Here is a 144,179-nt window from a genome sequence, read left to right as displayed (position 1 = left end):
AGAGGGGGAAAAAGAATTGGGGGGGATGCATTGAAGTAGATTTTGTAATAAAAGGAATTCAGTTACTGGGTGGAAATGTCCTTGATAAAAGTTTAAGTTTTGGAGTTCTCGCTGGGATCCAGTGCACAATTTCCAACTTGCTTCTCTGGTACCAGAAGGCTGAACAGTTGGTCTGTCTTGAGGTTTAAGTTGCTACTGTGGGTCCCTGGGACTTTTCTGGAGAGAGTGCTTCCTTCTCTTTGATCTTCAAATTGCAGTCTCTTGCCTTTCTGTGTGGCACAATTCAAACAGTCCCCAGTTTGGCCAGCAGGTAGGTCATGTGACAATCTCTTTGTTTGAAATAGCAACTTCTTAGAGGGTTGCTGGACTTCAAAGTCTCCCAGACACTTGGTGGGGCAGTGTGAGTTTTGTCTTTTCCAAAGTCAATGGCTCTTAATGTCTTTTGATCATCACTATTGAGAAAACCCATCTCGCTAATTGAAGCAGCGAACATTCCCATTGTCTCTGTATTCAATTGTCTCTCTGATTGCAAATTGCAACCATGTTTTTAGCTGTTCAACTCTGTGGTCCTTTTAAACAAGTTATGTGCAATGTCCAGTAAAAAAAGGTTCAAGTAGTGCTCCATATGACGAAATTAATATGTTTCCATTTGGCAGGTGTGATTTCCGTCACAAAGGGGTGGGTGACAGTACTTGAGGAGAGGAAACCATCAACAGCATCAGCTAATGTGAGTCAGGGAAGGGAAGTTCAATAGTCAGCAGTTTGGTAGGAATAGGCTTGGGAGAGTAGGAGGTGGGTCCTATGCACAAGATGAGCTTGGAGAGGGCATGAGGAGAGAAATTAGAGAATGTGTGAGTTCAGGGCTAGGGTGGGGGGAGCTTAGATGAAGTTTGGCTTGATGGCTGGGGAAGGGAGGGAGGCGGCAGAGGCAGCTGAACAGATGGTCTCAATGTTAATGACAAAGAAGTCAATGTGCTCCTCACACTTGTTGGCCAGGATTTTATGAAGCCCCCTGAGGAGAGATTGGATGTTGGGGGGGAGTGGGGGCACAGAGTATTGCAACGGGGGCACAGAGTATTGCAAAGGGTGGCAGAGTGGGACGGGAGGAAGGCCTATCACCTCTCCGTTGCCAAGCAATCTTCCCGGGGGCAGGTTAGGCCAACGATGGGCTTCCCACCCAAAGACCAATTGAGGCCCTTAAATGGCCTATTAATGGCCAGTTAAGGGCCTCTTCCTGCCGCTGCTGGGATCTTACCAGCGGCGGGGGTGGGGTGGGGGGTGCCTCTGACCTGTGGGGTGGATGCCTTGCAACATGAGGCACCCTCCCTGCAGGCTTGGGGGAGGGGTTCTTACTTCATGGGCAATTTGTGGACCACGGAGGAGCCCCACCAGGAACAACTTTACCCCCCGGGACTCCCCTTACCTGGACTACATGACCACCCTCCATCTCCCCTTCACTGGGGCCTTCCGGACTGGCCCCAGAGACCCTGCCTCACCTACCTCTGGTCTGGGGTTCCAGCGCTGGGCCTGGGTCAAGGCCTCTGCAGATCCGGCAGTGGCCACCGCTCCTGGTGGCGCTGCCGATACTGCTGAGCTGCCAGCCTTGTGATTAGCTGGCAGCTCTTGGAGGCGGGATCCCTGTCTTTAAAGAGACGGGGATCCCGACTCTTGAAACTTTGATTTTAAAACACCAGATGATCGCTCCAGGGTGGGAGGGTGGGGAGGTGTGGGGGGCACAAAAAGGCAGAGGCAGGTTCCCACCTCCAGCACAATATCTAGTCCGTTGAGTAGGAGTGCAGGGAGCTGGTGAGAGAAGACGTACACTCATAACAAAAAGTTAAAATTACCTCAATATGGTTGGCATATTAAGATATACTGAGCAAACCCACATTATGGGCTGAAATTTTACAGCGGCAGCGAGGTTCAAAAATGGCACGACGCACGCGCGAGATGTGCGCTGTGGAGCCACCGCGATATTTAGCATGGCGGTTCACTTACATGGCTGGGGCAGTCCAACTGTCCCCGATGACGTAGAGGATGCAAGCACTCGATCTCCGGCAACAGTGTCCAGCGCCACTGCGCAGGCACCGCCGCCATTTTTAAAGGGCTTCAGGCCCTTCCAAATCATTTAAATTTTTAAAATTATAGAGGAGAGAATATTAAAGTTAAAAATATATTCAAAGTTTCAATCCTCTTTGCCACCCCCCAATGACTAATCAATTTATTAATTGCCCTCTCCCCCCAAAAAAACGAATCCCGTGATCCCAACCTTTCCCCCGCCCGAAAGTTTAAAACCTTTAACCTTCAGCCCCTTCCCACCATCCCCTCCATCAATCGCTTTAGTTTTCCTCATTCCTCCCCCACCCTGAAAAATTAGCTGCTTCCCCCTCCCAACCAATGTTCCACCTCGGATGTCCAAACGGAGATCGAAGGCACAGGAGTTCCGGCAACCAGCTGGAACATCGCAGCGGGACGGCTGTCATGACGAGGTAAGTATTTATTCCTTTATTTAAATAAATTAAAATATTTAAATTAGGCTCCTGTCGCCAAGTGGCAGGGGGCCATCAGCCCGAAATTTTGGGGGGCACATGCACACATACTGATTTGCAATGTGTAGTCAAGGGAATACCTGAGTGTACTGAGTATGCCTACTTTTAATTTTTGGAGGCAAAGGTAATATATGAAATTCAAACATAAGCCCATGTTTTACAAAGAAAAACAGAGCTTGGCTGGCCTACGGTTGTGCAGAATTTTATGATGGATTCCCCTCTCTTAATTTGAACAGGCGACTGGCACATGTAAAGAGAGCTTGTCTGCTAGTAGACTTGGCTTGAAAGTGTAAAATCTACCTAGGTAGCAGCCATTAAAGGGTTCCAACTTACTGTTAAAGGATTACTTGTAGTAATAGCAGAAAATGGGCTAATTGCTCATAACTGCGCTGTGGAGACATCTGGACAAGAGCGTTCTCTTTTATGTCGCAGGGTTGGAGTTTCTTCTGCTGAAAGTGCATCAAAGGCTTCTTATTTAGAGCTAAAAGCCCTGCTGCAGTAAAAGCAAAAGTGAAAGCTACATGGTGAGAAATTACTAACTAAGTGACGGCAGTAATCCTCGTACCTGGATGAAAATTAAGAATAGGCTTCCTGGTATTGGGGAGTCTGAAGATAACTGTGCTGCTGCACACATTTTTTGTGACATCCATCAAGCAAGGCATAAACCCCACCCTCTCTGGGAGATACAATTTCCTGCATTGCACTGTTACACACCAAACTGCACACTTTTCTTGTAGGCCAAATTGGCAGCTGAGGAAGAGCTACAGATGCTTAGATTTCCAGCCCAAAGTGATGTTCTCCTCTTAGGGGGATATTCATTGGAACAGTAACCATGGATATAGAGGTTAGCCCTGGTCTCCTAACAGCCATCCCCCAAGTGCTTTTTCTCCTTCCAAAAATGCTGGATCTGTGGCCTGGTGCATATTGAAAGTGTCACGATTGCTTCCTGGATAATTGTCACTGATGTGGATAATGCGGTTCCTGTGGTCAGATTCCATCAGTACAGTAGCTGAATGTAAAATTGTTATGTTCATGTTGAAAATGGGGTTGCCATGAGGAGCTGTGATGGTTATATCGGTTCATCTTTGATGCTTTGAACTCTTGGGAAGCCTGTCAAGGATGAGACAGAAACTGAGATCCTATCTACCCTTACAAGTGGGATAAAAAAGATCCCCCATGGCATAGAAACATAGAAACATAGAAAATAGGAGCAGGAGTAGGCCATTTAGCCCTTCGAGCCTGCTCCGCCGTTCATTATGATCATGGCTGATCATCCAACTCAGTAACCTGTTACGGCTTTCGCCCCATACCCTTTGATCCCTTTAGACCCAAGAGCTATATCTAACTCCTCTTTGAAAACATTCAATGTTTTGGCCTCAACTGCTTTCTGTGGAGCAAATTCCATAGGCTCACCACTCTCTGGGTGAAGAAATTTCTCCTCATCTCAGTCCTGAAAGGTTTACCCTGTATTCTTAGACTGTGACCCCTGGTTCTGGACTCCCCCACCATCGGGAACATCCTTCCTGCATCTACCCTGTCAAGTCCTGTTAGAATTTTATAGATTACTATAAGATCCCCCCTCACTCTTCTTAACTCGTGAGGATATAATCCTAACCGACTCAATCTCTCCTCCCATGTCAGTCCCGCCATCCTAGGAATCAGTCTGATAAACCTTCGCTGCACTCCCTCTATATCCTTCCTTAGATAAGGAGACCAAAACTGCACACAATATTCCAGGTGTGGCCTCACCAAGGCCCTGTATAATTGCAGCAAGACAGCCCTGCTCTTGTACTCGAATCCTCTTGCTATGAAGGCCAACATACCATTTGCCTTTTTTACCGCCTGTTGCACCTGCATGCTTACCTTCAGCAACTGGTGTATGAGAACACCCAGGTCTCGCTGCATATTCCCCTCTCTCAGTTCATAGCCATTCAGATAATAATCTGCCTTCCTGCTTTTGCTACCAAAATGGATAACCTCACATTTAACCACATTATACTGTGGCACAGTGGTGCAGTGGTTAGCACCGTAGCTTCACAGCTCCAGGGACCCGGGTTCGATTCTGGGTACTGCCTGTGTGGAGTTTGCAAGTTCTCCCTGTGTTTGCGTGGGTTTTCGCCAGATGCTCCGGTTTCCTCCCACATCCAAAGACTTGCAGGTGATAGGTAAATTGCCCCTAGTGTAGGGAGGTGATAGGGAATATGGGATTACTGTAGGGTTAGTATAAATGGGTGGTTGTTGGTCAGCACAGACCTGGTGGGCTGAAGGGCCTGTTTCAGTGCTGTATCTCTAAATAAAAAATAAATAAATCTGCCATGCATTAGCCCACTCACTCAACTTGTGCAAATCACCCCAAAGCCTCTCTGCATCCTCTTCACGACTCACCCTCCCACCCAGTTTTGTGTCATCTGCAAATTTGGAGATATTGCATTTAGTTCCCTCATCTAAATCATTCACATATATTGTGAATAGCTGGGGTCCTAGCACCGATCCCTGCGGTACCCCACTAGTCACTGCCTGCCATTCGGAAAACGACCCATTTATCCCTACTGTTTGTTTCCTGTCCGCCAACCAATTTTCTATCCATCGCAATTCACTATTTTGCAAAAGCGCAGGAGACTTCTCTCCAATGTCCTGGCCAATGTTTATCCCTCAGCCACACCCAAAATAGAACCAGATTATCACATGGCTGTTTGTGGGACCTGCTGTGTATAAATTAGATGCCATGTTTTATACATTATAGCAGTGACTACACTTGGCTGTAAAGTGCTTTGGCATGACCTGCAGTTATGAAAGGTGCCATATAAATTCAAGTTCTTTGTCTCCTCCACTTGCTGTCTCTTACTGGAAAAATAATCAATCATTTTAATTTTCCCAACATTGACTGGGATTCACTTAGTGTTAGAGGTCTAGATGGAGCAGAATTTGTAAGGAGCATCCAGGAGGGTTTTCTAGAGCAGTATGTAAATAGTCCAACTCGGGAAGGGGCCATACTGGACCTGGTGTTGGGGAATGAGCCCGGCCAGGTGGTTGAAGTTTCAGTAGGGGACTACTTTGGGAATAGTGATCACAATTCCGCAAGTTTTAGAATACTCATGGACAAAGACGAGAGTGGTCCTAAAGGAAGAGTGCTAAATTGGGGGAAGGTCAACTATACCAAAATTCGGCAGGAGCTGGGGAATGTAGATTGGGAGCAGCTGTTTGAAGATAAATCCACATTTGATATGTGGGAGGCTTTTAAAGAGAGGTTGATTAACGTGCAGGAGAGACTTGTTACTGTGAAAATGAGGGATAGAAATGGCAAGATTAGGGAACCACGGATGACAGGTGAAATTGTGAAACTAGCTAAGAGGAAAAAGGAAGCATACATAAGGTCTAGGCGGCTGAAGAAAGACGAAGCTTTGGAAGAATATCGGGAATGTAGGACCAATCTGAAACGAGGAATTAAGAGGGCGAAAAGGGGTCATGAAATATCTTTAGCAAACAGGGTTAAGGAAAATCCCAAAGCCTTTTATTCATATATAAGGAGCAAGAGGGTAACTAGAGAAAGGATTGGCCCACTCAAGGACAAAGGAGGAAAATTATGCATGGAGTCAGAGAAAATGGGTGAGATTCTAAACGAGTACTTTGCATCGGTATTCACCGAGGAGAGGAACATGACGGATGTTGAGGTTAGGGATAGATGTTTGATTACTCTAGGTCAAGTCGGCATAAAGAGGGAGGAAGTGTTGGGTATTCTAAAAGGCATTAAGGTGGACAAGTCCCCAGGTCCGGATGGAATCTATCCCAGGTTACTGAGGGAAGCGAGAGAGGAAATAGCTGGGGCCTTAACAGATATCTTTGCAGCATCCTTAAACACGGGTGAGGTCCCGGAGGACTGGAGAATTGTTAATGTTGTCCCCTTGTTTAAGAAGGGTAGCAGGGATAATCAAGGTAATTATAGACCGGTGAGCCTGACGTCAGTGGTAGGGAAGCTGCTGGAGAAGATACTGAGGGATAGGATCTATTCACATTTGGAAGAAAATGGGCTTATCAGTGATAGGCAACATGGTTTTGTGCAGGGAAGGTCATGTCTTACCAACTTAATAGAATTCTTTGAGGAAGTGACAAAGTTGATTGATGAGGGAAGGGCTGTAGATGTCATATACATGGACTTCAGTAAGGCGTTTGATAAGGTTCCCCATGGTAGGTTGATGGAGAAAGTGAAGTCGCATGGGGTCCAGGGTGTACTAGCTAGATGGATAAAGAACTGGCTGGGCAACAGGAGACAGAGAGTAGCAGTGGAAGGGAGTTTCTCAAAATGGAGACGTGTGACCAGTGGTGTTCCACAGGGATCCGTGCTGGGACCACTGTTGTTTGTGATATACATAAATGATTTGGAGGAAAGTATAGGTGGTCTGATTAGCAAGTTTGCAGATGACACTAAGATTGGTGGAGTAGCAGATAGTGAAGGGGACTGTCAGAGAATACAGCAGAATATAGATAGATTGGAGAGTTGGGCAGAGAAATGGCAGATGGAGTTCAATCCGGGCAAATGCGAGGTGATGCATTTTGGAAGATCCAATTCAAGAGTGAACTATACAATAAATGGAAAAGTCCTGGGGAAAATTGATGTACAGAGAGATTTGGGTGTTCCGGTCCATTGTTCCCTGAAGGTGGCAACGCAGGTCAATAAAGTGGTCAAGAAGGCATACGGCATGCTTTCCTTCATCGGATGGGGTATTGAGTACAAGAGTTGGCAGGTCATGTTACAGTTGTATAAGACTTTGGTTCGGCCACATTTGGAATACTGCGTGCAGTTCTGGTCGCCACATTACCAAAAGGATGTAGATGCTTTGGAGAGGGTGCAGAGGAGGTTCACCAGGATGTTGCCTGGTATGGAGGGCGCTAGCTATGAAGAGAGGTTGAGTAGATTAGGATTATTTTCATTAGAAAGACGGAGGTTGAGGGGGGACCTGATTGAGGTGTACAAAATCATGAGAGGTATAGACAGGGTGGATAGCAAGAAGCTTTTTCCCAGAGTGGGGGATTCAATTACTAGGGGTCACGAGTTCAAAGTGAGAGGGGAAAAGTTTAGGGGGGATATGCATGGAAAGTTCTTTATGCAGAGGGTGGTGGGTGCCTGGAACGCGTTGCCAGTGGAGGTGGTAGACACGGGCACGATAGCATCTTTTAAGATTTATCTAGACAGATACATGAATGGGCAGGAAGCAAAGAGATACAGACCCTTAGAAAATAGGCGACAGGTTTAGATAGAGGATCTGGATCGGCGCAGGCTTGGAGGGCCGAAAGGTCTGTTCCTGTGCTGTAATTTTTTTTGTTCTTTGTTCTTTATTTGTTTTTCGTTATAAGCTAATTCACAGGTTGTAGGCATCATTGATTACTCATCCCTAATTGCTCAGCCATTTCAGAGGGCAGTTAAGAGTCAACCACATTTATTTGGGTCTGGAGTCACATATAGGCCACACTAGTTAGGGAACAGCAGATTTCCTTCCCTAAAGGAAATTAGTAAACAGGTGGGTTTTTATGACAACTCAGTGATTTTGTAATCACCATCACTGACACTAGTTTTTTTTTATTCCAGATTTACCAAATTTACTGAATTGAAATTCTCAAGCTGCAGCAGTGGGATTTGAATACATAACACTGGACCATTGGTACAGGCTGTACAATTACTAACCTAGTCCTACAACCACTATGCTATTGCACCCACTTACAGAGAAATGTACTGCACATTGGCTTATATAGCAGATGTCTCCTGTGGTGGCCTGTAAACTTCATTCTGTGGTGATCTTCACAGCAACTGGAAGAGCAGTTCTAGCCCTTGGAATCACCTAAACAGTAGTCTGCAGCAGATGGCATTGTTCAGCCACACAGTCTGGAATGAAATAGCATCAATGAAGACAAGTCTTTTCAGACATGTCCAAGTACAAATGATGTGGTCAATAAACATGGGTCCTAGAGTAATGGCAGGAATATAAATGAAAGTATTCTCCTTAAGTTCTCCTTAATTCAATCATGCAACAATATGGGAGTTGATATAGTCAGACCCATCTTCTCGAACTACTTAAACACTACTTACATTACTGTAGGAATTTGGCATAGTAACTACAAGCTTAGTTCAGAAAATTGAAAGACTGTTCAAAAAAGTAGCAGCAGGGGCACCAAAATAACTTTGCAAACTAGTTAATGCAGAGAAGGAAAAACACTCCAGTCAAAAAGTATTGATACTTGAAAAGTTATCTAAATAATAAAAAAACTATCATTAAGAAGTACTAAACATGCCTGGCTTGTTCAGCACTCCTGTTGTTCAGTTTGAGGGATAATTCTGTGGTTGGAGCCTCACCTAACCTCATATAATTTGATAGGACACCTTTATTAAATATTTTATCCATTTAAACAAGGACTAGGCATTTCAGCAGTGTGCCTCCTTCTAGCTCCCCTTAATCACTCATCAGAAAATAGGGCACACTGAGAATCTCACACAAAACTGCATGCCTAATTTTCCTACTCTCACTTGCTACCAGTGGTGTTGAGACTTACAAAATTGGGGTTGTAGTATGTTATATTTATTTCTCGTCAATATACCTTCCACATTCATATATGCACTAGAATGGATTTTTAGATCTGTGTGTGGACCCAGCAGGAGTCATACGGTGTGAGATCTACAACTGCCTGAATGTTGAGGATTGACCCCACTAAAATTCAGAGGCCAGCCTAATTTTAAGAGCTTAAGGGAACTGCTGCTGGGAGCTTGCTGGAAGGTGGTTATATGTCTCAGCAGCTATTGGAGGGCTGCTGACAAAGGGTGATGGGTAACTTAAAGGGATGAAACCACATAAAGGTAGGAAACCCCGTATAGGACCAAAACTTCTGTAAGCTTATAAAAAGGTGTTAAGAATTCTCAATAAACATTTGTAAATTTCCAAATATTATTTGAGGAATAATGATATCAGGCAATATCCCAATAACTGACACAATAAATGTAAGGGCATTGGGTTAGCAATAAAGCAGCACAGCGCTTGAGTCCTTTGCTTGACAACTGCTGCTGCAAAAGGCGGGTACGAGAAGGGTTGCTTGTGTTTGTCATTCCAGGACAATTTCTCCGGATGACAATACTGCAACATTGTCTGGCTGGCAGTGGTGACCAGGCTCAAAGCTCCATAAAATTCCCACAAGATGTATGAACAAATATGAGAAGAAATTGCACAACTTAAGGAAGCTGCCAAAGTACACCAACTCAAATTTAGCAACTACATGGTGCATATATTTCCAGAAGGGATTTAAGGAGAAACCTCTTTACCCAAAGAGTAGTAAGAATGAGGAACATGCCAGTAGAAGGAATAGTTGAGGCAAATAACATAGATGCATTTAAGGGGAAACTAGATAAGCATATGAAAGAGTACAGAATGGAAGTGTATACTGATAGGGCTAGATAAAGAGGGGTAGGAGGAAGCTAGTGTGAAGCACAAGCACCGGCATAGACCAGTTGGGATGAATGGCCTGTTTCTGTGGTGTAAACTCAATGTAACTCAATCAATGCCACAAAATATTGTCAGGCCACCTGTTTCACACTTTACTGCTTGCTCATGCCTCACACAACCTTACTGACCATAATTACCCATAGATTGCGCATTACTGGGCTTCGCAGATAAGAGCACAACAACGCAAGCTAGAGAACCGTTTAAAAATTCAAAGACTGCTGGACCTCACAACAAAAGGTATCAAATTTAAAAGCAAGTAAATAGTAGAGTGCTAGTTGGATCTGATTTGAAATATTGTGTTTAGTTTTGTACACTTTCTTTGCATTGGGAACACCTTATACATGCATTGCTGTTCTTCTTGTAGTAACTACTATTGTAGTTATTGTTGTTGTAACTGCTGCTGCTATCATCTTGAGCTTTTTGAGCCAGGATCTGATATACTTCCATGGATCTCACAAGGAAAAAGGTGGTCCATTCAGCTTCAAAATGTGAGACTTGCCTTGGTTGAGGTGAGAAATGCTCTGATTGTCATTTCCCTTTTTGTTTTGTCATATCATGAATGTTTTGTGCCTTCATTAATATGCAACTCTTCAAAATTGGTTCAATCAACTTAAAAGTGAACAATGCTATATTGCTTCATTTCAAAAAATCTTAAGCAAGAGTGTTGCTTCCGAAGAATGGCTGATATAGTCAAGGGTAAGGATGAGATATTCCCAACTAAATCTGTGCATAGTGCACTGTCATTTAGTACTATACTTAATCCTCATTCACACCTGATCTCCATTATCATTGGATGTATAAGTCACATTCATAAGCAATTCCCATTAGCATTACATAATGTGCTTATTCTTCATTTATATTGACTACAGATTTTCATGACATTATCTTTTTCCCTTCATAAATGTAACTAATTAATCTGGACTGATAAGAATAATATAACCTGCTATTAAGCAGATAATTATAAAAACTATTTGTGGGCCATAAATTGATTTATTCCCATCTATGGTTCAAAGTTAGCATTTTACTTGGGAATATCTCATCCTTACCCTTGACTATTTTTTGAAATGAAGCAATATAGCATTGCTCACTTTTAAGTTGATTGAACCAATTTTGAAGAGTTGCATATTAATGAAGGCACAAAACATTCATGATATGACAAAACAAAAAGGGAAATGACAATCAGAGCATTTCTCACCTCAACCAAGGCAAGTCTCACATTTTGAAGCTGAATGGACCACCTTTTTCCTTGTGAGATCCATGGAAGTATATCAGATCCTGGCTCAAAAAGCTCAAGATGATAGCAGCAGCAGTTACAACAACAATAACTACAATAGTAGTTACTACAAGAAGAACAGCAATGCATGTATAAGGTGTTCCCAATGCATAGAAAGTGTACAAAACTAAACACAATATTTCAAATCAGATCCAACTAGCACTCTACTATTTACTTGCTTTTAAATTTGATACCTTTTGTTGTGAGGTCCAGCATTCTTTGAATTTTTAAACGGTTCTTTTTGCACCTGTGAGCTAATTTTTAATGATTTCTGTACCTGTACCCTAAAGGGCTGATTCTGCTGTCCCAGCAGGAAGCAGCAGTTACAGGAAACACAATGCAGGAAATTGTAGGTGCACAGCCTATGATTTTCCATCCATTAAAATGAATGAATGAAAAACCACAGGCTGTGTGCATACAATTTCCCGCATTGCACTCCCTCTGGATGTTGTTCCCTGCTAGGAGTATGCGAGCATGGATTCAGCTCTTAAATCCCTTTGTTCATTTACCAAGTGTCAGATTGGCTTTTTTTTGCATTTTCACCTTTGAGTCAGAAGTTTGTGGGTTCAACATCCGTTAATAATCTAGGCTGGCACTTCAGTATGGGGCAGAGTAAGTTCTGCATTGCCACATGTATCATCTTTTGAATGAGATAATAAACCAAGGCCTGCCAAGCTGGACATCAAAGATCCCTTGACACTATTTTAAGAAGAGCAGGGATTTTGACTGGAGTCTTAGCCAACATACCCCACCTCAACCAAAACCACTAAAAACTGTACCCCTAGAGTCTCCCTGGATATTCATGCTCCTATTCTTGCATTTCATCTATTTCCCCTATTTGCTTTGCTGTCCCTCTCTATCTTCTGAAATGTGTTTCCAGGAACTTTCCCTTTCCATTTATGCGTGGCATGTAGCCAGATGGTCCTCAAGTTCAGCAGTTTACTTCTGACCCTTAGATAGTTTGTTTCTGCTTACTTGTGAAAGATTGTATGGGTCTTTGATTTCCAATGCTTTTCCAGTGTCCTGTGCATGAAATTGGCTGGATATTGGCTCTGGTGGAGCCTGATACTCTCCCATGATACAATGCATTTGACTTGCTAGATATTAGCTATTTGATCCTTTGATATTCTATTTATGGACAATGTACAAGATTAACTGGGTCTTAGATATCCGATTCTTTGATATTGTCCTTGGCTGGAATTTTACCAGGCACTTGGTAATGGACTGGGAGGTGGGAAAGCTGGCAAAATGGGGTGGGAAAGTGTCAGGAGGTTGGGGGAAGGGGGGCGTGCCTGATGTTTTCCCACTGCTGGCAAAATGACAGATGTGTCGCCCACTGGGAGCCCAGTTGAGTCACTTAAGTGACCAATTAAGGGCCTCTCCCTGCCTCTGCAGGCATTTTGGCAGCGGTGGGGGGAGGCATCATCATGTAGGGAGACTGTCCAGTAAATCCTGGCCGCCTCCAAGCAGGCTCCAGGATAGGGGGAGCCCCTCCTTTTGAGCTCGCGGAGCGGTCGCCCAGCAGTTATGGCTGCCCCCTGTGGCAATGGCACTGCCTGCCCTCCGCAACACCACCCCCTCCCCCCAACCAATCACCAGGGCATACCAGGCTGGCCCCGGTATCCACAGACCCCAGTTACCTGTCTTTGGGGAAGCACGGCCATCAATGCACCTCATTCTGCAGGTGCAGCCGCAGCAATTGCCATCACTAGCAGTGGCACTGCGAGGCCACTAAGCTTGTGGTCCTCCTATTCACAGGGATGGCAGCCCCGGTGGTGGCCATTTAATTGGCCACTGCTGGGAAGATGCCTCTCTGGGTCCCACCGCCGGCCTAAGCTGGGTCGCCTTGTGCTTTCGGCTCCGGCAGCAGGACCTCAACCATCCCAGTAAAATTCAGCCCCTTGTGTCTGGGAAATGAGTATCAGTTCTATTATCCCTTAATACTATATCATTGTGTACTTTGTGACATTAGATACCAATTAGCCCTGTAGATCTGTACAATCTGCCATAGCCTAAATTCTGAAATTAGCTGAGTATTAGTTATCTAATTTCATTTCAGGATCTTGTATATGCGATTAGCCAGAGATTAGTATGGGAGCCTTTATATTCTTCCTTTTATTTTATTGATTCCTGGGACATGAGCATCGCTGGCAAGGTCAGAATTTGTTGCCCGTCCATAATTGCCCTTGTATCTGATGTATGGCATATGATACTGATGGGTCATTAGCTAGCCCCTGATCACAGTTTAGTGCGTGAGGTTGCTTGGGTATCAAGGTATAGGGCTCCCTAATATTTTCCAGTACCTTGTGTATGAGATTGGTTGGGTACATCTCTATCTGGTCCAATGGCACTGTTCCAGGGTCTTGTGTATGGGGTTGGTTGAACATTAGTTAAGTGGTTTTCATATGCTGTAGGATGAACTTATCCTGTCATTTTGTGTGGATGTGAAGCAACTTCAGGATGCATGGTGAGGCAGAAATAACAGTTGAGTTCAGTTGCCAGTTCCTGATCTTACAACCGAGTGCACTAAACTCCTTCCAGGAGATTGTCTTATACTCCAAGAATGAGAGGTGATCTTATTGAAACATATAAGATTCTGAGGGGGCTTAACAGGGTAAATGCTGCTTTGCTATTCAATAAGAACATGATTGATCTGATCATGGCCTCAACTCCACTTTCCTGCGCCACCCCACCCACACCTCCCCCCCGCCACCCCCCCCCCCCCCCCCCCGCCCATAACCCTTGAATCCCTTGTAGATCAAAAATCTGTCTAATTCAGCCTTAAAAATATTCAATGACCCAGCCTCCACTGCTCCCTGAAATAGAGAATTCCAAAGATTTATGACTCTCTGAGAGAAGAAATTCCTCCTCATCTCCATCTTAAATGGACCATCCCTTACTCTGAAACTGTACCTCAGTTCTAGATTTCCCCATGAGAGAAAACATCATCTCAGCAACTACTCTGTCAAGCCCCCTCAGAATTTTATATGTTTCAATAAAATCACCTCTCATTCTTCTAAATCCAATGAGTAGAGGCCCAACATGCTCAACTTTTCCTCATAAGACAACCCCTTTGTTTCAGGAATCAACCTAGTGAATGTTCTCTGAACTGCCTCCATTGCAAGTACATCCCTCCTTAAATAAGGAGACCAAAACTTATGCAGTATTCTAAGTGTAGTCTCACCAATGCCCTGTACAGTTGTAGCAGGGCTTCACTACTTTTATACTCCTTCTCCGCTGCAATGAAGGCCAACATTCCATTTGCCTTTCTAATTACTTGCTCTACCTGCTTGCTAACTTTTTGTGATTCATGTTCAAGGACACCCAGGTCTTTCTGTACTGCAGCATTCTGTAGTCTCGCTCTATTTAAATATTTTGTTTTTCTATTCTTCCGACCAAAGTGGACACCCTCACATTTTCCCGCATTATATTCCATCTGCAAAATTTTTGCGCACTCACTTAACTTATCTATATCCTTTTGCAGACTCTTTATGTCCTCCTCACAACTTGTCTTCCTACCTATCTTTGTATTGTCAGCAAATTGGGCTACAATACACCCTATCCCTCCATCCAAGTCATTAATATAGATTGTAAATAGTTGAGGACCCAGCACTGATCTCTGTGGCACCCCACTAGTTAGAGTTTGCCGATCTGAAAATGACCCATTTATTCCAATACTCTGTTTCCTGTTAGTTAGCCAATTCTGTAACCATGCTAATACATTACACCAACACCCCGAACTCTTATCTTGTGCAGTAACCTTTTCTGTCGCACCTTATTGAATGCCTTTTGAAAATCCAAAGACACTACATCTACTGGTTCCGTTTTATCCACCCTGCTTGTTACCTCCTCAAAGAACTCTAATAAATTTGTCAAACACCATTTCCCTTTCATAAAACCACATTCTACCTCTCCCCCTCTTTTAAGGCGCTACTTTAAACCTATCTCTTTCACCAAGTTTTTGATCACTTGTCCTTCTTTGGCTCTGTGTCAATATTTCTCCTGTGAAGCAACTTGGGACGTTTCCCTATGTTAAAAGTGCTATATTAATGCAACACCCGTGTGTGAGATTGGCTGAGTACCCCCTATCTGGTCCTCTTGCAATATCTGTGTATGAGAGTGGCTGAGTACCAGTTATCCTGTCCCCTGATACTCTTTCAGTATCTGGCGTATAAGATTGGCTGGGTATTAGCCGTCTTCCCTCTGGGTCGATACTAATTGTACACGCTTAATTAGTTCCCTGTTGTAACAGCTGCTGACAGATAAACAGTGAAATGGGCACGATTCAAGAGCGTTTGGTGCCTTGAGATTCCATCCTAATCTTTGTAATTGAAAGAAGTGTATATCTGTTACCAAAGATCATTTCTCCAACAGTTGAAAAGAGAAATGGCAACATATATACATAATTGCCATTTATATAATATATAGACTTACTTTGCACGCTGTGCATTATAACAAAGCACATAACGCGTCAACACAGGAATGACAACAATAAATTTGACCCCAACAAATGCTTTTCTTATAATATCCTCCGTTTTGAATTACAGTGGGCCGTGAAACAATGAATTCCCCTTGAAATAATCTTGAAACAAGGAGACTTAAAAGGTAATATTTATACACTTGTTTAAAGAATTTCAAGACTAAATAAGACCTGTGAGCATGCTACCGCAGAATTAAGAACAAGGCGGGCACACATGAGCCTTTGCTTGTCTGTATCGTTTTCGAAAGACAACCAAAGCTCTATCCATTTCTGTGCTTCCTGCGCGACAGAGCCTCCATCTGAACCCAGGTATCACTCGCTGTCTTTGTGCTCCCCCTACTGTTGAACCACGTTAATGGAAATGAACCCCAGTTCGCAGAACCGACGAGTACCGTAATACACATCTTCCTCATGCCAATTAAACTGCTCTGATCAGAGACGTTTACTTTTTTTCATAACGAATAATTTTTTGGGGAGTTGTTGCACGTCGTTATAATTGAAACGAACAATTCAAACTTGCCGACTCTTGGGTTAATTAATGTTATATTAGTGTTGATAAACCGTGCGACTCCTGTTGGGCTACAAGAGCATGATAGTGACACAATCCTATTTTTTTCAAAAGTGAAACACCATTGAAATAATTCAGGTAATATATCAGACAAATGAAGACTACAGCATACAAAGCGGAATTCGGGTTGTTTCTTTAGGAACCAACTGAAATAAAGTAGAGGTCATTTACATTAACTTATAAGAAAAAGAATTTTAAGAGACTGCGAACAATCGAAAAGGTGGGCTGTGATTTGATTGTCGACCATTTTGAGCGGCGGTCTAATTTAAGAGGTGTTGAGGGAAAAATACGAGTTCCTCTTTTTAAAAAATATATATAATTTCAGAGCACAATGCACAAGTAAATTATTCAAGTGTAAAAAGTTCTCTAAAGTTGTGAAACTGACCAGTTTTTTACTGGTTTTCATCTCCGCCTAAACTAATTAAGGCACGCCTATTTATCCAAGTTCGCCTGCCTTGCAAAATCTACAAGTTAGTTAGTTACATTGTAAAAATGTAAGAACAAACCATAACTTACCTATCAGAGAACTCGGTGCTTGTTACTGGGGGATCTTGTGCTTCACACGGTAGCATTTTCACAAAGGCATTAAGTGGTTATTGCATAGCAGAAAGGAGCTGCATTCTCCCGAGTTACGTCTAATGATGTTTAATTGTCATCTCGAAGCAGTGGAAATATATTTTTCTGTGTGCTACAAGTATAACACAGAATTTCCACAGGACATACAAATCAATAGCATACGGCGATTTATCGCTGTGTAATATGTAGAATGTAACTTTAACATATCCACAATGATCAAATACAAAGCTGAAATAGTCCAATTTCATTTACGCTATATGCTGACATTAATCTCAACAATGATTCATAGCTTTTAGAGCTTTTTATAGTCTTTAATGGTAGCACACTCACTCAAGAGATTTTTGACTTCCTGGGGTGCATAGCAGTGTGGAAGTTACCACACGTTTGAACTCCAAATTCCATTCGTTTAAAGATTTTACGAGCGTAACATGAAATGATGGGATTAGTAAGTTCTCGGAAATGTGAATGCAACATATAGGCCATGAAAATAATTATTTTAAAACAATCATTCAGTAAGCAGCTCACATATTGTTGCAATGAATATGTGAGCACAGAAAAACACTGTTGGATTGGATTGATAGAGCGGAACCCGCCAAATATTGATAGATTGTGCGAGTTATCTGCTCGGCTGTTGCCGGTAAGAAATATCATCGATGATGGAAGGATCAATAATCTCAACATCGTGCCCTTTGCTCTTGATTGCTCATAACAGTGGCAATAAAACACCTTCCTGAGATAGTTGAATGCCTTTCAGCCAATCAGCTGCAAGTTTGTTTGCCCTTGCACCCACGTTTCAACTGATATGTTTCGAGTTTCTGCGAAGCAGCACGTTCCCCGTAGTCGAACAAAAACGGGAGGAGAGGAGCATTTTGCAATACGTGGTCAGATGCAGTCAGAAACAAACAGCAGCAAAATCTAATCGCCCAGTTGATGCGCTGATGCTGATTCTGTGTTACGCTTTAGTGTGGGTACATGATTATATATAGGCCAAAAGTTTAATTTGTTACGAGTTCGTATAATGGAGTCATTGGATCAGAAAAAAATGAAGACGCTACATAATTCAGTGAATTAGTTTCAAGACACTATATAAATTTCGAGAAAATAAGTTTTCAATTTGTTTTGGAATTTCCAAAACTGAGATGCAGATGGACGAAATTTGAATTACTTCTATAAAAACGTTTTTAAGCTCTTTATTGGTAAAGGGAATTTTTGATTTACCTAGTGTTGCTCTTTTAGGTATTCGGCAATAATTTACTTTACTAAAATTAATTAAAACTAGGCCTAAAGCCTAAATGAAATCATGCTGTAGCCACATACAGTGTGGGCGATGGCTGCGCTTTCCGGCTGCAGTTACAAAAGGAATAAATCTGAAAGCCAAGTTACCAATTTCGGTCGAAAATAGTGTGAGATCCTCGTCACCGTATGAACGTGTTACATAAATATTTGGATTTATTTGAATAGATGGACACTGGGCAAGAGAGCAGGCAATGTGAACTAAAAACTACAGGAAGGGCGGGGAACAACTGCTTTAGCGAGTTTAAACCAGCCCAGGGCACCAAGGACACTGCATTTCTTCGATACTAAACATTTTATGACTTAGAGACTAAATATTTGTTCAAAAGTCTAATGTAGGTGTCTTTGAAGAAAGCCAAGGTGCATTGCCCATTGTAATGACCAATAAATCTCAAGCCTCCCACGTCTCTGTACTAAATTAGCTGGACCAGATACAGTTGTCCACTATATTTCATATACTCAGCTCGACCCACGTTATGTAAACTGCACAAATATGTTCGAAGGTAAAAATGTGCTTCTGGACTTCGATGCAAGTAGCAATTTTGATCTCGAATCACACTTGGCATCTGGCAATGTAAGTGCGGTTGCCGCCTCAGTGTCCTTGACTCGAACAGATTAAAGTTTAACCAGAGGCGTGTTTACGGTTTTACCTTGCTATTTAAACACATACACTGTAATAAAATGAACCATTTGCGTAGGTGCAATATATATATCCTGTGACAAGAATGATTGCTTTTTGTAGCATAGTAAAAGATTGCGTTCGACACATAGCTGCTGTTTACCTAGATACAGCCAGATTCAGTACCAAGATCACTCAATGACCGCAATCTTTGGAGACAAGACTCAAAATTCAAGGAATAATAATATTCTTGAATATCTTCAATTAACTCTGCAGACATCTAGTGGGAAAGCTGTGTCACTACAAGGGCAAATACAGAAATGATCTCGCCTGGTAATCTGGAATATATGTACATTATTTTTTCTCCTTCATCACTGAATGTCAGACATAGTCCTTTCCCGCGCGCGTTTCAAGTTTAGCACTGATTCCCCCCGGTTGTGATCCCGTTTTCTGCAGTTTCGTCATTGTGTAGTTATGAGTTGTCATTTTATCCGAAAACTCCTTTTCCGACCTGTGTATGGGCTAAACATGTAGGGGTCAGCCGTGCTTATCAGGAAGCTATAGCATTCCCACGACCCTTTAATCTCACTGGTCAAAGTAAGACGGATTCGAATGAACCAGACGTGAGGGTAGCCAAGGAGTAATTAATAACCCTCGTTCCTTAAGTCTGTTGGAGCTTGCTAACAGAACTAGTTGAAGTGACGGGATCAATTTCTGATCAATTTTATAACATTTGCAATCAAAACGTTATTATGCTAAGCATAATTTAGAATGATTCGATAAACAGATAGTTGACTAAACCGACAAAATGAAATCCCTGGGGTGATAATTTGCAGAAATATATACAGATCAATTTCATACTAACATAATATATACTAACATAATTCCACATCCATAAAATAGCCAGGAAAAAACTGTACAATAATTTTGCGCCTTCTCATAGCCTTATCTCTCCTTTGCATAATATCAAATATAATGTAAGTTGAGTTTTTAATGTCTGTACTGCCTGATGCGAGTCATCTCGTGTATACGTTGTTAATTTTGGGTGTGGAACACTTCATTTTAAATATCTGCTGAATGTTGCAGTCTCTACCTCCGTGAAGCAACGGAGAACCCAGTTCACGATTAAGATCGTGTGTGGTATAATGTTGACAGTGTGTTGCATTTGGGCATCATAAATTGACAAAAAGAAACGCTTCAGTCTAAAAGCGACAGTAAAACTTTATGTTGATACTATGCTCCACTCAAGTGCCCTAAACAATATTAACAGATTATCATTTTACGACATAATGTATGACATAATTTTTAAACAGTTCACTGGGAGGGTGACGAGATGTTTGTTACTGCTCGGGAAACATTTTTCTTACAGACTGGAGAAAGAGAAAATTAACCGATCATCCTTTTATGCTACCTTTATCGCTGAAACTTATAAAAGTCTTTGAAGACTTTCCGAGGCAGTTGTGAACGAAAATGTGCAGATGTGTGTTTCGATATGTTTATACAGATAGCCGAAGCCAGTCACAGAGGAGATCGTTTGTTTAAATATTCAGTGTCATAGTGTAAATTGTTCCTAAGCATCCGGTGAATTGATTTTAAAGGAATAATATTCGCGTATAAATAGAATTTCCTGTTGCTTGTTGAAATGCACCTTAAATAAGAAAATAGCCCATTAATTGAAAATATACAATATGTCGGTCCCCCCAGGATTAATGGTTTGTTAACGTGGTGAGTACATTTTAATTAAAATACATTCCTAGAAACAAAATAGAAAAATGTTGAGGAAATAATACCTTTCAGCAAATTGTTTTCACATATCTGCTCTACATAGAGCGGGCATAAACTCAATGTGCCGAACGGCCTCCTTCTGTGCCTTCATGACACTGTATGTTTGATAAGAATAAGGAATAAAATATTAGGGATGAAAATTCAAAGCAATAAACAGCAAACACTACCAAGACACCTTGATTTGGAACACTTATATCTAGCTTATCTTCATAGATGTAAACAACACCGACAGAAAACAGTTTTTGTAAAATAGTCATTTAGTATTAAATATATCACTTATTATTTGGCACGTAACAGGTATATGCAATAGAGTTACAGAGTACAATAGAAAATACTTCCCATGCAAACGATGCGGCGTTAGAGGAGAACAAATAAATGATATGTCTTGTTAAGGAGTGAAAATAAATTCACGTCTCGCAATTGCAAGCATTTAGAATGTATTATAGTAAAACAACTTTAATATTTAGCTTTGACATTGTACTTGTTAAATGTAAGAAACGTTGGGTTCATATAGTGTGGACAGCAGTTATATTGCAGTGCAACAATATATTTTTTCTTGTTTTCCAGTTAGTGTTGATTCATATGTCTTTAAATCTATTGATATTATATGCCTACAAACCATGAACTTTGGCATTTGTCGTTTAAAGAGGAATACATATTTAACTTCGTATAATGATTGCATCTTCGTGCATGCGTGCATTGGTGTCGACTTGAAGAGATACTTGTCTTAAATGAATTTAAACCCATTTGTAGAGTTTTGGGTAGCAGTAGTTTACAGAAGGTTCATGGTTTGTGATCATAAATTGAAGTTATCACAAGGCTGATATCTGCACATACATTTGTGTACTGGAAAATGTTACTTGCATTCATTGTACATACTTAATGCCTTTGGGGTTTTATAATGTAGAAAGTATCACTATGGAATGTTATATGCATTTAGTCAAAACGAGGGACGTTTTCTTCATATATTACTAAAGTTGTACATAATTAATAATATGATGAAAATAGTTGAATCGAATAATGGGATATTATTCGTTTACAGCCCCGAGTGTTCATTCACCCTGGTCTGCCCACCCACGAGCTCAGTACACACAGAGGAAGAAAATAATTTATCATAGAAAACCCCAGACTGCACAACATCGCTTTCGAGGAAACTTGCTTTCTGGCGATTGAAATATGACAACTGCAAAAATAATTGTTGCAAAACTAGGGCTACCAGAACAACAGGCTAGGAGATTCGCAATGAAAAATGTTCCAGGCGGACGCAAATAAATAATGAGCTTTTTTTCATGGGAGTCCACTACTGTAACATTTTCTCTTTATAGGTAAAAATTTGGTTTCAAGCTCAGTATTAGCAACAGAAAAGGCTCATTTGCCGCCAGCAAACTGGAATGAATATTTTAGTTGTGGGCTGCAGTGCTGAAACCGGACCTTTACATTTCAATATCTTTTTATGTAAATATTTTTGACAATTGTTGACAACTGGTGCCAGAAACGAGGAAGAGTCAACGTAGTTCGGTTTAAAGCAGGAAATATGCAAATAGTCTTTTGACGTTAAACAACGTTATCTACAATGACATCGACTGGTTCCAAACAATTTAAATTAGAGACAAATTTTGAGTAGAATTATAAATAAGAACGATTCTAAGTTTATCATTGCACATTTCCTGTTTTCTTCTAGTTTGAACAAAAATTTACGTTGTTTTTTGTTAGCAAGTTAGAAAATACTTCGTAAAAAGTGATTTTTTTTTTAACCTTTTACAAAAGCATATCTTCTCGCTAATGATCTCATTACCTTTTTATAATGTTGGTGGTAAGTATATTGCAACAGTTTCATGAACAATTGTTGCGATGCATTTGACTTACTTTTTATGCAACTGTTCATGCAATTTTATTTTGTAATATTAGCATAATAAATATACACACCTACTTTGCATAATAAAAGTGGTATAATCAAAAGCGTAAGCTGCTCCCACCAATGTGAGGAACCTAATCAAATACGCACTAACAATTCAATGATGTCACTGACTCCAATTCAAATACAGTATTTTGTATTTTTAATTGCATTTGATAAAAATAAACAGCATCTTATATCAAATGATGGACTGACATCAGCAAATGTGAAAAACGAAGTTTGTTAACCTCTTAACATATTGTCTATGGGTTTGTGCCATTGATCAATGCAGCCAACGCAAAAATATGTGCAAAATATTAGTTATATTGTATTCTGAAACAGCTTGATTAATTGAAGTGATATAAACACATATGAAATCTTGATATGGCCAGGTATGCCAACACATATTCTCATAAGTAACAAGTTGTTCTCCAAGGATATGATACATCTACAGAGTTAGTCTGAGGCAGTTGGTCAATGGTGCGTGTCATGAGTCAGCAGTCACAATGATGGTTGAATGTATTCGAGATGTGCTAGAATAAAGAGATACAAGGAACTATATCCTATCTGTAGTTTGAATATATTTAATGACATGTATGTTATGATATTGTTAATTAAGCAGTTTATGGACAACGAAATTGATTAATCATTTTGATAACTCTCAGTCGGGCTCCAGAATAGAATTACGAAATGTTTCAGGAAAAATAATATGAAATGTTTGGCAGGCTTTTTTTATTCGTTTTTGTGGGATGTGGGCATCGCTGGTTAGGCCCACCCCTAATTGCCCTTGAACTGAATTGCTAGGCCACTGCCGAGAGCAGTTAAGTGTCAATCATATTACTGTGGGAGTCACATGTAGGCCAGACCAGGTAAGGGCAGCAGATTTCCTTCCTTAAAGGACATGAGTGAACTAAATGGGTTTTCACAACAATCGACAATGGTTTCTTGGTCATTAGACTAGCTTTTGAATTCCCATATTAATTGAATTCAAATTTCACCATCTGCCATGGTGGGATTCGAACCCATGACCCCAGATCAGTAGCTTGGGTCTCTGAATTACTAGCCCAGTCACATTCCCACTGCGCCATCGCCTCCCTACGTACTGGTTTGTTGCGGTGCCGGTGTTAATCTAATAACTGCATAATTATTCCATATACGATTCTTAAGACTCATGGTTAACATGCTATAATGTAATTGTTTTATGAAATGATCATTGCAATAATATAATCATTTATTGTGATTAAATTGTCCAAAGCCTAGAAATAATTCTAAAGTAATACATCTATAATAGTGAAATGCAAGAGTAAAGAGTTTCTTTGTTTTGTCTAAGACATTGCTTTGAGATACTGGTAGCAACAGCAAGTGAAAGAGCACTGATACTGGAGTATAAGTGTTGTGAATGATAAACGTGGTTAAAAAAAAATCAGAAATCAAAACGGCACCTCTTAAGTTGTCTATTTAAATTAGCCATTAAATTGTTACATATTATTCGTATTTTTTATTGACAATGAAGGGAACAAATAATGAAAATGTTAAATGCATGTTAACATGCCATTTCCTGGAGTATGTGGATGCCATTTCCTTTTAAAGCGTATTAGGCTGGCAATCATGCAAAATTAAATAGCAACTTTGAGAACATGTGCAATATAAGTCCTTAAAATTGCCACAAATGGGGTCTTCTGATGTTAAAACAAATGCATTTTAGTCAGCTTAGTTCTTTGATATGAAAAATTGAATCCACACTGTAGTTTAAACCTATTGTATAACATCCACAGATAAAATTAGCAGAAAATATTTTAATTCTGTTACTCTTGGACGATAGCTTAACAAGTAGGAAAAGTTCCAGTTTTAACAGCTGTACGGTTAATATATCATTTCTATGTTATTTGCTGCCAAATTTATGTTGAACAAATATTTTTTAAAGCCTTATTGCTCCAAGGAATCACGACTGACAAAATATACAGAGACATTTGACTGGACTGACATCCATAATGAAGAATTTGGGGATTAAAATACACAAGCTTCCTCGGTCACGTAATTATTTTCATGAGGTAAAAATGGCATTTCAAGATCTCGGTGATCCCAAAAGCTTGAATATTTTAACGCTATGTTGATGCAATAAATATGAATCAAAATACGAATTCCCTTTTATTGGGAGAACAACAGTTGGGCATGTTTAGGCCACACCAAATTATGAACCAATGTGTACAGCCATGTATATGTTCTCACTCAACGTAGTTTTACCCCAGCGACCGGTTTGATTTCAGACACACAAAAAGCGCCCCAATATATTTTTCGCAATTTAAGCCTAACAGAACAAGCACAACTAAGCTGATAACACAGAGCAGATTAGGACGTTGACTGCTTTAGCATGAGTGTTCTATAATACATTTGAAAGCACCTATACTGAGCTTATTAAACGAAATAACAGACAATAATTACAAAAAAGATTTATTTGTATTATCGTTCTAAAGATGGCTTCATTACAGTTCATGAGCAGATCCGGAATAGCAGGTTACAGTACCTCTCTGGACAGTTACTTCTTATTGGTGATGTCCCGATCTGTAAATAGTTTGAAACCATGCCTTGGAGATAACACCTTACACCACAGTACGACCCTCAATACTTTGGCGTGTTATTCATTAAGGCAGTTGTTTTATCTTCTACAGAATGCCTCTATCTTTTCCAATAATATTGACGGGCCTCTGGTGCAAACAGTCAGCTCAAAACAAGAGGTTTTGTAAACAGTGCATTTAAACCGGATGCTATGCTATATAATTTGCAATGTATCTTAAAACGACTGCATCCATTTCACATCCTTTTGCCAGCCATGCAGAAACAGCCTGGAAATGAAGACGGTATAGTCAGTGGAATCTTTTTTTCATTTGGAGGGCTGTGAGTGGAAAACAAAAGAAAACAAACAAAACGGCAATGAAAAGTCAATTCTCACGGCTTGCCTTTATAAGAATTCAGACAGGTCGTCAACGCGTGAATGACAGCACTCACATCGGCTAGACTGCAACTTTCAACTTGACCTTGGCCTTTAGCCGTGTCTAACCCGTATGTAAAAGAGCTGCCCATTTGGTTGCTGCCATTTTGTAGTAGAATCGACAATGTGGCCGTTTGAATATGTTACAGTTTGTATTTGAAAACATACATCCCATAGCACAAGTACTCTTATCAGTGGAAGGCACTAGCGGTTCTACCTATCACTTAAGTCTGCAGCCGAATTTTAGCTTCAATTTAACATGTAATTTGTTGGGGGAGGGGCAGCCTTCTCTTAACTCAAGAATGGAGAATTAAATACGATTCCGTGTAAAGCTGTTGTTCAAAAGCATTTCAAGTTAAAATGTAATCCAAAACGACGCAGCCGGTGCTCATTTTTTCATGTTTAATTTGGTAATCAAAAAGACTTACACAATTAAGTGTGGCGCATCCTCGGTGTATATTCTGAGATTAGCATTGCAGAAAAGGCTCTATTAACGATTAACATGGGAGAGTTAGGTGAAAAAAATGCACTTCTACAAAATATTGAATCACCAAAAACAAATACTAATAAGACCATTTGTTTTTATAATACACTGGAAAAATCAAGCTGCACCATCTATATTAAATTCAAACTAAAGAGTCCCACCAACCAATAATCATGTGAAGAAGACGAAGCATTGTCAGTCAGTGAATACCAGTTGCCTTATCACATAATCATCACTGAAGTATAAATTGCATGAGTTCCCATCGTATGGGTTGGTCATGGAATTGAAAGGTTAATCATTTAAGGTATATTGAGAAAAAATATCAAAATTCCCTATTTGGCTTGTCATAATTGTGCTCCAACGTTTTATGTTTTGAAATCATCTCGATATATTTCCACAATTATAATCCAGAAAACGATGAACACCTTCAGTTGATATCCGAAAGGGCGGATCATGTCGAAAATCTCGAGATACGGTGGAGACACGTTTTAATCTCGCTATTTCATTGCACGCTAGTCGACAGAGAATGTTTATATTCAACATAATTGGAATTCAGCGTCTCTGCTTGAATAACGATAGTCAGTAGCTCCTAAATCATCGAGGATCGTATCACTTCCAATATCTATAAGAAGTTTGAAGGAACGGCGTGTAGCTGTTTCTCAAGCGATTGCATGATTCCAGTAGTACAATAGTGTAAAAACATACAGAAAACTCGTAAGAAAAGAAGAGAACGGAAGAGATAAGCAGGAAAAAGAGAGAAAGAGGAATTATAAAGAATAAATAGGAAGATTTTATTTGTAAAATAATTGCTCTAAACAGCTGCATCATTGCAGGCATTAGGTCCTGTTCGAGAAAAAAAACAGGACTAACAACTTGGTGAAACGAGCTTGACGAGTTCGTCTGATAGGAGATGGTTTTCATTTCATTTATCACAACACCTGATATACAATTAAGTGACTGAAATTGAATTAAAAATCACCCTTTCCGACCACCCATGCCAGCTGAATAATATTGGCTATATTTTTGCTTACTTTATGCATTTTCAGCAGCCACCCTTCCTCATCATGTGACATATGACTGTAGTAAGACGGGTTATCCCCATGCTTTTCGCCAAATTGCAGCAAATTCATTCCAAATGCATTTACAATATAGTTCAAATTTATCAAATAACACTTTTAACAATGTGCTGGATAGATATAAAACAAATCATATTTATGGATTTTAGCACATTTAACAATGTGGTAGATATTGTTAAATAATTCACATTTTATTCCTTTTCCATGTATTAAATGGTGCCGGGTAGTCATAAAACATGTGCACTGATATTTCAGTGTGAAATCTAGTTATGTGAATACTGTTCCTGCTCAATGAAAACGTATTTTGCAGCAAGCAAGTTAACACGAATCGGCTGCATTAGCGGGGGAAGTAAGAAAGCTGACATTTATTTAAATACTGTTGTATCGCGGCTGGCAAACGGCAAAGGAAGAATTAGTGAATATCCTTATCTGGCTTATAAATGTCCTTTGATGTAAATATATCTATATTTGTGGCTGGCTAGTAATTTTGCTATTATAACAAGAAAGCATTTTAATTGGATATTGTGTATGGAAATTCAAATCGACTTCATTGCTCTTGAGTTCAAAAATGTAAAATGATTTATTTTAATGAACTTGCTCTGGTGTTCAGTTTAATTACAAATATTATATCCAGAGTGAAAAGATGCATTTATTTATCACGGATTAAGAAATCTAGGCTCTGGAATAATTTCGGACTGTTCTGCGGCATTATTACTATTTGGTTTAACGAGTTATGTCATGAAGCAATACAAAGGTCATACAGATGTTTCCTTTTTACTATAAAATGGTGCTGCTACCTATTTTTTAAATGTTATTTTCTTATTGGTTGAAAATACCTTGAGATTTTATTTATGTAGTGAAATGCAAAAAAGCAGGAAAGGTTCAGTTTTAGCCCATCCACATGTCAGGTTTTGCTTAAACGGCAACTGTTATTAGAAGGAAGTGCATTTTCACCGATAAGAGGGTATAGATTATAAAAAGATGAATTGTAGAATCAGCTATGCAAAAGTAACCTCAACTGCAGGCATAATAAGCAAATACACAAATATACAGCCATGAAATTTAAAGTATTTATGTCGTATAGCCTATAATTATGTAAATTATTTCTTTTGTTACATGCAAAAGCCAGCAGTTTTAGCTCTGGCTTGTTTTGTGTATAGGCAAAATATTACCTTTCCAGTCTTGTCATGCGTTTTCATTTACACCTACCTATGTGATGCTTATACATAACTGGCTTATTTTGTGCACCGCTGGTATTTTGTTGTTTTAGTAAATGCATTTATTCCAATCATTCGTTCACGTAAATAATCAAACGTGGTTTTATTAAACTAATGGAGTACCTACCTTTTTATTCTTCATATATTTATCATCTACTTTGCATATCATGTGATCATCTCGCAGCCAATGAGGAGGCAAGTTTCAGCGACACTGGCGCGTCAATGCTGCTAAGTCTGAGAGACTCAGTATCTCTTTTCAGTCTTAGGGGCTTTTAAAACGGCCACTAGTCTCAATGTTGGACGTGATATGACAGCGTCCGTGATACTTCATCCCCGCTGGATCGACACTGTGATGTTCGTCTACGACAATAGTTTGGATGAAATTAATAAAAACATGGATGGATTTTCAGGAGGGAACTTCACAGCAAATCAATGCAGGAATTTGATGGCCCATCCAGCATCCCTAGCTCCCAGCTCTGCCTACACGTCGAGTGAAGTGCCAGCGTCTGGTATTGCTGAACCTGTCAAACAGTGTAGTCCTTGTCCTGCTGCTCAAACTTCGTCCAGTGCTGCCCTGCCTTATGGATACTTTGGGAGCAGTTACTATCCCTGCCGAATGAGCCACCATAGCAGCATTAAGTCCTGCGCTCAGCCCTCCACCTTGTCTGGCTATCCTGCCGACAAATATATGGACACGTCCGCCGGCGAGGAATTCACCTCCAGAGCCAAGGAGTTCGCATTCTACCAAGGTTACGCGGGGCCGTACCAACCGATGCCCAGCTATTTGGACGTACCTGTGGTTCCCACCATCAGCGCTCCGGGGGAACCAAGACACGACACATTATTACCCATGGAGAGCTACCAGCCCTGGGCAATTACCAATGGGTGGAATGGTCAAGTCTGCTGTTCGAAAGAGCAACCGCAAGCTACCCACCTCTGGAAATCGAGCCTGCCAGGTAAGTATAGATAAAACACAATTAACACGAGAAACTAGTGCAATAAAGGGGACAAGACATTCTGATGTGTAAATACATATGGGTAGCTGGATAGTATATAAAATAGATTATATTAGGAAATTATATGCATAATTCTCTAAGACAAGTACTTCTATATTATCATAAACTTCAATGTTTAGTGCACTAGCTAAATACTAACTTGCATAATTTTTCATAATCACCACAATTCTCACGCATTTTTCAACATTATATTTTCTGATATATAATTTATTACAAAATGTACAGTCGATATAACATCTCCATGGTGCAATCTTGAACTTGACTCCGGCGACACTGCCGGTTTTAAACTTTTATTTGCTGCTAAATGCCATGGATGGTAAGGTGTGTTTTTCTCTTCACAGACGTCGTTTCGCATCCTTCCGATGCGAGCTCTTTTCGGCGTGGGAGAAAGAAAAGAGTGCCTTACACTAAAGTGCAGTTGAAAGAACTTGAGCGGGAATATGCAACCAATAAATTCATTACCAAGGACAAACGAAGGAGGATATCGGCATCAACAAACCTCTCTGAGAGACAAGTCACTATTTGGTTTCAAAACAGACGAGTCAAAGAAAAGAAAGTTCTTACTAAACTGAAAAGTAACAGCTAGTGCGACAATTCCAGAAACGTTCGGACTTCTTTTGAAAATTTTAAAAATAACTGATCTCAGCCTGGAGAAAAAAAACCCACCACAGCTCCTTTTCTTGATGCTAGATTTTTTTTCTTTCTGCCTGCTCATTGCTTTTTCTTATTTAAAAAAAAAGCATAAACACACTAGTAAATATCTAGGAAAGACATTGTATAAAGGTTTTGTTAAAGCAAACTAATATTCGCCAAAAATAAGTCAAGTCCATTAATTAAGAATCTAAAGGGTTGCAATTTTTAAATGTAGCAAACATACAGAATTAATTGTTTACTGCATATAAAATATATCACTTCAAAGGAATAAGAGTACCAATTTGATTTATACATTGCCTTCACATAAACATCATCAACGCACCTAAAAATGTGTATTGCTGGAGAATGTTCTGGTTAACAAAAAACTAGAGTGCATGCTAATTTTTCCTCAGGTAAACCATGGGATATATCGTGAAATGTATAATAAAATGTTTACGCACTACATTTTCTTTGGATGGGATGCGCTATCTCTAAAGATATTAATGTACAGGTAGAATGAAGAATATATTCTAAATAGCAATGTATATTGACAATTAAATACCTACTATTCTAGCACTCTACATTTCGTCTTATGTATATATTTAGGAGCATCCGCGCCTTTCGTAATTAAATAGCAAAGTAGATTGCCATTTTCTACAGAGTAGAATTAAGATCTGTCTGCAATCATGAAACCATCTCCTCCCGTGTAAATGAACTAAATATTAAGTCTTTTCTGTCTGCTTGTTATATTACCCACTTCACATAGCATTAGCCTCCACGCAGACTTAAGGCGCACAGCTTCCTTCCTAAAGATGACAACATCTGCGTGCAATTGTATTTTTTTTTAAATAACGCATTGTTTTATCTGCATGCACCCTCCTACTTAGTTAATATATACCAATAATAGTTACAAAATTAAACCACGAATGATAATCATGAAATTAAAATGTCTGGCATTACTATTATGCAGCTGTTTAATCTGTATACCCTATTGTCTTTTTTCAGCTAGTGAATTACATGCATTACAACAAATTATTTCACGAATAAAATATCTTCATAAACAACAGCGTCGAATTTTTTGTTAAGAAACATGACGCCAGCTAACAGCTTTTAAAACAAAAATGCAAAGAAATATGGGCCAGCTAGATTTATTCCTGATGTTAACCAGGCCATTTGTTTAGGGGTTTAAATACCTTAAAACCATACTTTCGTACTAAAGATTTTCTAGAAATAATCTAGCAATTTGCTGACATCAAAAGGTATCCATGAATATTCCCTACTGCTTCAAATCGAAAACATGACTACCAGGAAAAGCATCACGATTATCATGATAGAAACGCTTTTTGGAAGTGGATCCCTACGCGTGTATTAAAATATGCTGAAAGTTTAAAAGCAATATATTTTGTCCATATTCTGATTGGGAATATACGGTCTGCCTTTGGTTTTAATATGGAGGCAGGGCGTTAGGAGTGGGGTGGTGGTGGGGTGGGGGGGGGTGGGGGGGGGGGGGGGGGGCTTAAACCTTGACCTTGACGAAAACTGATAGTCTTTGACCTTGACTATTAACTGCTCATGAATAGTCATGAAGTGTAAAGGTAGAGCAATTGCGCCATCTACTGTTAATCTGCGGATATTCATTTAAACGGGCTTCGAGCAAACGAGCAACCAAACGTAATTGTTTCAACAGTAAACGAGCAGAGGATGAACTAGGACCGTCAGATGTAGGTCAGTAATACTAACAACTAATTATGCATCGTTTAAATTGTGGAAACGCTCAGAGAAATTATTTAAAGGGTTCGAATTTCAAAGACTCGCCAGGAATGATTCACTATTATAAACAATAAAACCTCCAAAAACAATTACCAAGCTTTTGGTATTGTACTAGAATCACAAGCGCGAAGGTATAGAATCAAGGAAAAGGCTATGGTAACGCGTTTTGTAAATTATTTCTCACGGGTAGTTTAAATTTCAGCCGCTGTAAAATAACTAACGAAAGAGTAACCAAACGGATCAGCTAAACTTGATCGCTAGCACATTTGTGAAATGCATAGTTTTATTTTAATGATGGTGATCAGTCTACAACGTGTCTGTCCACATTCACCCTTGGATCACTCTATCTGTCTTTATCTGGATCTCTTTCCATCTGCTTCTGCTAATCTGTTGGCCACGTTTATCAATTCACTTTCATACTCCTGTACACCGTGTCTGATTAAGTAGTTGTATATTTTAACATGTAATTTCACAAAACTAAAGCAATCGCTTAGCTGTTTTTTTTCAGTGGTGTTATATAATTTAGTTACAAATAATACGAGATTTTAAGAATTGTGCTGATAAAATTATTAAGTATGCACTCCACATTCATTTCAAATCGAACTTGTGGATAATATGTGAAATTCCATAAGCTTTTTTTTCTATAGAAAGTAGAAACACACTTTTATCTGCATTTTTACCTTTGCATCAACTAAAAATTGTAGCTTTTCACCTCAAATTTTCATTTAAAAATACCGAATTACAGAGGAATTCCATAGACATGCAAACTGTTTTTTATTTTTAAAGTGGACATTATAGAAATGCACCCTTTACCATTATTAGTTGCGACTAAGCTGAGCAGGCTTGCTTACATGAACAATGGATTTTTGTTACATTTAATTCCGATCAATGTTAAATGTGTAATGCCCAAGCTAAAATAATTCATTTATCTCCGCTTGTGTCATTTCTTAATACAAGCTAAGCCGCATCCAACAGTTGCCTATAGGAAAATGAAAGCTGATTTGCCAAAATGTTGTGGGATTATAAAATTCTGCATTCATCACATGACTCATTCGAACCAATCACAGCATCCTCTTGTAAAATCCAACTCAATATTTGTTGGAAAATACTTGAAGAGAACCAACCACCCGCATTCTCTCTGATCAAGGCTTGTCTAATAATCCGCTTATAGTTGTTTTCTAGATGCACTGAGTTTAGATATATCACAAGATTTCTATTTACGCTGATGAGGAAGAAATAGCTACTTAATGTTTTATTAGTTATGGGTAACCATTGTTGATTGGTGCGAACAAAACAGATCATTTTACAGATGGAACTGACAATTATCAATGTTTCCCAAAGAATTAATCAAGTGCAAAACCTTTTTTCGGCCTTTTTTTGTCGTTCTTGGGCTTTAAGTAAAATGTGCTAAAGGTAAAAGGCTCAACGTAGCTATCGAACAGTCAATGGCACATTTCTGATTATTGAGGTGGTTCTTGTTATTCTTTCATTGCAAGATAAAGGTTGAAGTAAAATTAATCATATTGTCAATGTGATCTTTGTTATAAAAGCACCGCAAAGCAGAAAATGCAATCAGTTGCAACTGACATTCCAGAACATAATTATTTAGCTTTCAATTCTTCCAATCGTTCTGCGCCAATGGATTAATCCTGAACTGTGAATCTCTATTTACAGTAAATAAATGTAACTTTTATGAGTTACAGTGGCGATCACGAGCGATTAACCTGGTTTATTGTAAAAACGATAATGCATTTTGGATCATTGAATTTGTGTTGCCAAATAGCCTCAGGAACGGTCTCCTGTGCAGTCCTCACGGAGAAGCTCGCCCATTTTACTTTAGAATGCCACAAAAGACTTAACATTTCGTGAGAAATACACGAAACAAAGCATTACTAATCGAACTTTAAGGATTTTATGCTCTGTATCATCTATATAACATCGTCTATCGTTCTATGAGCATTAGAAAAAAACCCGAAGAAGCCATTGTCGAGAACCGAAGGCGTATTAAGATCTGGATATGTCTTCAATGTAGTTTTGAATTTCATTTTGCTAGTCTTATCTCTACTTTTTTTTAAAATATACAAATATTTGCATCATTGTGTCTATATCCAAATTAGATTAACTTGGAGCGACTGTTCTATTTGCAGTCGATGTGTTTATTTATCTTGTTAAAAGCAGTTTATTTGATTTATTTTGTTTCTTTTCACGCGGCTGCTGCCACACTATCAATTCCAAGGCCGTACATCATTCATTGTATGAGATACTGAATATGTGCACTACAAAATGCGCTTTATTTTTTTGTGTTTTTTACTAATGTCGTACCATACAGTAAATTTATCCATTACCTAATATTCTCAATAATAAGAACCATAAAATGTGAATCTAATGTTTAGTGTGCATCATTACAAAAGAATATTTCGTCAAAAGTGCCTAAAATGAATTCAAGGAAGAACCACGGACTGCTTGCAGTGGATGTTTAATACTATCCCACCACCAACCGCACCCCCCCCCCACACCCCCCTCACCCCCCCCCCCCCCCCCCCGCTGTCCTCCGTCCCCATCCCACCACCCAACTCCCGCCCCCAATGAACAGTATATACATATTTTTGAAAAGGCTACCGATAAGTATTTAAAATAAAATTTCGCCAGACTGACTATACAATTGTTGAACTTACTTTATAATTTGTAACCAAATACTATTGAGCCGCGTCGAACTTGTTTTTATAAATGAAAAATAAACTGGAGCCATATTGTTGTAATATAACTGGTTCTAGTTAAATCAGATCTGCCTGGATGTACACTCATAATTGACTCGTTGCTTTACTTTCATTTAGAATACAGTACAATAATAGCGTATACTAGGTTACATTGCCGACAACATGGATCGAAAAATGGAATCCTTTAAAAATTAAATATATATGAGCACTTGTGGCATTGGAGACCTAGTTTAGTCGTTTATGTGTCCAATATATTGCATAAAACCGGAATTGAACTTTTAAAAAATGAAAATATATAGTGCACAAACAAGGCCATTTATCCAACCTCAAATATTGAATTTACAGACGACGTGCCAAAGCATAATATTTGCGGTTATTAGTACTGTGTGTGCCTATCAATGGATGCATATCAATATGCAATATACCTGTTTATTTGCTATAGACATATAATAAACTGGCATCTTCCATGTTTATGTATTATATATAATAAACGGGGTTATTTCATGTTGCTATATATATATACATATATCTGTGTGTATCTAGACACATACATACATACACACACACACACACACACATGTATATATATATATAAGATTTTAAGCTAATAACGTCTGGGGCAGTTTATGTCGCAGGACATTTTGGGTGTGTAGTATTTCACTTATATTTGACCAACTAGTGTCCCGCTTACAAACTGACATGCGGGGTGACTAAAGTACTATCTAATAGATTTTAGTGCATTTCGCAGGGAAGTATATTTCATTTTGCGGATTTAAAAAAAATGTTGATATAGATGAAACAAATAAAATTGAGTATTTACAAACGCTCTTAAGTATATTCTAGTTAACTATGCAATTATGTCGGTATAGTTCCACTTAATACTCTAAATTCACAAATCCAAAAATATCCTTTAATGTACCGTAATACATTTTACATGATATATAATGCAAGACTTCCTTAAAATTCCAAGTCCAACTGTTTCATTTAAGGAATATTCTATGTTGGACATAAAATAAATCATTACAGCCCATTATATTATTGGTTTTGCATCTCCAAATGCAAGTCTGAGATTAAAGTAATGATTCTGTATCACGAAACGCAAAAATATAAGATTTTTAAATCTTTATTAGAGTAGATGTAATTTCTGCGACCGGTTATTAATTTTTGAAGCGCTGTGAATTATGTTGTTGCATGGTCATATAGCTCAATCCTCCATTCGTGCAGTGTTGTTGTTTAATGGTTTACCGAAATAATACAGGCCGAAATGTTCTTCAGTATAATCAACTTCGAAGATTTGTACAACTACATTTATTATTCTGAGGTGTTATTGATGTATCTGTATTCGTAATGTAATATGGTCCTCACTCCTTTGTTAATACGGGTGGTTTCAAATAGTTAATGAATTAGCAGTACAATTTAAGCCTTGTATCTCGACATGGACGGATGTAAACAGATAAAAGTTCTAATGGTAAATTCGTTCACAATGGTGTGAAAACTTACTCTTAAAACAATGAAGCGGCATATTGCGATATGAACTTTTTCCATTGAACTCGAAGAATTTAAGACCTACAATCAGAAATATACATAACCGCATTCAGAGCCACTGTCATCCAAAGTAATTTACATAACTCATTAATAAAGCATCAAAGTGAATGCGCATGCAATTCATTAATTGGAGCTTTCATTAAAACATAGTTTACTCCGTCTCTTTGGTACACACAATCGCGGTCAGTCTTGTTGTTGACATTTCACACGACTTCGATATTTCAATGTTCTTCCATATGTTCTTTCAGTTGAAAGTCATTTTGTCACATTGTAAGTTTAGTGAGCGCACATGCGACGTGTGTGGGTCCTGAAGGTTCGTCTGGGAGACAACTGCATCACCCCTGGCTTGGAATATGCTAACCTGCCAAAGATTCGGTGCAGTTAGAAGTCAACAGCTTCTGTGTTCATATGGGCACACCAACTGGGCACTGGATAGATAAAAGGATTCAGGAAATGCTCCGAACTCACCGCATCTGTGCATTTTGCAGTACCCGCTATTTATTGAAAGATTGAGGATTAGAAAGCTGGAAGAATCCATCCGACAAGTGCAAGAAAATAGTTCATATGCTCATGTTCCAGTTTTTGCTACAAGTGGAGGTGAGTGGAGCGCCTTTTAATGAAGAAAATTCAGAAATTCCGAGCTGTGTTCCTCTAGCCAAGTTCAAAGTAAGGATCTTTCAAGTTCAAATCCGGCCAGTTCAAGTGAAACTGCGTCCCTTCTAGCTATTTCAATCTGCATGACTACTTGGCCCGACTTTAATATTGCATTAGACGAGGCGCCAGCTAACATACAATATTTCTTTATTGTATGTTTTCGTGAAAGGAAACACTGTCGAAAATTACCATTGAACTATTAATGGGTTTGCTTAACCTTTTTATTTTTATGTTTTTTAAATCCCATCATTGAAGTACTAAACCCAGACCTGAAAAGTTGCTGCGACAGCAAATGGCATTGCTCCATTTTTTTTATTATCATGCACGCCAAGTTCAAAAGCATGACATGAACTCCCCATTCCTCTTCAAATTGGCATTTCATATAAAAGTGATAATGAATGTTTGGTTCAAAATAAACTCGCACGCAATTAAATCAATGCTGGGAAGTGAAACATTGTTCATGTGTATTTGTAAATATAACACCGATATTATGACGATTATGCCTAAATTATTCAAAAGGGAAGTTTCAATATTAATTAACGTCTCATTTATTTTGCGATGCAGTGTTGGAAAACCACCGGCGAAGCGTTTTTTTGTGTGACTTATTGGGCAGCTTAACATATTTGGGCTCGAGATTGTAGAATATATCGAAGTAATTGTATAAAGCATTATAATAAAATGCGCGCGAAAGAGTTTCAATGATTTTATTGAGAAAATATGCAGAGGTGAGAAAGAAAGCGGAATTTAAAGTGCTACATGTCTATCATAAAAAATGATACATTCCGAACTGCACATACTACAGATACACGCATACGCTCATAGAACAGTGCATGATTTCGGAGAAGAAAAAAACGCCTTCGTAAGAGACTCCAAAGTGTGAAATCCTCAGTTATAATTTACAAACTGCGTTACTTTCAGGTTTCATTGCCAATCCCTGCGTGGATATTACTGTGCTACCCTGGTTTTCATAGGGCGCAAGAATAATATTAGTAAACAAGATTAAAATATTCATTTTTCTTATTTGTAGGCCACAATGGTCTATTTATAATCTCTTATTTCACTATTATTTTAATAAATCTACTGTGGCTCAGCAAAAAAAAAAGTAACAATGGAATAATAGGATACAACTCTGGCTTAGTTTTCATCTTCAAGACTAATCCACTTGGAGGCGGGGGCCTATTATTACTTGGGTTTTTTTTAAAATCTTAGAAGATGTTCTTTATCAATTCATGGCATCCTTCATTTAATAAAGTTCTCGTTTCTTGAAGTACTTTTTGTTGAATTAACTTTCTGCAATATTTCCGAGACACTCGGCATAAAAATGGCCGACAGGAACCGTTGTCTTGTCATTGCCAGTGTTACTGAACAAGGCGGCAAAGGAACGACACACATAAAAACAACGTGGACTTTCGTTAAAAGAGACGCACTCTTATGAGGCCAATAATTTGCAGTTTAGATTTTGAGAGTCATGATTTTTTTGGTAATCAGAGTAAAACAAAGTCATTGTAGACCCTCGCCACCGCCCCCCACCCCACCACCAAGAAATAATTTTATTTTTCAATTTATTTCATTTCACACCATTGACTTAAAATGTGGGATAGTATTGCTGCGAAATAATATGAATGTGCCAATTTCAAAGTCAGCTAATTTTGGAATGAATAAGTGTCTTACAATAATGTGAAAGGATTCTGTTCAAAGGAAGCAGCTACTGTCTAACAATAGCTCCAGTTGAATATTTCATATTATGTGTAGGAGGCTGGATCAGGAAATCTTTACTTTCACTTCTCATTTACAATATTTTCTCGTCTAGAAAGAAATTGATAATGAGTAATGAGTTAAACCATTCCACGTTAGAAAATTAGTTTGGGGCGTAGTGTAGTAAAGTGCTTTTTGCGGTTGAAGGCAATTAAGACATATGTGACTTCATTTGCACAGTGACAACTAACGTGCAATGTAATTCGTGGGAAGAACTGAAAGAACTAATGCGAATACAATTGCCTGCAAAATCTGTAAAGGAAACATGGCTCGCCGTTTTCAAGCCGTATTGATTAGCTTTAGGGTAACAATAAAAGTGTACTGGCCGAAAATATAGTTATCAATTTTTATCCCGTAGATAGTAATATTTTAGAATGAAATTATATTACAACTAATGACACGAACGACTTTCCAAATATCGACAGGACTCGACCAAATGTTTATCTTTTTTCTAGATGAACATTTGATTTAAACCATTGTCATTATGACTTAAATTTAATTTCACATAATATAACTCTCATCTTTAAAAAGTATATTTCTTATACTTGTGCAGCATTTTCCAAAGTTGAAGTTCAATGTTAAGCAGGCTGTGCGCACTTAAACTGCAAAGCCGTCAAATAACTCAAGCGAAGACTTTGCCTTACCACAATCTTATTTTGGTGCTTGTTTTTATTTTCGAACTTTGACAATAGAGTTTTAAATCCGATTTCGTTTCTTATTATATCTGCGATGAAGCTTCGAAGTGCACATCAGTGTGAAGAAATTCAGCTTCATCCGGGTCTCAGCCCTCCCGTTGAGTTGGTCTCCTGCAGGAAAATGGCTTGCGCCGCAATAATTCACTGATCTCCTTAAACTTCTGTATTTACATTACATTTTATTCACATCGAATATCAACATAATGCGTGCAGTGTATGTCTGATATGACATCAACGAGGTAGGTATATTTAATTTTTAGAAGCATCTCTTTAGCTTTGCATGACTACATTCTTGGAAATGACTATACGACTAAAGACTAAAAATGACGACATGAGTCAATTTGATCTAGAATCTGTAATTGAAAGTCATTGTAAAAGAGCGATACTTCAATAGAAGTGTGATAATTGGGAAATACAGATGGATTGAAAATGGCGAAGCGAATAAGGTAGTGAATAGATCTTGGCGCATTTTTCGGCTTTTATTTAATCGGAAACACAATCGCCAGCTTCCCTTTTCGTTCGGAAGATTATTAAATAGCTGCAACGTTCCCTCTGTTATTTTCTTGGAAGCAACATAGGCAAACTGCGCTAAAACACACAGCCACGTATTTACGGAGAATCCACCCCTTTTGTAGAGAAAGAAAAGGGACAATACACTAGATTTTGATCACATAGTAAAGACGCGCAATGTACAGTTAAAAACTTACTCTTCTAATACTCAGCCCGACTTTTATCAGACAAAGCCGCGTCCTTGTCTCTTTTTGGGGACGCCTGATTGCTCACGTTAGCTGGGAATGTCAGGGATTCCATGTAGGTGGCGTCTTTAGCTATAATGTCTATTCCGGGGATCTAGTGAAGCTGGTTGTCAAAGCTGCTGTTAAAACCGCAGGTCAAACTAAACCGCTTTCGGTTCTCATAGACGTTCTGTATTTAATTATATTATAAAGAACGCTGTACATGTGCCGGAATTTGCCCATTCATGCAACGACAGATGGTGCCACTGTCTTATCGGATTTCCTTTCTGTTCATAAAGCGTAAAACCTTTAAATTCTATGTCGCACTTAAGTAATTTTGAATACGTGGATTACTAAATATACCCGATTACGAGTCAATCCTATTCAGTTTTTAAATCATTGTACATTATATGATTTATATCTTATTTTTAAACATTCAAATTTGCAGCCATTAGCATATCATGGCTTCCCTGTATAATTCTGTTTAATACAAATAACTTTATTTTCCATCAAGACTTGACATTTTTTTAGTGTTGTGAAGTAAATCGTAAAGGTAAGTGTAATAAACAGTGGTTGAACTTCATCAATAGTCTTTATATTGAATATTACAACGCCTTATTCTAAAATATTTATATTAATAATCTCGACGTTTTCAGTATCTAAAATTATTATGTTATATGTCTTACTTTTAAAGCGATGGAATTATCCAGTTACAGCAGGCTAGAAATTAACAAGACACAGGTATTTTGCAGACTTTTCATATCATTGGTGTGCATTTATCATAACGAAGCGATTAGAAAAACAAGATGAAATTGTCAACTTGCTACTAACACGGTTTCTAGTACAGAGTTTTTTTTAGTGCATGGAATTTAATTTAAATAGAAGGTCTTTCTGGCAAATGTTGATGGCAAAGGTCCTTTTCCTCAGAAAAACCTGTTTGTTTTGGCACTGCGCAGTTGTTTTTGGAACAGCAAAAAGCTAATATGTGACAAAATCTAAGGCAAAGTTTAACTTCAACTCTTTTCTACAGTCCCATTCTTTTCAACAACACCAGAATTCATCCCATGATTTTCAAACTCTCATGTAGTTAAATCATTGAAATTCTTACACGGAGGTAGTGTACCGAAATAAAATGCATTTTATTAGACATTCTTTAATGAATATAACTCTCGCTAAACTAAAACTATTAAAAACATCTCAATTTGCACTAAAACTCAGCCTGTTGTTTATTCGGTTGTCCTAGGTAACATTTTATGGAAATATGGAAAAAATGTAGCCACGGCCAATGTCAAATAAAACAGCATTCTTTTTATCCGCTTTTGTTCGCGTTTGTGTGTTTCATCCTAAACGTTTCCCATGACGGCAAGTGTTCTCTCTTGATTAATATATTCACAAAAATTCTGTCTGAAATGTGAAATTGGGCTGCGCATTGCATTTTTTACGCTAATATTTCTCGAAATCCAGCGAAGCGGATAACTGATTGATATAATTTTGCTGATAGGGCGAGGATTGTGGAGTTGAACGTGACCATGCCCGCTTGTCCATAAAACAGAGGCAAAATAACAATCTTAGGAAAAAAACTCTTCTTCACCTCTCACATTCGGCAAATTTCTACGGATTCAATTTTTATAGGATAAATAATCTAATATCAATTTGGATACACTCACAAAAATATAAACAAACCTACGTCCATGTCGAACTTGTGGACGGTCTAACTTTGCCTCCCCAAGTCTCTGTGGGGTCTATAGATCATTGTGTGCTCTCATGTTCTTTTTAGCGAAGATAGGGAGATCATTTTACATAAAATATGTTTTAGCCATTTAAAGATTGCACTCTCACCGTTATATAGTTCGGTAAGGATTTTTTTAGTAGAGTCTTGCTTAATATTCATCAGCAATTTTACAAATTCTGTGCAGGCGAAATAGGTATGATACACAGTTTTCTTTTATTAAAATGGCAAAAAAGAGAAAGCAAAGATAATTATTATTTGCCAATAAAAATGCCGAATATTCCCGCAATATTCCAGCAGAACAAATATGTATGAGACAGGTCGAAACCAGCTCTTTCTAGAAAATAAACTGTTTTTGATATATTTCCACTGCGGAAATCATTAACTGTTATTTCCATCCTCCCTTCAAGTCAGCTTGTTAGAGCGACGTGAAGTAAATGTGCCAAATGCGTCTCTGGTGTGAAGGTTGAATACTTTCACAGTATTATTCGAGCTTTCCTTTCCCTCTTTAGAAATGTGCAGAGCTCAGATATGAAGAGCTTTGCGCTCCTGGTGCGAGGGGGGAATCCAAAGTGATGCATGTCAATTTCTCCAGGCATCTGGTCACATGACTGGCTTGTCCCTGCGATGTATGGAGATACATTTCCACGTCAGCTTACGTTTCCAAATTTTTACTCCGCGGATCAGCTTCAAAGAGGCAGCAGCATCTAAGGACCATGTTTAGCTGTGCGAATGCAAGCTATTCTTGCGCTAGGGGACCCCAAGCAAGCGATGATGGATTTTGATGAGCGGGTTTCTTGTGGCTCTAATCTTTATTTGCCTAGCTGTACCTATTATGTCTCGGGTCCGGATTTCTCCAGCCTGCCTTCTTTTTTACCCCAAACACCGGCTTCTCGCCCCATGACATACTCTTACTCGTCCAATATCCCCCAGGTTCAACCTGTGCGAGAAGTTACCTTCAGAGACTATGCCATCGATCCTTCCAATAAGTGGCATCACAGGGGCAATCTACCCCATTGCTATTCCGCAGAGGAGCTGATGCACAGAGAATGTCTGCCTGCCAGCACCATGGGCGAGATGTTAATGAAAAATAGCGCGAGCGTTTACCACCCCAGCTCCAATGCGTCTTCCAGCTTCTACAACCCGGTGGGTAGGAACGGTGTCCTGCCGCAAGGATTTGATCAGTTTTTCGAGACTGCCTACGGTTCCAGTGAGAATCAACAGTCGGAGTACTGCGGGGAGAAGAGCCCAGATAAAGTGCCGTCCGCGGCAACTTCAAGTTCGGAGACTTCGAGGGTGTCCGTGGAGAAAGAGACGAGTCCCGGGAGCAGCAGCCCGGAGTCTTCTTCCGGCAACAATGAGGAAAAAGGCAGCAACTCCAGTAGGTAGAGTCAGTGCCCACTTGTGAGAGAAAGTTTTGCGATCTCGCGCGCTGCTGTTAAAAATTTTATGTGCTGTTTTATAAGCATATAAGGGGGTTTATGGATGGCCTGTAGATTTCCCAACAAAACTTTTTTTATATAAATGACATGATCACGTGTTCAGCTCTGAAATTGGCCGTGAAATAACTCCAGCCAATCGCTGCATTAAAATACTTTCACTGGCACCTCAAAAAGTGAGTTTGGGGTTAAAAATTTGATCATTTAAATTAGTAGGTGTAAGTTTATGAAAAATTGCTTTTGCCTGCTTGTGATCTTTGCGTGTATTAATACAGCTCAGCAATTCTATAAAACACACGTGTTGACACAAAAACTCTATTTATAGGTTGTATTCAGTTCCATAAGTAACCGCTTTGAAACATAATGTGGCAAAATGACATTTTTAACAACTATATAAATACTGCAATACCTCTAGCATGGAGGTTTCCATCATAAAAACTTATTTCAGGACGGGGTGACCGTATTTTATTTAATAATCGCGTTTTATAGCTGAACGTTCGATCGGCGCAGTCTTAACGCTGCAATCTTCTGAAACTGCTCCATGTGGAGTTTTACAATGCGGAATGACTATAGAATTAAGCCCCCTCCCCTAACGAAACTAATTCGAGCTTCTCAGCATCTTTTAAAAAGATAGCTCAAGTGTCCCATTCTCCAGCCCCTTTCTATTTTAACACCTCAGATAAAAGAAAACTTTGTGCAGCTTTCATTTCATCCATTCTCTGTCGTTAATGCACTCATAAAGGAAGGGTTCATCTTTCAAAAACATTTCTCTTCTAAAAGTTGTAGCTAGTCCCTGGTTACGGGAAGCTCATTTGTAACTTTCAAGTATATCGTTGGAATGGGAGTACTACAGCTTCAACTTGAGAATTCCACAACCATTAGAATCAATGCAGAGCGGGGCAGCCATCTTTTGTTCCAAGGACCATTCAAAATATGAAAGAAAAACGCGTTATGCTTTAACGAGCAATTTTGTACTTTGGGTACTGCTGAAAAAAGATCGTTGTATGAAAATCAGGAGCCATGGAGAGATTTTTTCTGGTGAATGTGTTCACAGCAAAGCAGATATTAACACATGGAAAGATGTGGTTCCTTTCACTTACAACTATCAAAGTTTTAACGCACTGTTTACCTGTTACAGGTGGCCAACGTACACGCAAAAAGCGGTGTCCCTACACCAAGTACCAGATAAGGGAACTGGAGAGAGAATTTTTTTTCAGTGTCTATATCAACAAAGAGAAGCGGCTGCAACTTTCCCGGATGCTCAACTTAACCGATCGGCAAGTTAAAATCTGGTTTCAGAACAGGAGGATGAAGGAAAAGAAGTTAAACAGGGACCGCCTTCAATATTACACTACGAATCCATTGCTCTGAGATTAGACTGAGATTACAAAGAGGCATGTCTCTCTCCTTCCTAACTTCTCCTTTTACGACGAATGCGGCCAGGGCAGAATGCAGAGGTAAAACTCAAGTTCGAGTTTGGGAGCAGACACTTTAGTACAGTTCTGACAGGCCGGACAACTTTGCAAACTTAATTGAGACGTCGAGTTTCAACTTTAAAAAGTAACTGGAATTAATGCTCATCGTTGATTTCACACACACTATTATATTCTCACTTGTGTTATCTATATGCTTTGTACAAAAGGTGTCTGAAGAGATTACCGTTGAGATGCTAAGGTGAATGCTTGGATTTAGTTCAGCGAAACAGATTTGTTTTAATCCGAAGAAGAATGCAGCTTCTATACGAATACGGACCTGTGTATTGGAGCCCTAAGAGAAAGAGTTTACTGTTGTGGACCAGCTGCAATATAAAAACAAAGTAATAAAATATGCGCATGCTTTAGATTAGGAAGCTTTCAGTGGCTCTCACTGTCAATCACAGCTATTGGATATATATTTTATATCTTCAGTTACAATAAGTAGCAACGAGCCTCGTTCTTTTGTAACTGAACCTTCCGTAAGGCGGAATATTAGCGCGATAATTCTCTAAACAATGCCTGTTCATCACTGCTTAGGATACTGAAACTTGTCAATATGAAAGGTAGATTAAAACCTACATCTCTACAATAAATCCGTGTTTTTTAAAAAATAAATAACGGTGAATAATTCCCGCTCCCCACCCCCCCCCCCCCCCCCCGCCCCGCAACTACCCCAAATGGAGAGCATGCATGTAAATATCCAATCTGGAATTCATAATCAAAAGATGGCTGCTGATGGGAATTGAAGGCGTTTTTGTGTCAAATTCATATTCGCCACCAAAATAGGCAAGTGTAATTAAATTCTGTTTAGAATGTAAAGTTCTGTAACTTTTTAGTTGTGGGGCTCTATATATAAACACTTTGCCGTTTAAAGCATTGCTTGGAATAATAAGATTTTTCAAAACAGGCTCTTTTATGCTTGCTGAAGCAATCCGTGGGTGTTTATTTGTACTTGACATATTGTGCGTCGTAATTTGCAAATGTAGTTTTTACTTTTAACTTTTCAAACAGAAGAGATACTACCCATGATGGCATACTTGAGCACAAAGTATTGTAAATATATCGCTCTTTTGGTACAATATGAATGTGTATTGACAGTTTTAAATAGGAATAGGGTTTAAAAGCTGCTGCTCATGCATCTATGAATTTCACGGATTCCTCCAAAAGATGACAAGTCTGCAGTAATTACAATGTTGAAGCCATCTTTATCCGTGTGAACCAAAGACAGAAAATTATTTTCATTAAACACATACGTGTTTTATTGCACAATGGTAACATTTCGTGTATTTCACCGTATAAGCTTTTTATAGGCCGATATATCTATAGGCCGTATTGTACAAATATCGCCTACCCGTTACCTAATAACATATACCAGCCTTTACAATGTTTTGTTTATTATACCAATTTAATTTAAATGTTTCGTTGTGGTCTGTGTCATTATCCCCATTAAAGTTGGTGATTTTCTTGTATTTTCACATAAAACGACAGATAACAGCCGTCCGAGTACTTGCCTTTATCTTTTTGTTTGGTAATTTTAGTTTAATTTGCAAAACACTGAAATGTATTAAAAGGCTGGAATATGCACCGCACATAGTGGTGCTTTTTTTTACATTAAACATTTAGATTTTAAAAAGAAATACAAATTCTTTTAAGGGAAAGTCTTAAACAAATGCTGTTTAAATGTGATACCAACATTTGCTTAACATTTGTATATAATTTATATTTATCGATTTGACTAAAAAAAGGTGTAAGATTTGCATGTACACGTTCAGAGAGCGCACAGTAGGATTCAAGGTGGAGAAAGTAGTTGCTTTTTCTTGAGGAGGTTCAATGTAGGCTTCTTGAACTTTGCCGGGTGTTCAAGCCGAAAACGAAACCACCTGCAAAGTGTTGTATTATTGTGCGTTTCATGTACGTAATAAACAATCATTAAAGTTGGAGAACATTCCACATCATCCTACATACATTGGTATGGTTTTCTTTAGTTTATTTTCTGGAAGCCTAGAAATTCAAATCAAATTTTGGACAATGCAACTTCAGTTAATTTTCTCTTGGTAGAATTGAACGGTAGGGCACACAACTTCACAAAATCGGTTGAGCTGCCAGAATTCGTGTGAATTTAACCTTAGTTTTTGTAAGAAGAAAAATTGACTGTAATTTGGAAAATATTGCGAATTTAAGCTCTCCGATTGGCAAGCATTCCACTGCGTTTGATTGGATTTGTCGGGACCTGCTTTAGAAATGATTACAATACCTTTCATTTGTATCATAATATTTTTAATGCCGGTTTGCATTCTGTTTTCCTGCTTGTTTCCTGGCTTTGAACTTCTGTTGCGCCATGGACGTCACCTCTAACCTTGGGGAGGGGGGTGGGGGAAGTGGGGGTGAAGGGATAACCAGCCCTGAAGCTTCCATACACTGGTTAGACTCCCGCCGGAGGTGTCGGGAACCCGATACAAATTGTAAGAGATTGATCAAGATGACTGGCAGAGCTCCGAGCGAGTTATGATCTGGCATCATGGAAGTTTAATGTTGCGTGCGAGGTTGTTTTAATAATGAATGATACTTGCTGTGATTAAAGATATGAGTGTAGCTTTTAGCTGTACGGAAGAGGGAGTTGAGACCAGCGTTGTACCGGATTAGGGGGCTGTTGCATTCAAGGCAAATGACAAGAAATGGTCTCGGTTGCTGTGGTTACTAACAGCAGGACAATCATAAAGCCTGTTTTAATGTGGCTCTCCGCATATTTCCAAGAATCCTCAATATATTTAGAATTCCAAATGCGAGCGAACGCAATCAAATAATTCGAGTTTAGCTGTTCTGACATTCTAGGTATCTTTTTGCGTTCGTTTGAGGTTTTGTGCTGCCACGCCAGGGAGCAGTGACAATGAATTATTTCAACAGGGTATTCAGTCCACATGGTGGCGCCATTTAGATCAATGTCAAAGCCGCTGTAGGGCAGCAAAAATCTATAAGGAGAAATACTTTGACCATCGCTATTTCAAAGCACGAGTTCCAAAAAATATATGTTCGTTTCTTGAATCCGAATTGAATGCTGGAGAATTTCGAGAGATAAATTAAATCCAATAGGCTCGGAACGTCCCATAAAAGCTCCAAAATAACCGTTTTTGCTAACAAAGGTAGGTGATTAGACTCCATGTAGATACAACATGGACGTTTTATTCGACCAAAATCCATATAATAGTTTACAGATTGTTCAACCAGATTGATAAATGGTATTACACCACTATCAACGAAATATCACAGATTTTATGTTACAGTTAATGTAAGAATTAAAGATGGGAGGGCTGAAAGTTCCTTCTGCAATTGATTTTATTTCGTCCGAGAAACCTCTGGGAAAGGAGAAGTGCACGCTTTTCATTTCATAGCAGACTTGAATTGAATTTTGAAAGTAGGATAGACAATACTGTAAGCTTGCTGTTTAAGTAAAATACTTACGGTAAAATATTTCACAACAGTAACAACATACAATGCATATTGTCAGGTTTGCTGGTTAGGGAAGAAAGCTTTAATTCTGGAATTATACTTTTACGTCATCTTTTTTTAATGTTACTTTTTCTGTTGTTGCATGATGTTGTACAATTTCTCTTTCATAAAGTAAAAATATAACACTTTCATAAAATACCAACAGATTTGTTCTCATAATTTGATCTGCGAAATTAAATTAGATTTATTTATCAACCACCGGGACATTTTATATTTTTAGAATTCTAATCGCTAAATGACTGTATGTGTTATTCAAAACCTCAAAGTTCAAATGTGCTCTGCCGTTGATCTTGGATTTTAAGTTCAAGATGGAGCACATTTCTGCACCTTGTATGCTGCCTCGTCTTGTGGTTTTCCCATTTATACAAAGGAAGGATTTTTCTCCTTTAAAAATATTCAACTGTTTACTTGGTGAAATAATCCATCTTCGCAGTTTTATCTGTTTCGTAAATATTGATTGAAAGCGAATACTTGAACCGATTCGTGTAACTTGCCTGATTTACTAATTGGAGCTTTGTCATTTATACGCCTTAGCCGGGCACTGTTGTTTCTTTTCAGTTAAAAGTTAACTTTTAAATTTCAAAGAAACATTGTACACTGTTGTAATTTTATGTTTTCTTTTAATTCAAAGGACATCAGATTATTTCTAATTCCCGCACTACACAATGTTAAACGGTTAAAGCAGAAATGAATGCGATCTAGATTTACAGAGTATTTGTCTACATATTTTTGCCAGTCAAATATTTTATGTTTTTTTAATATAGACAGCTAATTAACAAAGGCATTAAACATAAAAATTAACTTCCAGGAACTCAATTGGATGGATAACATTTAACAAAACTTAAATATCACATTTAAAAAAGCTTAATTTCAGTTCCGAAATTCTTACCTAAACTAGGCACGATTTACGTGACATTTTGAAGCAAATTTCATGTGAACATTATACTTGTTGATCTTAAGTTTTACCTGCGGGAAAACAGATCAAATTTGTCTTGTTCATTATTGCTGTCAGTAACGATTCCCTCTAATAAACGGCTTAGCTAAAAAATGCACATACTATTTGCGACAACTATTACTGTGTCAAATTCTTGTGGTATATGGATTCGGTAGGAAATTCGTGTATAATATAATTTTGTCCACTGTGTGCGTGCGTGTATATATGTGCAAGTTTAACGTGACTATGCCTACCTAGGAAAGAGTATAGTCTTAATCCAATCGTTTGGTTTGGTTAAATTGCAAATTATTTAGTTTACAAGCCCGAGTGTATATTTGCAATATCATTTTCTCCCTCTCAATTTATCCATTTGTTTTGGACCATAGGACAAAATACAACTTCCAATTATCGCGTACTTACTATTTTAATAAAATGTTTTCTGGTGTTCGATCATGTCATGAAGTACATTCCCATTAAAAATCAGTACAACTTCAATATTTAATGCATCAGAGTCAGAAGCTGAGGCAACTTTTGGCCACAGCGCCCTCTGGGTCCAGCATTAGCACTTGCACAACAGCACGCCAGTGATTCATTCTGGGGGGGTTTTGCTGCAAAAATTATATTCTGGTATTACAGAACTAAGTGATTTTTGTGATCAGAACCTAGTCAAAACAACTAAAAATAGGGTTTTATTTCTAAGGGCAGTTATTATCTTTGTGTTTACTGTCGCAATAGATACAAAAGGTCTGCGGTATCCTATTTGGTAAAGGCTATATATTTAAAAAAGAAACATTTTCAGCAATCCTTCTTTGGTCTTGTTGGGGACTTGAGATTTGGTGCTCCAAAAGGCGTTTCATGTTTTGCAATTACTGAGGCAACCTTTCAAGTGTATGGAAGTATTAAACCGTCGATTAAATAGTTGAGGGGTTAATTAATATATAACTGAATAAATCCCCAATTAAGCCGTAGAAACAGTGAAGATTTTCCACGTGAGACTGCCAACATTTTGGAACAGTGAGAGATGAGTAAGAAACAGTAAGAGGAACTAAAGAACAAACATTAGCCCCGACCTGCTGCTGTGAGCTTTAATTTAACTGTTCGGAAAATAGAACCGTCTAGACATTCCGGAGTTTAATTGCACGTTCGTCGATTTTTTTTAAGATTAGCTAATTTCTTCTGTCCGAGAAAGAAAACACTGTAACAGTTGTTCATTTTGTGCATCTAGCTGCGTTTTTAACCATTCAAATTCAACTGAATTTTACAGTTAACTCCCAACGCACTTTACCTTGCTTACTAGCTTCTGCTGTGTAGTTACTGAACTCCGATCTCACAAGCAGGGTAATAATGTACTTAAAACGCTTTGCTACAAGACAGCTTTGTTTCTACAGCCGTCGATTGCACAATGTAGTAACACTGGTTACAGTAGGTTCTTTGTTTGAAAGAAGGAGATATAATAGTGAAAATTAACGTTTACTTTATTCTGGAACATTGAAGCTGTACATTAAACAGATATAGCATGTGTGCACTTCATATTCAAAAACGTAACACCGCAATTTTCTCTAAGACATTTGTCATTCCGTTACGTTATTGAACGACTTTAAATTGATCATTTATACCACAAAAATATCTTTGTTTTGTGGTATCAAACTATTGAATGATAACGTTCCAATCAGTGTAGTTCTATATAGATTAATGTGAGAAGTTTGCTGGAATTGTATATTTTACACCGAGACTTTATTTTCGACGTGGTGCATAATATCGGCATTCTTTTGGTTTGTGACCGAACCCCCGCTGCGTCACCTTCACCGTGGCCTAAGCGACTGAATTGCCGCTTTTTTGGAATAAAGCCAGTGAACAATTCTGTCAGCGGAAAAAAAACTATGTACTCATTTATTTACAATGATGCCAAATAAAATCAGAATTCGTGGGTCTGATTGTAAATTATACAAATTAACATAAACCTACGTTTTCAAATAAGTGAAACCCGTCTCTGTATTTCAACAAAATCCAATCAAATTCTCTTTAACTATAACGCGGCATGGAAGTGTGTATATGAGAGTGTTGGCGCTTTTCTGTGTTTATGTTCTTGTGTTTTGCATGCGTGGTTGCTGCATAATTTGAACATTTACACCTGTAATCTCTGAAGGGAAATTAACGTCTGAGTTATTGTAAGATTTGTCGTTTTTTTTAAGAAAGCGGTATCAACGTGTCATTCACAATACTGCACAGGAAGCAATTCACTCTATTCAGTCTAGATAATAGATTTTAAACTCTGACAACACAGTTCCCCCACCCTATTTTCATCAGAACACTTTCTTTGAATTGTTAGGAGCGTTTTTAATTGAACCACCTTGATCGACAGAGCTGTTGCTGAGATATAAAATGTGTAAACGACTATAATTTTCACTGCGAATGTAAACCTTCAATTTCAAAGTTAGAACTTTTACCTTGTGAAATGTTATGCATTGTCCATGTTCAAAGTCGGTTGATTCATTTCAAATCATATAATTCAATCGCTCTTTGAGTTTTCATTTGTTAAAGTGACTCCTAGCAGATAATTATGAAGAACATAAAGTAGCTGAACTAAAATAAGGCTTCAAAAACACTAATGAACTATATCTATATATTACTCAAGCCATCTTCATTGAAGTCTATTTAAGCAAACAAGTTTTTTTACTGGGGCAGTAATATTGTATTGTTATCATATCATCTCGTTGAACAGTCATGGGTCGGTTTCTGTTGTTCCGCTACATTTTATTCAAACTGTTTTATTTTTGGTTTTCTGTCTCTATTCCCCGTTTCTTTTACACTGAAATGCAAATGCAAAAAGATTGTTTAATTTGTGTTCTTTGGTTCTTTCTGTTTTAACATTTTTTTTACTCTGGACGGTAAGTTCCCCTAACGCACTTTCTGCAGTGGAGTGCTTTGGCGGCAATTAAACAAATTAGCTGGGATTGTAGATTTAATAAGAAGTAAGCTTTAAGTGAATTTAACAGGGACTTGCTCTTGACTTTTTTTTAACGTTCTTGACAGCGGTCTGTATCTTTTAGGTTTTGTTTTGATTTCAAAGTCTGTATAAAGTTCCCGTTGGGTATCGTTTTTTTAAAAAAAGTGCAGGATAGTGTTTCTGTTTTAATTTATTCAATGTTTTAAAAATCATGTGTAAAGAAGGGAAAAGCTATTGCCGTGGGTTTGTAAGTCTTCGGTGTTTTCTTATCCATATAATTTATACGTTTACATAAAGTGTATCCTTTAAAAGGAATCTATTTTTAAACACATTCTGATAGACAAACTGCACAGGGGTCTCAGATGCCTGACTATAAAACCGTTTAATACATAGCCAGTTAAAGGGCGCCATTGTTTTCAGATTTATTTCTGAGGCACAAAGCAATTATCTCTCTTCGACCTCTCCCGAAATCTTGGCGAATCAAAGAGAATTATATATATTTTAAGAAAAAGACGATATATGTTAAATCAGAGTACGCGAATGGCAAATATTTGCTCTAGTTGTTAGACTGAAAAGAATTTACTGCGCTCATACAATGGCCGGTACACTTGAAGGGTGAAGCGTCTTTTTGAGACTTCACAAAGTGTTGCATAGATTTTGCTAATGCAAATCAGAGGTAAATACTTACAAGTAATCTCACTCAGTGCGGCAAGAGGTGAATATATGAACATTTCCCTCTGAGCTTTATTTCAGGTAACAGAGTGAAATAAGCATTCTGTCTGGCTTTCAGCCTAAGTTCACGATCTAGGCTAAGAACGAGCCCGAACTATGAGTGCAGTCAGCCTGCTCTGCTCAGGCTTTGAAATCACTTATTTACTAGAGAACTACCACTCACTCTACTGCTTTCTACGTTCGCTCTTTTATCACTGGTTGGACAACATATCATTTACCTCATTTGATGCAATTTCTCAAGACGTTTGTTTATTGCTGGCGCGTTGAAGGAGAAATGGAGAAATCTTTCTATAGCCACAATCGATACAGCTTGGCGGAAAGAAAATTGTCTTCGTTATTCTTTCTTTTGTAAAGGGAACGCTTTAAACGCCACAAAAAATATTGTATAACAGCCGGATTTAGGCAGTTTCTGTAGCTATTTCTTATATTTATGTTTTGTCTAGCCATGTCACTGATGTTCAAGCCACTTCATCTGCCCCTACCTCCTTCTTAGAAGAGTTAAGCATATTTCTTAACGGTTAACAATTTCGTAATTAGCAGTTACCACCACCTTAGAAACTGGGGAAGAAACTTTTTCCCGCAAATCCTTGGTGCTTCAATTATTTCCCAGAGCGTTTTTTAAAATGGATACAGGACCCATACGGCCTTCGAACCATGCCTACCCATAAAGTTCAGAAAGGACTGCAGTGTCTTTAGAAACTGCAGAAACCAATTCACTATCTGCATTACAGTTTTACTGGGAAACTGGGTTATAAACGTTTAAGCCTTTCCAAAAACATATCAATAAAATGATCTAAATATGGCACCAATGTATTGAGCAATGTAATATTTACCAAGAGCATCAGATAAATATCCAGCCTTCAACACATAAACGCGCTGCTAGTTAGCATTGGTGTACAGCAGCTTGAGCTTTTATATATGAGACTCTGGTATAGATGACAATTGTTATTTCCCTCCCATTAAATCTTTGTATGCTCCCATGATCATACGTATCATGGGCACAGTGGGACTGCAAAAGCGAAAATTTTCTTTTTTTTGGATAAAACGCCTTCAGGTTTTTATAGATTTTCTGCACGACCCTGATAATTCCAAGCAGTTGTTTGTACTAAAAAAAAAGCAAGAATAAGGAATCCTCTGAGATGGCCTCTTAGCAAACACGATGCGTGTGAAGCCAGCCTTCATATCCCGCTGACTTTACCACAAACGATATAAACGATATTTTAAATGACCTGCTTTAGATTAGCAACATTTTTGAACTTTAATCCAGCGCCTGAAGTTAAAATAACAATTGAAATAATAGTGTAGAGATGGGGGTTGGTGACGGTGGGAGGGAGGGGGTGGGGGGTAGGGGTACAATTCGGGGACGACTTAAAATCAACTGGTAATAAAGCGCAGCAATACCAGAGACTGAAGGTTAAATCCTTTGTCACTGTGAAATCACACTGTTTACTCCCGATCCCAACCTAAAGGCTGCATTTGCGAGCGTCGTTGTTGGCTGCACTTGATTACAGAGGTGGCCGAACAAAAAACACATAACATGTCTCCTATCCCGACCCGCATTGATATATGTCAAATTGTACAGATATGCCACAAAATCACCAATTTGAAAAAAAAACAGCGTGTACACGCTAGTAAGCGCGTATGTTTCCTTTGGCCAAAAGGTTTTTTTTTGTTGGGGGAGGGTGTGGGGGGAGGGAGGGGGTCTTTTTAATTGTTATATCACTTTACTTCTACCGGCGCTAATATTAAGGATAATAGCTTTACTTGGTTTATATTTGTACTTGAACGCCACTTCATTCCGAAAGTAAAGTACTCAAACCGAAAACTCCCGCTTCTCTCCTGAAACAGAGACAAGGCAGTTGTAGTTTTCTGTCTGACTTCATTTGCAAAAGTTACCTTTCGATGGGGTGGAGTGAGAAACTCTGGACGAAGCTTCTGTTCCGCGCTTTGTTTTAAACTTGACCGATTTGTAGTTGAGCTGCTTGTAAATTCTGTTTAACAGTCTTGTTTTCTATTTTTAAGACGAAATGATGAGATCGATTTTATAGATGTGGTAAATGCTGTCTACTGTAGCTCAGGCAGCCGAAGAACACATGGTGAAAACATTTTGAAAGAAATGTTTTCGATTTCTTGAAATGGTAAGTATGAAATATCAGAAATGGTCAAGGCTCAATCAACTTCTAATATCTAATGCTGGTGAAATACAAGAGGAAAGAAAATATATAGATTATGTTGCTTTATTAGTTTGTTGTCACTGACCTGCTACACTTAACCTAAAGAGCGGCAGCACGTTGCATTAATCTACTAAACATTAGACTACAAACATCAAAACAGTAATGCAATCTTGCGGCTGTATGTTCAAAAGTGATTCTTAAACACCACGCGTCACAGAATAGTAGTGGAAGTAACAATCAGAAAAGCCCCAGTATGGATCAGAATTACAGTGATCACTGTGAAACTGCAGCAGCAACCGGCTAATCACAAGCAGACCCGGGAAAGTCAAGATTACTTATGTTTTCTCGCCAGTGCCTGCCAGGGAACCTTAGCGTGTGATTAAAAGTGCTTAATAACAGGGCTAAAACTTTCCTTTTTGTGAACTTCACATGTAAATAATTCAAAATAATAAAATGATTGCTACCATGACACAGTGACCCTGTTTAATGTATTGCTGAAACTTGTGGTGATACTGCGCTACATATTGGAGCCCCGCTTTTATTTTATTTGAAGGACGTGATTCCAATAAAGTAGAACCGAGTAAATAAAGATTCATTTAGATGCTTTTGCAGTTTACCGAATACATATGGTGACCTTATTGCAGTTCGAGTGACGCAGCACTCCGTGGAGGAGGGGCTTATGTCCAGCTGCGCCATTTGATTGGCTCGTCCCGTCTGTCGTGCTGCGGAGGTATCTCTAATCATACTCAGCGTGTTTGCACAAGAAATGTCAGCCTGAACTGGATATCTTCTGCTTTCGCCAAATTGCCCCACAACAATGTCATGCTCAGACAGCCCGTCTGCAAACTCCTTTTTAGTAGATTCTCTGATCAGCGTGGGCCGTGGCGGGGAAGGAACCTATTACCCTAACAGCAGCGTGTACCTGCCGCCTGCCTCTGAGCTGTCTTACGGCACGCAGAACTGTGGACTTTTCCCATCTCTGAGCAAACGCAGCGAGAACAACTCTCAGAGTATGGTCCTGACTTCTCATCCTTACATGAGCGGGATGGAAGTCTGGTCTGATCCCCCCAGGTCTTGTCGCATGGAGCAACCTGCAACCCAGCAAGTAGCAACATGCTCCTTCCCCCAGAATATCAAAGAAGAAAATGCATATTGTTTATATGATTCTGAGAAATGTCCCAAAAGTGCAGCAGCAACAGATCTTTCCACGTTCCCAAGGCTGACATCAGAATCGTGCTCCAATAATGACACTACTACTAGCGGCGGGGTTCCTGTCCCCGGCTATTTCCGTCTGTCCCAAGCCTATCCGACATCCAAACAGACACTTTATAGCAACACGGGGCAAGTTGGGGCCTCTCCATTCGTGCCCCAGTCCCAGATCCGTTTCGGAACACCCCCTTCTTCAGCTTCGACCCCGACTGAGTTGGGGAGAAAAGGAAGTGAAGGGACATCCCCTGGTCATTTAACCTGCAGTTCGGAAAGAGAAGAAGCAGAAGCTGCGGCTTCTTCAGCGAACGAAGAGTCATCTCCAGTCCCTTCAGAAAGCAACAAAAACTCTCCTGAGAAAGAAACAAAAGGTAGGTAAATAAGAGGCAGAGGGGAATTTATATAGCCAGCACTCAGAAACGGGTAGACGTGGCAGGTACAGCCAACAAGCGTAACAAAGAGAGTTTTATTCTGACCTTGTGAACTTTTTATTTTTGGGCGTGAGCTATGCTGTAAAAATTAATGCCTGCTATAGTTTATAGCACGAGCCCACGCTCCAGAGTCAATTGTAGCCACATTCTAAACTTGTCAGATAAGTTACAAACCACGAATCCTTTCTGCAGTTATTTAAGTGTACCGCATAGAAGGACATATTTGCACACAGGGTCCAAAGTAAACAGAAGACAGCCAATAAATAATACTCAAAGGAACCCTGTGATGTTTTATGTTCTAGCGCGCTTTTCGAGCAAAAAAGAAAAAAAGTTTTCTAAACGCTAAAAGGTGACACTGTCATCTTTTGCTTTAAGATATTTAATAGTATTAGACCAGGGCAGAATTATTACTTATCTGTCTAGAAAAACAATCAAAATTTGGAGTTATACATCAGTTTTATTCGTTAGTTAGTTTTTGCTATGTCTGAAATCCAGGTGATCAGCTACATGGAGGTGTCACAATAGAAAGACTGACATTCTGTGGAAAATGTCAGTCTTAACCTTAACGAACATCCGATGAAAACATTTTATAAAGTTATTTCAAATAAAATGAAACAATGAAGTGTTAAAAAGGCAACGATCTTAAAACATTCCAGCGAAGATTCCATACTTCAATCTGCTCAATTGGATTTGTTTGCGTATTCAAAAAACTTTGCTTAATTTCCTCTGACGAATGAAATAGATAAACATAGATTTTTGTTTGGTATGAAACATGGCTGAAAAAAGTTGGGAATGATACCAGAGGGGAAGACACGCCTACTGGTGCTAAGCAAAATATTGAATTTGACCGATAATTGCAGTAAAATTTCTCTTTCAGTGGATAACTATGTACTGAGCCCGTCATCAAGCATACTAAAAGGGAAAATGTGCGAGATTCTTGTCGAATAAAATCAAACCAGACAGTGTCACCCCAAGTACATAACAATCGTTTTAAAATATATTTAAGCATCTAAATAGAGTTTTTCAAACTAATTTCGTCTTCAGTTTAAATGCAACTACAGCTCACTTTAACATCATGTAGCACTACATTTCACAAACCCGTTCAACTCATAAAGTAATTGAAAATATCTTATTTTTGCGTTCCATATGGATATGCAAAAATAGATTGTAGATAAAAGATAAATTGTTAGTGCCATGGTTTCAAACCAAAACATTGAAAATTGGAAGATATAGCATTTAAGTATTTCATAGGCACTTAAATATATTTCATACTTATAAAAGCATCCAACCTATCACAATTAGGTTTCTATTGAAAATTATATGATGAAACATGATAAACTTTCTTCTCTTTTCCCTGTTTATCTATTATCCCGTCTCTCCCTATTTATCTCTCTGTTTTCTTTCTCGTCCTCTCTTTCTCTCTTTCTCACCCCTTTACTTACTAGGGGAGGTGAAAGCTGAAAACGGGGCCAACTGGTTGACTGCAAAGAGTGGTAGAAAAAAACGATGTCCTTACACCAAACATCAGACCCTGGAGCTGGAGAAAGAGTTTCTCTTCAACATGTACCTGACTCGAGAGCGTCGCCTAGAGATTAGCCGCAGTGTCCACCTGACTGACAGACAGGTCAAAATCTGGTTTCAAAATCGCAGGATGAAACTCAAGAAAATGAACCGTGAAAACAGGATTCGGGAGCTTACAGCTAACTTCAGCTTTTCATGATAAACACAAACGCTGGTTTACAGATTTTAACGGGACATCGGGAAGCTGTGCTAATGTTGCTAAAAGACTAAAAACTTTTCCACTTACCTCTGACTTCTCAGCCTTCTGTTGGCTGTAGATATTTGCGATTTACGTGTCTTGTTTTTATTTGTGGCGGTAGTCTGTTTCTGTAACTATAATAAGTGTTGCCATTGATAAGCATGGCATGCACAGAAGCTATCGCCCTATATGATGATTTTTCCAAACAACTGGCCGGGGTGGGGGGGTGGGGGGGCACCAATCTTTTAATTGTGCTAATTACCAATTATCAGCTAAGTAAATCAAACTTTGTAATGTCTAAACACAGATGACCTATGCTGTTAAAATAGTTCCAAAGTAACTACCGTAAACTGACATGTTAATAGAAGTTAAATGTGAATATGCTGTAAAGTGTGTTGTTACATAAAGATATCACGTACCATGAACGGAAGCATCAAAACACATGTAAATGTGAAATACTTTATGTGTTCTAGTCACTGCCGTGATTCACTTTTAGAAGAAAACAAAAACAAATAGAATTGATTCATTTGGGTTTGCAAAGATGAAATACTCTTACTAGAGGACTCAAATCATGCTCAATCCTATTGCTGCTGAACTGTGTACATTTAAAAAAATACTTGTGTTTTCATGAAAGATGAATAAAACGTATTTGGTCGGAGTCCTTTGAGATAGGTATATGTACATTGTTTTTACTTCATTTTGTGTTCGTTTTTTTCTTACCTCATCTGTTGAGGAAGCTTCCAACAGGAATGGTAGGTTTAAAGACTGGCAATTACCGTTGCAATCTATTTAAATATTACCTAGACGGTCGTAATTTGTCTGGGCTATATAGCAATGGTGCTGTAACGTTTGTCGGCTTTTGTTGAGTTTTATGACTTGCTAGTATATCTGGGTTGTTGCTGTCTTGGACGAGTGGTTTCAGTTGAGCGAACAGCCACGAAGACAGAGGAAGCAGAGCACCGCTCGGATGTAGGAAATTGATTTTCTGTGAGCACAATACACTCAGATCTTTTAATCGGCTAAAATCAGAAGAGTGTGAGGAATCGAACAAAAACAGCAGATAAGACCTCTGGAGACATTTACAATGAAGGTGAGGTCTGTAAGAGGAACGAATGCTAAGGCCTATTATCCTATATTTTAAAATAATCGGTGAGGTTATTTCTAACAGCCTTGCATCTTTAGTATATTTTAAAATGCAAACGGTGCTTTTAGCAAATAAAAGTTAACGTTACGGTATCGTTTATATTTTGGCGGGTGAGAAGAGAAAAATAAAATATATCTCTATAGGCTATGTCATCTGACTAGCTCTTTTCTTCGGACAAACCTTGAACTCGTGATTATTGCAGTGCAGACAAGTTGCTATGGCTTAACATCACTGGAATGAATGATATGCATTTAGATTGCGTGAAATCCTGCACAGAGATAATAAAGAATCCGCCATATTTAGTGGAGAACTAACAATTATTCTCATGCTGAATTTGCAATGCAATCCATTCATTTGAATATAAATTCGGCCTGGAACGCGAAAAGCTGAACTGTTTGGAAAATTATTTCAGGGACCCACAATATTGCGCGTTAAAGGAGTGCCTTTCGCGCGTTTGTTAAATTGCATGCGAGGTTGTGACGAGAAGCATAATGATTGTGATTTTTTCTATTTGAGCAAGCTTGTTGAATGTGCATTTAGGTTATTCCTATGTGTGCACAGTGATAGGAATCTAAAGAGCTGTGATAGAACTGGCGTGTGATTTAGGTAGTTTCATGTTGTTGGGGCTCAAGTCTATCTCTACAACACGAAACTGCCTGAATTACTGCAGTTATAGTCTTCGCCAGTGAGTTCTGTCGCTGGTTTGGAAAGAAACCGCAGTTACTCAATAACCACGAATAAGTAAAAGATTTTGTTTTGATATGGCCAACAGCAAAATTACATGTTTTGTGACAGGAGTAACAATGTTTTGTAAAAAGAAATGGCGACTGTTTCTTAGGCAAGTTTTTTTTAAATTAATGCAACTTTGTAAAATAATTCTTGAAGAGCAGAGTGCCTTCTATACTTTGCAAGCGAGCACTGACTGGGTCATGTTTCCTTAACGTCACTGTCAATTGGGATTTTATAAGTGTAATGCTTTTCATCAGATGTGTTTTTTCTAAGAAGGATCAAGTTCACGTCTAAATTAAATATGATCAATTTCAGATTTCCTTGCAGCATATATGCCGAATTATTATTTGTAAACACTGATGTTGGCCGGCGCTATTCCACTGCAGATAACTGCAATTTCATCTGCACAACTGCGTAATCGATGCCTTGCAGATTTTCTCTTTGTTAGTGATAAATATTTCATCATCATATTAACATCGCCTAAACGGAACATATTTCTTTCGTGCATTTTGTACATAGCTGATCTTTTAATTCCCGGTGAAAATCGAAAATAAAAAAGCTTGCGCCAAGTGATTTAGGATGCACGTTTTAAGCTTATTATTCTACCATGTGCAAGACAAAGAAATTACTTGAAAGGCGCAAGGCCTCGGTTATGATCATTACATGGCGCCTGGGCGCGTAAATTTGTTTTGTTCTACGAAACAGCGACCTCGGCGGAATGTTGTGGAAGCGCGGCTCGGTCGGCTCTGCAGGAAACTAGACTAAACACAGAAAGCAGACTTGTCCCATTATATTGGCTGTTTAGACGAGACAAACAGAAGCTTTAATCTAAGCAAGGCGGTAAACAAACACCATGGCTCTTTATTCTGTTGGTCCAGTTACTCAAATTGAGCGTCCGATTGGAATTAAACCATTTTAAATCTATGTATCCACATGATTCTACAACATAGACTTTGCAATAGGATAGATTTTGTGCGATCTTACGAATGTACCATTAAAGTAATTTCATACAACAAATATACATACCTATGGTAACCTTTCCTTGGTAAAATGAACACAGCAGATTAACTGAGAGAAAGCAAAGCGCTTTTAATAGGAATTGCATTTGCATACAGTTTCCCGTATGTCGATTTAACTGGTTTTAAATTACTATTGTAAATAAATCACAAATATTACATTCAAATAAAATTTATAAAATCTCATTTACAATATTAAATGCTATCATCCTCTTTATTAGGTATATTAATGTACGACATGTTTTAGAAGGACACTTTGCGTGAGTTAAAACCTTTTTCTTAATTTTTTATTTTCTTCAGTGCAATACAAAAGAACATCTTCCGGAAAATATGCGCTGTTATAAACACGAAGCGTGATTCAATCCCAACATGATTGTCCCACCTGAAAACTATCTTCGGTCTGGTTTTAAAGAAAAAATACTGTCAAGTTTGTGCTGTTCAAACCACCATTTCGGGTAACAGCCAGGCCCTGTTTAAAATGCAGTTCAGCTCAGTCCTTTAGCTTAACGTCTTTCATTTCATTTACTGAGTTTTGATTTAAAATACACTTTATCAAGAAATTGGAAATTATTCTTTATCAGGCGCCTGAGTAAGTTGTGTAAGGCGATTCATTCAGACACCATTATTTAAAGAATAATCTTTCTCAATTCAAACGTGCTTCGATTATGCGAGGTGTATTCATTTCCTCCTTATCTTGTTTTCACAAATCTAATGGTAAAAATTAAAATTTTTACTTAAAATTCATTCTGCTTGTGGCTCGACTTTTATTATTTACTCGTTGCTCGCGAACTTCTCCCAAGCTTATATGATTGATAGACTTAAAAAAAAACTAGAAGCCACCGTGGTTTTGAAGTTTCCTTCTTTAATGTTAAATTATAGTTTGGCTTTTAAAAGCCAGCACAAGCGGGCTATTTTAACACTTTTAAATGAAGTATTTAATTTCAGACTAGTGCGGATAACTAAAAAGTGCTTCAATCTTTCGTAAACAAAACACACCCCAACATAACGTTTGGTGTTTGCGATTATCTTCAGTCATGACTTTTCTGAAATTGAGATCTTGAAGTCTAGCCACGGGGCCGGCTCGTCCAGTTTTGAAAACTCTCGTGCAGATGTCTCCAGGATTTGGTTAGTTTTATTTTATGTTTTTTATATATCTTGTAAATCGTTGCCAAATTACACGCTGTATGCCAATTAGACTCGAAAATGATGAAAGCACTTTGAACACGCTGTCGTCATTGCACACTGCATTCCCACAAATTGGCTTTGCAACTTCACACAGATGTTATCTGAACGGAAATAAAGGCGTCAACGTTTATAGTTTATTCTAAATGGTACAATTAGAATGCCAAAAATTTTCACAGATCGAATGTGTTTCTGCTTTGAAACTATTGCCGCCCGGTTTTATCCCAGTTTTGGAATATTTCTACACTCTTATTTGTGACATTTTTGCCTAGTCTTTCTGGCTACAAGGTGTACTCCATGCATATCCTACTTGCCTCGAAAATTCCGAAAAGTATTAAACACAGTCTGTGAGTGAATGCGAGTACCATATTTTTGACTGAATTCTTAGCTACTGGGAAAGTACATGAATTAATAAAATATTGTGTTATTTAGATCCTACAAACATGATTCTCAAAGTAAAAAAGAACAGCTCAAAACAGCACGTAAAAAAAGTTTCGCTTTATCCCTATTCCACTCGTCTTGCCATAGAATGAAAATACGATAAGTTCCGCTACCCCAGAATGCGTCTTAAAATTAGAATGGATGCTGTATTGTATTTTTGTATGTTATTGAATAATCTGTACCAACTTTGTATGATAATACTAATTTCTTTGGAGACCTTGGATGAATTGTATCCACGCACGTAACGGATCTTTTTCTCTGTTTTTTTTCCCTTTCCGAGCCTGAAAGCTGCAACTTGCAAATAACATGCGAGTTTTCTGTGTTGAACGTTCAAACAAAAGCTTAAACTGAAAATCTAAACCGGACAAGTCACCAAAATCCGTAACTATCTTTTTTGGGGGGACGGGGTTGAGGGGGCGGGGACGGGGGGTGAGGGGGTGGGGGGGGAACAGTGATCCATTTGAGATTGAGAATTCACTATGCTAATTGCAACGAATTCAACTATATAATTTAAAATCAAATATTTCGTACAAAACTATAAATCTTTAGGTATCGCAGCAAGCCGCGACACATTCCAAGGTTGTGGTTAAATTCTTTCAGGCGTTTTAATAGTGGGTTGTTTTTATCTATTTTCTTAGCAAAAAATACCCCTACATTTCAATTAGAGGAACCGCTCTTTAAAGAGAAGTGCAGTTTCACAGCGTCCTAGCTTCACTTTTTAAATATAGAACCAACATTTAAATCCTAATTTCAGGCCATCTGCACAGGAAACACAAAACGTTTTCTTTCTTGAGGCTCAACACTGGACTTGAGTGGTTCTCGATTTTGCTCTAGACCTCAGCACTCCGCCAGTGTCGCTGTAACACTCCGCTGACCAGATACTCAATGTTGGCGCACAGGCGACAGGCTGAATCTCCCCTTCCAAAACAAAACAATGGGGAATGCACAGAAATCTAAAGAAAGATTCGGATAAAGGGACCCCAAACGTCGAGAAAAGGAAGTTGTCTTTCAGTTAGCTGCAAAGGTTTTAAACTGAGAGCTGATCCAGCCAGCGGATGGTGGGGGGAAGCAAGCGATTCAACACGACGGCGACAGTACTTTGGTTTAATGTGGGATCTGATAAATGTCTTTGTTTAATGGTTATTTCTGTGGTATCTGATCCACGCAACAGTTCAAGTACTAAATAACAATTTTGGATATAGGATTATTTTACGCTGTTGCTAGCGTCGAGATAAACCGAAGGTATTTTTAAATTAAGTTTGCTGTAGCAGAAATAAACAAAATGCCCGCATATGGAATTATAAAATAACAACAAAGAAATATAAAATAAGCATTAAAACAAGCCTCATTTGCAAACCCACATAGCCCAGCTACCAAATCATATTACTGTTTGTCTTCAAAGATCTAAACGTTTTAAAACTAGGGCAAGTTGCATTTGATTAAAATGACTATTGCCAATTCTCTTTCAGATTTTGAGCAACTGCATACATCAAATATGTTTTAAAAGAGCAGTCCAATGAAACACAACATAATGTAACATATCATTATGCCCTGTGAAACTGTGTACTGGAACTGTATAAACAAACGCACTGACGCCTAAACCATACCCGTAAAATGAAACATTTCATGCTAAAATAGCAACGATAAATTATTCCAAGCGAAAAATGGCAACAAGATAAATCACTGGCGGACGATATGGATTGTTTCTGCAGTTATTTTATTTATTTTATTAAAAAATATATTGCAAGTTCATTTACTTTAAAACTAGATCATGTTAAACCAGGATACTGGCCTTCTGACTAACATCCCATTTATTAATTTTAATGTAACTGAGTAATATCGTCCAACGCTATACACATTTATATCCATAGTGTGTGTGAGGCCTACTAAGTTTTTAAGGCACAGTACTTAGTTGCACATTAAATGTTTAATAGGCCGATAACACTGTAATAAGGATGCCTTCTAACTATTGAAATACGACTGTTACGTTTTGCATCTGTTTATATATCTAATCGTTTTCTTTTATTTGCTATTGAAAGTAACATATCTTAACTATATAACAGATTGGGTTTCCGAACGCCGCCTGTGCGGGGAAGCTTTCCGATTTACTCTCCACAGAACCCGCCAGAGAGTGACTCATACAAAAAGTCCACGAATTTGAAGAGAACGATGGCAGAACTGCCCGATTTCCGAAGAAATGTATTTTATCCGGATATCTGCATCTGTCAACCAAAGTAGCACGTTGAATGCGGAAGTTGAAATTTATTATGGTTTATTGTAGATAAAGAGCCTTTTTGGAATGACTATAGCTTACTAACATGTAGTTTTATTGCTCAAACTATTATAAAACGGAGATTGTCACAGTGTGTTTATGTGCGCCTCATTTTTAAAATCTTTAGATCTTTAGCAGCTGCAGGTACACACGCCACTTCTCAGAGGTACGCTTTAAAACTTCGTCAACGATTTTTATTTGTTAAGAATGCGCTTTTAATTTTACTAAGCATGAATAATAAATACCTGTCCAATCTCTTTCCTCGTTGTTATTTTCTGCAGTTTATAGTTTCACTCTTTCCATAATCTTTTATGTGAAGGTTAACGGTTTTAAGGTGTTCGTTAAAAAAAACGAGCATCTGATGGGAAGATTGATTATGATATAAAATAGTCCCCTAAAAAAACTACAACGGAATACTTTTTTTTTAACCTCTCCGCTGGCAACAAAGAAATCAGCTTCCATATATAGAGGTGATTATATCTCTTTGCATAAAAACATACGGAGTTGCTATATAAAATTATGTCTATAAAAGATTGACTCTGTTACAAGCTGCGGATTGATTTATATTTTATTGTTGTTTTTTGAATCACGTGAGTAACTTAGCCAATGGCATGGAAGTGCTTCTGCACCATATTAGTAGACTGTACTTGTCGCGGCGGTAAGTTGTTACATTGAAATCTGCTCTTTCATATTTTCAGAGGGGCTTGCTGTGTCATTGCCGAGAATGTCGACATCAGGGACTATCAGCAATTATTATGTCGACTCCCTTATAATGCATGAGAACGAGGATCTGCTGTCGTCCAGATATGCGTCGGGTTCACTGGCTCAGGCTTCCAGGCAGGCAGCCCTTACTGAGCACCCCGACTTCTCCCCATGCAACTTCCAGTCTAAAGCCACAGTTTTCAGCACCTCCTGGAGCCCGGTTCATGCTCAGAGCTCTGCCAATATGCCCACTGTTTATCACCCTTACATGCACCAGGCTCCGATTGCCGCCGCGCCCGATGGTAGGTACATGCGCTCCTGGCTAGATCCCATGCCGGGAACCCTCTCCTTTCCCGGGTTACCTTCCAGTCGACACTACGGCATCAAACCCGAGCCAGTAGCTTCCCGCAGAAGTGACTGCACCACGTTTGAAACACACACGTTGGCCCTCTCAGAGTATACTTGTGGAACTTCTCCTGCCGACAAACGTGTGAGCGAGGTTTCCTTTTCTGAAAATAATGGAGAGACTGAGTCAAACGCAGATAAGCTACACATGGATCCAAGTAAGTGTGGAAACCCTAAATATTTGCATTACTTTTCTAGATAAGGATTATAAATACGAACTGTTTTATATTCCTTCCATATTCTTCATTACATAGCGAAAATACAAATGCACAGATCTATTTACAGTATTGTTTTTTTTATATATAACTGAAATAGATTTGAGACATTTGTTCAAGGTTTATGCTGCAAATTTACGGCTGTACTGTGGGTATACAGTGAACTAATTTCCATTCATTATAGAAGAGAAAGGGGGTGAGAAAGGGGGTGATACTGAGTAATTACTGACTCTGTAATTCAAGTGCATCTGGTGTAAGTGGATGTGATGGAGATAAGACTACTGGATAAACAAATATTGCACACAATAGACACCACAGACAGACTGCATATTGTTTTGGATTATTAACGTGTCTGATTAACACAGCGTCACAATATTAATTTTTTCTAATTCATTTTGGACTTTATTCATAGAGTTTGTTCATTGAACAAGACGATTCGTGTTAAGAGTTTAATACTATGAAAACACAGATAAAAATGTAGCAACCAGCCTCATTAAGCTAGTACTTCTTGACCCTCTTATCTGTAAAGGTGTTTTGATTCTGAGAATGTGGCAATATTTTGACTACATGAATAGGGAAAATATATCAAATGTATTTCCTTTCATATTTTCAGATAACCCTTCCGCCAACTGGCTGCATGCAAGGTCTACCAGAAAAAAGCGCTGTCCTTACACCAAACATCAGACGTTGGAACTGGAAAAGGAATTCTTGTTTAATATGTACCTCACAAGAGACCGCAGATACGAGGTCGCCAGAGTCCTTAACCTTACTGAACGGCAAGTTAAAATCTGGTTTCAGAATAGAAGGATGAAGATGAAAAAAATCAACAAGGAAAGACCTAAAGACGACCGGTGACACGAATTAGAATATTTTTGAGGGAGAAAAAGAACTAATTCACAATTAAAATCGAAATAGGCCCCACTGCAGAAAGACTATGTGTACATTTGTCATGTCATTAGCACAAATTATTCCTTTGCCAGTTTTGGACTAAATATGGTGGGATACACTTGTTAGTTGGGAACCAAAGAGGGGACATTTACGGCAAGGTTAAGCATGAGGCTACGGAATCTACCTTACTTTACATGAAAACTACCTTTTCTTAATCCACCGCTCTTCTCCGTGGACAGTAATTCAGTAATACTGTACTAGTTTAATATTTACTTGTTTTACATGCAGCAAACGAGGCTGCCTTATATACTTGAATCCTTGTGTCTGTTGTGGTGATTATCTCTGTGACTGGGCCTCTGTGCTCGGGCGGTGTCCGAGTAAAGATCGTGTAAACAAACAAAAGAAAAATCTCAATTTAACTCAGGATGTTTATTATAAAGATAATAGGCTCTGTAGTGCATTTGAAATGTTATTTTCGTGGTGACCTTGGAACATATATTGTATTATTTTCACTGTGAATGAACCTGTAGAAACTTCAGGCTTTATGCTGTCTTTGTGAGACTGAGTAACGGCCTTGCCCGGGGTGCATGACGATTGTGTTGTTCTTCAGAAATTATATGAAACTGAATTGCATAGAATGCTAATATAAGTTGTATTTCAAGGAGCAGCGCTGAGCATAATGCTACACGATACTCTTGTCTGTTGTGATAAAAGCACGAATAAAGTTCTCAGACACTTTGTATTTATCGGTGTTGTGGTGCAAAGAAAAGTGTAAGATTTGGTTTAAAACTACCTATATGTAAAACTAGTAACTACCTATGTTTTGTGTGTAAATGTCACCCTTAATATTGTTTTGACGCATTTATGCGATAAAAATAAACAATATTGTTAATAAATGTAATGTGTACAAGGAAAATATCTGGGTGCAATAGAAAGAAAATATACCACTAATGTGTTTTAAATGGGGGTTGTCTTTAGGCCTGTAGAGCTAACACATTTACATTTGTGTACACGTTTGAAATGAATACCTCGCGTCATATTGACCAAACTATACTGTTTGTAATGAAATGTCATTTTATTTGTTGTCTAATAAAATATATGTTTCACTACATATAAAATATGCTTTCTGTTTATGAAGCTCAATGCATGCAAACACCTCATATGGAACTCCACGATTACCTTCTTATTCCACCAGCATTGCAGAATTTTCAAAACACCCCGTACCTTTAGAGATATTTCAGATTTTCAACACGCGAATCAAAATGCAAGCTTTCAGGCGAACAGCAGCAAGTAAATGAAATAAGCGGAATAAAGTTTGTCAGTTTCATGAAAGTAATCCCATTTTTAAATAATATTTAACATTGCATAGTTAACATCAACTTCTACAATTTTGTAAAATTTAACGATTTTTGAATTTTGCACAAAATGCTGACATTCAAACCTTAACTCAAAGTTTGAATTTCCCTCAATAAATATTGCAACGAATATAATCACCTTAGCTGACATGGGTAACTAAAATTAGAATGAGACTGGGGTTTCTGCAAAAGGGAAGAAAATAGAAAGTGTAATGTAATAGCGTTGGCTTAGAAGCGAATCTGATGATACAGATTCTGAATACGTTTGTGCTTAACGCCCAGTTATCGCCAATTAACCCGAGAATGTGCAAAACTGTGCATTAACAACTTTTATCTGTCGCCTGGCCATGCGCCAAGGCCGCTGATTATTTATATGATTTGTTGTGTGTTACTTATTCAAGCAATGTAGTACTTCTGTTGAAAGTGGAAATGAATAATCTTGAGTTGCTTGTCCGTGTGAAGAGCACCGAAATTGTTTAGATTTCATCGTATAATAAAGAGAGAGGTAAATAATTCTAAAAATTCGTACTGGCACCAATCCCTGCCACCATTTCATTAACTCGTCAACACAAAAGAGCAGCACCCTTAGGAAGAAAGTTAAAGTAGACTTAGTCGTCTTACCGCTAAAAAAATTGTTGTGCATGGCTTCGACATTTATGCAACTTCCTTTCCAACTGTAAGATCCCTAGTTACTTTTTAAGACCCCGAAGACAGTTTGGATAGATTTAGTGGGATTCAAATGATTTGGACACTGGGCAGCGAGGCCCACATAGTTGGAAGTCTTGGCAGTGGCTGTCGTTAGTAAAATTCAGAGTGGTGTACCGCAATAAAAGAAAATGACTGCTGTAAGCGTTTATGGGGTGTAAAACGCTGGAGGTTAAGGGGCGAAGTGCATAAACACGACACTGACGATCTTAATTTTGGAGCATTCTTCAGCATCTGGCAGCAAATACTTGAATAGGATTACAATTATTGAAACAATTTTCATTATTATATTAAGCAGCTGCTAAATTGAACCTTTTTATTTTTAAGTATTCAGTCTGAAAGGTTATAATGTTGTGACGCCCTCTGTTGTTGCAGATGGAACTTCAAAGACTAAACTGGGAGACTTGCAATAAAATGAAGGGTCTGGCAAGCCGTCTGGTATTCAGGTTTTAATGAGTTTACAACTGTCCAGCTACAATCAGTATTTTTCCAGAGAAGGCGATCCATTTGTTTTGTCTGGCTGCCTAGACAAAAGGGTCTGCGGAAATAACGACCTTTATTAGTCTCGTCTTTAATGTGGGCCCCTTAGATATCTCTTCACTAATTTATTGCGTCTAGTGGAAAAATAACAGATCTTTAGTTATTTTGATGCGTGTTTTAACGCTATCTGCAATTACATTTGTTAGGTATAAGAAAAAAAGGCATTGTCAAAAATAGATATAGGTATTAATTTCTTTGCAGTTTCGAAAAGGTTTTTTTCTGCATTCGCCGACAGCAATTTCCTTGTTGCAATTTTCTTTCATAGCCAGGAGATGGCAGTGTTAATCCACAGAAGAATTTAAAAAGAGTGCCGCCAAGCTGCCAAAAAGTGCAATAACTGCTATAAACTGGGATTTATTTATACAGTAGGTTGTAAATGGGATGAAAACATCTACCACAAATGGTACTTGTAAAAATGAACTGAGGTCTATGGAGTATATTCATTCTGAATCCATCAACTCATTTGGGGACAGATTAATTCCACATGACATGGGGTTTAGAAATCCATTTGTGCTTCCATGTTTTATTTTTAATGTACAAGAATACGATTTAAATTGATTATTTTCCACTTTGTTTCTCAGTCTACTGAACTGCATGCAACAGGGGATAGCAATTAGAAGTTGTGAGTATCTGAAAAAGAAATGACGTGATCTGTTATATATCTATATATACGCGTATGCAGACACATTTATACATACATACAGGTATACATGTGTCCAATCACATACTTAAATGCACATGCATGTACACTTGTTTATCCCGAAATTCCCCAGCGAGACCAGTAAATGTGACATATCTTTGAAGTACACAAGTGACTAAATTTTTTGGTGTATTTTATGGCTCCATTTTATTGTAATTTATAAAATCACATCTATAGACAGAATAGACAGAATAGGTGAACTAGAACAGCAATAAAGTAAAATTCATGAGCAATAATGTCTATTTTACACACATGCATAAAGGAGAGATCTGTAAAATAAGTGATTTTATTTGTGTTATGTACGCACACAGAGAACGAAATGCACATTACAGTGCAACAAAATTCAAATACTTTTAAAAATAGATAGGTAATGGATAAGTAGGTGACTAAATGGATAGCGTTATTAATGGTATATGGTGAAAAACACGTTGGATGTACTTGACAGCATACTAACGTTTACATTATAACTTGGGTCAAATGCGGTGACAAAGAAAGTCAGTTGGGAGGATACATGTCTTTTTTTAAAGGTGCCCACATAATATTTTCTAGTTGAGACACTGCGGCCTATATACTCAGCTGTCTGCATCTTTTCAATTGAAAGATTCTGTAAAAGCTCGCCCGTATTGATTTCAGACTGAATGAAAGCGTCGGTTGTATCTAAAAGATGTTGTTTTTGTTACAGTGTGACTGTTATGTTTAAATAACGTCACCTAAGTTTCTTCATACATCAGAAAGTCAAAATCACGCAGCTGCTTTTTTAGTAGCATAATAGTGTATACCTTTTGGAACTAAAAACAGGTGGCTTCCTCACCTTCCTAAAACGTGGTGATGTGGAGTCAAAAACGTTTGTCATCACGTGAATTATATTGATTTCATGATGTGTGGTACAAAATAAAGATGTTCGCATTCATTACTCGAGCGTAATATATGCAATTATGTTTTCTATATATATAAATCTGTGTAGTTCTTGCCACAGCACAATACTAAGCCAGAATTTAGAAAGACCAGAAATCAAGCTTCTATTTCCTTTAATAAACTGGACAGAAGGAATGGGGAATTTTTACAGCCATATAGTAGATTCCAAACCATAGAAAATGACGTGAAAAGAAATTGATATATTTACATTTCAAAATATACTGACAGGAATGATCTACGTTATTATTCAATGGCAATTCAAATATATGCTCCGTGATCACTGTGCTCTTTGTTATTTTGTCTATTGAAATGTAAGCTTCCCTGCTGCACTTCGAGTGTTACCTGTTGCAGCGCAACACAATCTTAATGTTGCAAAAAGTCTTTTCCTGTGTTTGTAAGCAGTTTACAATAACATTAATAATAATCTGATAGAAAGAGTTTAAAAAAAAATCATGGGGCATATAGCCCTATCCTGAAGAACAGAAGAAACTCGGATTTCCGAATTTACGAAATCTGCCATTATCATTTAAATTTCTGCAAAACATAACGCTATGACGGCAACATAATCTATCTATCTATTTATCTATCTATCTATCTATCTATCTATCTATCTATCTATCTATCTTTCTATCTATCTATCTATCTATCTATCAACCTACCTACCCATCGATCTATCCATCTTTCTACACAAATGAGAAATTTTATGCAATTGCATATTTATCAGATGTTTTTCCTTTAGTATTCTCCTTGTTCTCCAGTTGTGGATGAGAAGACATAGTTTGAAACTCTTCGATTTATGAAGACACCATGGTTTACTGACCATCCATACGATTCAATTGTATTTTGTTGCAAAAAATATACGGTAACATTTGAAGTTGCAACCATAATAATTTATTAATTCATGTTAAAAATGTTTCGTTTTCTTTGTTTCTATATTTTCCCCAGTTCGAGCTGTTAATATGGCGCTGTGACCAATACATCATTAGATCCCTGGTAATAAAAGAAAATAAGCATTTGCGATTGTTGCTAAATAAACCTTGTGCGTTAGTGTCAATGTTTTATTAGTAAAGTCTTATTTAACGGTGACAATGACATTCACGAGTAATTAAAGTGTACAATAAAATGCTGTAATTTGTATTTTATTTATAAATATGTGTAACTGGGGCCCTGCAGTCGCAATGCACGTAGGCCAGCTGTGCGAGAAAGCTTACAGCCCGGAGAAATGGCGAAATATAGAGCAAAATAGAAGTGAAAAATCAGCTTCCCCAGACATCTGTTTCATATTATTAGAAAATAAGATTTTGGAGGTTTTGCGGAGCATCTGTTTTCGTAGCATGCGTTTGGCTTCAGTTAACAGCGTTCTTTTGTTATTATTGAACTAGAAATTCATGAATGAAACGTTGACTTTACTGGTAATCGTTCAATTATATTGCATTTTGTTCCACTCTCCCCCTTCCTTCGATTTTTATTTCTCAAGTTTTCATCGGAGTTATTTTCCTTGTAATCAAAGAGCAATCGAGAGCGGTAACCAATTTTCAGTGGGGAAATTTTCAGACCTGGAAAATATGGTTTTAAAAAGGTTGGTACTATATATAATACGCGCCTCTTCTGCTCGACACAACCGCTCGCTGTGGATTGTAATGGTGTAAATTTTATTTAAACTCTCAACATTTTAAGGTCATCCGTTAGGTCTGGTAAAATCTTTGATACCTCGGCTTCGGATATATTGTGATGTAGGAAAAGTTGAGCATTCAAAGCGTAATCTCAAGCGCTTCCCAGAACATGTAGATTTGCGCACAGTTTCGATTTTGGAATGTAAAGGAAACATGGTTATTGCAGACAGTTTTGCAGCTTATATCAAAGATTTTTCTTTAAGAGCGAGGGACGAATGTAGTGCAATAATCTCCTGATAAAACACCCCCGCTGGTGCAAAGCCTGTCTGCTTAGCACAAGGATTGTGACTTGCTAGAGGAGACTCCAGAGATCAAAAGAAAATAACATATCCTAATATTAGAGAAAATGTTTCCTAAAGGACCCCAGACGGAAATGCAGAAACATATTTTATTGTAATAACCCTTTAATGTCAACGTACCAGGTGCATCGTTGCAAGACTGTATATCTGTTGTAAATACTGGGTTTCCTTTTCTCCATATAAAACCGACAAGTATACCTATTAACATTGCACATAAAAGCAACTGATCCGCTGGAAAGAAACCAAAAACCTAAGTAGAGTAACTGGACAATTTGGAAGGGAATTGTGGACAACAGCTTCGGAGACAAGTTCTGTGATCTTACGAGAGCATGGGGCGGTGGGGGGGGGGGGGGGGGGTGGGGGGAAGAGAAAAAAAAGTTGTAAAACAGAAGGAGGAAATGATACCGGGGTAAATCCCCTGCGGGGTTCTAATCAGATTACTTAGCAACTCCAAAAGGTTTCCACGGAATAGCTGTTGCACTGAAACCCGTCAGAGGAAACGTGCTAATCTCCAAAGTGAAATTGTGCATTTTTATAAATCAATATACAAACAGGCTTGAATGTTAAAAAAACGAGTTAATAACAGAGCCGCCCTGTACGATGCTGCTGCAATATCAAATTTGCATCTGTAGTCCTCAATAAAACCACGCAGATTATTCTATAATCTAGAGATTACATGTGTATTGACAATTAATTCAACAGGGCTACAGTTTCTCCAGTATTGTACAGTGATTGCATGGTACTGCAAGACAGCAAACAACTCGACAGGGAGGGGGAGAAACAGTGGAAGTGCTCGCTTCCTTTAGTTGAAACCATTTAAACCTTTTCTTTTTAACGCAAAGGGTAGAATGATCCTTAATATTAATCCAATGCGACCATCGAGCTCTTACTACTCATAAAAAATTCTTATTTCTAAATAAATGCAGTGTCTCATGTTTTATGTCCAGTAACCGTTTCATTACACACACTTCCAAATTCATCATACATCTTATTTTCAAAAATGTTGGAAACATACCTGCAACCTTAAAGCCTTCACTTGCATGTGGGACAGTGGTTTGTAAAGTAATTATTAGAAGATACTTACCTTTTAAAGTTGCACAATCTACACATTAATAATGTTGTAAAACATTGTGTATGATTTTTTCACAATTTAATTTCGAAAATAATCGGATAACATGCTATTTACCACCTGTGATGTGGAATGCTATTGGGGGACGGGATCACATGGTCGGGTCACGTGAATAGAAATAAGTCGGACTGAAGGAAAATGGGTGTTTGGTGTAAATCGGGGGTGTAATGCTGCCATATATCACGCTATCTCGTAAAACCGACACTGAAGAGCCTTGGCCAACAAATCACCAGACAAAATTATGAGTTCGTCGTATTATGTGAATGCTCTTTTTCCCAAATATACGGCGGGGACATCCGTTTTCCAGAACGCGAGTGGCTTTACAGAAGCAACTTCTTGCGCCTTTGCTACCAACTCACAAAGATCCAGCTATGGAGCGGGCGCCAGCGCCTTCCCAGCCCCGATGGCCGGGCTGTACAATGTTAACAGTGCAATCTATCACGGCCCTACCATGTACAACACAGGTTATAATCTAAATTCAGATTCCTACAACCTGCGCTGCTCTGCCTTAGACCAGAATATTCCAGTTCTTTGCAGCGATTTGAGCAAACAGGGTTGCGAAAAATTGGATCAGACAAACGTGCACCCTCAAGCAGAGAGCAATTTCCGGATTTACCCCTGGATGAGGAATGCAGGTATGGGACATAAATGTAACATAGCTATGAGAAACGTGCAAATGACCAGTTAAAATGAGTGCCAGTACATCCTGGAGGTAGTTAAGGGTTTTAATGATAGCTGAGGAACAGTTCCTCAAACGCATGTGGTATTGTATGTAGATAGCAATCATAAAACTTTTATTGCACAATTAATCAGTACAATCCTCGTAAAAGCACTCGACTTCCGCTCCTTTAAAGTTAACAGCAACTCACATATTGCTTGTTTACCCACTTTTATCAACACCAAATAAGAACATTTCTTTTACTGATACGCGGGAAAACCGGATATTCCTTGAGTAAATGTAGAATGATATATTCCAGGTCCAAAATAGGTTTACAGATAAAGCAAGGTCATGGAGTTGAAGATTCTTTTTTGTTTTTCACCTCGAGAAAGATCTCTGGGCCCTTATAAAGCTTCCCTTTTGTAGATGCAGGTTGGTATATAAAACGCACCACATTGGTTTTATAGTACAGGAGCTCTAACCATCAGAGAGGATCTGGGGTTTTACTTGCTGGCGTTAGAATCTAACACACATGAAAAAACATACATGCAAGCTTAAGATTTCAGTTACCTGTCATTTCTGTGTCCGAAGTTTAACATTGCTGTCTTGTATCACCGGTGAAATAACGTTGTGAGTCCCGGCTTGGACAGAAACCAATAGCTAAGAACACACACTGACTTCCATTGAACCTTGGGAAATAACTTTAATTTTTAAATGCTCTACCAGAAGAAGATCCCGCTGCGAACCCAAATGCTTATTTACACCTTAAACCAAACAATTGGCATTCGAATATTTTGCTCAGCCACAGACATTTTAATAAGTTATGAAAGAGCAGAGATAGACGAGAGAAAGTTAGAAAGGGCATTAATAGGTTGACCGAATTACTTGCATATTCTAATTATTAGGTTTTATTTTTTTTTTAAAAGGTCTTATGGTTGCTGTTTTTATCTCTTTCTCAGGACCGGACAGAAAGAGAGGACGGCAGACCTATACCCGTTACCAAACGTTGGAACTGGAGAAAGAATTTCACTTTAACCGCTATCTGACTCGCAGGCGACGGATTGAAATTGCTCACGCTCTGTGTCTCACTGAGAGACAGATCAAAATCTGGTTCCAGAACAGGAGGATGAAATGGAAAAAGGAAACCAAAGCTGGGAGCTCTAGCACCACAAGCGAGGAAAAACAGGAATGAGACTTCCAGCTGAATCTTGAACTGTGCTAATAAAGTTGTTCTTCAGCCGCCATAGCTGACATTTGACCAGCTAACCACACTATTGGACTATTACAAAAATGCTGTGCACTAGCACTCATATACTACCTATATGTTTTAATAAGTTCTTCCGAAATCATGAATTTAAAGTTCTCTGATTTTGGTTTCAGTCAAAAAAAAAAATCAGAATCTTTACCAACATTAGTTAGAAATATAGGAATTGGGTTCAGAATCCGTGCTTTCAGTAATAAAATGAAAACGGTAGGCTTTAGAACATTTGTCTGCAGATGTCACAGGAAAAACAATGGAATGCTTGTTTTCTCTAGTTTAATTAAGACTTTTGCTCCGTAATAATAAAATGAAACTGAATGAAATTCGAAACCCTTGTTCTCCGTTATTAAAATAAAGGGAATTGGATTCGGATTCTGAATCTCCAATAGTGCAACGATTAGCACAATGATCGCCGATAAAACAAAATGTAACCATTGTTGTAATCTATGTAATGTAAAATTCACTATAGCACTATGTGATATAAATATATCATGCACTGAGCTATTTCTCAAACTTATTTTACCTCTGCTAACGTGTCTTCTTCATATATTTCAAAGTATTTCTGCTTACTATTCACAATATAAAAATACTGTGATGGTGGTTACTCATTTCCAGTCCAGACGTCAAGTATTGAGCCACTCGACCATATTGTGCAAGAACTGACAGAAAGCTAACTCGACGAGTAAAATAGTTTACTTATGTTCAATTCTTTGTTTCTATCATTTTCTACATTCTTTCTTAATTGTTCTCTGAGTGTGCCACTTAATTCAGAGATATATCGTTCGATTAACAGAATAAAAACGTTTTCTGTTTTCACATAGCAATGAAATGTAACTACCTAAACCACAATAGTGGACATCTTGCACGTTTATGGAAACTACCTAAATGTTTTAATTTAACATTCGTTTCTATGGAAAAAGTGTTGTTCTGGGAGTATTGACTTTTCGCACTTCTTAAAACAGTACCATAATATGAGAGTAAAAATGTGAACTATATACTGATGTATGTGTTTTTTTTTAATGAGGTGCGTATATAACCACTTTATAATGCAAAAATAGTGATAACTACCTAAATGCCGGTTTACGTTTGAAGCGAATGGAATCGTTACGCACTGTGCTTAATTACATATCGTAAAAAGCAAAAAAAAAAGTCGTATTAGAAGGGGGAAATTGTATTATTTCTTTTTGATCGATGGCATTAAAATATATACTGCTAAAGATTTCAAAGAAACCATGTATGACTGAATGATGTAATTGTGTTTCTTTAAGTATATTGTATCAGTTGTCTTATACATGTGTACTGTTTAAATTATAAAATAAAAGTATCTAATAACCAAATGTAATAATAGAAAATGCGAACTGCATCGTCGACTGGATATATTGTGGTTCCATATTCAGTGTGGTGTCAATCGAAAGTTTGCTTTGTAATCTGTGTATGTGTCGTTAAACAATAACCGATGTTAAAAGTTTAAGGTGCAATCTATTTGAAATACATGTATTCGTTCCAACCATGTATACTTTGAATGGAGTCTCAGTAGGCAAACAAAATTCAGAAACATTAAACGGTGCTTGAATAAACACGGTCTCGCTTTCTTGCCTGAGCAGTTACCACCAAATGAGTGGGCACAAGATTCGTTATAAAGGCTAAAGTAACATCAGTAATAACAGCAATTAATATAAGCTTTTACAAAAGTAATATATAATTATTTCTACACCACAGTGCCTTCTAATCTGATTTTTAACAAACACATTGATACATAGTTTTTCTACACGAAATAGGCAAACGTTGTACTGATTAAAACTGAATATGAGAAATCGATTATTAAAATTGCGTAATTTCGATTATAATTGGCAAGATTATTTATTTTTTAAACAAAGCAATATCCGAACGCAATACATTCGAATCTGGATCCAATGCCTGATCGTACTCATATTTCCGTTTGAAAGCAGTCGAAGAAAAATGGAAAAAATGAGAGGGTAGTCCAGTGTGGTATCCGGTTTCAGTAAAAAAAAATATTTGAAATGGGGAATAAAAATAGCCAAGTCGCTCTGTCATCGCCGAGCTTTGAACGAATTTTCGGGCAAGCGCAGATCTTATATGATCTGTATGCAGTGCGGCACTGTAACTTGTAGCTAGATCACACAATTGGGCGAGCTTACGGCCATTTTTTAAACTGTAGCATATTCACAAAACGAGTAAACTGGAAAAAAATATCGATACAATAGACGCGATTATACGTACAACAGAATTGATCTGTTATAATAACAGGCTGAGTGCAGAAACAATAATGACTTTTGCTTTTTAAAAAGCACAAATTTCAGCCGGGTGTTATTATCATGATAACGTGACTTCAGAAACTGGAAATTTATTTTTAAACCGCGGAAAAAATCTTTAATAATTTCACAATTTTAACTTGTCTCTTTGTTAAAAATGGCGTCTAGGACCTGCCTCCTAATAGTCATGGGGAAATGTCATAAATCCGTTGTTGTTTTATGAAAATTTACAACTTTGCAATAGAACTTTACGAGTTGTTCGGTTTTTCCATTGGCCGCTGAAAGTCATGTGGAGTGTAACCGTGAACATGAACTTTTTATAATTTCCCTTGCGACTATAGAGCTGCATTCTTGTGTAAGCGCGTGTTGGTTCGGATGTGAGAGCTTGCGGGCTTTTTCAACGCATATTTTGTTCTTTTTCCCCCTCTCAGCGCAGTGATTATTGCCTATGGAGCTTCAATGCATTCAAGCTTTCAGCACAAGTCTCATGGCTGGCAGCTACGAATTCCTCCACGGAAGGTGGAGCATTGGATTAAAAAGCGCCGGCTGTGATCCGCAGGGCAGTTTCCAGCAAGTCGTCACCAAATGCCGCTGGCGGAATGCGAGAGCCATTGGCCTGGGATGGAGCTGAACGGACAGCTGTCAAAGTAGCACGGGCTCTGCAAACACTGACACTGGGGCTCAGCAAATACGACACACGGTCTGTGCAGAGCCCGTGATAGACGGGCCGACAGATAGACTCAGCGACAAGGTAAGGCCCACTCGTCATTCTCAGCTTTGCAGCTCTGCAAAAATCAAAAATTGCCTTTTAAACAAGTTATTGTAAAATCTGCTCTTTAAAGATCTTTAATTTGTGAAAGTTGAATGATATGATGCAAAAAGTGACGACCACCTTTCGAATGTATTAACTCGAAATGTAGTATTTGTTGAGCACTTATTTAAAATAATTTGACAATTTTTAGAGGCATTTTTTATGTATTTGAATTTTTGAAATATAATTGTTTTCACAAGAGTGTGAATAATCCTTTTGACGTCGTACGTTCTGGTTGATTTGATCAACAACCGTCTTGTTCGTTCAACGTGTTTAGCATAAGGAACAAATGTAAAGAAGTAAAACACATCCCTTGATTAAGTTTTTAATTGTCATATAGCGGGAATCCTGAAGATATGTCTCGTTTTAACGCAAGATTTTGAAGATTTTATGGGGGTGAAAGAAAACACTTATTTCAGCTGCAATTAATCGCGTGGTTGCAGCGATAGCGACGACCGTCGTTCGCTGAAAAAGTGATTTATTTCTTTTGAATCGTCATTCTTACAACGCATAATTTTCGTTAAGATACTGCGTACTTTAAAAATATTTTTATTATTTTCGTGGCAAATGATCTGATAGCTATCAAATGCACGCCGTACATTCAAGGTTATATGCTAGCGTTTAACTGGGAGGCGTAATTGTGGTTTATTTCTGTGCTGATGTTGCTCAAGAGTGAGAAATGTTCAAAAACATCGTATTTCGGATGCGGACATGTAAATTTAACAGGTTTTTGCATAACACGGAGGTTGTCTTTCCGGCACTGAGACAATTAGTCCTGTCTGATTGAAAATGTGTGTATGTGTGCCCGTGGATATTGATGTTTGCTGTCCTTTTTGGACTCGTTGCTGCCACCGTGTGTTTGGAGTGTGGACAAACTTGAGTTACTGCTGCGCAGCGTCTCCAGATCATGTGTTGCTGATAAACTGGTTGACTTGCATTCTTAAATTAACCTTTGCTTTGTGGACTAGTCCAGTAATCAGCATTTTGCTTTCATAATACCTGGATGCACTGAACTCGATTAAAGTGACATTTAGAGCTTATTTACATGGAATTAATTGTTTAAATTTAAAATGATTGTAACCACGGGCTTTGAACTGCACTGAGAAACGAATGATAACCCCCACCACCCTTGTGAACTGTACGCTCGGTATGTCAGTAAGAACATACAAAGCCTTTGAGTTGAATATTTGTACATCTGCAATACTTCCCCACAATTAGTTATTGGATCCTGATTGATCGTTAGTAAATAGTTAATATTAAAGCAAAACTTAGAAGCTAAAATATGAGCGCATTTATGGTTAGAAGCAGCCAATTAAATTTAAAAGTCAGTTTGTGATTGTTGAGAAAAAAACTGAGAAATATTAAACCCGTTCACTATAAATCTACGAAGCCTCCTTAATTATATTCTTAAACTGTTATAATAACCCATATTCAAGACGCCACAAAGAGTTTTATTCGAGATTTTATTTACCGGTATAAGAGTAAAATAAACATGAATTCGAATTTAAGAGTTTGAATTAACCCTGAAGTTAAACATGTGTAACAAAGAAACAGTGTTGTCGATTAATCGAGAGTGTTATGAATAGGCCCGTTTTCTGGTGGTAAAGTACTGCACTTATTTTAATCTCTTAAAAATACAACTCTGACGAACTAGAGACTGCAATAACATTCGATCATTGGAAGCTGTTACAGTTACAACAAAGCAATTGGAAATTTATACTGCTTCCTTGCAAGAATTGTAGTTTAAAAAGCGACAACTTGTTAACGAGAGATGAGCGTTGCAATGATATAACGCGCCAGGTGGGTTGCCATCTTGAAACATGGCCTCGCAATTTACAATTTCAAAGAGGTTGTGTTGCTTTATTTCTGCAGAATGAGGTAAGTGGTTTAAATGCATGTTTAAATGCTGTTATTTTGTAGAATCTTTCTTCATCAGACTCCAAACTAGGCCCCAATTATATCTAATAGGTCAGGAGAAGTAGAAGTTATTTATGACTGGAATTACATCCGCAGTAACTAATTAGGCTGCATCAGTCCTGATTACCCCAGGAACAAATAAGACTTGGTCAGGAAATCCCCTCTTATTAACGACAAAATAAAATATAATTTACATACTTGTGGATTTTACAATAATCTGATTTTTTTTCAAAATGACTGACATTCTCTTACATCAACGATGCGAAAATTCATTACATTGAATTCCAGATTCAATCTGTTCACAATATATTATTTTATATTATCATTCGGAAGTTTTTGCTATCTGCAAGGAAATACAAATACGTCAACGGAAAGAATAAATCGCAATGACAGCATTTAACCTTTTGCACACCATTTCCTAATTAACTGCAAGCGAGCGTGGAAGAAAAATAAATTGGTACTGTATTTTCTGAAGGTGCCATGATAATTTTAAAAAATGAATTGTAAAATATATCAAAGTGTACACTAGTGATTAAAAAGTTCAAATTGTTCTGCGTTGTTTTCCGTCCAATAGATAAATATAGATCAAATTATTGTTTAATACACTCTATGGGTTCTTCAGTAGCCATTTACCCCACTCAGTGTGTTCACACTCTATATTGTCTTGTTTTTTTTTCAGTTTTCCTAAGACATGATGCAGCCGCAGTTGTGAAGTGGTTATTAGCCGTTTCACCTAATTGGAAAGTAATAGCTGTGCCCTTTTCATCTTTCAATATCACCTTTTACTCATCTGTTTTTCGGTCATATGCACCACACTAACTTGTGTGAAGATTCTCCGTTATAAGAGTGCAGTAATTGTGGGGGCTTCAAAATCAAATCTTCACGTTTGTGTAATGAATGTCACGAATAAACGAAAACTAAAAATATGTAAAGAAAATCATAAACAGAACAGATTCAACATTGATGAGGAAACTTCGAATTTATTAAAATGCTAGGTACAATTAGAAGAAAAAGCACAAATTACAAAACATGGTAAGAGGCTTTAGGGCAGAAACTGAGGAAAGCGGCAAGCGTCGGCCTTTCATTAAGAGGTATCGAACTGGCGTGTTCTTGCACATTTTCCTCCATAAATTGTGCTGCATTTATACTCACACTTCGAACAGATATAGCTTGTGATTTCGGCCGGCTTTTGTTTTTTTTTAGTCAGTCTATAATTAGGAAAGAGAGACAGGTATAAGCTTTCAGGACCGAAAATTAACCGACTCGTGGAATTGTAACAACTTGTCATCAATGAAGTGGCATCCATCCCAAGTAGACATTTTTAACAATCAAAATGCAAAGTTGCCCGACTACTAAACAACCGCGTTCATATTTCGCCTTAATTTGCAATTATAGCCCTATAATTGGTATGTTTCAAGTTCTATTATAGGTGCTATAACATTATTTACTACAGTGCTTAAACATTTCCCGACTTAAAATATATAAACATACTTATCATATATATGTATTGTTTACAGTAACCTAGATACTTCAGTATGTGATGTAACCATTGTTGACAGGAAAGGAAACCTAATGAGATGATGAGATCTTTAGAAAGGAGCCCTTGGCTTCCGTCCTTTCACTACGAGCTGATGCCGCGCTCAGGGCGCAGTAAATGCCCTGTTATTCCAAAACACAAATGTCTCCATCGAGATGTTCAAAAATGCCTAATTATTCCAAAAGAAACACTCCACTATTTTATGGTCGATAAAACCTTAACAGTAAGCAATTATGGAAAATCGAAGTTGGGATTTGGGGAGTATTAGCGAATTGCAATCGTATGCAATTAAGACAACATTCTGATGGAAGGGAGCCATATACAGGCTTATCAAGTATAAAATCCAGCCTTTGTGTGTTTGCAGATCGCTTGGCCGTTTGAATAAACCCCGTGAACGTTGGTTAAATACTTTTCTATATAAGTACTGTGGCGTTTGTATACTAAATGCACATGTATATGCCTGCATGCTTTAATGAAGAGCGCTGGTGCAATAACAATTACTCCCACACACAATTACTGTGAAATCTTTTAAAGCTGAGATATCGCGTTGCGCTTTTCTGTTGGGATTTTCTTTATAAGAATTTCAAAATTAAATCTATAAATCATCTCCCTGAATATATGCTCTTATCATCACCTTATTTATTTTTCTTTTACCAGTATGGATTTACTGAATGCAGAATTCAAGGACACTTGCTGTTGTGGGTCTCAGTACTTGTAGACGCTATTGTTCTTTACCGAGTTTAAAATGGACAGAGAAACATATTATAGAAAGACTGATGTCTGATGTTTCTCAACTAGTCTACACGAGCTAACAAAAGGAAGCTTGTGCCTGTAAAAAATGAAAAATTCAAATGGAAAGCTGAATTAGTACTCTATTCTTACAACTGTTATTTACCTATCTAATCTGTCCTGTGCGTCTACCTAGAACGCACATCTACAGAACTAATGATTTGTTGATTTATTTCTTATTACCCTCCATTTTCTATCATCTGTCTTCTAATCATTGTTGATCTGGCTATTGTTGGATGCGTAATGCACAGTCATATTTCCATATGAGAAGTTATATAATATATGCATGCATAACTATATCCTGTAACCTTATTGTATTCTTACTGGACCAATAATATTCTATCAGAACCACCTCTGTTATAGTTCAGAACTGATTTGGTTGTTTGTAACTTTGCTAGCTCAGTCGCCGGATCTCCAGGGAGTTTTTTGAACCAGAGTCAGTTTCTATTGGCCAGAGACTGATCAGCTGGTTATATTTGCTGCTGTCGCTTTGGCGCTCGGCCATCCTGAAACAAACCACCTCGATGACTACTAATAGCTAAACCACATTGTGTACTAATACATAACAAATCATATTACTACAGAGTGTGGAGCAAATGAGTTCGTATTTTGTGAACCCTACTTTCCCTGTTTCACTGCCCAGTGGCCAGGACTCCTTCCTCGGACAGATCCCACTCTATACAACGGGGTATGATGCTCTAAGGCACTTTCCAGCTTCCTATGGGGCAGCGACGCTCCAGGACAAGAGTTACTCGTCACCTTGTTATTATCAACAATCCAACTCAGTAATAGCTTGCAATCGTGCATCGTATGATTATGGAGCTTCTTGTTTTTATCCTGAAAAGGATCTAGCCAGTGTTTCGCCATCCGGTAGTGGAAAGCATAGAGCCCAGGATGACTTCTTCTCTTCAGACCAACATTACAAACCAGATTGTGCGCAAAACAAAATTTTAAGTGAAGAAGGAAACGACCGGAAGTACAGTACTCCAATTTATCCTTGGATGCAACGAATGAATTCAAGTTCTAGTGAGTATTTATAGAGGAAAATAATTTTAAAAACTTGAGATGCAGACACTTACTTCCAACTTTACGTAAAGAGTGCATGTATATGTTAATTATTACATTAAATGCAGCGCACATACTTGAATCGGAAAATTGAACAATATACTTCATTTGAAAATATTAGTTGTTTGTTTCAGTTTCCTTTACATTTTTGCTTCCACCATGCAGGTTCGGTATTTGGGCCACATGGGCGTCGAGGGCGACAGACCTATACACGATTCCAAACTCTTGAGCTGGAGAAAGAATTTCACTTTAACAGATATTTAACGAGACGCCGTCGGATAGAGATTGCCAACGCACTGTGCCTAACTGAACGTCAGATAAAGATCTGGTTTCAGAATAGGAGAATGAAATGGAAAAAGGAAAACAAACTTCTAAATACAACAGAATCCAACAGCGAAGAAGCAGAGGATAAAACAGGGGAGTAAGAGCGCGAATTCGAAAGAAGTTAGTCTGGGCCTTTCTGTTTGGTAGTGAGTTATTATGTGCTCATTCTGCTAAACAGTGCAGAGAAAATATTCGTATTTCTGTTTGTTTTCGTTCCCCCTCTCTTTGAGCTTCTGTCAATGTTTAAGTGGTAGAGCAAGTGTTCAAATAACTCTGCATTCCATGGGATACTATAATTATACGGTATTTAGGATTAATTGTTTTATAAATGTGAAGTGTGAATGTTTCTGCTTCTATAGTCGTTACTATGTGATGATTTACTCCACAAACGTATTCTGATTGTTTCAATGGATAGTTTTCTTCGTAGATATAATTTGACAGTCTCCAAATAATGAACATTTGCTGTTGTTAACTATTGTATTGTATATGTCAATATTTTATCTCAATCTTCCTTTTTGTTTTTGTTTTTGTGTAATTAAGAGGACGCAGTGTTCAATCAGCTTGTGCCATGCTTTCTCTACTTTTGCTTTTGACCTGACATTCGTAGGACAAATAAAGCCAGCCTAGAAGCTATCGCTCATAAATTGAAATTATGCGAATAAGACTTTGTTAAATATATATTAAATATATACAGTAATATATATATAAATAAGCTGTCCAATTTCTAAGAGTTTAGCCTTCAATTAAAGCTGCCGAAAACTTTTTGTATTAAATAAGCTGTGAAAGGAAACTTAGCACTGTGAAATTGATCGGTAGATGTCCTTGTTTCAGAGAGAGAAAAAAGACAGTATACGTGGTAGGAATGACTATTTAATTTCTGGGTCCATTAAATACGGCAATTTTCACTAAATGCACAACTAAAGACATAGCTGAACCCGCGGCTAAATTATGAAACAATCTTCAAAATGTTTATTCTAACAAACCTAGAAACAGTATCGGACACAAAGCTCTTGTTTTGATTAAGTGAATGACTATTTGTAAAGTGGACTCTCTTTTGTTAGATACTGTTAGCCTTTCTTCCTAATCGAACTAACACAAAACTGTTGGTAAAGAAATTGTCTCCATGTAAATTTAGGCACAAGGCGACGTTTATTTACCAGCGGAAAAGGGGTTCTAGTTTAGCATGAACGATTTAAACGCATTTTCAATATACGTGACATGATTTTTAAGAAAGCTGAGAGTGGTTTGATAGTTTAGGTTTGCGATGCGCTCGAAATTTCCACAAATGCGCGAATAAAACTCCAATACTATGACCGATACGGACAAAACAGAATTTTAAAAAGCGTAGCGTATGAAAAAAATGGCACTTTGGTGCTGGACAATACCATTTCCCCCTGAACTAATCAGCGATGACAGCCAAGGCGTATGAAAAACACTAAACGCATAACAACTAAAATTAAATTTGATTTTAAAAAAGAAAATCAAAACAGATCAGTTACAAGAAAACCTCAAGCCCAATTTGTAACACTGTCAGCGATAGCCACATAAAAAAAATCTGTGCTTGGGGATTGAACAAATATACCGTTGTCTGGCGTGGATCTGCTTTTTGAAAGATGTCCTCCACATTGGTTTATGTGATTTATTCTACGAAATGTAACGGTTACGTTTGAAATGTGTGGTAGCCTTAATTCGACCCGAGGCCGATTGCCCCGTTCATCAGAACCACAGGATCCATAGCCTCAGTCTCCAGAGGGTGGCGCGCAAGGACAACCCAAAGCTACTACAGGGAGCCGTCGGCGCGCCCCCGTGCGCGTGCCCCACGTTCTTCCTTCCACGCAACTTTCCAATTTGTATCACAGTGCACGGATTTACCTCTAGAGGTCATCAGCGAGAATTTACGACTGGACAACAAAAGCACGTGATTCCAAGTCGTACCCCATATTTGGGCGCCTACGTAGGAGGGAACGAAGTACATGTCCCAGTCATTTCCATAATTCATCATAAATTGTGCAGGGTGCTAGACGCACAAGCGACCAAGAGCCACAAATCAAGTAAAAATAAATAAATAAAAAAATCAAATGAGCTCTTACTTTGTAAACTCATTCTGCGGTCGCTACCCAAATGGCCCGGACTACCAGTTACATAATTATGGAGATCATAGCTCGGTGAGCGAGCAATACAGGGATTCTGCAACGATGCATTCCAGCAGGTACGGCTACGGCTACAATGGGATGGATCTCAGCATTAGTCGTCCAGCATCTAACCACTTTAATGCCAGTGAAAGATCTCGAAGCTACTCTGCAGCAGCAGCAACAACAGCAGCAGCAGCAGGACCAGAAGCAGGAGCAGACACCAGGTACAACCAACCTGCCACATCCTCTCCTTCACCTGACCCTCTGCCCTGCTCCGCCGTGGTCAGTCCGTCTGCTGGCGACAACCACCACGGAATCAAAAACTCCATAGCAAGCCCAACTACCTCCTCAAATTCCAGCAGCAGCAGCAGTCACATCAGTAGAGATGGGGTTGGCACGTCGCCTGGTACTGAGGATGACACCCCGGCAAGCAGCGACCCTCCAAGTTCACAGAACGGGCAAAGCACAGCACAACAGCAGCCTCAGATTTACCCCTGGATGCGAAAACTGCACATAAGTCACGGTAAAATCCCTCCTCTCTTATCTTTGCATTAATGGAGCCCTAAATTACTCTGGATGTTGCAAATCAAAACGCTAAATATACACTCTAATGCTCCTTAATATCTCTGTAAGCGTCATCATTTTTAAAAGTTGTTATTATATTTGGAACCATTTGGGTGGTGGGGTATGTATTAATAAGGTGTCTAGTTTCCTATCAGAAATGCAAGAGTAAATAAGAATTGATAGATTGAAAAAGGTGTGGTTTATTATGGGTCAGCTTTGCCCAAATGCATACTTCAACATTTAGTTCTAGTTAAGTTTCTAAAGTCATTTTGTTATTAGGGATTAGGAAGAGCGCAGAGGTTAGCGTAGATATGCATGGGCTAGCTTTCGGTCTTCTGCTTTCAGTTCGTCTTGATGTATTTATTAATGTATTTCATATTCGACAATGTACGGATAGCACTAAACAAAGGATTCGTTTTTTGTGGGTTACAGACAGTATGGGAGGACCAGAAGGTAAAAGAGCCAGGACGGCTTACACCCGATACCAGACCCTGGAGCTGGAAAAAGAATTCCACTTCAATAGATACCTGACCCGAAGACGACGGATAGAAATTGCACATGCTCTTTGCCTCACAGAGAGACAGATTAAGATCTGGTTTCAAAATAGGAGAATGAAATGGAAAAAAGATAACAAGTTAAAAAGCATGAGCATGGCCGCTGCAGGAGGCGGATATCGTCCATGATCAATAGAAGTACTGGGCAGTAGCTGACCAATTAGCATAATGTCAATACAGTACTGACTTCCAAAACTCTTTTCCTGTGTTACTTCTATGAAGAAAATCATTTCCATGTTGCCGTATTCCAATCTTTGAATCGTTAGTCTGTTTCTGGTCGTACTGTTGCCTGTTCAAGTAATCTGCTTACAGTATGTTGTCTAGGAGTAACAACAATGTTGTAGGAGTAGGATAGCCTTGTGAATTATAGCTGTTTAACTTATTTATATTAATACAAGCGGTGTTACTTGAAGTAACTGTATAAAATCGTCCAGTAAAAATGTAATTATGTGTTGCACTCTGCAAACAAGTATATGTACGTGTTAGTGTTGCTAAATGTCAAAATAGCTCCAAGCTTGCAATACGTATTTAATTTCAGGCCATTGTCTTCTGTAATTGATATCGTAGTGTTAAAATCACTGAAATGCTACCTATTCTGTGTTATTAGTGAGCAGTGAATTTTGTGAAGGATATTTATGACTTTGAACTGTATGTCTATGCTGTGCCTTTGTATGACTTTGCACGAACTCCAATAAGTGGCTCTTAGCGCAGCGTCAATGTATGTTTTTTGTGACAAAGGATAAATATAAAGCCTAAAAGACTGGCAGTTTAAGAAATTCGTGATGAGCTTTTGTATTTGTTTTTAAAACTGACTGGAAGTTAAAATAAAGTTTCTATAGTAACTTTCCTGGACTTTAGCCTCACAGATAAGAATTTCTGTTGCGTCTGTTGTCTTGTGAATTCAATTGTTTCGAATACTTCCGTTTATTATAGATTCAGTCCAAAACTCTCACGAAAAGCAATAAGTTTGTCCTAATCTGTAAGACTTTGCATCACTCCTCCAGATGGAAATCTTGCGTTTACGACAGGCAATCAAGTTGCGCAAACTTATAAAGTCGCACGTTCAACAAACAGAATTTCTAAATTTTGGTTATTGCAAATGTTGGAATTCAATAAGAATTAGTACATACAGTATTTAAACGTGGTTCTCTATTGTAATTTGGCATATTTACGCAATTCGAAGTAAATGTGTTCGCCTCTTGTAGTGCTATTCCATGCGCCCTGTCTTTTGCGCACTTCGACACAGTTTGCTAAACTTCGCATTTCCTGCTAAAATCCAATTTCTTTGTTGCTGCTGCTTTTCTTGCACTTGCACTAACTCCCTTTATAAACATGGTTTCTCGAAAACTCTATAGTCTTGGTCTGAGGAAAAAGTGAACCCTGAAGCACTTCAACCACTTTGTTCCGCAGGTAGGCGTTAGTCACGTTCGACCAAAGTGTAGCGCAAATGTTTCTCAACAGGTATTTTTCACTTTATAGAGTTAACTTTACTTACCGCGTGAAGGCAGCACAGAAAGTTCGCCTCTTAGTTCCTGACAGCAAGGGGGATCAGCACTTTTAACCCTTCTGCTTAGTGAGTGCTTGTCCTTTAAAGTTATAATCAATAAACTTTTATACACCTCAGTTCCGGCTTTATGACATTTGGGTGCCAAATGAATAGGGTTTTGTCTATGAATTAGATCGTAAAATCATCCATAGCACAGACTGATAGCCTCACTGGCTATAAAAAATCACGTGGTGTCATTAAAGTAAGTTTTATGGTTTTGGGGAGTTGACAACCAACAGTATATTCTACATAACATATAATCTCACTGACGCTGGACTTCATTTGGTTCCTTTGCAGATTGCGTGTGCAGACAGGGCACTCAAATGGCTAATTTTCATCTACAGAGGATTATCCACAGCTCCACAACTCCAGTGTACTGGAAAGTTGCGTTTTCTTGCAAGCCAAGGTAAATTTTGTTGAAATATTAATTACTTTTCACGAGGAAATTTGGCCCAGTAAAATGGGCCTTAAACAGCACCCAGAGTGCACTGAGGCAGAAATATGTCTGAGTAAATTACTGACTGGTTCCTTTCTGTGTTGGTATCGAGATTCTATTTTATACGTCAGGTAAAATTTGAATGGGCAAGATTAGAAAAGAAATAACTTTTAGAGAGACGAGTGGGTTCCAATGTTAAACATTTTATGTGTTGCACGTTTTTCGAAGATATTCAATGAATTTTCATTGCCCACTATCTTATTATGTGGGGCTGATCATTCTTATTCCTTTTCACGTTTCTTTTCCTGCAAGCTCTATTGTTTAATTTTATTTGTTTATTTGTGTTTTGCTTGAGGTGTGAGTTATGCTTCTTGTCTCCAGTTGGTTCACTTATAAAGTATATATTTTCAGATGTCTTAATTAGCATGTATTTTGGGAAGTTGCAGGGCAACTTTAATGCTTATTGTGTACCGTTAGCAACTTGCTCTTGGCGCTCAGTGTTACAACATAACTTCTGTCGTCACACACGAGCTGATTAAGGTACCATACAATGTATTACATGCATTCTTTCACGCATCCAAACAATCCCCTCCTTATTTTAAATTAAAACTTTTATGGCGACAATCAGCATTCTCTTGAGGAATAAAAGTACACGTGTTATAAATGAATATGTTAACGCAGAAGAACATAAAAATCCGAATTCAAAAAGCTTGGAATGAGGTATATGTGCGATAGAAACACTCTTGAAAGTTTAAAAAATCCTTTGAAATACAGCCAGCGGAAGAGTTACTACAACTTTAAATCTGACTGTTGTAACACCAACGTTGCTTTTGGTGAATTGCAGGTTTCCCACAGTTGGGACTGACGAACCATAAACTTTATGGCCGGCTTTTCATTCTTTGAAGCTTCCGCTAGTCTAGTGTGTATATGGAGACGTGCATGTATAATTTACGGCTTGAAAATATAGTGTTTCGAAACAACAAATGCAAATTTTAATAAATGTGGAAGATGCTCCTTAGTTTATTTGCGTATTCAATTTTTCTCTATATGGACAAATCCAACCTATGACATAGACAGTGGAGATAACATGTTTAGAAGGGATAATAGGGTAGAAAGCAATTACCCTGCAGAACTTCCACTCAAAACATTCCACTGCAATTAGGCCCATTTTACGATGTGCTATAAAGACCCAACAGTAAATAAAGGAAATCAGCCCCAATATCAGGACAGCAGTTCCGGATCGGCCATGTCAATCGCGTCAATCTGCTGTGATTTCCTTTGTATCAGTTTACATTTAAATATGACAGTTTAATATATCATCTGTCCAAATCACTTAAATACCTTTTATAACAAGACAAAATAATCTTTAGTTTCACTCAGTGCTAGAGTGGCATTCAGGCTAACATTATATTTCAGTTAAAAGATTTGCAATTGATTTACTTGTAATTGTTTTCCTAAACATTATTGATAATACATTATTTCGTTTCAACTTGCACAAAGGTTTGTACTTTTAATGTATTTATTTTCTCATTGAAGTCTCTAAAACTTTTCAGTTTATAACTCCAAAGTGGGGATGGGGGTGGGTGCGGGTGGGGGTGGAGGTGGGTGAACGTGGTGCTAGCGAGAGACACAATGTATATTCAAAGGATTAAACGTGTAAATGTTTATCTAAACTGCGTAATCGTATACGTATACACAGTGTAGCTATTCTGTGGGAACCGATGAAAAGATAAAGTATGATTTCTTTTCTAGAAGTACTGAATCCCTGACTTCTCTTTCATCAAGGAAGCAGCTATGCATTCCCCAAACGTAGAAATTGTCTTGTTTCTGCATTTAGTAAACATTTAGTAAGTAAGCTGTGCGTGTGTGGGTGGGAGGTGGGGGTGGGAGTTCAATTCTTTTGAAGAGAACTGTGCAGAATTATCTTTCAGAAGATATTTTTCTATGGTTGGGACTGCCACCTAACGTGGATAAACTGATGCAATTTTTGACGAAAGGTTTTTTATGGGGTGCATTTTGCAAATGCTTCCTCAAGAAGCCTCTTCACGAAAGAAAGACATGATCTGTTGTGTAAAGCTTGTCCGTTCCATAGGTCAAGCATAAATTATCAATATATTCTTCAATTTCTGTCATAACAGAGGGTTTAATATAAAATTGCAGTGATTCAGTTTCCCCTCAAAAATCTCTCCTACCAATTATAAATCTGATTGGCCAGTCTAAATGTATATGCAAGGTCTTTTCTCTTTCTTAAATTAAGCTACTGGCAAAGTTTTGGTTGAGGTACTTAATCTAGAGCAATCACATATCATATCTGTACCTACCCTTTAACATGCCACCTCATTAATCAGTGTTTAAAATTTTAAAAAACAGCTACTGTACCGGTTTGCCAACAATTCTCTGAAGTGTATCTTGGAAAAATACAAGTATAAACCAAATAAAAAATTGTGAGTAGTGAAATAAAGATGTGGTCGCCATAAAATCTGGAATGCGACGTGCTTACGTTTTGTCTGTGTTAAGGGCATAGAAAGGGCAACACATTTTTTCAATTGCAACCAATGCTGGTTTGTCTTTTTGACACAATAGAATTTTCACTGAGCTTTGCAAAGGAGCTTCTTCAACAAACCCACAGCAGTAATGTTAGTTTAAGACAATTTCCTAGTTGTAAACCTGAGCAGCTGCATACTACATGAAAATGTGATGAATCTTCTTGGGCCCCCTTTCAGCGAATTTAGGGGGTCCCGCAGCATTGCGGTTTTCTATTTCTGAGCAAAATAACAGATAATTGATTTGTCGTTCATTAGTGCGGTAAAATAACTAAAAGGAGGACGCACTAATGCTGCTTCATTTGTATATGAACACATGTTACAGTTCAATCACTACAAGGGAAATAGAAATGCATGTGTAGCAATATCGTTATGCATATGACAATCTAATATATCATTTTCATATTACCTAATAATCAAGCTGGATATATATTTTACACACTGGTTTTGTGCTTCAATTATATTTACTGTATCTGACTTTTAGCGATCTAGTCAGCTATCATGGAGCTTCTTATGGAATTCTCTGCATTCTAAACATTGCTCTGAAGGCTTTTAACAGCAAGTAATATAACAGAAAGTAATATACTTGTATGGGTTTCAAGGATTCTGTCATATTTACATTTATTTCTTACATTTGTTTTACATAATATCCTTTGGTCCTCACCATTTACGAAATGAATTGATCTTCAGCAGGCAAACATTACAAAATTATTACTAGATTGTCTGCTATGAATTTCTCAACACTGAAGTTTTAACTGCATCATGACCTTGCACAAATAGAGGACTCCTTAAGTCTTCTGGGAATGTATTCATTAAGAACTGCTGTATTTACTTGAATGCAAGATACTGCAATGCACAGAAGAATTGTGTTGCTATCATTCTATCAAATTATAGTTGGACTGGGGAGAAAAAACACATGAACCCACTAAATAAATCTATTTCTGTTTATTTTGTTATCAGAGACAGATCGTTTCCTAAAAACAAAACAAAAGGAATTACCAGCAGCACAGTACTTCTCTGAATAACATATTATTACATAACAGTAATCATAACAATATGAATTGCGTATTTATGTATTTGCAATAGTCAACATCATAGTTCTCTTGAGGAAGGAATGGACACGTTGGAACTAACCTTTTAAAGAAACTGCACGTAGAAGCAATACATAAAAGCAAATTTAAAAACAAATATTTTCTCCGTCTTCATTTTTTTGTTATTGCTTCATCTAATAATTGAAGTTGCGATAGCTGCTAATTAATATTGTACATTTTTTCTAAGAGGAGTGGCATTAAATATTCTGTCTTTGGCACAATAATAAAACAAAATAGGCACCACCCTTCCCATTTGTGCCAAAATATACAACTTGTATGGTGGGTTATTTTGTTATTCTCAGGCTTTTCGTGCTTAAACCTAAGAGGGAATGTGTTCTGGAAAGAGATTACAAGAAAATGCATCTGCACACTCTGCGACTCACCAGCAGAGCTCGCTTTAGACCAAGTTCACAGTCATATTGTATTAGCATGGACTGGGAGCTCACGCATCCATTGTTCTATCAGTGCAACAGAAAAGGACGGAAATATTAAAATGGACTCATAAGCTTAATGCGTTTTTTTGGTTTGCTATACTATTTATAATTGCATCGGCTGGCAGTTGCAGTAAAAACTTACCCACTAATGCATATCCAACTAAATAAAAGAGCACTTGAATAAACAGCTTGCAGACAGTTGAGGTTCATGCCATTTTTGAGATTAAAGACAAGTTTCACTCAGGGGAGGGTGGGGGGACGGTAACGGGGTGGGGGTGGACGAGAAGGGGGATGGGGACGGTGACTTCAGCATTCCCAGACCTGAAATTAGCAGTACATCATGAAAATAGTGAACGAAAGGGGATATTATTTCAGTCCTCAGTAATGCTTTGAAAAAAGGCTCCCTGTACGGTGGTTGGTAGGGCGGTACAACTGTAGGTCAAAAAGTTGAGGGTCAAAAGTTTACGTTTTGCACGACTTGTAATCATCTGCTCAGACAGAGTTTGATGTCAATGTTATAGCGCGATCTTGACTATCAGCACAAAAGATAAAATAGCTTTGAGTTACTCGTGTATCATACTATGGACTCCAGGTGAACCCGAGCGACTGAACGACCTCAATTACTGACGAAAGGAAAGAAAAAAAATATTCTTTTCATGATCGAGACACGTTGTATTTCATCTTGAAAAATCGGCCACGGTAATTTTTCTATCTGCTGCGTATAGGCAGCAGGTAAACTTTCAGAAACTGTACAGAAAATTAAGGGACTTTTCTCACAAAAAGAAATCGAATTGTTTTACTTAAGGCGAACGCCTTATTTGTGTCGAATGTCGCTTTTTAGAGATTAGAATGTAGCAGCAGCCCGTCTGCGGAATTACACCAAACAGCAATGTGACTCCGCATCATTTAGACTTGCATTCACAGACATTTCCCCACATTCTGAATTTGTTTTAAACATGTAGAATCTCCGGTGCTAATTTAGAATTAATGAACATTTCAAAAGTATATATGTTTGAATTGAGATCCAGTTTAAATCATCTAATTTGGAATATATAGAGCCGATTTTGTATTTCTTTCAGTTCCGTTTAAATGGTTCAAGAATAGTCTCAGATTCACAGCGATAGTGTCTAGCATTTGAAAAGAAAGTTCCTTATTTAAAATGCAGAAATAACATTTATTAAGGTCCCCAAACACTTATTCATATTAATAATTATCCGACTGCGCCTTTCCCTCTTATTTTCTCACTGCCAAAATACATTTCAACAATGGTATAAAAATCCGTCAGCATAACACCCACGATAACTTTACTCCTAATGTAAATAAAGTGTTACAATTGAATATTAACTGTGCCTCCTGATGTTTAAAGAAAACGACTGAAACCCATGCGACAAGGTTTATGAGATTTTAGCGTGCAGAACAAGGGCAAATCTTATTTGTGGCACTGAACCCCTCACAGATTATTGCAACCAGGATGTAACAGTTGATAGCAAATGCAATAATTTTGCTGCACCTTTTCCATTTAATTGCAATCAAGATAGAAGGCAAATGCACTTTACTAAAAGATGCTACAAGAAAGTGTAAAACCATATGAGCTCACCTAGTTTGAATGTTATATCACTTTATTCGCTATATTAGGCAAATTGCGAGTTACAAGATACAAAATCTCATATCTATTTCGTAGGGCAATGCTATTGTTCTTCTGCTCTGTCGAACTGGAGAATATGTGCCTTCAAAAACATAATAATTAGCACACCGGTAATGGATCAATAAATAAAAAAACATAACTTGCAGAGACAAACGAAAATAATGTTTATTACCAGCTCTTCAAAATATACATCATATACTAAAAGTTAACAAAAGACCAATCCTTTAATATCTTATGCTGCATTAATGCATTATTCAATAGGTGAAGAAGCCATCTTTATTCGGAGCCCATGTAACATTTTCCAAAATATCGCTTTCCACTTGAAATGTACAATATTGCTTTAATATACAGACTTTAGCATCTATGTATGCATGGACAGATAGGGAGCCTGACAGAGAGAGAGACTGACAGAGAAATAGACGGACGGGTAGAAAGGTCGTGGGTTTAGATGAAAGAGGTGTACTGCATTTTATATAGAACCGAAGATAAGAAGAAAGAGGAAAATGAGTTCATTATACATAATCTGACTTTTCTTTTTTCTTAAGAAAAATGGGTATCCTGTTTCAAACGAATAATTTCGTTTTGCTAATTTGACACTTGTTACCAGAATAGTTTGTAAGACATTAAAACGTATTCCTAAGCGGTAACACTATTGATTAATGTCGCTAGACTGATGAAATTAAACAAATATAGATGCTGTCACGGTTTTAAAACTGAAAATTGAATATTAAAATATATTTGCTTTAAAATAAAATTATTTTATAATTCGATTTTCAAAAATCCGCAGCCTGTGTAAGTTTGGAAACCTAGAGCACACGGTTGAAGGCACCAATTAGTAGAATTTGAAATGAAATGCAGATGTATTGGTAAAACAAGGCATCCCTTTGTGTAACTTTTTTGCAAGTTAAATTAATTTCAAATTCCAAAAACAAATTGTCTAATCACAGAAGCCGTTAAATATTATTCAGTATGTTTCCACTTTAATTGCTTTCTGCGAATCGTCAAACAAAACATTACAAATCTATTGATTTTTACTAGTAAACGTGAGCATTTATTTACAAACATTTAAAGACGGTTACCGAGTGGGCTATTGAATCACTCAGGACTGCATAGAACCCACGCATTTTGCCTAGTTTCTCCCCTCCACAAAGGTAATGACCTGGGCAAAACACCCTGGTATTTGAAAGAGCACTATAGGCCTTTTAGAAATGGCTAAGTCCAAGGCCGAGGTGAAATTCAGGTCACCGCGTCTAACAAATATGAAAATGTCGCCTCACGAATGGCACGCCTTGTTACTTAACAAAGACTGTCAATGTATAAGATTAATAAGAAACAAAACGCACACGGTGTCACTTTTCGGTCACTTCCAAACTTAGGTTAGCGTATCCCTTACGAAATCTCATTTCATTGAATAAAATCTTTTGTTTTGCTTCCCATGTTGAAGTCCAATAAACGCACAGTTGTGCAGCTCTGTGGGATGTGGTGCAGGCCTGCTCGAAGATGTATCTTCGAAATATGCCATTTTATTTGTTTTATTTTGTTTGTAAGTCGGACACCGGCTGTTTTAACCATATGTCCCAGATAGAATTGGAAAACAATCACATTTTCATCATGGTACAATCTATCTGATAAATCCTAAGCAGTGCTGACGGATTCAGACGGTAAATGAAGAAATTATGACACTCTTTATCATCTAAACTACTGATTTGCTGTTCGAAGGAGAATGTAAACTGGTAAAGTCTAATTTCTGATTTATCAAACCGCGAAATAAATGTTCCCTAAGTGCTTCATAACTTGGGTAATCTTTTATGTAAAACCGATTTCATAATCTCGACACTTTCTAAAGTATAAATTTGATATCAGCTCTTAAAACATACACGTTTTGGAAATGTCGTAAAAAGCGCTATCTTTGCCCTTCGCTTTAAAATGGCTGTAAATCTACCCTTGCAGTAAAAATGTCAAATGTAAAAGCAGGCGAGGTATCACTTGGGGGTCCTGGCTCCATCTCTGTTTATTATGAAAAAAAACTGCAGAGGCGAATGACCTGCATTTGCTCGTCCCCAGTAATGCCTTATGTTTATGCAATAAAGAACCTTTATTTTTCTACAAAGCGCTCAAATACACACATTGCCCCAGCTAATTACTCGACTGCGTTATTTACAGGCAAGTTACGTGGTCAGAGCAAAACGATGCACACCATGCCTGTCAAAGGAAAGAAAACAACAAATCTTTGGAAAGTTGAATTTTATGGGAGTTTTATTTTACGAAAATAGAGTTTTTAGTAAAATCATTTGGACCCGTTTACATTATAAGACTGTTTGTAACCTTTTAAACTATATGTTATGAATTATCTAAATATAAACATTTACACAAGATGTTCTTGGTGAATAAAATAAAATCGTACAAAATATTAAGGCTATTTCCATGCAGATCTTTCCAACATTGCCCCCTTCCATAGTGAGTAGTGGAAATAAACATCTGTTAATTACACCGAAAGTCAATTGATTTTGCTGCTAGATATTTAGTTGAAAGCATTCTAATGGACGATTATACTGAGCAGCAAAACAGGGTAGGTTGGTAAATGTACCCTACAAACGATGTGTTGTAATGGTTGAAGAGGGTTCATTCTAATGAAATGTTAGCTTGTGTGTCCCGATGCACTATATCGTCCAAACATTAAAACAGGGTTTTATGATCCGTCCTTGATTGACAAGAACTCATGTTGAGAATCGATTATATTTCAGGGAAGAAGGCATATTGCATATGACTACTTTGAAGAAATAACGTGCAGTGCACCTAAATTGTCATTTTTCTATTTGGCCAATTTCACATTGCGTGCCGGTTGGGGTAGATATTAATTCAAACACAAAACATGATGTAGTTTTAATCACGTTAACTAATATGACAAGCTAATTAGCTTGCAAATTTTAACGCCAGGTTATTTTTGCCTCCTGAAAAAGAAAGCAAACATTAGAATGCGTTATCAATTATTGCTGGCGTGTTTTGTGTTTCTGAAACGGTTGCATTTATTGACATAACAATCGTGTGAATATGGTAGAATCACCTGAAATATAGTTGATGCATTCAGCATTTAGCTATGCAGGGTGGTTGAAATGAGCAGTTTTGGTTGAAAATTCAAATATACAATACAAAACGTGTGTTAAATGCCTTAGAATAGACTTCCATTCAAATTAATCGTTTTACTGAATAGTTGTGTTTTGTGCATTTTTTAAATAGATAATAGATCAGTATCTACTTTTATTGGGTATCTCGGCTAATAAAATGTTCGTTTCTATCATTTTATTTTATGTAGATCAATTAAAGCAGATCTTTTTAAAAATCGAGCAGGAGAACATTTCATTAGACAAACCACACTACAATCGAACAATTAAATGATGGTAAATTTTAAACCAAACTTATTCCGCCAAGACTCTGAATTGATTACATAACGTTTGTGTAATATATATGCAGCAAATGGACAAAATCCTCTCATGTTGCCTTAGTTATTTAACACCTCGGCATATACTTTGAATTTGTATTAACTTCTGCAAAGAGATATTCGGTCTTATCTAAGACTTGAAAATGTTTGTGTTTTATTAAAGTAAACCAAGTATTTTCGCAATTTTATGGAAATTCTTCTTGTAAGCGATGAATCTTAGAATGCCTTTGACAGCATCTTCACACTAGAAAGGACAAGCGAGTGCGTTGAACTCTCGTAATTATGTTCCCAAGTGTCTTAATTTTCCCCCGAGAAAGCACTGAAACATGATGTTTTGCAGGGAAGCATTTTCAGAGGAGTAAACTATTTCAGACAGTAGCAGATCTCTATTTAATGCTATCTTGTGATGTTTTCGCCGGCAACACACATTTGCAAATATTTGCATTCGATAAAACATCATAACATCATTACCCATTTTAGATGATTTTAAAATTAGTGTTGTCCTGATTGTTCCAATTTTTTCTTTCTATGCGACAACATAATTTCAGGGGAAACGAGATTTTGAGTGATAATATGGAATTTTTGACTGGACTCCATGCATTCATCATTGGTGTATTTCCTTATCCGGGACCCACAACCACTCACCCCATTGGCTGCTTACATCACATGAACAGCTAACTTTATACACTTGACAGCAAGTAGGAGGGTTTTATGGAACAGAAAAACGACAACGCGAGAAAAATTAGTATTTTGCACTTCAGAAATTAATGACCATGAGTTCGTTTTTGATAAACTCCAACTACGTTGAGCCAAAATTTCCACCTTGTGAGGAATATTCTCAAAATAACTACATACCAAGCCAATCTCCTGAATACTACGAGCGGCCGCGGGACCCTGGATTCCATCATGAGGCACTATACCCACAATCAAACTACCCAGAGCCGACCTACAGCTTCAACAATGTCCAAGGCACTGGCAACCAAGACATGTCGCAAAGGGGTCATGTGCAGTCGCAGGCTAGCCTCCAAAATCACATACCGAGACAGAATCAGCTTTGTGAAGTGGTCCCAGTAGCCACACCAGCTTTGTGTAGCCAGAATGCGAAAAATCCCACTGCCCAGAAAGGTACTCTCAGCAAAGAGCCCATAGTTTACCCGTGGATGAAGAAAATTCACGTTACCACCGGTAAGTAACTAAAGCTAACTGAAACAATTAAAATTCAATTGAAATCGGATGTGCGGAACCCTTTCTGTAACTAGCCCTTTCATGAGATTTACGATCACCTAACTGTTAGGTCGGTAATTACAGCGCCCATAAATTTCATTGCCCTGGATCTTGCTCCTGGCCATGTGTCTTTGATGCTTTTCTAACCTAAATACCCAGAGCCATTTTATTGCAGTAGATTGTTCTCCGTTGTCAGAACACTTTGAAAAAACTCTTGTCTTTTAGAACCTTCATTCACGTGCATCTAATCCCATTGTCAGATTCGTGGCTGTATCTGTATTTATGTTTGGTTACTTTTTGTTTTGCTCAGTGAACCCAAATTACACTGGAGGAGAGCCCAAACGGTCTCGAACTGCTTACACGAGACAACAAGTCTTAGAGCTGGAGAAGGAGTTCCATTTTAACCGTTACTTAACCAGGCGTCGACGCATTGAGATTGCACACACTCTTTGCCTGTCTGAACGCCAGGTGAAGATCTGGTTTCAGAACAGAAGGATGAAATGGAAGAAAGATCATAAACTGCCTAACACTAAGATGCGTTCTGCTAGCTCATCATCTTCTACAAGCCAGCAAACACAAGTATCCTCCCAGGGCCCACAGCCAGATGGTTCAGCACCAAATTCATCAAGCCTATAGCTGTTTCGACTCTCCAACCCCTCTCCCACAACATAGTTTGGACCAAAATATGTTTGCCACATAACTGACTTGAATGTGGAGGGATTTCTTGCAGTGAGAATTTTTTTTCAAGGGTAGATGCTGTTAACCCCAAAAGAGACAAGCATTTCTATTGTGTTCACCCATTCTCTGCAGACTTTCAAAGTGTTTTCTGTTTGATTGGGTACATTCTGCATCCTTCATTACCTCCACATGAACCGATACTAGGTTCTGTCAAAGTGGCTTCTTCCATGATATTCAAAGCAACAAGAGAAAAGGACTGTGAATAATAGATATTGTGAGGAAATGTAAGCATCATAATCTCAACTAGTGTAGTCTGTTGGAATATTTGTGAGAATTTAAGAATTAATCTGTTTTAGAAAATGAGAAAGGCAGCAATATGTGTGGATGTTGAAAATGGTTTTAGAGCAAATAAACTGTCCAGATGCTACATATATAGGAAATAAATTATGTCGCCAGCGTTATTTATGGTGTTTTTATTTCAAACCTGTATCCTCTATATAGTTGTGTTACTGATATCAGTATAACAAATGTGCAAGGATCTTATCCAGAGATTTCAAACGAGTCGTTATATATTTAACAATTTTGGTACAGTCCAAACTGTGACGAAACCGTACAAATCATTGGTAAGATTTGTGTATTTTTCTGTGAATATTTCAGTGTGCTATGTGCAGTGCCAAATGTTGCTCAAACGAAAGACATAAATTACAGTGTAAAAATAAAGCCCCGGGCTTTAAATAAAATATTAATTCATGGACTATCTCAATTCTTATGTGTACAATTTACTTCCAGTCAGGATTTCGCGAACACACAGAAAATTACTTTTCCGACTCCAAAACGTGGCTATGGATTTAACTGATTTGTTTTGACTATATTTTTGTTCATATTCTTATTTTCAAAATGAAACCATTTTTAAAAAGCCCCACTGCAAAATATTTCGTGTGGTTCTGAAGAATAACTGAGCGAAAGAGGATAAATTACTGCGTGGATCTACAATTGATCTTTCTACAGCCTTTCCACATCAAGTTCTACGTCACCAAGTCGTAAATAATGCAGTAAAATGTGAGGGGATCAAATAATAAAGCATCTATAAAGGTGGCGAACACGGCCTTTTACAGCCCTAGACGCTCTATGTCTGATCCTGATGCAGTGTAATCATGTGGGATTATTTTTAATTTGACTTTGCATCCTGTTGTGCTTTCTTATGCATTACAGAATTTAATGTGGCAATGACACTTTAAATATAAAAATACAATCATTGTTTATTTTGTTGCTTGTAATATATGGCCAATAAAATAGAAACAGCAGGACTAAATATTCGAATATACACTATGACTCCATTTTGTTAATCTTGGGGAAAGGGGCGCTAAACAATTAAATAAGAGTTACTTCACTGAACATAAAATTGTAGCTAGTGACTTCTAGCATTGGGACGATGATAATTCTTATATGGTCAATGCTGTTGATTGCTTGAAGACAGCACAAATATCAGTGTTCCTGAAAAAGTAGTGTACATCGGAGGTTTCTTTGCACAACAAAAAATGCACTTCGACAAAAACATATTATCGATTTTGCTACATCTCTATGTCCATTTAAAACTCACAGCAGCAATTTCGTTCGTGGCATTTCTTTTGCTCTTCAAATAGAATAGATAGTAAATACAAACAATATCAAAACACAGAATGCACCACGTTAGCGATGAGGAAATATACTTACACTATTTAAATACGTTGGATACATTTCCTCCTAAAACTTGCTAAAAACTGAAATACTCTGCAATTATGCAAAATTTCTCACAAATAATTTAGTCAGAACTTTCGATAGGGACTATAACAAAATAGAATCATTTCCCACATTTCAGCTCCTTTAGAGAGAAATATAAATTTTGCTGCGAGCTGTACAAATATTTTGTTTTTACAGATGGCAAACAAAAACTGCTAGCATTATCAAGGATAGATGTTCTGAAACGTGTTTTGTATAATAGTTATAAGACGACTGCAAAAGTATATAGAAAGACAAAGAATAGTACGATGAGAAAATTCTCCCCATTAGGCAGTCGTGCTTGCTTATCTGTAAAAGGAATTTTAAACAGATTGAAAATACCAGATTTTGCTCAGAATCATTAATCACCTCATTCAATAAATACTTCTTTGTATACTTCAACAGCAAGTCTGAAGGGCGTTCTTTTGGAAAAGTGTGTGTGGACACATTGGATTCTCCTGAATAAAATGTGACCATTTCGACGCAGATCATGCTTTTCCCCTTGGAACAGTCCTGCAGTTTCTTGTTGGATGTTTTTTTTATTACCACAGAAAATTATAAACACATATTGTCAAAGGCAAAAGGTAATTTACTGTATTCCAAGCCAGTTTTGGAAAGGGCAAGTTTATTAAAACTTATCCTTTGTGTGATAAAGCTTTGGGCTCCTTTAGCAAATGAAAATCCGTTTGCATCTTTATTTTCTTTCTCTTTGATGTTTTTAGTTATTGTAAATCGAACGGTCTTTTGTAATAAAAAGTTGCATTGTTTGTCAATGGCTGGGCAACTAGAGCGAGTTCACCAAGAGGACAGATTTTCTGACCGATTAGCCGCTTTTAGCGGTGCAGACTGACCCCTCAAACCCTTGACCTTTAAAAAGATGGACAGTGCTCTTTCCACCATTTCCTATGCCTGCAGAAAGGGGCTAAAAGAATGTACCTTGTTATCAAAAAAGATCTTATAAAAATCCAAATAGCATTTTTTGGAAACTCATGCTTAAGCATATGGCGATATTTAGAGAAAAGTTTATATATATATATATTAGATATATAGCGCGTTTTACTGTATGGTATGAATTTGTGTAAAGAGTACTTGGCGGTGATTTATACGTAAGTTGCAAAAGTCTGTTTAAATGCAGCCCTTGTGCGTGGCAAGAAACAATGCATGTTTTAAACGGTTTAGTTAATAACATTTTTGTAGTTAATGGTCGTCACGATTTAAAAGAATGGAACCAATCCTTCACTTGTTTCAGCGAGATAATTCACCTATTAAAGGGACGCTATTGTTCTGATTATTGAATAGAGTTACTGGCATGTTTTCTATCAAATATAAGCTTGCTTTCTCGAAACTATCTGCGCTCATAGCTGTTTGTAGAAAGCATTTTGGAAACTTGTAAGTAATTGAATTAATAAAATCATGCCACGTTTATTTTGTTCATTATAAGCACGTAAACGCATGTGAAAATGTATGATTTCATCAAACTCAAAACACTACAGTTAAGAGTTTAAAGCACAACTAAAACAGCAAGCGAGATTGCCACCATCCATTAAATTCACTGGATCTACTTTTTAATCGACTGTCTGTACAACACAATGTTCGTTGTCACCCTTAAAAGAACTAGTCTGTGCACTATGGTAATCGTGGGCTCTCAAATACCAGATACAATACAAAAACTAATACACATTTGAGTGGTATAATAAAATATCGACTGTGGCTAGTGAGGGTCGATTCAGTGTCAAATTTAGCAGCCTTGGGGGGATGTAAAGTCATATATGAAAGAGTTAGCCTTACATGTGACTGTTATATATGCGGGGTACCGTAATACTGAGCTTCAATATCAAACTGTCAGGCGGACAATAAAGACAGCTTGAAGAAATGTCCAAGAATATTGGACTGAGGAAGTTCGAACTATAGGTGACACAAATGGCAGACCTGTCAAATCTGGGATCAGCACAGGCCAGTCATTTTTGTACTATCACTTACCAGGAAGCATCCAAAGACTAAAAGAAAGCCACAGCAATAAAGATTCAACTAAGAAGGGACGCAAAGAGAAAAAAAACTCCACACTCCAAGATAAAGGGTCACGCGTCTCCTCTGTGTATGTATTGAAATTTTAATCTCCCTAGTCACGTGACTCATTAAATAATTAATGCAGCCGGTCCGGAATAGATATGTAGTCGTCAGTATTCGCACTAGATCTGTTTCAGTCTGATGTGAAAATGAACTTTCCTTAAAAATAAGTCTATAATTGGAAGACCTGTCTCAGAAAAGGAAGAGGCACAAATCAGGCAAGAATTGTGGTGAGTTGTGTCTTTATGATCCGTGCTTTATTTTGTTAATGTTTTTACAATTTTTTATTTCTTAATACTGTCAAAAATGTGATGAATAGCGCCCTTTAGTATTCAGATTTAAATCACGGCATGTCTGTGATGGTGTTTAGTCAGTCTCTCGCGTGTCAGTAATATTTTAGATTTTTTCATGATTAATTGCAACAAATACAAACACATATGATGATGTTCTAGTTCACAGTATGTATGCCTGGATACCACGGTGTAGCTGTGCTGCTTTGTTCAATTTTCCTGTCGTTAATAAATCACCATCTCTTACATGCGCAGGGCTGAGAGGCAACTGTAGGCAGCAGCGTTTGGAAATAAAGAGGCATAAGCTAAATTCCTCTATGATTCATTAATTTGAGCGATTTACAATAAGTGTCAGAGTTATGGTGCTCCAGCAAATGCACTAACATATATAATTCTGTGCAAAGTGCAGCACTTGTTCTGGCTATGTACTGTTTGTCTTATGCATGGAAATAATATACAACTATGAGCCGGATAATACATATAAGACCAAAGAGTGTACAGAAACACCTGTCTTTATTGTTGTGTTTTAGGATAAATTACCGGCCTTGCTTATTGTCGAAATATTGTATTCATTTATTTCCATAGTGTTGCTGATATAAACTCTGAACCCATTTGGAGACAATTTGTGCTGGTGAAAGAATGCATTTTTTTCTTCGCAAAGATCTTGCTCCTATTTAATAAATGCATTGGATGTTGGTACCTGATGAAAGTACATCCAGAAACGTGCATTGTTTGCACTCATAATTAAGTACCGCTTCTAATATTTACAATAAAAGATCATTAGTAAAAGTACATAGCAGTTAATTAAATGTCTCATCACTCCAGTGAAGTACATTTTATTATTCTTACTATTGGCTATGATCAATCAAAACAAGATAATTGCAATAGTATAACGGCTGGTACAATGTCTTCAGCTTCCGGGCTGACATTCCAATAAAACAGGTCTGTAATTGGATCCACCTCCTAAAACAAGAGCAACACAAATACATTATGAGTTACTATTTGGCAAGCGATTCACGATGCTTTATTTTAATGACAATAAATGTGCTCCTTTTAGGTTTAGACTGTCTCTATCCAGAAACAAGACTCGGTCCAGGATAGTCTAATTGGGCATTGAGATGGCCTAGAATCCGAAATTAAGAGGTAAAACATTTTGCTTTGCTTGCACTGCTGAAATCGGATGTCTGGTTTCAGGTGGACTCGTTTTATTTTAGTGTAACAGGTGGTTTGGTTCGGCAGTTCATCGGAATCAGCGAACACTAAATGAAAATGTAATTTATTTTTCCAACCCTGTTACAAGATGAGAGGTTGCGTACACTCCGCAGAGCTTATTCCTTCCACGTTGAAATGTATTACCCAGCTGCAAAAGGTAGTCATGGAGCCATTTGAGAGTGTCAATCCGGTGGTTATTTAAGGGAACAAAAGCCTAGGGTAATTCCTTTGTTAGGGGTTCACAGCAACCTCAAAGAATTCACTGGAGCTAGAAACATAAAGCTTGATTTATTTTAAATAGAACATAATAATTATCATTTTTAAAGGGAAGACAGCTTTCCCTGTAATACTACCAAATAAAATATTCTTCATTTTCAACTATAAAATTTGAAAGGCAAAATTGGCTGGGGAAAAGATTATTAAAAGATATAATGCAACCGTGTAGGGGGATGTCAATTTGTTGTCATACAGATTGCCAAAATAAAAATGCTTGCACCCATATTTGAATGCTGGCATGCTTTGTACAGCCATCTATTTATTTTTTATAAGAACCAAATGTTACCTCAATGCAGCCTTTCTCAATATCTGTATTTATAACGATAGCATGCAATTTTATCCTGCTTACTTTTACACATCGAAGCTAACACCCAAATCTACAGTAGTAATCAATAAAATACAGTGAAGAGGTCTGTAACCTCTTGCCTGGAAGTGAACGTAAAATATATCAGATTTTTTTGTTTTATTATTACGGGACTGACAAGAAAAATCGAAGAAGCACTCGCTATTCGGTTTCCCCATCTTTCTGTTTAGTTCAAATGTCTAACTACACGGACTTTCGGATTTAATTTGCAATTTATCAAAAGACAAAAAGCAAGGTTTAAAAATAATTATTTATTTTCAACCTTCTCGAGTTACGACGCTAGAAACCCAGTACGAATTGGAGTTCTGGGTGTGATATCGTTAATAGCGCATGAAAATGAAAATCACATCTAAATATTCTTTAAAAAGCAACCTTTTAATAAAGAGAATGAATTCACAAGTAAGAATCGACTAAGGATAGGAGTGTAAAGTAGAGCGGCATAGGCACCTTTAATCTGCTCACCACACCACGAACAGTATATTGAACAATATGTTGGTTAAAGGTAACATTTTGCCCGCAGCGAATTCCAGTAAATAGTGTTTGAAGTTCCGGATTGGTAAGAAAGCTCAAATTTTCTGGTTAGTTTAAAGTGCCGTTTGATAACTAAGGTAGTTTTATTACATGGAGGGAGAAGTGCAATAAATTACTCAGTCTTAATGCTTTGTTGTGATGGGGTTGTCAATTGCACCCGCATGCAGAACTGAGTTTCTTGCAGGGCCACTCTTAAAATGAAAACAAACAGAATTTTACTGATAATTGGCTGATTTATTTTTCAGATAGTTTCTGCTAAAGTTTATATAATTTAGATTTAAAAGAAAACGATCGTTTGTTGGAACGTTTTCTAATGCTCCAAGCTAGCACTCTAATTTTATTCAGATCAGCGTCAGCCTAAATCTTGCACCAGATCCTGTTTCTTAAGTTTATTTACCAGCTTCGGAAACTAATAGTTCCACCTAGAGCTTATTTGTTCTAGGGAACAAAGTGAACGAAATTATGTTTAATTGTGTTTGAACACCAAAAAACATCTTATCGTTCGCTTCTAAGACAATAATTCCTTTAATGCAGTTTTACGTTTGCTACATACTAATATCTAAATGGATGTTTAAAAAAGTAAATGAAGAGTAAAATGAAACGTTCAGTAGTGGTTAGTGCTTAACGTGCAAACCCCATTTGTTGTGCCCTGCTATACGGCTTCCTCCTTACCTTCGTAATGCATTGGGACTTAGCTCTCCTCAAGACTGCTGCAGCTGTTTCCTAAATCAACACCGCATAAATGCAATGCCAGTTTGCAAGCATACAAGCCTAACAATGAACCACAGAAACTTTATTGTATGTACCTAATAACCAGATTTGATCCAGATTCTGCTAACAATTATTTTTAAGTCACGTGAACGGATTCCATAAGGTTTTCCCCCTCGATTTGGCCCTGCTTGTTTGCCGAGCTGTTTTTTTTCTCTCTCTTTAATGCATAGATCTCACAGAAAACCAGTACCCCAGACGTCTGCATAAACCAATAAGGCAAACAGTTCAGTATTTGCAGGGCGCCGATTCAGTATTAAGGAGCGAAACTTCCTTCTCCCGCCTTTCTGATTTGAAAAGGCTTTGCTGAAAGGGAAGCTACCCGGACTTAACACAGAGCAATATATTTAAAACAGCCGGATAGTTTGGAAAATGTAGAATCTCCAGTGTGCGTTGAAACTTTCTCCCTTTAAAGCACATTACCAATTTCACAGCAGGCTTTATCTGTCCTTTGAGGCTGGTTTGGATTTGGCTGAATTCTCAGGTAAGTTATAAGACTTATTTGTAGCTCTGTTTATTTGCACATAGGATAAATTGAAGCCCAATTCGTAATTAATGGCTCAAAACTTGACCTAAGTAAAGAGAAGTCATTGCTTATCGCCAAGCCCGATGGCCCTTTTTTGGATTCTCCTATCGTTATAATGCTCAGATCGGTTATAGCTATGTCCTCGAACCTTTTAAGGTTGAATTTTGTATTTTCTCAAAGTTCGTGCTGGCATTATAAAAATATCTAAAGCAAAAATATCCATTAGTTGCTGGAACAGAAAGACTATTTAACTTTAAAAAAAATTAGCCTCAAGATGTATCTGTGAGCTGTAATAGCGATTTATTGCCTTTGTGGATTCTACTTCCTCAAAAACAGTGTCTTAAAGATATCTTCTAATTTTGGTCGCCGAATAGTCGACCAAATAGTCCCAATTTCATAAGGTTTCTTGCACATTGCGAAGAAACCTGGCGTAGGTTTCTGTACTTCCACCCATCTATCTATCTATCTATCTATCTATCTATCTATCTATCTATCTATCTATCTATCTATCTATCTATGTTTAGATATGTGTGTGCATATAAATATGTGCATATATTTATACATACATGTGTGTACATCAAATAGCTTCAGCGTTAAAATATCGAACTTCACTTCGTGCCGTTCATCAATTATTCATTAATGTTTTACTCTGGGCGTTGAAAGTTTAACTGTAGCCTTTGGAAGATGATTCCACGGATTTAGTTCAGAGTGAAAAATATGGAGTGTGTATAACCTTTCGAAACTTTTCTGATGTTGTGACATCAATAAACTCGCCTTACTTGCGTACTCTGATACTTAAAGTTACTGTAACGATTATATTTTATCCAATTCATTAGCGGCTATACTTAGCTGTCGAGCCCAAAACTTTTAGTGAGTGCAAGTTTTCCTAAAACTTTAGAGTGGGACATTTAAAGCAACTTTCTATAATTTGTGGCACTAAACAATTGTCAGAATGGGGGTTAAAGAAAACGTGCCTATATTGTGCAAAACAGATTTCAGTGAATATTAATAAAACCATTTTCAGAAATGTTTAAGAAAAAAAACAATAAGTATAAGGAAAGGGTGGAAGTAAAGGGGGCAAGAGTAAGTAAAAGCAACAGAATGAGGGGACCCTGCTCTAGTCAGAACATAAACGAGGAAGGAACGTTTTATAATTAAATGTAAATTGAAGAATTTACGTGCTTAGAATAGAGATATTAATTTCGAACCTCTTACATGAAATGGAGTTTTTAACAGCTTCAGTCATATGGAAATTGTAGGTGTATTGATATTTTCATTTATACTGTCTCTTTGCCCCCAAACTTTCAATGGGTGTTGTGCTAAAGTAAGGTACATCCCGTAGAGAAACAACCCTGTGACCCAGAGATTTATATTACATAAAGATACACACTGGCCATTTTTTTCATCAATGGTTCTGCATAGCTATTAACATATATTACACTGAATCTATTTCTTCCACAAGAAATTCCATGCATCACTCAATTGGCAGAAAACGTGTAAGCACACATTTCGCATGAGGGTCCCTATAGACACGATTTACGATTCCACTGGAAAAAAAATCACAATCATTACATCGCTGTCAAGTACACTCCTCACCCTGTGCTATACTCACTAAAATCACCTAAGCTTTCTATGACACTGCTTTGCCTTTGTCAGGTAATTATAAACCTTTTCTGGGTTCAATAACTAGCATGGTGTAACGTGTGGGTGTTAAGCAAGCCCAGTACAATAGCACGCTCTGAAAAGGGAGATTCGCGTGGAAGCTTAACAACTGTGGGGCTTCTCTGCTTGTCTATCTGTTTTGGTCGAAAATGTGAAGTACTCCCTTCTTCATAGGTCGATTTAAACTCCCGTTCCGGGTTTTAATGCGCTACAAACTGCTAGGCATCTGTTCCAAGTAGTTCAGTCTACAGGCTCCGGATAGAGATCTTTCACACTATGAAATACAGACGACACAACTTACCTTATCGTGGATTTCCTGCAAAGAATTATCGAGGAGCAACCTTCTGCAACACCAACAAAACTCTGCTTAAGAAACTTCTTAGGTTTTGTTGAGTAAAAAGTTAGGTTTTGCCGAAAAAGGTGCTCCTTTAATTATCTCTCAAATTCAAATAAAAGGATTTAAGTTGACGTATGACCACGTGAGCACATAATACAGCGCATTATTGTGGCATTTGGATCGGAGACCTATGCTGGCTTCGGCTGTGATTACGCTTTTCCACTTTCTGTTAAGAGCCAGCTATTTTCTTCTAAAGAGATTGCACTCTGGGCGCAGGATTTCACATGAAGGAATATATGCGAGCAGGGAGAGATGCTGCATTTAGCGGAATGGATTTTATTTTGAGGTATTTCAAATACTTCCGTTGATTGTTCATTAATATGGTGAGTTATTGCTGTTCAAGGCAAAGGTCAGTGGAAAGGCTTACGGGTGTCAGATTGTGCCAGAACACGCTTAGATTCCTCTTTTCTGTTTGCTTCGGCACATAATCTATTTCCAATAATGTTTTCTCTCCATATGGTAAATGCAAAAAAGTTATTTTGCAGAAAACTGTGCGAATTACATGCATATGTCGTTCCTTAAAACAGGAACAATCGAATATTGAAATCCTGTCAATGGCCGCTCTCGGTCCGAATATATACAAACAAAACATCGTACGTTTATCAAATAAAAACTTGACGCCAATATATTTGGTTTTACTAGCCGTTAATAAAAAATATTATGTATCACATGGGCATAAATGTACATGTACTTATTCTGACATTTTATTCATTATATAATATGCTCCAATGAATGGTTCTTCGTCCATTTTAGAAATCTAGTCGGCTAGTTTGTGAATTGCAACGTCTATGGAATTAGGCTATTAGGTTTTTCGTTACTAAGTGTGCGTTGAAATCTCAATGAATCCCATCGCTTAATGGATGGCATTAAATTTTATGTTTCTATATGTGACTTACAGTGATTTTGTGCAAAATTAAGATAGTTCACCAAAGGTTGATTTTTTAAAAAAAGATTGTTGCCTAAAAATTGCCCCTAGTTGTTCATCTTTACAGCGGTAGTATTTGATTAATGTAAGGCATGAAGCAGGTTGAATCAGGGGGATTATTTACTAGCAGGCCATCATTGCGTTGGAGTACTGATGGTCTGGAGAATTTAACGAAATAAATTAAAAGGCGATAAAACCTAAACCAATGCTGCCATTTTTTTAAGAATGTATGCGCGATGAATAAAAGGCTGGAAAAGAGACTCGTTATGTTATGCTGGGGGTGCAAATGTTATATAAAATTGCACCCACCAGTGAGTCCTGCTCAGCAAAGGTCAGGGTGTTGCGATTTGATTTATGTTTTCGGTGTGCTGGGAGAGCCGTGCCAATGGAATCTGCTTTAACGAATGCTTTACTTCTTTTTATGTATGACAAATCACATTGGCAATTATTGATAGCCAGATCAGTACCCTACCGTAATTCTACCAATCGCGTAAAATAAAACCAAATGGCGTGAGGGTGGGGGTCGGATAAAAAAAATCGTTGTGGATAAGCAAAGCTAATTTCTGCGATATGTTTGGTTCTACGCTACACGTATAGGAATACTATATTGGAGGATATCATTACTTTGCAAACTATTATGTTGCAAAATGTACAACAGGAGTATAAATATTGTTGTAGTTGATTTTTTATGTCCTCAATGGACGTTGAAGTCTGGATTTGGCTTCTCTATTTAAATTCTTGCATTGTATCGTCAGTTTTTACTGTTCCCCCCACCACACCCGGCCGGCCCAAAGTTAAATGCAAACACTGGGAAAAGATTTTTGGTAAATACATTAAAAATTTAATTGTAGTTCGGTTACACGTCACTGTTTCTTTCTGATTTATTGTCCAGACTTGGTGCAAATTTGACAAGGCTAAAACAGACATAAATAATACAATTGGTTTACAGTGTTGGAGAGCAAATGAAAGTTGGATTAGTACAGATGTATTCGAAAAAGTTACATACATAAAGTACCTTATTAGCGATGGCACACAGAAAATTTACAAGATTGTGTATGATAAATCCTCGGCTTGAAAAATTTCGTTCAATATTCCACAAAAAACTTAACATAGTTCAGAGATTATTTTTTGACTTATTGGAATGTTATAATATGTAAGGAGCTAGATTAGTTTCTGTCCGTTAATAATCTATGCAGAATTAGTCGATTTACTTAAAGCAGGGATTTTCAGTTCTCCGACGCCTTTTCTGTTACTCCGTGGAAATTAATGGTTTCTCGTTTCCGTTCCAGACTTTATAGTAAATAACATTTCTACAACCAGAGGCTTTTCAGTGAGACTGAACAAACTTTCGGTGAGTTTTCTGTACTATTATGATTTTAAATATATATATACATATGGTCGCTTAAAGCCCCAAATGCAAACATTATAAGATGTCATGTTGATTATCCCCAGTGCAGGCGGCCGGTGATGCTGAGCATTTAATAAAAGGGCCGAAATATGCTTTTCCAATGTAAATTACATGTGGGTTTTAGGAGAGTTGAATAAATAAACATAAATATATTAATCACAGAGGAAATTACATACAGCATGTATACTAGGTCGTAAAATGGATGCCAATTCATAGCAAATAACATATTTAAGTATTAAAGATGGCTGGCGGAAATGTAAACTTTTGGTTATCGTCTTCGAATGTCGAGCAAGATATCTTAAAAATGGAAGTTATGACTGCTGCAATAAAATATCAACACCTTGTAAAAAGGGATGACATCTATCATTTCGATCAAACCAAGCGTTCTCTCCTCCTCGTTTGCTTTCTCTTCGTAAAACTTAGCAACTAGCTTCAGGGAAAGTCCTCAATCACGAATGGCGTAAAACATTTCTGATCCGGTATTTTAGTTCGCTGTACCCAACAACCTCGCAGTGATTTTGGAAGACACGCTCGCATCAACCGGACGCTTTCAATGTCTATCCAGTCGCTTTTTATCTAAAACTCCCTGAGCCAAACTAAGTTATAGAAAGTTTTTTTTTAAAATCCAGCATCCGTTGGCGCTTTTTGCCCCTTCCTACGATCTCAAGAGAAAGAGAAAAAGTTGGGAGTCAGCACTTTAAAAAAAAGTGGAGGGCTGCGCATTGACAATAAAGTACTTCACTACAGATAGAACATTGAGCGGCTTACTTGAAAAGTTGCATACGAGTGAATTTTTGCCCCTATCTTCCCTCCTACGCTGCTTGGCTTCCCCTTTCATGCAGTTGCATCGCAATAAGCGATAGGAGCAAGTGTTTTCTCTTTAGTGCTCTGTTTACAGCCTTAGTGCATGAAGTCATAAATCTTACGTAGCCATAAACGACAGAAGCATTGGTATGCATCAGGGGTGACTATCGCTCATATACTCTTTCACTCCTCGCCTCCTCTGCCTCGGGTTTGCTTCTGAAGTGTAACTTTTCACTTCTGTGCCTGAAACACTTTTGCTTCAGCATCGTTAACACCTTTAGTTATCTGAATACTAAAAAAATTGGCTCTGCTTTAGAACCAATTGAACCTGTTTGAAACTGGTTGTTATTTTCACCCGTGTGCCATACTTCCTCCGCACTATTCTCTTGCTCAAACAAAGGCTTTTCTTTGCAACAAGGTGTTAATAAAAGTTCAGGCAGTACTTTTAATGGGGAAGACTAAACGCATATTTGAATAATGTATTTCTTTATTATAATCTTAACATAATTATTATTAAAATGTGAGTTGATTGAAATAGGGCGAGTTCGATTCAAGTTATGATTGTAAAGATTCAATGATTGCCAAACCCGGGCGCTTGTGTCCTCCGCGTTGCTTAATTTGCATAATTTTCACTTGTGACGCTATGTTTCGGGGGAGTTTACCCTGCCTGTCTGTTCAGTACTCCCAGACAGCAATCTTAAAATCCGCGCTTTTAGCATTCAATATTCATAAGAAACATACCCCATTTCTTTGGTATTAGATAAGAGCAGCCAGGAAAGCTGATAGCAGTCTTATCTCCCTGACCAGGGCGCGCTACCATAATCACAGGGCTGTCCATCCAAAAGCTAGAGCCTTCTCTCCAGTTCTTTGCAGCTCTACCATTTCCCTGACCCCATTTGCCGTTGTCGCCAACGAGTGAATTTAAGCGCATAAGAGTAACTGTTTACCTTCATTCCACTTAATTTGGAAGTTTTGAAACTCCTGCTTATCGATTTCCCCGGTGAATCTGAAAATATTGTGCCGTGGTCTGCGTCTATCGTCAGAGGCTAAGGTAAGCTGGACACAAATAGGCTATCACTCGTGAATGGCGGAGTTTATGTCCCAGTGATTTATGACCATATGACTTAAATGTCGGTTCAAGAAGAGTTCACATGCTATAGCTTCCTTTCACATCGTGACTGATACCCGTAGGCTTCGAATTCAAGCCTTTTATTTCTATTTTCTGTTTCTCAAGCGCTGTTGATATTTTCCTCTACATTTTCCAAGTTTTGTGAATTTATTACTACCTACAATGCCGCCTGAGGCACATCTATACACATGAACTAAGAAACCCTTAAAGTTGCCTTTGCTGGAATCAGGTTTCCAGTACTTTCTTTTCAACTTTTTTTTTAACCTTTCATACCCTTCGTGATGTTGTAGAGAACGCGGAAGGCTGTTTATGGCTGCAGTTTTATTTGCAAACATACATTTACGCTTGGGCTTATCTGTATAATTAGTTAGAAATGGTTTACGTTAATTTAATAAATATCTAACGTAGAGGAAAGGTTGTTGGTCAGGACTCCATACTTCACTCCATTAGACAAAGAGTTTCTTCTGCTGTGTTGTCTGATTGGTAGTGAAAAAATATATTTATGTCAGAGTGAAATAGCTTTTGTGTTATCAATAAAATGTGTCAGTTTACAGTCATAAACCGTTCCTATACTGAAACATTAACAGAATGAGAAAGCATAGTACTCCAAGATGAATTTATTTTTTAAAAGATTAAAACAATGAAGAAATTGGTTTACAAAATCCGGAGGTACAATCACGTAGAATTAGATGCATAGCGTTTACACAGGTGAGTAAGGTTGCATTTGCTGTTGAAAGAAAAATGGCGGACAACACGCAAGTCTGAGAAACCAAAGGAAAATTTTGTTATGTGAGCTCTTATTATCGAGGATTTCCAATAACTATCTTTCACAATATGAGTAAACCACAGCATTTTTCCTAATACTTTTTCCCCATGCTTCAGAACGAGTTCTGATAATGTCGGAAGAATATCTCGAAACAAAGCATATTATTGACAACTGCTTAACAGTAAAACCCAATAATTCAATAACTTCTATGTTACTGTCCCCTATGGTGGTAAAACCTCGTTAAACCTATCCAGGGGCCCGTGGTTTCAGGCGTAGTACCAGACAACTTCATTCATTATTTCATGGTTTCAACTTTACAAAATGTTTCTGGAACATCAAGTGCTCCGAATAACAACAATGGCAGATTCTAAGGGCAAGACGTTACAATTATTTTGCCAAACCCTTTCTGTTGCTTCAAGTGTTCAGTTTCAGAAACACACAAAAAAGTTATTTAAAATCTGTGCTTAGCACAACTCTGCCCTCCCTTACTGACCTCAGCAGCTTCGCTTTCGCTTACAGCTCTAAAAAATGCAGTCGCCTTGAAGACAGCTACAAGTTCAGGTCATATGCAGTGGATATTGCGAAATATGTTTTACAGAAACATAGGAATGCACAAGATTAGGAAAGGACATTTGGTCAGTCAAAAAATGCGCAAAACACACGGAAAACATTTTGAAATGATCAGGTTTAAAATGTGTAGTGAAGCTTTGCTTACTTGAACTATTTTCTTAGCAGTCCCACAAAATGGATGGGCTGGTTTTACTAGTGTATTTTCCTTTGTATGAGTGTGACTGGAGCAAAGAAAGGCCTAGCAAACAATGGTTTGCTCGACTAGGCCATATTTCTTACTAAAAATAAAGAAAAATCTCTTCATTACAACCGATCTATACATAAGAACCTACAGAACGTGTACATTCGTGACAAAATATCCGAATATTTTTGTAGATTAAACAAAGATGTGCAGGCCCAAAGTAAGCTTTGTACATCCGATGGGAAGACAATTCTATGTTGTCCTTTCGATTGATTTTTATTCCACGGGTGATGCAGTTTAAAACTATTCTTTAACTGCGATACAAGGATTGCTGAATTTTTAGGAATATGATAATTAACTGAAACACTTGAATAGAATAGTGTTGTTTGCTGCCGGTTTCTCATGATGCAGGCCCTTTCTGTAGGCTGGGCTCCCATCTCTTCCCCCGGCCCAGTGACCCCCATACATCAAATTAAGAGCAGCTTCAGAGACAGAGCCTATTATCGTTCGGTTGGAAGAAAAGTTCACACCGTGGTCATAAAGAAGAACGCCAGTTTTTCAGGTTCCTGGTGCTTTCCGATCCATCATGCTTTTAGCAGGTAGAATTCAAACAGTAAAACGAACCTTTGGAAATTTCCGCCAGACCAAATGGTGACCTGTTAAAAGGGGAACCAACAAAAAACAAGACATTTCTGCCCGCCAGTCTGGATAAAACAAATATTAGTTTAAATGCAATGTTATCAAACACAGCGCACTTAATGTAGTACACATACTGGAATGCTTGTTCTACGTCCCAGGTTTGAAAATAACCAGAACAGTATTTTAAAACGAACCGCTTTTCTAGAGAAACATCTTCAATGCAATACCAGTGGTGTCTATTACACGAGAGGAATGAACAAATACGAACTAACACTACGATAGAGACAGTGGCAAAATCTGTCAATATTTTAAATGATACTTAAAGTAGTAGCGTTTACACACCGCGCCTCAATTAACCTGCTGGTTATTATTTAAAACGTAACATTAAAATAAACCCATACATAACATAGAGCTTGGATATATTTTTGTGTTTCGTTGCAGCAAGTTTTAGCTGCTAAAGTTGGTTTCTTTCGGTTTCACTTTTTAAGAAATCATTAACTCGTCACAGTGATTGCATCATTTAAATCTCACCTCATTAGATCGCTTGAGATGTAACTAATGAATCACATATTTGCAATTGAATGCAGTTTACACATACACATAACGCTCCGTAACCACTGGCTTAAAAAATGTTTTGATATACACGCATAATGGTTCCTCTTTTCAGCTATCCAAGAAGTCTATTCCTAGTTTAACCTACCGAAATCCATGTTTCACATGAACCCTTATGTAGTATTGTATTTCCCCGATGAGACAAAATATAAAGCTGGAATCTGCAGCTACCGATCGTTTGTTGCTCAACCGTACTGAGCATTTACCGCTGAGAGTCAGTTTTAAACTGCTGTTATACTCAGGTTGCCCAGGGCTAAGCTATGAGACTAAATATTGCTGCACACTTTTTATGGCTTTTCATGTCAGTTGCTATTGAGAGTAAGATGGATTTGTACCATTTCGCCATTATGGTTTTGTTTCTTGTAACCCCAGGTCTACCCGAAGAGGCCATTGGAAGAAAAGAGTCACGTGACACAGGGCGCCAATGTTATTCTATAAGGGTGTCAAGACCCTGTCAGTTTGCGAAATAAATATTGGGAAACAACGAGATGCAAAAAGCGACATACTACGACAGCTCTGCAATTTTCGGTGGTTACACATACCAAGGAGCAAATGGTTTTAACTACAACGCCAGTCAGCAGCAATATCCGCCTTCGTCCCACGTGGAAAGCGACTATCATCGGCCTGCCTGCTCTCTGCAATCACCGGGCACTGTCCCCCATCACAAACCCAACGATATCAATGAAAGTTGCATGCGAACCAGTGCCAGTCAACCGAGCCACCACCCAGTTATTGCAGAGCAACAGCAACAGAAGCAGCCACCACCTCCACCACCTCCACCACCACCATCTGTCTCACCACCCCAAAATACCAGCAGCAACTCGACCCAGTCCAGCACAAGCAAAAACCCTACACTTACCTCACAAGCCACCATTAGTAAACAAATATTCCCCTGGATGAAAGAGTCGCGCCAAAACGCCAAGCAAAAAACCAGCAGTTCCAGTTCAGGTACACAGCGTCCTATCTTACCTTTCGATAATCAATCGACATGTCATTGCTACAGTGGGTAAAGTTGATAATTGAGCTACTGGAACAGCATAGTCATTGCCTTCATCTCTAAAAAATCTGAACAACTGAATCATTTCAATAATTCTGGAACCCTGTCATAGAAATAACGTATGGGCCATTGTCAGTGATTAGGCAAGTAGTTTATAAACATAAACACTAACATTTTCTAAATGTAGGTTAGGCAATTTAAAATACACATTACCGGGAAACAGTTGAGAGAGTGCATCTCAGCCTTTCCCTCTTCCCTCTCTCCCCCCTCTCCTCTCTCTCCCTCCTTCTCCGTGCCTCACCTCTCTCCCTCTCTTTCCCTCTCTCTTCCCCTCATTCCCATTTCTCTTCCACATACATACAAAGTTCCTCCAGTCTAGCTCCATATTTACTTAAATTACACCAGCTATGTATTAAGTGCTTTTGTATACGTTTATAATTATATAGATCTAAAGATATATATAATTATATAACATGCACATATAAATCTTCGGTAACGTACCTATATTCGACCTATGGATAGTTAAACATATCTTAAGGGCCAGGTTTTTGGAGAGGAACTGATAATCTTCACCTAATTTTCAGTTTTAATAACCAATGCATATGTGATTGGATTTGCACTATTGCTCATGTGCAAATATGGAAAAATATGCACACGCACAATTCTGATTGATAAAAATAAAATATCAACTAGTGATAACTGGATTTGGAGGCATGAACTGCTTGTACTAGTCGAAATGATTTCTTAATATTTAGATATCAGATTTGCATTTGTGGGCTTCAGTTGCAAATACAGACATGCTTGTACTGACACAGAATATGTTTATGAGGAATTTCAATAAATGTTATAGAAATTATATATTTCATATAAATCATGATTGCAGGTGTTAACATGACTCAAAATCATCATGCAAAAGCAATATACTGCGGATGCTGGAAATCTGAAATAAAACAGAAAATGCTGGAAATACTCAGCAAGTCTGGCAGCATCTGTGGAGGGAGAAACATTGATTTTATGCAAGTTCTTTTTCCCACCTTTCCCCCTTTCATTTGTTTGAAACCTATTACATCTCTAGGTTTTCCCAGTTCTGATGATTGGTCACAGACCTGAAACGTTAACTCTGTTTTTCTCTCCACAGATGCTGCCTGACCTGCTGAGTATTTCTAGCATTTTCTGTTTTTATTTCAAAATCATGAAATAAATTTGAATTATCATCACTTATATTTAACATATAATAAAATAGCTCAAAATGTTTTCTTAGTTATCACCCAATCGGTTGAAAATGATCTTTCTCACCATGTTTGGTACTATTGTGACATAAACAAGTGGAATCCTTGGAATGGGGGGAAGGGCACTGCAAAGTGGATTGTTTGTATCGGTATGTAAAATAGCTCAAGTAACAAGAAATCGGTTTTCATTTCTAAGTAATACCCGAAGACTATGATTAGAGATGTGTATAATTTGGCAATTCAATGCTATTGGTGTGCATCGGGTTTTTTAAAAAGGCTGCTCTACTGATTGCATCTTGGGTCAAATTAGCGCATCGTTTTGGCATGACCGATTCAAAACGTAATATCTTTATTGGAATTGTTCTGATAAAAAAAATAAGATGCAATAACTTTTAAACAATGTAATTTAAAGTGTAGTTTCGGATTTCATTTCAATGGTGTACTTGAATAAAAGACTGCTTTGCTTTATTAAATGTAAATCATTAGATTTCAATATTAAATAATGAAATACCCAGTAATGGCTTATGCATGGTTATACCTCCATTACTAAGTATAATAATTTGGCAAAGGAGTGACAATTGTGTTTTTTGGAGATGGCGAATGAGCCATTAATCTTTTAATGATAGGGGTTAATATGTTAACGTAACTTATTGAGAATACATTAGAATATGTCATAGAGTTAATTATATAATATATATTTCCTATTTTCAACATCTATTACGCCTATGAATAGATTTAATCATTGTTTTCTTTATTTACAGTTGAAAGTTCGGCTGGAGAAAAAAGTCCTCCGGGCCCAGCCTCCAAGAGGGCACGCACAGCATATACCAGTGCCCAGTTGGTGGAACTGGAGAAGGAGTTTCACTTTAACCGCTACCTTTGCAGGCCTCGAAGGGTCGAAATGGCCAACCTCTTAAACCTCACTGAAAGACAGATTAAAATCTGGTTCCAAAATCGCAGAATGAAATACAAAAAGGATCAGAAAGCGAAAGGCATGCTAACATCCTCTGGAGGACAGTCGCCCTGCAGAAGCCCCATTCCACCATCAGCTGCAGGAGGATATGCAAACTCTATGCATTCCTTGGCAACCAGTGCTCCATACGACCCGCACTCGCCTACGTCCTTCAGCAAACCTCATCAAAACGCCTATGCTATCCCTACGTCTTATCCTGGGCCTCTAAACAGTTGCCCACCTCCACAGAAGAGGTATGCTGGGACGGCAGCTGTGACGCCTGAATATGACACGCATCCTCTTCAAGGCAATGGCGGTTATGGGACTCCTCATTTACAGGGTAGCCCAGTCTATGTTGGAGGAAACTTTGTGGAATCCATGCCGAGCTCTGGGCCTTCCCTTTTCAGCCTAACCCACCTCGGTCATCCTCCCTCTGGAAACATGGACTATAATGGTGCAGGGCCAATGACCAGCAACCATCACCATGGACCTTGCGACCCACATCCCACATACACAGACCTTTCTTCGCACCATCCGTCTCAGGGAAGAATTCAGGAAGCTCCCAAGCTGACCCATCTGTAATGGACCAGTTAGCTCCTGGTGGACTATCACTTTCTCATGCTTTGTCATGTTATCTATGATTACATTCCCTCTTTCCCCCTCTTCCTTTTTTGATTTAGTATCAACCCTTATAGTTTACATGTAATGTACCTATCGATAACCGATCCTTGCTTGCATTGCTCTGTCTCTGGTTAGTGGTTGTTTTCATGGACACCAGCCTTAGCATTCAGTAGTAGAAGTGAAGTACTAAGGCTTACAGAACTTTGCATATATAATCTTCTACTCTTATGGAACAGGGTATATGAACAAATTTTCTAAAAATTACTTAAACGTGAATTTGTTCGTGCTTTATTTTTCCTTGCGAGGAACAGTAAAATGGTTTATATTGCACTTCTTTACATTGAATGGTTAAACAAGATCAAAGCGCTTTTACAGGGTCTCCCTGGGCAAATAAGAGTTCTTGTCCATCTTTCAGTATGTGTGTATGCTGGTGAACATTCAAATTTATTTATTTGCTCTTGCAAAGGAGAATATTCTAAGTGTTTAAAATATTATTTATCCCCATTGACACATATTTATAAAGAGAACTGTACATTGACTATTTACTTGGTTCTGTTCAGCCTTGTGTTTTAAGTCATGGTAAATATATGTTTTTTTTAATTCCTGTAAAATACACAGAAAAGTAGTTTTCTGTTAGTAATGTATTCATGAAAAACGCAATTTGGTCAATTGTGGGAATAATGCCAAGACAAGGGATTTAGTCTGTAACTGTAGTATTCTTAAAATGGAACACAAAATTGCCACAATTTTGTTTTAGGTATGCATTCCATGCTGCAAATGAGATATCCATTGAACAGCTAGTTCTGACGAATAAATTTTTTTTGTCAGCAATACTGTGTTGATTGTAATGTTAACTTAGATTAAACATATTACACTGTTTTTCTTCTAAAATATTTACGGAAGTGTAAACCCGTTCTGCAATACACAGCAAAACGCTCAGCCCTGTAGTCAGATTTCCTTTGTGTTGTGTAACTACAACCAAGTGTTTCAACCCCCACACTGTAACATCATCCATTATCATGTGGCTTGCATCTGTCTTCAATGCTGCATTTATTGAGGCCGAAAAAAGGACCCAGTTCTGCCCCACGCAAGAAATAAAAAGATCTACAAGAAGGCATTACTAACTTCATTTTTTTATTATTAATAATGGTTGGTTGGATCAAGATGCATATAAGGTACATATAAAAAGTACAGCTATTGCATTGGATAAACAATATTTCGCCAGCCAAGAAACATTACTGTTGCCGCCGTTTCTCGGTCCGTTTTCCAAAGAATCCTGTACATGCAGAGAGGGAGAGAAGAGGAGAAAACGTCAGGATTCAGAAGTGCTTGATATTACTAAAGTTAATATCTGATTTAGAAACACTACTGGAAAATATTTTTAAAATTCCAGCTACTGAATACACAAATTCCAGATATGCCACGGTTCTAAAAAAAAAAGGACAATTTTAGCTGAATTTTCTAAAATGAAACATTAGACATGGGTCATGCCTGTTCAGAGTCCGGTGCTTTGAAAAAAAATACTTACCGCTTAATATTCAACCATTTCAAATAAGGTACGAACGAACCATTTAAAAAAAAATGTTGCTAGCATGTCCTATATTTTAAAACGTGCTCGTGATTTCAGATAAAATTCACTCCCTTACATTTGTTCTTTCACCAGTAAGCTGTTCTGTTAAAAATACAAAACACGATCTGTAAAATATTCAGCAATTCAACATTTATAAATATTCCTTTTAATTCCAATGACCAAACCTTTTTCAATATAATGTCCCAGTGCGCATTTCCCCGCCAACAAATAAAACTTAAAAGTAAAAAATATAGTGATAGTGTACCATTCTATTCGTAAGATCGTTGCTTAACAATTTTCCCTTATCTAGATTATTGATTTCAAAAATAATATTTTGAGACTAGATGGCGTGGACAGTAATTAATTTATTATGCAAAGATCAGTTTTAAAGAACCCATTACCGATTGCAAATTGTATCCATAGGGTTTTTAAATTGTGGAAAAGTAGGAAGAAGAAAACTTAGTACTCCATTTTTAAAAAATAAAATTAATTTCCATGTGGCAGAGCCTAAGCGCCGAGAAAGGAGACGCCATGTTGTCGGCATCTCGCTGTCAGAGCTTCCCAAAGGACATGCTGTCTAATTTATCTTCCTATCCAAAATACATATGAGACTTTCTTTACTCAGCTAGCAATGTTTTAAATGTGATACAATTAAAGTGCATATTGACGAAACGAATGATGCAGCCTAAACATAACATAGACTGCATGTCACCAATAAGCCATCATAAAGCACAAGTTTTATAAATTCAGATTGAACGAAATTATTTTGTGAGGTCTTATCGCGAGGGCCAACTTTCTGTTCAGTACACGTAAATTAACGAGAGAACGCTGTTTAAAAGTCTTGTTTTAGTCGTGATCCGAAAGGTTGCATAATGAAATGCTGAAAAGTTATTTGGCAAGTTTGCCAGATTTTCAAATATTAATTTGCAACGAAACATTCCACATAAGTGTAATATTTAGTCAATATTTATTACTTTCCCTTAACTGTTATTTCAGAATGACGCTTCCAATTTCCAACCAGCTAAAATGTCCGTTCTCAAAAACAATATAAAGCCACGTAATTACTCACAGAACACAATAATGATTTACTGACAAAATAGTGACAATCTAACTACCATTTACTTATGTATATAAACACCCAGAACGCGATTCTATGTTTTCTTCAAGCCGTAAGCGTTACAGAACTGAAGCATTCTCAGCAGGATGCGTGTATTTTCCCTAAATTTTCCAAGCAGCAAACGGATTAATAAAATCAGCATTTTTATATCTTAAAATACATTATTTTATGTTTCATTCCGTTTTATGTTGCCAACAATTTGATTCAAATGGGCTTTGCTTTCGCCCACATGCCCTTGCAACTGAAAGGCTGTGAAAATCTGCAGAACGCCAACACCTACACACATTTCACATACAAAAGCCCCATTTAACTGCAAAAAGGTCGTTCCATTTGTAGCTTAGCATGAAAACCTACAGTTCAAACTTGAAAGAAGGCTAGCTACTATAAATGATTATATATTTTCTATGAACTCACCCCTTGCTGTTCAGTAGTGTTGAATATGCTATGATGATAAATAAAATATTTTCTGTAACCATTTAAAGTAACAAGCAGGATTCACACTCTCTTGTTGATGGTATTCGACATTGCAGAGAGAAGCTTTAAATGTGTTCTGGGGGCCAAAAGCTGTCAGACCTTTTGCCGAACAAGATTGATAGCGCACATACTTCCTTACAGCTTTGTTTGCGGTATAAGCAAAACGGAGGCCAAGAAAACCACTGCTATTTCCATTTTACTCAGTTCAACAAAATCCCAGCACTTTACAATTCCGTGATGGTGAAGGATTTTTTTCTTAAGTGCTAATATATTTACTAAATACTGCACGGCCATAACGAATATAAGTGCATCGTGACAGCTTTAACCGCCCCCACCCCACCACTTCACAATTTAGATAGAAGTACTGTTCATTTTTTAAAAGGAAATAGAAATTGAAATTTGTGGATGCAAAACGTACAGTTTATTTTAGTCCATGCCCTCAAATTCTCGTTTTATTAAAACCGTTTCGTTTTATTTTATATGTTTATATATGATTGTGTGTATATTTATGTATGTGTGCGTGTGTGTTTTAAACACAGTAATCTATTCTCACTTGCAGTTAATCTTTAGATGTTACAAATTTCACAAAACACAAGAGAATACAATACCTTCAGTGATACGCCTTTTACGTTTTTCGTTGGTCATAAACAAACGATTATAAGAAAAGTGTAGTATCCAGAATCACCACCATATTCGACCTCCTGCTTGAATTATTGCCTTCGTACAGCACAATAATCAAAGAATATCCAGTACTATACAAATATAATAATAAGGAGACCGAAATCCCAACGAAAACATGAAGCAAATGGCTGTAGCTTCGTCTGTGTAACTTCTTATGTGGCTGGGTTCTGGGGTCCAGTGTCAAAACTTTGAAGATTAATGGATTACTTTGTTAATGACTCTAGGCGTCAGATTTAGGTGCAAGATGATTTGTGAGGTGCAAGTCGTCTTCGTGACAGTCGGTAACACACAGAGAAAGAGGAGCCAGCAAGTGTGCAGGAGACAGAGAGGGAGAGAGAAAGAAAGAGGCAAGGCTGAATGAGCTGATTTCCACGAGCTTTAAAACAAAAATCTTTTTCACATTTATTATGGGAAGATGGATCAAAAAGTGGAAATCAAAACACTGCTGGCCTTGAATGAGGCGTTTCTCTCCGACTTTTTGGATCAATCACATAGACAGTGCCTTCTTTTGATTAAACCCCAAATTGTCATTGGGCAGACGCAATCATGTGACAGCGAATTCGGTCCAATTTCAACCTTGTCTCCATGAATTCAATAGTTTAATAGTAGCACGGTCCCCATACGGCTGTAATCAGTGAATTAGAAAAAAAAAACAGCAGCGATATTTATTTTTTTTTAACGGGCCAAAAAATAACTAACACCTAACTTTCTCCCCCTACGTTCTGTGGAGACGGCAATGAATTACGAATTTGAACGAGAAATTGGTTTTATCAATAGTCAGCCGTCGCTTGCTGAGTGCCTGACATCTTTTCCCCCTGTCGGTGATACATTTCAAAGTTCATCAATCAAGAACTCGACGCTTTCACACTCGACAGTGATTCCTCCTCCTTTTGAGCAAACCATCCCCAGCCTGAATCCCAGCAGTCACCCTCGCCAAAGCCGGCCAAAACAGAGCCCAAATGGCACAAGCCCTTTACCAGCCGCGACTCTACCTCCGGAATACCCCTGGATGAAAGAGAAAAAAAACTCCAAGAAGAATCACCTGCCTGCTTCTTCTGGACCCGCAGCATCCTGTCTTTCCCAGAAAGGTCAGCTCAAAGACGTTTCATTTCGAATTATTGTCTTAACTTAGACTCGCTTATTTGCATGAATTGTTTAATCAGTTTTATTTTGTTGCTAGTTAATAATTAAGAGATCGAAGCACTTTCTCCAACTTATTTAATGGAGGATGATTTATTTGCCCAGCTAGTCAGAAAATGACCTTCTGTGCTCTCCCCATCTTAGAGTTTTGATATTTGACAGTAATGAAGAGTGATAGATGAGCGCACTTTCATGGTAAAGCAGCTGATGCAGAGATCACCAAATGTGGAAAGGCTGTTGTAAACGTTACTACAAGATTGGGCTTTGATGCACGTGTATTTTGCAATATATTTAATATTTTAGCCAGTGGCAGACGCCACAGCCGCAGACATTGAAACAATGGGTTTACTGCATTCAGGCGGCCATTTTGTTGCAGTGGATGGTCTATATTTTATATAATTTTGGTTCAAGTGACTGTAAACTATTATTATTGTTTTTCACTTCTATTTATTTGTAGAAACTCATGAAATTCCGGATAATACAGGTGGGGGATCGCGGAGGTTAAGGACAGCTTACACAAACACGCAGCTTTTGGAGCTGGAAAAAGAATTTCACTTCAACAAGTATCTGTGTCGACCCAGGCGGGTGGAGATTGCAGCTTTGCTTGATTTGACTGAAAGACAAGTGAAAGTATGGTTTCAAAACAGACGAATGAAGCACAAAAGACAGACCCAGTGCAAAGAAAACCAAAACGGCGATGGCAAATTTAAGAATTTGGAGGATAGTGGACAGACTGAAGATGACGAAGAGAAGTCACTCTTTGAGCAAGGCATCAACAATGTTACAGGCGCTCTCTTGGACAGGGAAGGCTATACTTTTCAATCCAATGCACTGACTCAACAGCAGGCGCAGAATTTACACAATGGAGAATCCCAAAGTTTCCCAGTTTCGCCTTTACCCAGCAATGAGAAAAATCTAAAACATTTTCATCAGCAGTCACCCACTGTTCAAAACTGCCTGTCAACAATGGCCCAGAACTGTGCAGCTGGCTTGAACAATGACAGTCCAGAGGCCCTTGATGTCCCTTCTTTACAGGATTTTAACGTATTTTCCACAGAATCCTGCTTACAGCTTTCAGATGGAGTATCGCCCAGTTTACCAGGGTCCCTGGACAGCCCTGTGGATCTTTCTGCTGACAGTTTTGACTTTTTTACGGATACTCTAACCACAATCGATTTGCAGCATTTGAACTACTAACTGAAAAGTCGCTGTGAGCAGAATATGCCTTCTTTTAAATTCGTTTTCTTTCCTTCAGTTCCTTTCAAATGGTCAGTATTTTTTCCTTTCAATTAACTTGAATGTGTTCGAGGCCCATCTATAAATGCAAAAGTTAGTTATTGTCTTTGGACTAATGCCCCGTATTTTATAACTCGTCGCCCAGCAAGACATGGGTCCCTCATGAAAATTATTGCATAGAAATCGACCAATCTCTACTTTTCCCTTTTTCACTTTCGTATTATTTTAAGGTACATTGTCATAAATAATTTGATAGAGCAAAATATTATACGCTACAGGTAGCCATCCTGAAGCATTTTCTCTCTCAGGACTATTTTCACTTAATAAATATTTCATTTCTTTTTGACATAAATGCATTAATAAAATTGAGCAGTCTGGTCAGTCTCGTTCTTTACTTTTTTCATATCAGCATTTATTGAAGAAGAATAAAAGAATCCAAGATCTTTATTTATGACTCCACAGAAACAACAATAAAGCTGGGTTTGAAAACTTTGACCGAAACTGTTTGTGGCACAGAGCCACGCACTCGGGAAATATATTAATATTGCCTTTATTAAATGACACAAAATATGTGGCGCTACATTTTAATATTAACACTTTGATATAACAAACTGAACAAAGGCAAAAAGAATGCTATATATAGAAATTAGTAATATTTCGTAGCAAAATCTTCTTCAGTACACACCCCATGGATACACCTGCCACCAGTCAGAAAATCTAGGAAAGAAGGAAAAAAGTTTAGGAGTGTTCATGCCCATGTGTGCTTGTTACTAAACAAACGTCTTTATTTGTTGATGTCAGTAGCTAATCTTTAACGCTGATTCCTCTATTCCTTATCTCGCTGACTGCCAGTCATCATCTGCAATATAGATTCCCATATGTTTCACTGCGTCATGCGCCGTTAAACCTGCTTTTTTCAACAACAAAAAAAACAGCTGGGCCTAAGAAACTCCCGCATTATCACGCAGTTTATTATTTTACTAAGAAATCGTACATTAGAAATGTAATATGGAAAACCGATTTTATTTAATTAAGAGTCACAACATTTTAAAGAAAAAAGCGAGCTCGAGAGAGCGTCAGTGTGGTTCTTCAAAAATCTATTCAGCACAAATGTTTAATTTGCTACAATCTTCCTTTTGAAAAAGTCTTCAGAAAACATGATCTCAAATCTTGGCCCACTTTTTATAAAAACACAAGGCATATTCTGGCGTTTAGTGCATTACTATATGTATAAATGAAATAACAGCTGTAGGAATGCATCCTTATTGTGCATGAGGATTTTTAGGCAACCATTCTCTTTTAATCCTCCTGTAACACCTCCTCTCCCTCTAGGCTCCCTCCCCCGAAGAACTTGTTGTAATACTTATTTCGATTCAACAGAAACTAGCGGTGCATATGTGTTTGTGTTGTCGTTTGAAACACGTTGGGCTTCTGCGTAAGCAGTGACAGGAACGGTTCTGGAGGTAATTCTTCCCAAACTCATAAATCAAATCCCTTTTATGAATGAGAATGTCATCAAATGGATCAATCGCAGCAGTACATAACAAAAAAACATCTTACGTATTTGCTTGGACCGGGGAACCCCTGTCAGCTTGAAACTTGTAGGCGTTGAGTCGTAATTCATTTTCACTGTTTCTTATAAAGAGCACTGCGCTTTCTATTGCTGCTGCTGACACTCAGTTCGAATTGGGACTTACCACGTAAGGATTTACAACGATGTTACTGTTGGACTGGAGTTCCAATTGTTTAATCATTAAGCAGGGAAATAATAGGAAGGACTTTTACTGCACATTGTATTACTGGTTTTGTGTTAAGGCGTTTTTATTACTTTCTTTATCAGGCTGCTGTATTGTGTATCGGGAAAGCGATACTTCCTTATTAAAAGCAAACCGCACGGGCAAATAGTGACACATTGTCGATAACCTGTCGTTATTAACCAAGTCTTTACATGACATAATGGGCAGCTTACTGGGAGATGTGTTTTTACCCCGAAAGCCCGGTTACTCAGCACCGCAGGCTTTCAGGCCATTCTCAATGGCGCATGGCGACCGCAACCACCCTAAAATACTAAAAGTCAGTCTTTGGTTTACGGGTTGCGGGGAAAGATACAGATATTTCACGGGATAGTTGGGAAAACTACTTTAAGGAAAGCATTCCAGTGGGGGAAGGGAGGAGTTTTTTTTTGCAGAATTCAAACCGAAAAGTACTAAAGACATTTTTTAAAAAAAGATCCAATCCAGATTTCTTCAGCGGGCAGTTTCCGCTACAGTGAATGTTCAGACCCAGGAAATAAAGATGGCGGAGCGGATTGTTACAGTGAAGCTGTTCATTTGTTCTAATTTACGAGCATATGGAAAGAGGGGGAAATGCACTAAAGTATGATTTCTAATTGCCGTCTAATACAAGGCGAAAAAAAATAAATTTTCAGGGTACAGCACACAGAAACGAAAGATGTTTTATACTCTGCAAAAAGGTTTCCTGTGCTTGTCCGAGTGAATTGCAATTCATTTCTGTGTTTGTTTTGTCTGCTTAAGTGTATTACTGACTTGGAGAGTTAAAACTGGAGCTTTACTGAGCTTCAGTCGATAGATAGGTCGCGGAGTAAAAGCATCATATTCTGTACAGTCGATAGAAGTTCCATTGGTCAGAAGTATATATTGAAAAAAAAACACTCCTGTTACATTTTCTTTTGGACAATTTTTGCTAATCTCATGAAGTCCGTTTAATAATTAAAACACACACAGGCCACAAAGAACAATAATCAGCTATTTCCGCTTCAAGAGCTGTGGAATACTACAGTTAAGTGATTTGTGAAGACTCACTCAAAATATTTCACAAACCTTAGTCGGACATTTACTTTCATGAATTAGTTGTCAAATTTCACAAAGCCTAAATCTAAACCGAAATAATCTCTAAGTTCCACGTGTGGTCGCCATTCCGCAATGCTTGCTTACAGTAGGACCGTAATCCACTGTTTGTCATAATTAATTAATCCGAGTAAATTACTGTATCTAACCCTGAGCCACGTCACTCTGTAATGTGCAAAAGATAGATCTCAAATCAGCACCGACCCTGACTGCTCGGAGAGAACTCTACAGGAAGCTGACAGATGGGCGGCAGCGCCTTCCAATCGACCACGTTTGGTTACATTATGCCTTAGCCAAGGGGAGTTATTATTCATATCTGTGTGGAAAAAATCTCTGATTCCCGCTGCAACCAGAATAAAGGCAGGCAGCCAATATAATACAGAAGACTCTTTGGCTGCCTGTAACCCTATAGTGAGGGGATGCTCCTGCCAGCCTGTATTCGATTGAAGAGGCTGCTCATTTCCATGCCAATAGCTAGAAACCGGAGGACAGGCAAAGGCCAGGCCTTGATAGGCTGTTGCACGCTTCCTTGTGACATTATTGCACAGTGAAGGCATGGCGCCTCCCTTTACAAGCCCACACCATATCACACACAACTTAAATACAAATCTTTACATCATAAAACTCTTAATCCAATCAATCATTTTACCCTTTGTTTTGAGGGTCGTCTTCAATTACGTTGCACGGATTAGCACTAAGGGTAGAATCAGTTCATAATATGCACAGGCTATCCCATGCCTGAATGAAATGTAGCAGTTACCTGTACTTTCTTTCATTAAAATGCACGAAGTGGTCTGACACATCATAGACTCGCTTTGCATAGCTTTTCCGACCTACATATCATCGAGTTATGCTTGAAAAAAACGCCGCTCACACACAATGCTACAGCAGACACTCGAGAGGAATACCGGATTCCTTTTCCACAGTGGAGCGACGCTACACAAACACCATTCCTTTAACCGTTTAGGTCCTGGCTGTTGGGTATTTAATCCTGCGGCTTTTCTTACCTGACAGAGAAGCTACTGTGCGGAAGAAGACGGGATAATTGCCCCCATTGTAGACGCGCGATTCGCGGTAACTCTAATGGCAATGCAGACCCGAGCGAAACAGTACCTGCATCTTCAACACATCCCTGCTGCATTCTGCCGGGCATGCTTTGAAGTATAATGCATTTGCGGGCTAATAATGGCGTAACCTTGATGGAAGAGCGTTTGTAATTTAAATGCCACTAAAACAGTGATCGATCACATGCAAACTTCGCAGGGAACCCCGCGATTGGACGAATTTGGTCACGTGGCGACACCACTGTATATTGATATCATTTTCTTTCAGCCCCATTGAGGAAGTGGGCAAGTTGGCACGGGCCATCCAGGTTGGTGGACAGTCACTTTATATGCTGTTTACCCCAGTGACAGATGGACAATGCAAGGATGAACTCCTTTCTAGATTATTCCATCATTAACGGAGAAACTGGGACCTGCTCTTCCAGAAGTTACCATGCAGATCAAGGAATTACAACTTATCAGTCTTGTGCCGTTAGTAATAATAACTGCAACGCTGATGACCGCTATATCGTGAGCAGAAGTGTCCAAATAGGTGCTCCTCCTCATCATCATCACCATCACCAGAGTAACTATACACATCCCAACAACCTGGGCATCTCCTACAGTGCCCACCCCAACTGTGGGGCAGGCTACCCAGCACAGAGCTTTAACACAGGCTACAGTCATCACTACTCATTGAATCAAGAGACGGATGGCAACGGAGGGTACCCTCAGTGTGCTCCTGCTGTCTACCCTGGAAATATTGCCTCAGCTATTAGCCCTCATCACCACAGTTATGGCGGGATGGTAGGATCAGGCCAATATCCCCATCACCCTTACGGGCAAGAACAGCAGGGTTTAGCCCTCGCTGCAGGTTGTCACTCTCTGTCACCCGTTCATGGCAGTCACCAGGAAGCCTGCTGCTCCCCGTCTGCTGAGACCCCTCCCCCAGCACAGACCTTTGACTGGATGAAAGTGAAGAGGAATCCTCCAAAAACAGGTAATTTCAGTTTTCTATGTGCATTGCTTTCTACAGGTAATTGTAAGGTGAAAATAGATCCTAGCAAATCCGGTGGGAAAAGTGACAGCAAAGCGTGAAAGACTGGAGTAAAAAATCTTTATCTGTTGCATGTTGTTAAAGCTGGTCTGATGGCCTCACCTTTCCTCCAAATTGTCTTTTTCTTTGATCTATTTCTTTCTTCCAGTCTTATCAGCATTCTGTGAAACATAATTTAAACATCAGCTAGCTGATGACGTGTAACAGTTGTAGAGTAATCCTTTTAAGCTTTCCTGACAAGACATTTCCAAACTACTGGAACGGCAATGATTGATTATCAATGCAGCAAAACTAACCCAGCAATCCCAAGCACTTGTCACATTTTGTCTTCTAAATTTGCCCTGACTTTTGTGACTTCTTTTTACTGATTTAGGAAAGGCTGGAGAGTATGGTTTTGCCGGTCAGCCCAATACGGTGAGAACCAATTTCACCACCAAGCAACTAACGGAGCTGGAGAAAGAGTTCCACTTCAACAAGTACTTGACTCGGGCCAGGCGGGTGGAAATCGCTGCTGCCCTCCAGCTCAACGAAACCCAGGTAAAAATTTGGTTCCAGAATCGGCGGATGAAGCAGAAAAAACGGGAAAAGGAGGGTCTTACCTCAGCTTCTCCGGCCACGCCTGGGAGTGAAGCAAACACAGAAGACACCTCAGACAAATGTAACTCTACCTCATCGACCCCCTCCCCATCATCATCTACCTCAGAAACTATTAATACTTCAGGCTGAAACATTCCGAAAACAAGCCCAAATTAGGAACTATTTAATTTGCTCGTTGTTTTAAGTTAGAAGGGAAAGATGTAATGCTATATAAATTTCTGGGAAACAAACCAAAAGAAAGATATTTTATTTGGAACAAAAATCTGTCAATCTCTAAACGAACCAGAGATGCACTATTACAAAAGTGTTTACACTAAGAACCAACTACTGTATAATATAATTGTCCTATTTTAATTTAATGTGTTGCATATATATTGTAAGCTGCGCTGGTTGTATATATTTTCTCAAGAGTTTTATCTTTTTACGAATATTTTCTAAAAATAATGCTGAAAGCCAGGGTCAAGCGACCATTATATGATGTAGATGTAGAGTTTTTATAAACAAAATGTGATCAATGAATCGAAGTGTAAGCAAAACATTTCTTGTACTTGCAGCAAGCAGAGCTGGGTCGATAGAGAAGCTCTCCTTAAACTGGGGAAGGTTACATGTACAGAAATTACATATACTTCATTGCACTGGGCTATGTAAAATTTGAAAGATGTTAAATATGTGTCCCCCTCCAAAACGTACGTGGGTTGTCTCAAGCCCAGCAGTAGCACCTTGTTAAAATACCTCAGAATGATCACGTTTACTCCGATATCTGTTGAACTTGATGTCATGAGCTACCTGTTAATGTAATTTATAGCCAAACGATTGTTTTCCTTGTGGTTTGTGTCTGGAATTTTGCATGATACAATGCTGTCAGTGTGTACCTACTCATTACTGAGTTTTATCAGTTCTACTGTGTGACTAGATGTTATATACAATCAGCACGTGATTTGAGACGGTTCTGAGATTTTCTGTGACTGAAATCCAGAACAGAATTTACGGGTCCAAATAATAAATTCTATTAAAATGCTGCGCTTCTCTATTATAATCAAGTATGTGGCCGTTTCTCTTCCCTTTCCATAAACAGTGTTTAAAACTTTTTCTTCCATCATTGCCCGCGTACTTTTTACATTACATGCATTTAACTTATTTTAGATTTTTTAATTGATAAGCCATGGAGTCAGAGAAAATCATCAGGTTTCAACCAGGTTCAAGCTAACTGAATCAAAAGTCAAATGGGACACGTTTTCTGCTCATTGGAAGGATCTGCGTGTCTTTTAAGAAGCTTTTCAAGCCATGTTAAATGCTACACATACCAGATCTAAGCACTGACCTTTTCACCTTGAATTGCTTATTTACATATATGTAAACAACGCACTCTCCAAAGACAGTCATTGTCATCAACTGAAGCTTTGCTTCAGATTATTGCACCAAAGATTTCACTGATTTCACATAAATATACTCGAGTAAGCGGAATGTAAAGAAATGAAAAAATGCAAGATTGTAGAATCAACTTTCTAAACTAAACTATTTTCCTTGTATTGTTTTGACTGAGCAAACCGCTGACGCCGCGTGACTAGAATGTCACAGGCATTTGCTTCAGAATCAACATGATTAGATGCAGTTTGGCGTCAATAGCAAAAGTCGATGGTGTTTTAGGGCACGTCGGCCATATCAAGGGACATGTCTGCTATAGAGCTGTCTGCCTTTGGAAGGTTGCAGTTGATGCAAAAGAACTTCAAAGAAAACTTCAACTTCTGTCTTTTTTGATACTCAGCGTTTCCAGTATCACTTCCTGCTTACTAAAGGAAACAAATTGTACAAAGTCAAAACTCGAAATCAACTAAGCAATATCACTTTTCGATACAAAAGTCTGACTCTTTATAACTAATAAAGTGGGTGTTAACTTCGCCATCTATTTTAATTGTAATACATTGAGAATAACTAGAGTTTAAAATATGAAAAGAAGTGTTTAAACAATTTCAGATAAAAGGCAAAAGAAAGACTTGCATTTATAAAGCGCCTTTCACGACCTTAGGAGGTCCAAAAGCGCTTTACAGACCATGAAGTATAGTCACTGTTGTAATGTAGGAAATGAGAAGAATCCAAGTAGGCTGGAAATACAAAGCTCGAAATAAACACTTTAGATTTTATATAATACTTTATTTTTAAAAGTTCAACTATAATTAGTTGGGGTTCCAAAACTTTCGAAGCAGATATTATTGAATTTCAAGGTCTCCGCTATTACGCAGGAGTAATGCCTCGCCATCTGTTGCTAGTGATAGGTGTAAAATCCAATCGCGGTGAAATCCGTTTGCTTTCTCACTCCGTACACCTCAGTCCTCGCTACTTTAAACATGCAGTACGATTCTATGGAAAAAGAAAAAAAAATCTTGTTCCTTTTTCGGAGTTTTTATCAATTCATGTACCTATTAGTTGATATATATATACAATGTAAATGCTGATACAATGCATTCAAAAATTATCGTTCGCACATTTCTGAATAGCAAACTATATCACATCTTGGAAGGTGAAAGCTTTTTCGAAAAAAAAACTACAAAAAGGATCACTATAGCGATGAGCTCACTTTCCTACACGATATCTTATGATGTACTGGCAAAGTTATAGCAGATCTTTACTGCGCTTCCAAATCTTCTAACTTGAGGTAGAATTTATATTCGGAAAGAATCGAAAATTCGCCGCAATGTTCTGCGTTAAAGTAGTTCAGTCATCTAAGATCTAACACTGAACCTTGAATAAGTTTTATCTTGTATAGGTTTTACTTCTATTATTTTCCCTGTACGAGCCAATTTTCACTCTTATTCTTACATTACGTCACTTTTTATACTGAATTAATCTCTCATGAATACGGTCGCTTTCTTCGAAGCTGGTTTTTAAATAAAATCGGCGAAGAGCTGAAGCATTTCAGGATAAGCAAGAGATCACCCTCGCCGTTCATTCCATTCAAAGATTCACCCTCTTGAATTTACCTTTTCAATGTAGAGACTCTGCATTTTCCTTCAGGGCAATCAGATTAAAACTGATCAATATTTACTCAATGTGAAAGGCTGACTGAAGACCCTATAGCTAAGAAACTGTTCCACTCTGCCTGCTCAGCCTTGTTTAATCTCCAGTTCACCGAAAGTTCAAGCCGAAATTAATTCAGCGTTGGGTCATTTTCAAATTAGCGTTCCCGTTTTAGCTCGGAGTGAGCCTCAGCTACAAACTCCAGACAAATCCCTTACACCAGTGACATGGTGTAAGCAAACGACGCATAATTACAAAAAAACCCTCTCAGAATCCACACCAAAATACAGGGTATTAAGCAAATTGTTATCCTTGTTTGAGGTCAAAGTTCATTCTATCACTGAATAAATGAATATTTAATTATACTTTATTGCCCCATTCTAATGACAGGTCACGTTCTGAGTAATCTTCTCTATAAACATTGACGTCCTAATCGATACTCGGGTTTAGTTTTATGACAGCACTGAAACAGAAATGGTCAGCCACCATTGCAGAGCTAACAAGACTGTTGTCAGTAGATATTGTTTTACTATAACGATTTACTTCGTTGAAAGATTGCAAATTACAATGCAATCCCGAATTATTTAGCATTCATAAAGCTACCATGAGATCTTAACAGACTACTAAAAACAAAAAAGTTATCAAGCACATCATATTGGGACCAATTTTCCCAGATTGTAAATTTGTGAATTGTTAGTGTCCGTCCAATTTCTGCAGTTACTCGAATTCAGAAATATTTGTAGGTTTGTCTGTATTTTCAATGTGCACAATAGCGAGGAGTCACAGCATGAAGTATATGCGTTATAAGTTTATGCAAGAAGACAAATAATATTCAAAGCCGCAAGTAAAGCTGAATGAGCGATGCTATCTGAAAGTCAGGGCAAATAAAGCTCAGAATGAATTGATCTAATTTTAAAGTAAACTGCTGTGAATTAGTCAATGTTTCCTGAACGCAACACAACCACACTGTTAATACCAGCCAACGACCTCTATCTAAAATAGTCAAATCAGCTATTCAATTCTCAATCATCAATCGCCACTGGACAAATAGACTAGCTAAGGCAATTTGACAGGATGAAGAAAGGTTTGAAGTGAAATGCACACATAAGACAACTGAGATAATATTGCGGGAATATTTATGACATTGTATGGGGGAGGAATACATTTCGGTCAAGTGTATTTTCAGTACTAAGAACGCAAATAGTTGTGGAAGAAATATTTATCCAACAGTGTCACATCATCAAACGTGCAGGGTAAATTTAAAATATATATTGTGTCTGCACTGAACACAGAGGGTACCGAACTATAAAGGTTTGGATGATTTAAAGCACAGCTTAAGTAGTTACAGAATGTACAGAAATCAGCTGGGTTCTTTTAAATAATTTCAAGTTCACAAATAATCAGTAAATTAAAGTTTATATTTAAACACTTTCAAAAGTATGTGTTTCCTAAAATGCGGTCTCACATGCTCTTGGGATCAGAAGATTAACAAAGTTCTTGTATACTTTTCACCTCTGCTAAAGAGACCGCTAACTGTCTTTGCGGATTGTGAAGAATAAGGCAAAAGTAATTCAGGGATTTTTGTGGGCTTCGTTTGAAATATTTTTAAAATATTAATCAGCCTAGGTGAACATGCTTGTTTTAGTTGGGCAGTCGCTGTTTTTGTCAATGACCTTTTTTTCAAACTGAAAACGATGAACGCTTCTTGCATTTCCAAATTCACTTTAATAACAACACGCGTGTGCAGTCAGTACAGTATTAATCTACAACATAAGAAGGCAATTTGTTTCGAAATAATTAACTGAGTCTATACACAGGACTATCCCAGTTTTGACCTTTTGATAGTTTTGCCCATAAGGTTAAACAAACGTACTTCAGGTTGTACGGGCCGATTTATCATTTTAAGAGGCCATGCCATGAATTTAGCAATGCAATAGCTGCTGTCTTGTGATAGTTAATATTCTACATTTGCAAACAATAGTGGAGTTTAATATTACATTCAAAATAAGCACGGAGTCAAGCATCAAGATACAGGAATAATAAAAACGGCTGACAGCACAGGACAAATCAACACCCTCTCTCATATTCTGACTCTGCTATCGACATACATATGTGTGCACATTATTAATCAAAAGTAGAAATATTTAAACAAACTCCACAATCATTTGTATCCAATACCTTTCCAAATATTCATACTGAATAATATGACATTTTTGAATGACAGCGGAATTACTTTAATATACTATAATAAAAACAAGAAATGCTGGAACCACTCAGCAGGTCTGGCAGCATCTGTGGAAAGAGAAGCAGAGTTAACGTTTCGGGTCAGTGACCCTTCATCAGAAGTATACTTTAATATACTAATAGAAAGTGTACAATTTCTTCCATTACACGGTAATGTTGGTGGAGATGGGCATATATCCTCGTACATATTTACAGACCGCCTCAGGATTGGTCTTTCTCTTATCCTGTAGCATTGATATAAAATTTTGAAATCCGATAATATTGATCGTTAGTTTAAACATCATTTTCGCACTTAATACCAGGAAGTGTGTAGAAGGGAAATCGGCATCAGTCCGAATGATAAATCATATGCACAGTATTCCGCGATATTTCACACAACCACACAATTTATAGAAAGACCCTGGCATTTACTTATATAAAGTCAAATTTTCAGAAACGTTCGCTGCAAAATGGAGACAGACTACTTAGGAATGATACAGAATTATTAAGAATTTAGATTATTTTTCGTTCCGTTGATGTTAACAGAAGCAAACAAGTCTTTGCTCATTTTGAAATGAATGGCGAAAAGAACAATTCTTCGGTATTACTCTGCAGCTGGGATCCGTTTGGTTAGTATGGTTTATCACAACCCCAAATCTGTACTTATTGTCACAGCGTCATGATGGAAGCTGTAGAATAGCAACATCTCATGATAAAACTGTTCTACAAAGGCAAAACTACCTTAAAGTTTTCGAAAGGTAATTTTGCAATATTGAGTCGGAAAAATGTAGAATAAAGTGCGAAGAGAATTCGAGTTTTTAACATATATATTGCGCACAGAGGCTCATACTTTCCATTTTCCAGCAATAATTGCACTGTTAGCTGCGTTAAATCAATGCACGGGGCTTCAAAATAAAAGCCGATGACCTGATCTGTTAGAAATTTAGGCTGGAGACGCCTTGCCATATGACAGTACTCGAAACTTAGAGCAGTTTAAGCTTTTGTAAGAAATCTTGTCGTTCAAGATACGCTATCACGGAATGGTTACAGCACAGAAGGAGGCCATTCGGCCTTAAGCTGCAAATTGCGCATAATCGGTGTGCGCCAATTTCCAAATGCGTAATCTACCTGTCGATTGACAAGTTCGGTCCAGTACCGCCATATAGGCTGTCCTTCCGCTAAAATTGTATTATTAAAGCTGCGAACCAGTAAACCAAACCTTCATGCAAATTCAGTATTTATTTCAAAAGGTAGAATACCAATTCTTTCCCAAAATCAAGCTTTCCCCTGCCTTCATTCTTGAATATTACACAAGCCACCAATAACTCGCCAACAAATATATAACAAGTACAAGCCTTTAATAATGTCTCTTATGTAAAAATCCCTAAATGTGAATGACTGTCTTTCTGTCCGCGTTCCTTATGTTTCAGCACTGTGCTCTGAGAAACTGTAAGGTAAATTATAAACCCCTTAAACCTCATGTAATGGATGTAGGTTTAATTTAAAAGATGTCCTCCAACACTTAGGGCAGTTAAAAATTAAGAATTTGTTATAAGCGACTATCTGATCATTCTTATATAGTTGTCCTCTTAGTGTCTGGGTTGGCCGCCGTCTTCGGCTCCCGGACTTGGCTGTTATAAAGAAGAAATAAAAGTTTCGCATCGAGTTGCAGTAGATCGCAGCGCCAAGCGAGGCAATCCTACTTCTTTAATGTAAGGTTTTTTTCCCCACATTCTAAACTGCCGGCCTCGCTTTATTTTGGCGCCTATACTGCAGTTATACTGCTTGTGACCAGTCCGTACATAATGCACACATTCGTTCAGTACCTACAGCATCAAAAGCCTTTTCCTTTTGTGCCGATTTTATAAAATAATTGGTCGAAAAACCAGTTACATTTTCCTCCTCTTCTGACTGTCTCAGAATTGTGTTCATCTGCAGGACCAGAAGAGAAAACACAAGTATTTGTGGTGTAATGAGCTCTTAGGGAAATCGATGGTATTTACCGAGAAGGAGTATTAGGTTTAATGCACAACTTTTAGAGATACTAACTGATGAGCAACTTAAATGGCATGCTGAATTGCAGCTTGTCAGCTTAATTGTTTACTTTTTAAACGTTTCAGACCTGTTGTTCTTTTGAAAAAATAATTCTTAACAAACATTCATAACAAAAATCCATCTGTGCGCAGATCAGCCCTTCGAGTTCAAAGATAGCTTTTGTACATTAAAGGAAATATCAATAGTAACCACCCATTATTACGTCTGAGGTAATTTTAATGCAATTTAGAAATAACATATGCTATTTTCCGTCGATACCGTATGCTAATATTTACTGTACATCAAATGTGTATGCAGCTGATTTTAAAATCATATTGTGTAATATATAAGATTTACACAAATATTCACTATTGCCTTTAACGATAAATGGGTAGGAATAAAAACAAAGCTTTATAAATTAGGCCTCAGTGAGGTTTTAAACTTTGTGATTAGAAAATGTTCTTTTAAAAATAAGGTGTCATAAGATGATGAACAGAGTATTCATTATGATGTATATTTTAATTGTAAAAGGACATAATTCCTAAACATTTTTCCCTTATCTGTGCATAATTTTTATCCAAGTGTGAGATTTGCTGATACATGGTGCCAACCAGGGTGGCACAGTGGCGCAGTGGTTAGCACAGTAGCCTCACAGTTCCAGGGACCCGGGTTCAATTCTGGGTACTGCCTGTGTGGAGTTTGCAAGTTCTCCCTATGACTGTGTGGGTTTCCGCCGGGTGCTCCGGTTTCCTTCCACAGCCAAAGACTTGCAGGTGATAGGTAAATTGGCCATTGTAAATTGCCCCTAGTGTAGGTAGGTGGCAGGGAATATGGGATTACTGTAGGGTTAGTGTAAATGGGTGGTTGTTGGTCGGCACAGACTCGGTGGGCCAAAGGGCCTGTTTCTGTATCTCTAAATAAAAAATAAACTGAACTATCTGTGTTGGCATCCTTCCATCTATGAAAGATGGTGGACATGCAGCAAACAACCCACTTAGGTGGAATATAAACAGAAAGTGCTGGAAATACTCAGCAGGTCAGGCAGCATCTGTGGAGAGAGGAATAGAGTTAATGTTTCAGGTCAGTGACCTTTCATCAGAACTGGTAAGAATTAGAAAAGAATAATGTTTAAGCAAGTGAAGAGGGGGTGGAAGGGTGGGGAAAAAGCCATCTCTGATTTGTGCCAACACACTTGAGAGCACTGTTTTTGAGAGGACTGCCACATTTGTGATTTTGTCCTGCCATAATATACCCATAATGCACCGCAGACAGCCAAGATAGAAATTATTGAGCTTCTTTTCCTGGTAGTTGTAAGTCGCTCATATTTCACAGCCATACAGCAAGATGCTGAGAACACAGGCCTTATAAACCATCAGCTTGGCCCTGAGGGTCAGCTTGGTGTTCTCCCATGCGCGTTTTGTGAGTCGGCCAATGGTGGTAGCTGAATTATCAAGCTGGTATTAATACTTCTGAGAGATGTTGTCATTCATTGTAGGGGTTCAGATTGTGTGACGCCACAAGAAAGTGCCCACCTTGGTTCCTTAGCATAATTGAAGCCTGGTTTTGAACTATAATAGATAATTACAGTTGATAGGATGTTAAACTTATGAAGGGGGGATGTGGAAGGATTCAGAAAAGGATAAATTCAAAAGCAATGAGAGAATTTTCAAGCAGAGTTGCAATTTGGGTAAAAATCAGCAGAGTGGGTCAGGAAGGGACAGAGAACTGAACCTAGGCAATTGGGCATTAGCAACTAGGGTGAAAAATGCTAAAGGCACGATATTTGAATGCACAAGTCTTTTGCAACAAAATAAACTTGCTATGGGGTTAGAGTGGGGGAATGGGATTGACTGGGTGAATCTACAGGGAGCTGGCATGGACTCCATGGGTCAAATGATCTCCTTCTGTGCCAAAATGACTCTGACTCTCAAATAGATCAATTAATAACACAGATAAATAAATGGTTTCGATCAAAAAGCCACTATAGAGACAAGTTTTTAAAAATTCTTTCATGGGATGTGATGTCACTGGCTAGGTCAGCATTTCTTGCCCATCCCTAATTGCCCTTCAGAAGGTGGTGGTGAGCTGCACTCTTGAACTGCTGCAGTCCATCTGGTGTAGGTGCTGTTAGGAAGGAATATAGTTCCAAGTCAGGATGGCGTGTTACTTGGAGGAGAACTTGCAGATGGTGGTGTACCCTTGCATCTACTGCTATTGTCCTTCTAGGTGGGAGAGGTCGTGGATTTTGCATCTTGTATATGGTACACACTGCTGCCACTGTGCACCGGTGGTGGAATGTCTAAGCTTGTGGCTGGGGTGCCAATCAAGCAAGCTGCTTTGTCTTGGATTGTGTCGAGCTTCTTGGGAGTTGTTGGAGCTACATTTATCCAGGCAAGTGGAGAACATTCCATCACACTTGTGCTTTTTGGGACACAGGAAGTGAGTTACTCACTGCAGATTACCAGCCTCTGACCTGATCTTGTAGCCATAGTATTTACATGGCTGGTCCAATTAAGTTTCTGGTCAATGGTAATGCCCAGGATGTTGATGGTGGGATATTCAGAGATGATAATGCCATTGAATGTCAAGAGGAGGTGGTTGAATTCTTTCTTGTTGGAGATGGTCATTACCTGGCACTTGAATGGCACAAATGTTACTTGCCACTTATCAGCCCAAGCCTGAATGTTGTCCAGGTCGTGTTGCATGTGGACACAGTATCTGAGGAGTCACAAATGGTACTGAGCACTGTGCAATCAAATATTCCAGGATACTTGACCTTCAGAAGAGAAACACAAAATCAAAAAGGAGGGGTGTAGTCCAGATAATAAAGCATGAGTTAAAGATAGAAGAGAGAAAGGATTTTAGCTCAGAAAATCAAGATTTGGAATCAGATTCGGTGCAGTTAAGAAACAATAAGAGGCAGAAAACAATTGTGATAGCAATTTATAGCCACCTAACATCAGTTGTAGTCTCCAGCAGAGTATAGATCAGGAACCTCCAATCAGGTTTCTGACTCTGCCGCAGTGCTGACACAGCTCTTATCAAAATCACTAATGATATCCTGTGTGAGT

General features: G+C 38.0%; 11 protein-coding genes and 3 long non-coding RNA genes across 25 annotated transcripts; 11 read left to right on the top strand and 3 right to left on the bottom strand.

Moving 5' to 3' along the window:
• Positions 1-24,529: 24,529 nt before the first annotated feature.
• Positions 24,530-52,700, bottom strand: LOC137384800 (uncharacterized). Of its 6 annotated transcripts, none has more exons than XR_010977659.1 (5): positions 52,526-52,700; positions 51,338-51,437; positions 48,846-48,922; positions 44,634-44,772; positions 39,051-39,698 (listed from the first exon to the last, which is right to left on the bottom strand). It is a non-coding gene; the product is annotated as an uncharacterized lncRNA (long non-coding RNA). The 6 variants fall into 6 exon arrangements; XR_010977660.1 differs by having other exon boundaries at positions 44,634-44,741; XR_010977663.1 differs by lacking the exons at positions 39,051-39,698; positions 44,634-44,772 and adding an exon at positions 24,530-25,414 and having other exon boundaries at positions 52,526-52,697.
• On the top strand, positions 25,355-29,889 carry hoxa13b (homeobox A13b). The gene is made up of 3 exons (XM_068059284.1): positions 25,355-25,384; positions 28,472-29,243; positions 29,645-29,889. The coding sequence occupies exons 2-3, from the start codon at positions 28,595-28,597 to the stop codon at positions 29,887-29,889; spliced, it is 894 nt and encodes a 297-aa protein (XP_067915385.1). The 5' UTR covers positions 25,355-25,384; positions 28,472-28,594.
• hoxa11b (homeobox A11b) lies at positions 42,268-44,800 on the top strand. The gene is made up of 2 exons (XM_068059211.1): positions 42,268-42,916; positions 44,113-44,800. The coding sequence occupies exons 1-2, from the start codon at positions 42,268-42,270 to the stop codon at positions 44,343-44,345; spliced, it is 882 nt and encodes a 293-aa protein (XP_067915312.1). The 3' UTR covers positions 44,346-44,800.
• A 2,105-nt stretch (positions 52,701-54,805) lies between the features above and the next one.
• Positions 54,806-69,335, bottom strand: LOC137384813 (uncharacterized). 2 transcript variants are annotated; one of them, XR_010977666.1, is made up of 3 exons: positions 69,110-69,335; positions 65,169-66,134; positions 54,806-56,302 (listed from the first exon to the last, which is right to left on the bottom strand). It is a non-coding gene; the product is annotated as an uncharacterized lncRNA (long non-coding RNA). The 2 variants fall into 2 exon arrangements; XR_010977664.1 differs by lacking the exon at positions 54,806-56,302 and adding an exon at positions 61,245-62,314.
• hoxa10b (homeobox A10b) lies at positions 55,420-58,107 on the top strand. Its single transcript, XM_068059196.1, has 2 exons — positions 55,420-56,320; positions 57,826-58,107. The coding sequence occupies exons 1-2, from the start codon at positions 55,561-55,563 to the stop codon at positions 58,098-58,100; spliced, it is 1,035 nt and encodes a 344-aa protein (XP_067915297.1). The 5' UTR covers positions 55,420-55,560; the 3' UTR covers positions 58,101-58,107.
• LOC137384773 (homeobox protein Hox-A9) lies at positions 59,151-68,182 on the top strand. 6 transcript variants are annotated; one of them, XM_068059235.1, is made up of 6 exons: positions 59,151-59,229; positions 61,250-61,288; positions 61,974-62,153; positions 65,051-65,089; positions 65,622-66,188; positions 66,859-68,182. In XM_068059235.1, the coding sequence occupies exons 5-6, from the start codon at positions 65,648-65,650 to the stop codon at positions 67,098-67,100; spliced, it is 783 nt and encodes a 260-aa protein (XP_067915336.1). In that variant the 5' UTR covers positions 59,151-59,229; positions 61,250-61,288; positions 61,974-62,153; positions 65,051-65,089; positions 65,622-65,647; the 3' UTR covers positions 67,101-68,182. The 6 variants fall into 6 exon arrangements, with proteins under 6 accessions (XP_067915336.1, XP_067915328.1, XP_067915355.1 ...); XM_068059227.1 differs by having other exon boundaries at positions 64,715-65,089; XM_068059254.1 differs by lacking the exons at positions 59,151-59,229; positions 61,250-61,288; positions 61,974-62,153 and adding an exon at positions 62,940-63,032 and having other exon boundaries at positions 64,715-65,089.
• Positions 69,336-70,667: 1,332 nt separating the features above from the next.
• On the bottom strand, positions 70,668-74,498 carry LOC137384816 (uncharacterized). Its single transcript, XR_010977667.1, has 3 exons — positions 74,405-74,498; positions 72,759-72,904; positions 70,668-72,338 (listed from the first exon to the last, which is right to left on the bottom strand). It is a non-coding gene; the product is annotated as an uncharacterized lncRNA (long non-coding RNA).
• Positions 74,499-74,616: 118 nt separating this feature from the next.
• LOC137384793 (homeobox protein Hox-A7-like) lies at positions 74,617-77,945 on the top strand. Its single transcript, XM_068059279.1, is given in 3 exon segments — positions 74,617-74,658; positions 74,661-75,084; positions 76,067-77,945. Coding segments are annotated over 3 exon segments (699 nt in total). The 3' UTR covers positions 76,300-77,945.
• Positions 77,946-79,302: 1,357 nt separating this feature from the next.
• LOC137384750 (homeobox protein Hox-A3) lies at positions 79,303-123,063 on the top strand. The gene is made up of 6 exons (XM_068059155.1): positions 79,303-79,392; positions 90,178-90,286; positions 106,543-106,628; positions 113,436-113,497; positions 118,628-119,203; positions 121,243-123,063. Exons 5-6 carry the CDS (start codon positions 118,744-118,746, stop codon positions 122,013-122,015), a joined length of 1,233 nt encoding a protein of 410 aa, XP_067915256.1. The 5' UTR covers positions 79,303-79,392; positions 90,178-90,286; positions 106,543-106,628; positions 113,436-113,497; positions 118,628-118,743; the 3' UTR covers positions 122,016-123,063.
• Positions 79,304-86,767, top strand: LOC137384761 (homeobox protein Hox-A6). The gene is made up of 3 exons (XM_068059183.1): positions 79,304-79,392; positions 84,094-84,721; positions 84,926-86,767. Exons 2-3 carry the CDS (start codon positions 84,292-84,294, stop codon positions 85,183-85,185), a joined length of 690 nt encoding a protein of 229 aa, XP_067915284.1. The 5' UTR covers positions 79,304-79,392; positions 84,094-84,291; the 3' UTR covers positions 85,186-86,767.
• Positions 87,163-89,186, top strand: LOC137384752 (homeobox protein Hox-A5). The gene is made up of 2 exons (XM_068059156.1): positions 87,163-87,739; positions 88,213-89,186. Exons 1-2 carry the CDS (start codon positions 87,163-87,165, stop codon positions 88,461-88,463), a joined length of 828 nt encoding a protein of 275 aa, XP_067915257.1. The 3' UTR covers positions 88,464-89,186.
• LOC137384756 (homeobox protein Hox-A4) lies at positions 100,221-102,040 on the top strand. The gene is made up of 2 exons (XM_068059168.1): positions 100,221-100,653; positions 101,003-102,040. The coding sequence occupies exons 1-2, from the start codon at positions 100,236-100,238 to the stop codon at positions 101,326-101,328; spliced, it is 744 nt and encodes a 247-aa protein (XP_067915269.1). The 5' UTR covers positions 100,221-100,235; the 3' UTR covers positions 101,329-102,040.
• Positions 123,064-126,632: 3,569 nt separating the features above from the next.
• Positions 126,633-128,571, top strand: hoxa2b (homeobox A2b). The gene is made up of 2 exons (XM_068050681.1): positions 126,633-126,984; positions 127,494-128,571. Exons 1-2 carry the CDS (start codon positions 126,633-126,635, stop codon positions 128,231-128,233), a joined length of 1,092 nt encoding a protein of 363 aa, XP_067906782.1. The 3' UTR covers positions 128,234-128,571.
• Positions 128,572-132,554: 3,983 nt separating this feature from the next.
• On the top strand, positions 132,555-134,087 carry hoxa1a (homeobox A1a). Its single transcript, XM_068050694.1, has 2 exons — positions 132,555-133,182; positions 133,613-134,087. The coding sequence occupies exons 1-2, from the start codon at positions 132,555-132,557 to the stop codon at positions 133,963-133,965; spliced, it is 981 nt and encodes a 326-aa protein (XP_067906795.1). The 3' UTR covers positions 133,966-134,087.
• Positions 134,088-144,179: the final 10,092 nt, after the last annotated feature.

Source organism: Heterodontus francisci, chromosome 2 (genome assembly GCF_036365525.1).
Source record: "Heterodontus francisci isolate sHetFra1 chromosome 2, sHetFra1.hap1, whole genome shotgun sequence".
NCBI lineage: Eukaryota > Metazoa > Chordata > Chondrichthyes > Heterodontiformes > Heterodontidae > Heterodontus > Heterodontus francisci.
The sequence above is the reverse complement of the archived record's forward strand: the minus strand, read 5'-3'. Positions and strand labels throughout refer to the sequence as shown.

Coding starts and splice junctions, on each gene's coding strand:
- hoxa13b (XM_068059284.1), top strand. CDS start 28,595: ATGACAGCGTCCGTGATACTTCATCCCCGCTGGATCGACACTGTGATG. Junction 29,244..29,644: donor CTGGAAATCGAGCCTGCCAG/GTAAGTATAGAT, acceptor TTCTCTTCACAG/ACGTCGTTTCGCATCCTTCC.
- hoxa11b (XM_068059211.1), top strand. CDS start 42,268: ATGCAAGCTATTCTTGCGCTAGGGGACCCCAAGCAAGCGATGATGGAT. Junction 42,917..44,112: donor GGAAAAAGGCAGCAACTCCA/GTAGGTAGAGTC, acceptor TACCTGTTACAG/GTGGCCAACGTACACGCAAA.
- hoxa10b (XM_068059196.1), top strand. CDS start 55,561: ATGTCATGCTCAGACAGCCCGTCTGCAAACTCCTTTTTAGTAGATTCT. Junction 56,321..57,825: donor TCCTGAGAAAGAAACAAAAG/GTAGGTAAATAA, acceptor TTTACTTACTAG/GGGAGGTGAAAGCTGAAAAC.
- LOC137384773 (XM_068059235.1), top strand. CDS start 65,648: ATGTCGACATCAGGGACTATCAGCAATTATTATGTCGACTCCCTTATA. Junction 66,189..66,858: donor TAAGCTACACATGGATCCAA/GTAAGTGTGGAA, acceptor TCATATTTTCAG/ATAACCCTTCCGCCAACTGG.
- LOC137384761 (XM_068059183.1), top strand. CDS start 84,292: ATGAGTTCGTATTTTGTGAACCCTACTTTCCCTGTTTCACTGCCCAGT. Junction 84,722..84,925: donor ACGAATGAATTCAAGTTCTA/GTGAGTATTTAT, acceptor TCCACCATGCAG/GTTCGGTATTTGGGCCACAT.
- LOC137384752 (XM_068059156.1), top strand. CDS start 87,163: ATGAGCTCTTACTTTGTAAACTCATTCTGCGGTCGCTACCCAAATGGC. Junction 87,740..88,212: donor AAAACTGCACATAAGTCACG/GTAAAATCCCTC, acceptor TGTGGGTTACAG/ACAGTATGGGAGGACCAGAA.
- LOC137384756 (XM_068059168.1), top strand. CDS start 100,236: ATGACCATGAGTTCGTTTTTGATAAACTCCAACTACGTTGAGCCAAAA. Junction 100,654..101,002: donor GAAAATTCACGTTACCACCG/GTAAGTAACTAA, acceptor TGTTTTGCTCAG/TGAACCCAAATTACACTGGA.
- LOC137384750 (XM_068059155.1), top strand. CDS start 118,744: ATGCAAAAAGCGACATACTACGACAGCTCTGCAATTTTCGGTGGTTAC. Junction 119,204..121,242: donor AACCAGCAGTTCCAGTTCAG/GTACACAGCGTC, acceptor CTTTATTTACAG/TTGAAAGTTCGGCTGGAGAA.
- hoxa2b (XM_068050681.1), top strand. CDS start 126,633: ATGAATTACGAATTTGAACGAGAAATTGGTTTTATCAATAGTCAGCCG. Junction 126,985..127,493: donor ATCCTGTCTTTCCCAGAAAG/GTCAGCTCAAAG, acceptor ATTTATTTGTAG/AAACTCATGAAATTCCGGAT.
- hoxa1a (XM_068050694.1), top strand. CDS start 132,555: ATGGACAATGCAAGGATGAACTCCTTTCTAGATTATTCCATCATTAAC. Junction 133,183..133,612: donor GAGGAATCCTCCAAAAACAG/GTAATTTCAGTT, acceptor TTACTGATTTAG/GAAAGGCTGGAGAGTATGGT.